The sequence below is a fragment of the Elaeis guineensis genome, chromosome 12 (assembly GCF_000442705.2).
Source record: "Elaeis guineensis isolate ETL-2024a chromosome 12, EG11, whole genome shotgun sequence".
In the NCBI taxonomy this organism is placed as follows: domain Eukaryota; kingdom Viridiplantae; phylum Streptophyta; class Magnoliopsida; order Arecales; family Arecaceae; genus Elaeis; species Elaeis guineensis.
This window is the reverse complement of record NC_026004.2, coordinates 16,697,403-16,809,166: the sequence shown is the minus strand read 5'-3', so window position 1 is coordinate 16,809,166 and position 111,764 is coordinate 16,697,403. Positions and strand designations below refer to the sequence as shown.

At 36.9% G+C, this 111,764-nt stretch overlaps 2 protein-coding genes and 1 pseudogene across 2 annotated transcripts; 2 read left to right on the top strand and 1 right to left on the bottom strand.

Moving 5' to 3' along the window:
- Nucleotides 1-39,286: 39,286 nt before the first annotated feature.
- LOC105054946 (B3 domain-containing protein Os03g0120900) lies at nucleotides 39,287-41,030 on the top strand. The gene has a single exon (XM_010936606.3). It carries the CDS (start codon nucleotides 39,687-39,689, stop codon nucleotides 40,650-40,652), a length of 966 nt encoding a protein of 321 aa, XP_010934908.1. The 5' UTR covers nucleotides 39,287-39,686; the 3' UTR covers nucleotides 40,653-41,030.
- A 26,969-nt stretch (nucleotides 41,031-67,999) lies between these two features.
- Nucleotides 68,000-68,719, top strand: LOC140852819 (uncharacterized; annotated as a pseudogene).
- Nucleotides 68,720-79,492: 10,773 nt separating this feature from the next.
- On the bottom strand, nucleotides 79,493-106,758 carry LOC105054945 (uncharacterized). The gene is made up of 6 exons (XM_010936605.4): nucleotides 106,162-106,758; nucleotides 97,861-99,132; nucleotides 97,562-97,737; nucleotides 80,743-80,940; nucleotides 80,493-80,664; nucleotides 79,493-80,396 (listed from the first exon to the last, which is right to left on the bottom strand). Exons 1-6 carry the CDS (start codon nucleotides 106,706-106,708, stop codon nucleotides 79,717-79,719), a joined length of 3,045 nt encoding a protein of 1,014 aa, XP_010934907.1. The 5' UTR covers nucleotides 106,709-106,758; the 3' UTR covers nucleotides 79,493-79,716.
- Between the last annotated feature and the right edge of the window lie 5,006 nt (nucleotides 106,759-111,764).

Genomic DNA, 111,764 nt, shown 5'->3' with positions numbered 1-111,764 from the left:
AATAATAAATAGAATTTTCTCCTCTCTCTTCCGTGAAGAAAAAGAAAAAAAAAAGAGAGAGAGAAAAGAAAAGAAAAGAAAAATTATTAAATTAATTAATAAATAATGACATAAATAATAAAATATGAGAAAGAGAGTTTCTCTCTCTTTCCTCTCTCTCTTCAGCCTGAACTAGTATTTTCTCTCTCTAGAATTGGACTTTCTCTCTCTAAAATCCTCTCTCTAGATTATTTCTCTCTCCTAAGATTTTTAATTTTGAGAAGAATGATGATGAATTTAAATGATTCTCGTAATGAATTTTTGATCTGTGATCGTCGGACGATACACCGACATCCACTTTGATCAGATCAGGTATTTTTAGATTTTATTTCTCATGATCTTATTGAATTATCCACATGATAATTTTAGCATGATTTGATCTGATCGATCAGAATTTGTTGAATCATATTGTCTGAAGAATTCAAGATGAGTTTTCTCTCTCTAGAATTTTCTCTCTCTAAAATATTCTCTCTCTTGATTGATTCTCTCTAAAAAAAAGTTAGTGAATGAAGAAATTTCTTTTAATAAGTCTGATCTGATTTTAATGAAGAACCCTGATCTATGATTGTCAGACAGCGTACTGGCACCCACCTTAATCAGACCATGAATCTTTAGATTTGATCATCCATGATCCCGATCTAGTCATGACTTGATTTGATCATGTTGATTTCACCAATTGAGATATTGGACCAATCGTAATGTTGGATTGTGTCACCTGATCAGTTCGAATTATACCTCATGAATTCTCTCTCCTCTGATTTTCTCTCTCTACTTGATTTTATAAAATCGATGAAGAAACCTCAGTCCTATCACTTCGAATCCGATTTGATCTGATAGTCAAATTTTGGATCGTTTAGGTCCTAATTAGATTTTGATTAGATGAAATTAGATGATCGGACCCAATCTAAACCGTTGAAATATGGTATTCATATTCTTTCTAATTATTGAAATTGATTCTGTATAGGATTGTGGATGTTTGATCATGGGATATCGCGATATGATCTATGAATAGAATTTTTGGAAGAAAATTTATAGAATTATGTGGATTTATTGGAATGCGTTCGAGGTAAGTAATGTTTCACTTTTTCTAGATTTATCGGCAAATTATAATGTATTCTTTTGACATGATTTGTGAAACGATGCATGAATTAGATGAATGGTATTTTGTTATGAAAATATCTTATTTGAAATATTATGATGAAGCATGATTGAATATATTGATTTCATGATGCATTATATTGATTGATTTCGATACTACATGATTATATATTTTATTATCGAAATTAGAATATGAAACATGATTTATGAAGAATTATGATATAAGAAACAATAAGAATTGACAATCTGACTATGTAAAGGACCCTGCCAATGGGGGCATGTACGTTGGCAACTGATTGTCCTGAGGGTTTATGTCGCCAGCGAGACCAGCGACATGTCGCCAGAGAGACCAGTGACAAACCGCCAGCGAGACCAGCGGTTCCAAAGGACATGGCTGCCAGATGATTCGCAGCCTACCGCAAGCAGATACGCGGTATTATGATCCTGCCACAGGAAAAATATGGTCATAGCTCATGGTTGACGAAAAGAAATTGAAGAACAAAAGAAATTAAAATTTTGAAAGAAACTTGAATTTTCGAAAAAGAAATGAATTTGGCATGAATTATGTTGCATAATTGAAATTGATTTCGAATTGATGAACTCTATATGCTTATTTTTTATAAATGATGATTTACTTAAATGCCTGATGAAATCTGTTGAAAAGTGATCATTGCTTACTGGGCTGTCTAGCTCATTACCTCCTATTTTACTGTTTTTACAGATGTTGAAGAATTAAGATGATACAAGATATAAATGGAAGAGTGATCAGAAGCAGAATCTTCATACTTTTATTTTAGGTTGAAAGGCTTATTGAATTTGATGCAAAGCCTTTGAATCATTGTTGAATTTATTGAGATATTAAAGAAAAAGTTTAGGTCGTTATATTTTAGATTTAAATTGTTGATTAATTATTTCGCTATTGTTTTAGGATAGTATGATAAGATGCCTTGCATGCTTATGGAAAGAGTTTTCTATGAGTATGCGACGGTTGCCATGACCCTCGATTCAAAATCTCGGGTCGGGGGCGTGACAATTAAAGTGGTATCAGAGCATAAGTGGATGAATTATGAAACATAGAATCAGATATAGAATGGGTGTAAGTGGATAGACACCAGGGACATTATAGTGTAGATCTTTGATGATTGTAGTGGGAGAAATATTTATAAATTTTGATTAAACATTGAGATTATGTATGAAAAGATCACAATAGATTATAACATATAGAATTTGAAATATGATGGATGATTTATTGATCATGATATGATTAGTTAGATCTTGATCGAAAGTAATCACAAAAGGATTGATATAAAATTTTATTGTGCATTATGGTTATTAATTTGATCATTGGTTATTCAAGTGAATTGTAAGTTCAAATTCGATGTGAGAATAATATTATGATATTACTTTTAGTTGAGAGATTGACTATTATTGGCAAAATAAATATTTGATAATAAAATATTATTCCAGAATGGGCTAAGAAAAATCTTTTATGATACTTGATTGGAATATTTATCGAAATTGAATTTGGTATGTGGATTATATATAAAGTGGCATATTATGATGAATACATATTTGAGGATATTGCAAAGAAACCTATGTCTTATTGATGAAATTGATTTTGAGATTATAGGATATTCATCATACTGGAAGCTTTAATCATCATCCTTAGATCTAAATAATGGATCTTATTATGTCTTTTGGAGACTACATGATGTGTATGAAATTTTAATTTAAAGACTTCATATCTAAGTTGATCAAGAGATTTTTTGATATTATTGTTGAGGTTGTTAATAAAAAATTGATATCTTCAGATTAAGATAAAAGATCTGATTTATATTTATTTCAGACTAAGGGATCCATGTGAATTTTATAATTTAGAAATTTTGGATTTAGGAATTGATATGGAGTTCCTTTGCTTTTGTTAACGAGGTCCTTAATTGAATCTACTATTAAATGGAGATTTGATTTTTGAAGCTTGTATGATTGTTATGAAAGGATATTTGATAGATATTGAAGATTCTGATGATAGAAATTTTAGAAAAAAAAATAACAATAATAATGATTTAAAATTCATATATATTCAGATTATGTCCAAATTTGATGAAGCATCGAAGAATTTTCTCGTTGATTTGACTTATAAAGATTTTTGGTTTGAAAATTATCGAATTGAATTGATATGAGAATTGAGATTTGATTCATATTGATTATAGTAAATCTATATGATGGTTTAAATATGATATTGGACTCAAGGGTTAATCAAGATTATTGTACACCAGTAAAGGTATGAATGAGAATCGAAAGTTAATCTTTAATTTCAATTGAAATTTAAAATTTTTAGATAAAAAAATAATTTGATCAAACTTTTTTTGGTGAACCTAAGAAATTTTGATTGTTAGATCAGAGTGCGCAGCGGAAGCATGGTAATCTGGATTACTTTGAATAAGTCAAGAATGTTGATTCTTTGAGTCAAAGAATTATGATAAATGATATGGTTTGATACAAGAAATTTATTGATATTAGAAAGAATAATATTTTAAAATTTTGAATTATTTTAGATATCCTAATGTGATTTTTAAAAGTAGAGCTTCCATCTACTATGCTACAAAAATAATTAGCATCCTAATTTTAGGATGAGTGGACCTTTGATTTTTGATTTTAGATTTAGAATATTTAGAGATAAATTTTTTCTATCTTAGAATTAAATTTTATAATTCTCTATTTATTAGAAAAAAATTTGAGATTATTTATCGAATGATGATTTTGATCTTAGATTAGTATACTCAAATAATTATCTCCAGGGTATAATGAAATTTGAAGTTAGAACTCTTTTGATTATTATTATTTCTCAGACTGAATGAAAAAGATTGAGGTTATCTATTGATATTGATGATTGTTCTACAAAAGATAGATTGGAGTTATTCATAATTTGATAATGAATCGATTAATTAAGAGTTGTTAATGTTTAAATAAAGAAAATTGATATACTTACTTAGAATAGAGACATTGATTTTGATTATAAGAAAAATATAGTTTTGATTTAAATCAATTTTTGAGTTACTGATTTTTATTATAGAATGACTTAATGATAAAATTTACTTCAAGAATTAGAATATTTAAGAGTTTGAGTAAGAAAATTTCGATGACTAGAAATAGTGATATTGATTCAATCAACAATGGTGATATTGATCTTTATGAAATGACTTAATGATGAAGTTGCATCAAGAAATAAAATATCAAAAGTTCGAGAAAGAGATTGAAATCTTCAACTTTTGAAAGTACGAATAAGAAAAAATATTTTAAAATTTTGATTGATTGAGATGTCATCATATGATTCATAGAAGTATATTTTTCTATCTTATGATGGGTTAAAATTAAGGGTGGTTAATATTTTGAAATAAATAAATAAATGAATGAATGATGATGAATGAAGCTCTTATGCAAGAATAGAGACATTGACCTTTTTCTATTCACAAGAGATAGATTTGATTTTAATTTGAGTCATGAGATATTGAATATTAATTTTTATAGAAAATAAGATCATAATTTCGAAATCTTGAAACATTGAAAATCTTTGAGACGTGGATCTTGATAAAAAAGAAAATGAAGGTTCCGTTTCAGATAGATATTTGATGTACCAACTTTTTCTTATGAAATGATTTAAGAATGAATTTATATCAAGAATTAGAATATTTGTGGATGAGATTCAAGTAAGAAACTATGAAGACTCAAGTAAGAAAAATTTCGAGGATGAAATTTCTTTTAGAGGAGAAGAATGTGATAGCCCAGCCAGCCCAAACAAACCAAAAAAAAAAAATGATGAAGACTCCCGCAGGGAGTCTTCTTCTCCCGATCGGCTCCTAATCGGAGTCGGAAACCTCATCGGAGAGGAGTCAAACTCCTCTCCTTTGGTTCTATTTAAAGGGGAGACCCTTCTCCCTTCTTCCTACCAAAGAATCTCGGGGCAAAACGGCGGCAATCGTCGAAAATTTTCTCACGGAGATCCGTCTTTGTGCCATCCAATTTCTCATCGGAAAAGCCTCGCCGGCGTCGGAGGTAAGCTTCCTCACCTTCCCCTCTCCTCCCCCTTCCTTCCTGTGCCGATGTGCACGCTCGCCGGCGATCGAAGTCGTCGGATTTTGTTGCGGAAGAATCTTTTTTTTTATCGTTTTTCCGTCGTCGATGGTCACCGTTGACCACCGGTTTGGCCTCCTCTTGCTGCGGATCGTCTCTCCTCTTGCCGACGGTCGCCCCACGCCGGCTACGCCGCCAGCCGGCCACCCAACGAGGGGACCTCAAGGTCCCCTGTTTCAGCCCAAAACAAGTCCACGGGAAGAAGAAAAGAAAAAGAAGAAGAAGAAGAAGGAAAAGAAAAAGAAAAAGAAAAGAAGAAGAAGGAAAAGAAAAGAAAAAGAAGAAAAAGAAAAGAAAAAGGAAAAGAAAAAAAAAGAAAGAAGAAAAATAATATGATAATAATATAATAATAATAAATAGGATTTTCTCCTCTCTCTTTCGTGAAGAAAAAGAAAAAAAAAGAGAGAGAGAAAAGAAAAGAAAAGAAAAATTATTAAATTAATTAATAAATAATGATATAAATAATAAAATATAAGAAAGAGAGTTTCTCTCTCTTCCCTCTCTCTCTTCAGCCTGAACTAGTATTTTCTCTCTCTAGAATTAGACTTTCTCTTTCTAGAGTCCTCTCTCTAGATTATTTCTCTCTCCTAAGATTTTTAATTTTGAGAAGAATGATGATGAATTTAAATGATTCTCGTAATGGATTTTTGATCTGTGATCGTCGGACGATACACCGACATCCACTTTGATCAGATCATGTATTTTTAGATTTTATTTCTCATGATCTTATTGAATTATCCACATGATAATTTTAGCATGATTTGATCTGATCGATCAGAATTTGTTGAATCATATTGTCTGAAGAATTCAAGATGAGTTTTCTCTCTCTAGAATTTTCTCTCTCTAAAATATTCTCTCTCTTGATTGATTCTCTCTCTAAAAAAAAGGTTAGTGAATGAAGAAATTTTTTTTAATAAGTCTGATCTGATTTTAATGAAGAACCCTGATCTATGATTGTCAGACAGCGTACTGGCACCCACCTTAATCAGACCATGAATCTTTAGATTTGATCATCCATGATCCCGATCTAGCCATGACTTGATTTGATCATGTTGATTTCACCAATTGAGATATTGGACCAATCGTAATGTTGGATTGTGTCACTTGATCAGTTCGAATTGTACCTCATGAATTCTCTCTCCTCTGATTTTCTCTTTCTACTTGATTTTATAAAATCGATGAAGAAATCTCAGTCCTATCACTTCGAATCCGATTTGATCTGATAGTCAAACTTTGGATCGTTTAGGTCGTAATTAGATTTTGATTAGATGAAATTAGATGATCGGACCCAATCTAAACCGTTGAAATATGGTATTCGTATTCTTTCTAATTATTGAAATTGATTCTGTATAGGATTGTGGATGTTTGATCATGGGATATCGCGATATGATCTACGAATAGAATTTTTGGAAGAAAATTTATAGAAATATGTGGATTTATTGGAATGCGTTCGAGGTAAGTAATGTTTCACTTTTTCTAGATTTATCGGCAAATTATAATGTATTCTTCTGACATGATTTGTGAAACGATGCATGAATTAGATGAATGGTATTTTGTTATGAAAATATCTTATTTGAAATGTTATGATGAAGCATGATTGAATATATTGATTTCATGATGCATTATATTGATTGATTTCGATACTACATGATTATATGTTTTATTATCGAAATTAGAATATGAAACATGATTTATGAAGAATTATGATATAAGAAACAATAAGAATTGATAACCTGACTATGTAAAGGACCCTGCCAATGGGGGTATGTACGTTGGCAATTGATTGTCCTGAGGGTTTATGTCACCAGCGAGACCAGCGACATGTCGCCAGAGAGACCAGCGACAAACCGCCAGCGAGACCAGCGGTTCCAAAGGACATGGCTGCCAGATGATTCGCAACCTACCGCAAGCAGATACGCGGTATTATGACCCTGCCACAGGAAAAATGTAGTCATAGCTCATGGTTGACGAAAAGAAATTGAAGAACAAAAGAAATTGAAATTTTGAAAGAAACTTGAATTTTCGAAAAAGAAATGAATTTGGCATGAATTATGTTGCATAATTGAAATTGATTTCGAATTGATGAACTCTATATGCTTATTTTTTATAAATGATGATTTACTTAAATGCCTGATGAAATCTGTTGAAAAGTGATCATTGCTTACTGGGCTGTCTAGCTCATTACCTCCTATTTTACTGTTTTTACAGATGTTGAAGAATTAAGATGATACAAGATATAAATGGAAGAGTGATCAGAAGCAGAATCTTCATACTTTTATTTTAGATTGAAAGGCTTATTGAATTTGATGCAAAGCCTTTGAATCGTTGTTGAATTTATTGAGATATTAAAGAAAAAGTTTAGATCGTTATATTTTAGATTTAAATTGTTGACTAATTATTCCGCTGTTGTTTTAGGATAGTATGATAAGATGCCTTGCATGCTTATGGGAAGAGTTTTCTATGAGTATGCGGCGGTTGCCATGACCCTCGATTCAAAATTTCGGATCGGGGGCGTGACACTGGATATGGGAGGAAGAGAAGACTTTGCTTTTTCTCTTTCTTCTTATTTTATCATACCATTTTATATCACAAGAAATGAGCATGTCAATGGATTTTTCTTTTGTTAAAGAGAAATTAAAGCAACTGTTAAGTGATCAAATACTGAAATTATTAATTAACATTACCTAAAGTTTTGAGCAAAAGGAGAATTCGGTGGTCCAACCATATCCTTTCAGAGGGTCTCTCACTCTCTATGGTTTTGTGGCGAGTGAATAGCAACCAAATCGATATAGTGATCTAAAAGCAATATAAACTCTCTTTGAGGAGGAGTGACATCTGATTTGACAAATTTTCTAGTTGGAAGTCACTCTCCCACCTCTATCTTCTATGAGATGTTGACGTTGCAGATTTGTTTTCGTGATCAACTTGTTTCACATAATTCTTCAAGTCAAGAAAAGCACTCTTACCCTCGACATTCAAGGATTTTTTTTTTTTTTTTAATGAAGAAGAAAATATCTATAGCTCCTTGTTTACCATGTTATTTTTTTATAGAAAGTTTTTCTGGAGATACATGGAGCAAGCGTGACCATCCCAGGTGACACTTCGAACCTATCCACAGAGAGGGGTGCTGACCAGCTGAAACAAATCAAATTGGCAAAAAGCCAGTTGTGTAGGTTCTTGAGAAGCTAGTTTTACAAAATAGAGGTAGAATTTAAAAGTTGTGTTTTGTTTACCACTTAATTCCATCTTGTTTCTCAGAAAAAAAGCATCATTTTTTTTTTCTACTTCATAAGAAATGCTTTGGATACCTGAATCAATTAATATATACTTCTTGATCACCATATCTTGTTAATAATTTTGATGCATTAAAATCGATATGTTCTGGTCATTAACATGAACAAGCACTTGCTGCATCTTCATCTTCTCAACGAAGTGGCATGAGCTTCCCTGCTTCCCATCTTTGCATCAAATACAAAACGTCCAGTGCCAGTCCATGCCATTTTGACATTAAATGAAAGATCAATTCTTCACTAAATCAAACGAAAAAAATTACATTTTCAAATTTCAGATTAAAAACTATAATTTTTCATATGAATATCATACCTTTTTACTAAACTCTGTCCTAAGATTAAGATATTTGGAAGCATAATGGAATACCTTTGCTTTTCACCGATTATAAGCTTAGAGAACTGCTAAATATGAGATAGGTTACTAATATAACTTCCATCTACCTATCCATGTAGTTCAACATTTTCTATGCATAATGTATTACATTTGCAATTTGATTCGAGCTCAACTTTCTATCATCAATGCAAGTGTGTGTTGAGTCCTCTAACAGCTATTCATTGGATAGATTTTAGAAATTCACATTGGGTCAGAAAATTTAAATAATATCTCAACTTTCTATCATCCGTGTAATTATGTGTTGAGTCCTCGCTATAAGAAAAGAGTATTTTTACGATGAAAATATTTACCGTCGCCACTAATTGTATTTATGACAAAAAAAATGATCGTAAATAATAAAATATTTACAACAAAAATAATTTTTCATCGCAAATAGTTGCCTATCAGCGATGAAAAAATTATTCTATTGTAAATATATATTATTTGTGATGAATATTTTCATCATAAATAATACATCATTTATTTTAATTTTTAATTTTTAAATATTCATGATGAAAATATTTTTATCTTAAATAATTTAAGTATTTATGATAAAAAATATTTTTTCATCGAAAATAAGATTATTTCCAATGCAAATATCATCGTCGCTAATATTTAAAATAATAAAAAAACTAAAAAATTAAAAATTATAGATTATTTGTGATGAAAATATTTTATAATAAATAATTGAGTATTTGAGATGAAAAAATTTTTCATCGTAAATACTTGATTATTTATGATGAAAATATTTTCATCATAAATAGTTAAAAAAAATCAAAAATTTAAAAAAATTAAAAATTACTCATTATTTGTAATAAAAATTTTTCATCGTAAATAAAATTTTTTTATGATGAAAAAAATATTTATCATAAATATTTGATTATTTATGATAAAAATATTTTTCATCAATAGTTAAAAAATAAAAACTTTAAAAAATTAAAAATTACTCATTATTTGTAATGAAAATTTTTCTTTGTAAATAAATAATTTTTATGATGAAAAAAATATTCATCATAAATACTCGATTATTTACAATAAAAATATTTTTACCACCAATATTTAAAAAAAAATTAATTTAAAAAAATCAAAAGTTGCTTATTATTTGTGATAAAATTTTTTTATCATAAATAATTGAGTATTTACGATAAATATATTTTTTATCATAAATACTTTTATTTACGAGAAAAATATTTTCGTCGTCAATATGTAAAAAAATTAAAAATTTAAAAAAATTATAAATTATAAATTTTTGATTTTATGTAAGGTAACTGTATTTATTTTTTGTAGCAGCTGTATACATCTTTTGTCTTTTTACATGGTAAACAAACAAATGTGAGTTATGATTCAGATTGAACTTTTTGTATGAAAAAATTATATGAAAGTGGGTGATATTCATGGATTAGAATGAATAGATCTTTTTGAATAAAATGAGCTATACGTTTATTTATGACGTAAAATTCATCTGTTCATCGCTGTCATTGTTACTAGTGATATCAATGAATCTTTTTGATAGAGTGCCTGTCTTAAGCTGCATGAAATGAGCTTTCTTTCATGCAGAAACTATATAGTTAAGCAGCATATTCTAGCATGACTTCTACGATCTCGAAAGGTACCATACTTTTTACATCGATCGACGCTCAAATGTATCTCTGTAAGAATTTTAATTATTAGAAGACAAATAATACGAGCACTTATCTTCCTGACAATGTAAAGCATAAATATGAACTTGTGCTTTATAATACAATTTGTACTATCCACATGTCTGCTTTGATTCTGGTTAATTGCTAGATCTTTGATGCTCATATAATTTCTCTTGAATTTCTTAAGCTCGATCTTCACATGCATGTAATATACAAACTTTTGGACCTCTAACTTTCTGTCCGTATCCTATCTTCCAAATCTCACTCTTGATGGATTTCTCTCGCGATCTCAAAATTATCGCGATATTTTCGTACTCTGACTTCCGAAATGAGGATTTCAAGAAAAAGATGAGCTCCTTGGAGATCGAATACCTCAAAGCTATTGATCTCTTATAGTACCCATTCCATTGCGGAAGCCAAAGAGTTGTTCTTATAATAATTATTAACAATATAAATTAATATTTTCATCATAATTACTTGTTTATGTACGTAATTTTTTTTTGAAGAGAAAGTTTTTTTTGAAAAAAAAAAATCATAAATTAACTATTTATATAATTTTTTTTGATTAATAAAAAATTAATTTTTTATGAAATTATTTTAAAAAAATTTTTAAATCAAAAATTTTTTAGATTAAATAAAATTAATTTTATTTTTTATCATAAATATTTTTTAATGTCATTTTTTTGTTAAATTTTTTGGGTAAAAATTTTTCTTTGTAGAAAAATTCAAAATTAATTTTTTATAAAATTATTATTGAAAAGATATTTAATTATTAGCGATGTAAAATAAATTTTATCATAAATAGTCCTTAAATTTTTTTATAAATTTTTTTATGAAAATATATTTATGACATAAGTTTATTTTTCATCGATAATCATATTTTAAAAATATTATTTAAATCAATTTTTGTGAATAAAAAATTTGTTGATGAAAAAAAAAATTTATTAGTAACAAAAAGGTATTTTCATCAGAAAAAATATTTTAAAAATATTTTTTTAATTTTTTTGTAAAAAAATTATTAGAAAAAAAATTTTTTTTGGACGATATTTATTAGCAAGGAAAACTAGTTTTCCATTGCTAATAGACTTATTAATGAAGAAAATTTTTTTTCCATCGTCAATAATTTATTTTTGGATGAAATTTTTTTAGAGAAAAAAAATTTTTAATGAAATTTTTTTTTGACTAGAATTATTGACGATAAAAATAATTTTCGTCGCTAATAATGGTATTAGCGATGAAAATTTTTGTCTTTAATAGTTCTATATTAATTAGACGTTAACTTGACATCTCTTCGTGCGAAACCCTCCTCCTCCCCCTCCCCTCTCCCCTCTCCCCTCTTTGACCGAGCTCTCCCTCTCCGAGCTCTCCCCCCTCTCTTCCCGCTGACGAGCATGTCTCCACCATTGCCATCGCCGTTGCCATCTGTGCCGTTGCCATGGGCTTCTCCAATGTCGCTATTGCCGTCCGTCGGAGGTAAGGGTTCTTTCTACCATTTTTTTTTGGTTGATCGGGCCACCGGAGGGTGGAGGGGGTTGCTGGGGTGGGGTTGGGCGGTAGGGGGCGAAACGGGGGCAGGGAGGGGGTTGGCCAGCAGAGGAGGTTGTAGGGTGGGGGTGGGCGGTCAGGGGTGATGATGCGGGATAATCCTAAAAAGAAAATCAATCCTAATAATCAAGCTCTCTTCTGTTCATCAACAACAAATCACGTCCGGCCAGGGGCTCATTATTCCCAGGACAGACAGTATAGTTGCCTATACTCTGCTCAGGAGGCGTGATTGATTGATACGAGACTAAAGCGAGATCAATCTAAATGATACAGATGAATGCCATTCGAGAGATCAGTAAACAATTAGTAATAGAAAATTTCATAAACAGATAGCAGAAATTAAACATGCTCACGAGTAGATGCAAAAAAAAGAAATAAGAATGGAACGAGAGAAAATAAAACATTAAATCCGTGAGAAAATCCAAGAAGATGATAAGAATCCGGATCGTGGTAGTTAAGAAACTACTCTGATTAGGGCTCTTAATCTTTTAACCAAACAGATCCATCGATAAAGAACTAGGTCTTTACCAACATCGGATTAAAAAAAAAAAAAATCAAAGATCAACTGTTAAGGAACGAAGGTCCTTGACAGCATATGATCTGTAGAATAAGAAATCACTCCTTCTCTCAGCACGACAGATGAATATTCTGGAGGAGACAGATCTTCTCTTGACGGAATAGGCTTGCGTGGGTAGATGGTGGAGTCGATCAGAGTCGCAGGAACACTGAATCTTAAGTAGAAGGAATAGGATAGAAAGTGGACCTCACATCCTCCCCTTGTGGGGCGATTTTGGGTCTCACACCCTCTCCCTCTCGGAGCGATTGACACAAGTATTTGTGGAGTTTGTAAAATCATTCATTATTTTTTTTCATGAAAGATACAAGGATTTATATAGGACTCTAAGGGTCCTATTTGTTTAGAAATCTCTTATTTTTACAAGGAAGAAATCAACCCTCCACAAAAAAGTAAAGCATTATAATCTACCATAGGAAAGAAATCAGCCTTCAACAAAATAAGTAAGTAGCCAAGAACTCTTAAGGAATTCTAAGGAAGAAATGGAATTTCATGTGGGTGCTTGATGCTTGACACAACTTGGCATGAGCACGGCATATGCTGGCATGCATATTCTTCTCTTGGCATGTGGAGAGTGGTGGCTCCAAAGGTGACGTGGACAAATCCAAGTATGGCCCTATGGACCCAAAGCCAAATGCATTAAAATTTATTGACTGAAAATAAATAACTGAAGTAGAATCAATTTAATGAGGCTTCTTCGATCCAAATCGAACTTAAATTATGTTGCCGATTTTTGATGGCTCTGGTGTCCGCACCAATTCTCCCGAGGTGGGAAAAACTCGACCCTGTCGAGTGTGGGTCGATTTCGCTCTGGTGACGCTCAAGTAGATCGGGATCAATGCGTTGCAGCTCTTCTCGAGTGATCCAGGTATCTTCAGACTCCGGTCGACCTCGCCATCTGACCAGATACCACTGATAGCCTCGACTCCGGGTGGAAAGGATCTGCTCATCCAAAATTCTCTCAATCTGATCGTGTTTTGCTGATATTTTGGCTAGTGGACACTCAGGGATAGGTTCGCTCTCAAAGGTTGGTTCAGGCTCAAATGGCTCACTAGGTATCCGAGTTGGTTTTTTATAGGCGACAAGATCTGTAATGTTAAAAGTAGAGCTAATTCCAAAATCAGAAGGTAGGTCCACAACATACGCATTTGATCCGATTTTCTTTATGATCTTAAATGGACCTGCTCCTCGGGCATGTAACTTCTTCACGGTTCCGGGAGGAAACCGTTCAGGCCTCAATCGAACCATCACATAGTCTCCCTCTGCAAACTCTTGAACACGTCGATGAGAATCTGCATTCTGTTTATAAACTTTATTACTCATACTAATTTTTTTACTGATCTCTTTATGCAGACTCTTGACATGCTGTGCAAATGACTCTGCAGATTCGGAAATCCTAGCATGCATGGGTAGTGGGATGAGGTCTATTGGTTTTCTAGGTTGATATCCATGAACTACTTCAAAAGGACTCATGCCAATGGACCTATTAACAGAGCTATTATATGCAAATTCGGCTCGGGGCAGCAAAAGATCCCAGTTACCCATATGTTCCCCAATCAAGCAACGCAAAAGATTTTCAAGACTCCTATTAACCACTTCGGTCTGACCGTCTGTTTGCGGATGATAGGCAGAAGAAAACTTTAGTTTTGTGCCTAAAAGATGCCATAGGGTTTTCCAAAAGTAGCTCATAAATCTAACATCCCTATCAGAAACAATGGTTTTAGGCAATCCATGTAGTCTAACAATCTCATCAAAGTATATCCTTGCAACTTTCGACGCATCAGACATTTGGCAACAGGGCAAGAAATGGGCCATTTTTGAAAATCTATCTACAACCACTAGAATGGAATCATGCTTCCTGGCTGTCCTAGGTAATCCCAAAACAAAATCTATACTAACATCTTGCCAAGGACAGTCTGGTATAGGTAAGGGTGTATATAAGTCGGTGTTTTGTTTTCTCTGCTTGGTCACGGCACATGTTCTACATTGGGCAACAATTCGGGCGACATCTCTTTTCAAGCTTGGCCAAAAGAACTGGGCTTCTACCAACTCTATAGTTTTATTCCTACCAAAGTGTCCAGCTAATCCTCCAGCATGTAATTCCCAAACTAAAAAATCTCTCAAAGATGTACGGGGGATACACAGCCTAGTTTCTCTAAATAGGTAACCATCCTGAAGGGTATATTCACTACGTTCTCTAGATGGCCCCTTACGTAAAGTGGTAAGTATGTCACCAAAATCTGGACACTCCTCATAATTTTCTTTAATCTTATCAAAACCAACAACTTCTATACTAACGGTGGACAGCAAAGTATGACGACGACTCAGGGCATCAGCAGCACGATTCTCTACACCTGCACGGTGTTTCAAAACAAAAGTATAGGCTTGCAAAAACTCGACCCACCTACCGTGTCTATGATTCAATTTTTTTTGAGAATTCAGGAATCTAAGGGCCTCATGGTCAGAGTACAAAACAAATTCTTGCGGTAGCAGGTAATGCCTCCAATATCTTAAAGCTTGAATTATCGCATAAAACCCCTTATCATAGGTAGAATACTTGAGTTTAGAATCGTTAAGTTTCTCGCTAAAGTATGCTACCGGATGACCTTCTTGACTAAGGACACCACCAATCCCAACTCCTGACGCATCGCACGCTACTTCAAAAATCTTAGAAAAATCAGGGAGACGTAAGATTGGGGCATGAGTCATCTTGTCCTTAATGTCTAGAAAGGCTCTATTGGCTGTCTTAGTCCATTCAAAATTTTTCTTTCTAATGCAGTCAGTGATGGGAGCGACTATGGTGCTAAACCCTTTTATGAACCTACGATAAAAAGTTGCTAATCCATGAAAACTCCGCACGTCATGCACACTCTTGGGCACCGGCCACTCAACTATTGCTCTAATCTTTTCAGGATCAGCAGATACACCATTGGGGGTAACAACAAAACCTAAAAAGATGATATGGTCTGTCATAAAAGCGCACTTCTTAGGATTAGCATACAAGCTTTCTGTTTTAAGAACTTGACACACTCTTTGGAGGTGATCTAAATGGTCTTCCCTAGTTCGACTATAGATCAAAATGTCATCAAAATATACGACTACAAATACTCCTATAAATGGTCGTAGTACTTGGGTCATCAACCTCATGAAGGTACTAGGGGCATTAGATAATCCAAATGGCATCACCATCCACTCATATAAACCATTTTTTGTCTTGAAAGCAGTTTTCCACTCATCTTCCGGTCTAATCCTTACTTGATGGTAACCACTCTTAAGATCGATCTTAGAAAAGATAGTGGATCCGGCCATCATATCTAACATGTCATCTAACCTAGGGATGGGAAAGCGGTACTTAATGGTGATCTTATTAATGGCACGGCTATCTATGCACATCCTCCATGTACCATCCTTCTTTGGAGTCAGTAGTGCAGGAACCGCGCAAGGACTCAAACTCTCCCTCACAAATCCTTTTTTTATCAGCTCTCCAACTTGTCTTTGTAGCTCAGCATGCTCATTAGGGTTCAACCTATAGTGGGGCAAGTTGGGTAGGGTAGATCCAGAAACTAAATCAATGGCATGTTGAATGTTTCTCATAGGCGGTAAGTAATCTGGAAGATCCTCAGGAAAGACATCATGAAACTCAGCAAGAAGGCTAGCTACTTCCTTAGGATAATCCACCTTAGAATCCTCACGAACTTCTCTAGCAACAAGCATCCAAACTGGTGATCCTTCACTCATGATTGTCTCTAATTCTTTAGCACCTATCAGATTGAGGCTTTTCTTCTTAAGATTTTCTTTTGGTCCATCGCCTATCTTTCTATTAGTAGCCTTAGGTGGGGAAGGATTAATCGTGATCTTCTTACTCTGATGAGTAAAGCTGCAGAAGTTGGTATGGCCATAAATCGTAACATCATTGTCGAATAGCCAAGGCCGACCTAATATGATACTTCCGACTTCCATGGGTAAGACATCGCACCACACATGATCCTGATAGGAATGAAGCTGGATGGGCACACGACATCTAAATTTGATGGGAATAGAGGAGGAATCAATCCAAGACACACGATATGGACTAGGATGATCTACAGGAGTTAATCCTAATCGCTTAACCGTGTCGGTGGAGATGGCGTTGATACAGCTACCGCTATCAATGATCACCTTACAAATTTTATCGCCAAATTTTATGAAGGTATGAAAAATAGAGGTCCTACGCCAGTCTTCACTTTCCTTAGTTTGGGCTAGGACATACCTAACGACTCTAAGCCTAAGGTCTGACTCAGGTGTGGCATAACCTAGGATGTCCTCAGTACTCTCAAATTGCTCGGCTAAATCTGGATCAGCTTCATAAACTTCCTCCTCAATATTTTCTAGAGTTTCTCCTTCTAATTCTTCTACGAATAATGATCGGTTGGGGCATTGTGCAGCAAAGTGACCGTAACCATGGCACTTGAAGCAATGAGATCGAGAACTACTTCCTTTTGATAACTCTCCTATAGCTCCTTTTCCTTTATCTTCTTTTCTCCCAATAGGATTTGTAAGTGGAGGTCTGTTACTAGGAGTTTGATTAATATTAGGTCTCGATCCAGAAGGGGTTACTCGATTGGGTTCAGGACGACGGGGAGTCGAATATCTAGAAAATCTTTCAAAATCTAAGGCAAGTTGATAAGCTTGTTCCAACGTGGTTACCTCTCGCAGAAAGAGCTCACGCTGAATATCCTCTCGTAATCCAGCTCTAAATCGAGATAAGGTAACAACTCTATCTTCGGCTACTCCACATCTCATGAGGTATTCATCAAATCTCGTGATATACTCGATGACTGATCTATTCCCTTGAGTAAGCCTCTGCCATTGATCTAAAAGTCTTTGTTGGTAAGAGGTGGGGAGGTACTTCTCTCTGAGTTTTTCTTTCATTTCATCCCAGGTTTCTATCGGATCTTGTCTTCTCTGATTGAGAAGACGCTCTACACTTTCCCAATAAAGTCGGGCTTGCCTCATCAATTTCATCCTAGCAAATCTAACTCTCCTTGCTTCAGACATTTCATACCATCCAAAATAGTGGTCCATACCTGATTCCCAATCTAGGTACTCTCTCGGATCTAGACAACCATCAAAACTTGGGGCTTCGACTTTCACATTCCTAAGAATATGCTCATCTTGATCGAACTGGTTATGGTGCGGACGTGCCCCTATAGGTCGATCAAGTTCTAGATTCCTACCTCTTTGTCCTATAGGTAGTCGGAGAGACTCAGGTTCAGGTTGTTTCTGCCTAGCTTCTTCTAATACCACTATTCTCTCATCCATGGCTTTCATAAAATTTTTCATGTCATCAAACTTTTCAGTCAGAGCATTAATGATGGCTGCTATATTGGGATCCATATTGGTGTTGGGTGGGAAAGTAGGATGTTGGTACCAGGTACCTGATCTAGTGGTCATGCAACTCTAAGATGCAGAAATAAGGTGCAATAAAATTAAAATGCTTGAAAGTAAAGTACGAAATTTAGAGTGCGAAAATTTAACTTGCGAAAATTTAAATTGCTGAATTTAAACTAAAGCCCTAATCAACCTACTCTGATACCAAATTGATGCGGGACAATCCTAAAAAGAAAATCAATCCTAATAATCAAGCTCTCTTCTGTTCATCAACAACAAATCACGTCCGGCCAGGGGCTCATTATTCCCAGGACAGACAGTATAGTTGCCTATACTCTGCTCAGGAGGCGTGATTGATTGATACGAGACTAAAGCGAGATCAATCTAAATGATACAGATGAATGCCATTCGAGAGATCAGTAAACAATTAGTAATAGAAAATTTCATAAACAGATAGCAGAAATTAAACATGCTCACGAGTAGATGCAAAAAAAAGAAATAAGAATGGAACGAGAGAAAATAAAACATTAAACCCGTGAGAAAATCTAAGAAGATGATAAGAATCCGGATCGTGGTAGTTAAGAAACTACTCTGATTAGGGCTCTTAATCTTTTAACCAAACAGATCCATCGATAAAGAACTAGGTCTTTACCAACATCGGATTAAAAAAAAAAAAAAATCAAAGATCAACTGTTAAGGAACGAAGGTCCTTGACAGCATATGATCTGTAGAATAAGAAATCACTCCTTCTCTCAGCACGACAGATGAATATTCTAGAGGAGACAGATCTTCTCTTGACGGAATAGGCTTGCGTGGGTAGATGGTGGAGTCGATCAGAGTCGCAGGAACACTGAATCTTAAGTAGAAGGAATAGGATAGAAAGTGGGCCTCACACCCTCCCCTTGTGGGGCGATTTTGGGTCTCACATCCTCTCCCTCTCGGAGCGATTGACACAAGTATTTGTGGAGTTTGTAAAATCATTCATTGTTTTTTTTCATGAAAGATACAAGGATTTATATAGGACTCTAAGGGTCCTATTTGTTTAGGAATCTCTTATTTTTACAAGGAAGAAATCAACCCTCCACAAAAAAGTAAAGCATTATAATCTACCATAGGAAAGAAATCAGCCTTCAACAAAATAAGTAAGTAGCCAAGAACTCTTAAGGAATTCTAAGGAAGAAATAGAATTTCATGTGGGTGCTTGATGCTTGACACAACTTGGCATGAGCACGGCATATGCTGGCATGCATATTCTTCTCTTGGCATGTGGAGAGTGGTGGCTCCAAAGGTGACGTGGACAAATCCAAGTATGGCCCTATGGACCCAAAGCCAAATGCATTAAAATTTATTGACTGAAAATAAATAACTGAAGTAGAATCAATTTAATGAGGCTTCTTCGATCCAAATCGAACTTAAATTATGTTGCCGATTTTTGATGGCTCTGGTGTCCGCACCAGGTGACACGGGGGTGGGGATGGGGTTAGGGGGTGGCTGGAGGTGACACGAGGGTGGGGAGGGGGCCGAGGGCGGTCGAGGGCGACACGGGGCTGGGGAGGGGATTGGCCGGCGGAGGGAGTTGCGGGGGTAGGGGTGGGTGGCCGGGGGTGACACGGGGGTGGGGATGGGGTTGGGTGGCAGCCAGGGGCAACATGGGGGCGGAGAGGGGGCCGTGGGAGACATGGGGCTGGGGATGGGATCGACCGGGGAGGGAGGAAGGTCGACCGTGGAGGGAGGAGGGAAAGAGAGAACTAAGGAGGAAAAAAAGAAAAAAAAATAAAAAAATAAAAAAATAAAAAAATAAAATTTTAATTAAATATTTTATTATTTGATTAATAAAAATAAAATTTGGATCATGATCCGAACTGGATCAAGGTTGGGATTCGGATCAAGATTTCGATTCGGGTTGGGATCCAAATCGGGATCTGATCAGGATCCGGGGCGGGGGGGTTGAAGAGGGTGGCGGCACTGCGGGGGGTGGGTCGCGAGGGGTGGGTGATGGCACCGGCGTCGTGGGAGCGAGGGCCGTGGGTGGCCAAGTTCGGAGCTCGTTTAGGAAAAAAAATATTTTTAGGTAAAAAATATTTTAAAAAAATAAAAATTTATTTATTATTTTTAAGTAAAAAATATTTTAAAAAAAATTAAAAATTATTGAGCCCTCGGGATTGGATTTCATGTTATTATTTTATATTAATATTATTTTACATGCTCAACTACTTATAGTTTATTTTATATTTATTGCATAAATTTTTTAATGTTACTGCTGAAATTTATAAATTTTTTATTGTTCTACTGACACAATGCACATTATTTTTGCTTATTATAATTTAATTATTTTGTATGATATTTTATATACTTTTATTTATTATAATTAAATATAAAAAATATTTTTATTTAAAAAAAATTCTACTAAAATTTTTGATGAAAAAATTTTAATACAGAGTTACTCTTTTTTGATAAATTAGAAATCTATTTTTGAATGTATGTTCAGAGATGGTAGTTAAATTGCATTGAGCCATAGATTTTCATTCAAGAGTCGATCTTGATTGAGATCGACTCTTGGATATCCCATATTTAAATTTTTTAAAAAAGTAATAATTTTATTGTTGTTAATAGTTCATATTTTGTTTCATTATGTGGCACTCAGCAGTTATCTATCCACTGTTCTCTGGGTATATGGTGGATAGGATGTGTAGGCACTATATTCATGTTATATACTTAAAGAATCATGGAGAGATACTGTCAAAATTTTTATAATAATAAAATAAAATATCGACTAATAATAATAATAAAATTATTACTTTTCTGAAAGAGATAGGGCCATACTGGTTACTAATAACTTGAAATAGATAGGATCATACATTTTTGCTTCATTAAATTGGTGGAAGGAGATTTTTGTGTTACTGTTCAGTCTGTATTCTTTAATGCATGCTGTTTTGTATAAAATAATCTGTGTCTGGATCCGAATCGGGATTTAGTCCGAAATTCAGATCGAAATTCAATCCGAAATTCAGGTCGGGATCCGATTCGGATGAATACCACTGAAGATTTTTTTGTTGTTAATAATTTTTATGTTTGTTATTAGATGGATATCAATAAAAGTTAGATAAATGCTAGAGATATTTTTTTACTTGAATATCGAAAAGGTATTCGAGATTTTATTGAGTTTGTATAGCATAAGACTGACAGTGCTAGTCGGATAAAGTGTCAATGCAAGAGGTGTCAATATGGTATATCGTCACATAATACTTATTGAGGAGCATCTGCTACATTATGGTATGGATAAGAAGTATACTTGCTGGATATAACATGGGGAGGGTGATCTGAATGAAGTTGTGCATGACGATGACGATATTGAAGATGATAGTGATGCTGCTGAACCTATCGAACATGGTGGTATAGGAGAACTATTGGATGATTTACATCAAGATATTTGTTCAAATGTACGCATGAGTACTAGTACATCTGAAGGCAATTTTGATCATGAACACAATATCTAGCTTGAGGTAGAAGAAACTTCTGAACAGTTTGCAAAGCTTATAAGGGATGCACAAGAGCTACTCTATCCAAATTATGCAAAGTTTTTCAAGTTAAAGTTATCCAAATCATGAACTAATGGAGTTAGAAGCCATTTGATCAAAATTTGACATTAATTAAAGCAGTTTTTTTTGATGGAGAGAGACTTTCGAAATCATATTATGAAGCAAAAATATATATGTGAAAATTGGGACTTAGCTATATTCCTATACATGCCTACAAAAATGACTGTATATTATTTTATAAGGATAATGAACAGGCAACTGAATATCCAAAATACAGTGAACCTAGGTACAAAACTGATAACAGAAAAAGAAAAAAGATATCTCAAAAGATTTTGAGATATTTTTTATTGATTCCAAGATTTCAAAGATTGTATATGTCCACAAAAACAGCTGAAGAAATGAGATGGCATCATGAGCAGTGGGTTCTGGAGGAGAACATACTTAGCCACCCAGCTGACTCCGTAATGTGGAAAGACTTCGATGCAAAGTATCCGTACTTTGCGAGTGACCCGTGTAATATCTGGCTTGGTCTAGCGATAGATGGATTTAATCCCTTTGGCAATTTGAGTACTTCCTACAGTATGTGGCCTGTTATGCTAGTTGTATATAATGTGTTACCTTGAAAGTGCATGAAAGAACTATTTATTTTTATATCACTATTGATTCCAGGTCCAAAAGCATCAGGTAATGAAATTGATGTATATCTACGATTGTTAATCGATGATCGAAAGGAGCTATGAAAAAATAAAATACAGACATATGATTCTATGAGTCGAAAAAATTTTAAGTTGCATGCTTCGATTTTATGGATCATAAATGATTTTTTTGCATATAAAAATTTATCTGGATAGAGTACCAAAGGATATCTGGCATATCCAATATGCAACAAGGATGCATCCTCCTTACATTTAAAGCATAGATAGAAAATATATTTCATGGATCATCGATAATTTTTATCTGGTAATCATTCTTGGAGGATCCGTTACAACCAATATTTTGATGGTAAGTCCGACCGACATCCGCCACCTAAGGAGTTAAGTGGAGCAGAAGTTTTAAAACAACTTGAAGTCATTGAAAACGTCCAATTTGAGAAAACATCGGATACTCGCAAGTAGAAGAGTATTGAAGTTAAGCTAAATTGGATGAAGCGAAGTATTTTTGTCGAACTATCGTATTGAAAGCAGCTACTACTTCGTTATAATCTGGATGTAATACACATTAAGAAGAATATTTGTAATAATATCATCCGTACAGTATTGAACATCCCAGAAAAAAATAAAAGATTGTACAAAAGCTCGTCTTGATTTGCAGAAAATAGGAATCCGATCGGAGTTGTATTTAGTTCGTCGAGGTGATAGATTTTTTGTGCCACCTGTATGTTATTCGCTGTTTGGTGAGGAAAAAAGAGTTTCTGTAGATGGTTCAAAATCATAAAATTTTCTGACGCATATGCTTCAAATGTATCATGGTATGTTGGCAATAACGATGGCAATATCTCTGGTATGAAAAATCATGACTTTCATGTGATGATGCAACGCTTGCTTCTTGTGGTCATGCATGGTTATTTGGATGATGATGTTCAAACTGCATTGATTGAGTTGGGAGTATTCTTTCGAGAACTATATTGTCGAAAATTAAAGTTTAACTTACTTGAGAAGTTTGAGAAGGATATCGTGCTCATTCTTTGTAAGTTAGAAAAAAATTTTTCATCATCATTTTTTGATGTTATGATGCACCTGGCTCTTCATCTTGCAAAAAAAACTCTTTTGGCCAGACCGGTACATTATCGATGGATGTATCTTATTGAAAGGTAAAAAAATTATGTATTTTCTTATATCAGTTATAAGATGTAAATATATTTTTAAAATTTAAATTTATTTTTATTTTCAGATTCTTGTGTATCCTAAAAAAGTATATGCGTAATAAAGCACGGCCTGAAGGGTTTACAGCGGAAGCATACGTAGCTACATAGTGTGTCATATTCTGCTCGATGTATCTTGACAATATCGACTCAAGATTCAATCATCAGATTGTGAATAGGATGACAATAAACTGACTCTATCTATATTTAAACAAATGATTCAACCTATTGGTGAAAGGAGATATGAATTTATGGATGTGAATGAGCTATTCAAGGTATACTTCTACGTTCTGAATAATTATGAAGAAATTAAAGATTTCATTGAGTAAGTACCATCTTAGCATACTGTTTAATGTTCTAAGTAATTTTTTCATGTCGATGTAAAATTAAAAATTATGATTTGTTGCAGTGAGCACAAGAGTATACTATGCAGAGAGAATAATACGGATGCTGATGATCGACATAGGAGAGAATTTGTAAAATGATTTGATGACCTTGTAAGTTGTACTAGTAATACGTTATTTTTAATAATTATAAAAATAATTATTTGAACCAACATAATTTTTTATGTTATGGTGTAGATGAAATATAAGTATTTTAATAAAGAAGAGGGTGCGACCAATGAGTTGTACGATTTAATATATGGCCCCGATGGAAAGGTTAACTGCTATGCATTTTGTATCATTGGAGAAATAAGATTTCACACAAGAGAGCTTGAGATGCAACGATGAACTCAGAATAGTGAGATTGCTACGATAAGATATGAAAGAGAAGAAGAGATTGAATATTATGGTATACTGATAGATATCATAGAACTGAAGTATGGGTCCAGTAATTCTGTATTCTTGTTTCAGTGTGAATGGTGGGATATTAGTAATAAAAAGATCGATATTCATATCGATCCATATTTTTTAGTGTAAACTTTGCAATATGATACCAGAATAAGCCGTATATATTAGTAACTCAAGCGAAATAAATAATATATTTGAAGGATCTAAAGTATCGAGGTAATTGGTATGTCGTACAAAAAATAATACTTATAAGTGTATATGACATACCAATCTGACTAAAGATGGATGAAAATTCAGATTTATATGAAAAAAAAGTTTTTCAAGAGGAAGAACAAATATTAGCCAAGCTTCTTATTGATGAAGAACTTGTAACAGCTCTTTTGAATAGGACTGATCTGCCGTCCAACAAAATTGAAGCTGATTTTGTATTTAATCTTGATGAGTCAGAAAGCGACGATCAGTTCATAAATAATAATGAGATAGAAAATGATACATTAGTCGATTATTGTAATTCAGAAAAGGATCTACACATCGAGAAATATATGAATATTGATGGGTAGATCTATATTCTTTGTTCAATTTTTTCTTGTAATAATGATATGCGATATAATTTTATCAATTAGAATGTAATTTATTTTTCACTATTATTATTCAATATTATATTTATTTATATATCAAAAATTACAGGTATGGCACCAAGAGACAGACGACGACGTTTGCAATCGCAGTCTACCCCTGAGGCTGAGATGCCTTCACCCATTTTCATTGCCGCACCAGCTTTGTCGTCGGAGGGTCCTGCACTTGCAAGTCCCAATGAGGCAGGTCTGAGTGAGGTGGGTCCGAATGAGGCGGGTCCGAATGATATTATTATATTTTTTTATATAATAAAATTTATTTTTTTTTATTTGGATAGCTTCATACTAATGATTTATTTATTGTTGTTTCAAGCCGGTCTCCACCGATAGTAAGGTGAAGGCAAGGTCCATCGAAGAACTTCGCTTTAGAGCATTGGAGACGTGAGCATTCGAGATAGCATCTCCGTATTGAGATACCATCCGACTACACCAGGCTCATTAGGAGATGGTGCGAGCCGCAGCAGATCGAGCTGGGCATCATATACCGCAGCTATGCCCCCGTGATGCTTTTCGATTGGCGTCATGTTATACGGACTCAGAAAGAGATTTTCTACTCATAGTTATAGGTAAAATAAATTATACTGCGAATATTTAATAAGCATGGTATTCTTCTAATATTTATTATTGGTAGGGTGTATTTGATATTATTAATTTTGAGGAGGATCACATGCGGTGAGCTGTGGATGCTCATTTATGTTTGCAATTCAAGGAGTATCACCACCGCATCCATCAGTATTAGTACCATGTGATGCAGGATCATGGGTGGAGGCAGCATGGCAGTGGCCCTATGACAGCATCACTATGCATGATTGGGCTCTCATATGCTGACATTACGAGAATCCAGCATATCAGGTTACATATCCAAACTTCTTTTTTTTAGAGTTTAATGATTGAATCATTTATTCTTAAATTCAGTTTGTTACCTACTAATTTGACTGCTAACTGTATAGAGATGATGTGCCCAGAACACTGTAAATCAAACGAGACAGATCGTATCGCATTGTGAGGGTTCGAGATCGTTCGCTCGTCATATGGAGCAGATGATAAGTAATTTTTAATTAGTATATTTTAACTCTTTAATTATTTAAATTTTTTTAATTAATTATTCTCAAATTACAGAGAGATGCAGAAAGTGATGAGCTTCCTGATAGGATCGATATCTACCAGCGGACCCACCAGCGACGATCAAAGGAGTGGACGATGGGGAGCTATGAGCTTTTTATAAGTTTTTTCAATTATTTTTTTTCATTCATAGTTTGATTTTCAGTACGAAATTAAAATATCTATAACTTTAATTTTTAGGACCGTATGATAAGCATCAGATCCCAGTCTACCTCTGAGAGCTTGACCGCACCCATAGATGATGAGATCTATGATTTAATGCTTGGTATGAGATCCTATTATGTTAGGGGTCTAGGGTATAGGATCAATGTTTCCTCATCCCCACACTCATCCAGAGCTGACATCCATGCTGTTTGCGATGTTCGACTGGCGGAGGTACAGAGGCAGGCTACTTAGGATCGACAGCGGATTGAGAAGTGAGCTAATGAGTTGGCTGTACGTATCGACGAGTACTAGCTGCTCCAAATCCAGATGATGGAGCAGATAGTGTAAATGGAGTGGATGATGCAGTTGATGAGGCAGCAGCAAGCCCGTCCAAGCTCTTCCGAGTGCTCTCCTTTTTCAGCCTGTTCCCCTTCTGCAGATGCCGACACTTGACGGTCTTTTTATGTAGCTTTTTATTTTTATTTCAGACCTCTTGTAATTTTTATTTAATATAATAAGATGATGAAATTTATTTATGAGTTTATTATGAAAATTTTTTATTTTTATTTTTTATTTTTAATTTATAAAAAATATTATAAATATAAATTAAAAATATATATTCATAAATTATTTTTAAAAAAATATGTATAAATTTTTAGCGATGAAATTATTTTTGATGAAAGATTGGTTGCCAAAAAAATTAACGATAAAAAAATTGATCGTAAATAATTTTTTTAATAAGTTTAAAAATATTAAAAAATTTTATTAAATTAATAGCGATAAAAAATACTTTTGTCGTAAGTAATCGATAATTTATTAGTGACGAAAATTTATGTCAAAAATTGTCATATTTGCGATGAAGAATTTACGTCGCTAATATTTTTTTAAATTTAACTTTTATAAAAAATTTTAATTAAATTAATTACGATGAAAGATTTTATCGTAAATAATTATTTTTTATTAGCGACATAATATTTCATTGTAAATTACTCTTTTTTACGACTAAAATTTTTCATCATAAATAATTTTTGAAAAAATTTTTTTATCGGTAATATCCATTATTGGTGACGAAATTTTTTTTATCATAAAAAATTATCAGTGATGTCATTATTTGTGACTAAATATTAGTGACGATAATTTCATCGTTAATAATTATTACCGACTAAAATTTATTATTAGCGATAAATTTTTTATATCGCTAATATCATGTTCTGTTATAGTGCTCTGATAGCTATTCATTGGATAGATTTTAGATATTTATATAAAATTTAAAATTTAAATATAATATTTTTTAATTAATTTTTTGATAAAATATTAAGTTATTACAAAATAAGTTCGTTTCAATATTATTCAAACCAATCATGCAAATCGGGTGGTTTTCTTGGGCGTCCCGCGCGCCCCCACATAACACCCCCACCCCCCTCTCTTCTTTTCTTTGTGAAACGGTGGACACCAGATGGTGACAAATATGAACCCTTGCATGCACGTATATTATTAATTAATGTATCAGAAAATCTAGCACGTGAGTTGGCACCGCTGGCCTACTAGGGTAGTTAGATCCTGCTGTCGTGGATGCCACCCCGACCACATTTACTATCACAAGTAAAAATCTAGGTGTCTTGAGGTACAAGTTAGTCATATTTAAATTAGCACAAATTCCGAGGTTCCTTAGCAGCATCTTGGTGTGCGTTGGGCAACTCCAATTGCCACGGAAACTAGCATCAATTGGGTGGTAGCTGAGCCATCATGCTGCTCAAAAACTACCGAAGGACATTCTCCCAAAAAAAAAAAAAAAAAACTACTGAAGGACATGTACATTCAATTAATGACCACAGGAAACCGTAGGCACATCAAACTTCCCTAGTCAATGTTCAATAGTACCCCAAACTTACGGCCACATTACGATTTTAAAAAACACTATTCATGAAATAATGCATAAAAACATGCCACTAATTAATTCCATTTAATTATGTACACCAGGTACTTCTGCTTCAAATTAAAGAGATAATGCATCATTTGCTGTCTGATTAATTCCATCAGCAAATGGTGTTTAATTGTGCATTGAATTTTTAGGCATCACAAGTATTACTTCTTTCATATCTTTTGCACGTGAAATCTAGAGCTTCTGACAATACTTAAATAATTGTTAAAAAGCCACCACTGAATCATTCATTTAAAATACTATCAAGTGTGCCAGCTGGTTAGTTGGTAAATCTCCCTCCTCGTCACAATCAATGATCTCTATGAATTACTCAAAGGCCAGCATTGCTTATTAAAAGAAATTAGAATAGTCCTATGTAAGATATTGTCAACATAGATGGGTACTCTGGCACTTCTGGCTTCAAACTGAAACAAATAGTCTGATTTGTTTCCCTTCAAAATAGTACTCTACCATCATGCTTGCTCCTTCTCTAGTATCATAGTTACCCTTCCCATTATGCTTGAGGATCTTACATATTAGAACTTTATAGTCATAGGTGGTATGAGATAAATAATTCTAATTTTATAGCCGATTGCCTCTTCTCTCTCTTCTGGTTACTGATATTTTATAATTATCTCCTAAATTGATAAATACTGATGTTAATTGGTAATGAAAGTCTCTCTCTCTCTCTCTCTAAATTTAAGTGGGCTAAGGTCAAGCTTCTGGGCGCCTAAATGACGGCCCACAAAGGAAATACCAATCAGTGCAACTCATAGCGTCCAAAAGCACACCACCAATGGTGTCAGCTAACCGTACTACAATAGTTTTTCTTTTATGTGAAAAGAAACAACGCTAGTGAAACTAGTTGGCTTTCACGGCGTTCCTTCCCAGATCCTATGGCAGCTGACTGTAATAAATTTACGGCCAACCTTTATTCTTTAGTCTAATTATTGCTCCAACCCGTACGTACCCGTCGCAGAACAAGAAGAAAAGAAAAAAAAAAAAAAAAAACTCACTATGGAAGCTTTTTGGCCATATACCCAAGAGAGGCAGCAGGCGACATATGCGCTGCCTCTGTAAGCCCAACAGTAGCACAGAGAAGGATTGCTTCCATTGGAGGCAGAAAGGGACTCAACAACGGTTTTCTCAGGGATGGCTTCTGTTCTGCCTACATCTTCGTAGGCCAGAAAGGGGCTTTCTCATCCTGTTATACGATCCCTAAGCTTTATATATATATATATATATATATATATATATATATAGGTTGCTAGACTGGCTTTGATAGATTGTTATATGGTAGTAGAAGGTTTACAACTACGATATACCATATACCCCATGTCTGAATGAAGCGAATCTAAATGGACAGTTTTTAAGTATCATTATTACCTAATTAAGGTTTCCAACTTGCAACTTATAATTATTAAAATGCTGGGTGGTGGGAACTAATTAAACTTTTGTGCCAAGTGGGGTGGTGAGAGAAGGCGAGGAGAGTGTTAGAGGGCTGAGGGAAAGAGGGAGTAGTGGATCGATGTTGAAGGAGTGGTCCTAGGTCTATTCGCATATAGTTAATAGTATGTGATAACATACAATAGTGTTCACATATATATAGAACTACGTCAATGGAAAACGAGATCCTTAAGGTGATAGACATAAGTGTGGGGCTCCTAGAGGTCCCCCACCACTCACCAGCCACGCCAGCCAGCCTTTCTTCAAGGCAACCCCCACCTTTGTAGGGGTCTCCTCCACTTTAGAATCTATTTCTCTCTCTCTCTCACTCTCTCTCTGTGATATACTCCCATGGCTAGAGTCATATATATCTTCTATGACCACTTCCTAGAGATGCTGATCCGATGGACAAATGGTAGGGAGGTTTGGGCCAATAGAAAGGTGTTCACATGACCAGCACTAATATACTTACATTCTTATGGCTTGTGGCTTGGAATAGTCAGTCCATTTCACTTGCCAAAAACTCCCACACATGATATATCCTTATTTAATTTAGAAGTACTGCAACCAGTAGTATGTGGTGTGGGAGACTGATGATGATTAAGAGAGATGATATATATGTATAAGGGTACGCTTTCTTTGGTGTATGAGTGAGACTGGTCGCTGTGACACACCTGACTGGCTTGTACGTATGGTAGTGGCGGTCCCCCTACCCTACTTCTTCGATTTCCTTTGCGTCAAAGAAATCACAAGGAAAATTAAGCTGTCATTTGCTGGTAACAGTCGGTGTCATCCTTGATGGCATGTATCTTGTACCATGACACACTATAGATGCAAACTAGGCCAATTCACTTGTCTTTCCTTGAGTAGGTAATTCCCTGGCTCCTTGGGACCATCCGAAAAAGTTGCTGCCTTGATGCATGGCACACATCACTAAGACCATGAAAGGAATGAAGATATGTTTTGGGCTTATATGGTTACCATATGCTGCTTTAAACTCAGTCATAACCATTCTTACCAAAAAGAAAAAAAAAAAAAAAAAGGACTCAGTCATAACCATGCATTGATCAAACTTTCTTGTATATTTCTATAACATATTTCTTTTGTGATTAAGTGTAAGCATGTTGCATTTGATTAAGCATTGAGCAAGAGATATATATGGTTGTGGTAACTTGATTTTGTTAACCAAGCAAAGAATTGCTTAATACAAAGCAAATTTTTCCTTCTTTGGCGTTTTCATAAGGTTTCTTTAACGACTAACCTCAAAGTCAGTTGATTCATTGATCTCTCTATGCGCATAAACATTTTTGGAGGACGCTTGCAGGTAAAAGTAAAGTGTCATGAAGGCCTTTTTTTTTTTTCTTTTTCTTTTTTAATTATTATTATAATTTTCTGCTGATATAACTTCTCCAAGTACTAAACCGCTCGAAGACCGATTTTATATTGATCGAATGTGTCGGTCAAGATTCTCAAATAAGCATCTTACTAAAATCCATTTACTGGTGTTAATTTGAATTTAGGACTTTATGTTAGGGATGCATAAATTAAATGCTTGGAAACACAATGATTAAAGCTATGCACTTCCTAAGGACCTCTCCGCTTGCACTAAGTATGATACCTTCTTTGATAAATTAGAATGGGTGCACATCCTATTACTAGCACCGCATATTAAGCAATTAAAATTTCAATCTAAAGGGCACATGAAAGAAACCTGAGTCAGAAATCTAAGTCTCTAAGTTAGAGAAACTTTTACTGTATTTTTGCTTAAATTTAACTAAATTACCCTTTGATATACCTAAAAGAAGTCTAATGTGCACTTTTTATTCCCGTGGAAGAATAGCAAGAAAGCTTCAAAACTAGCTAAAACTTATAAAATTTACTAAAATTAATTAAACAACTGTCCAAGATGCATAAAAAGTAATGCTTTGCCATTTCATTGGCATGTTCAGAGCCTAGGTACCGACCATTATTTTTTATGCACTGGAGAATGTCCTTTAAAGAACTTTTCTTGACATGGGTCTTGATTTAAATTTCATTTCTTCTTGCACATCTACCCTAAACGTCTGAAATATTTCTGAGCTCTTCTCATTATTGATAGTACTAACAATGCTCCATTTGCTATGATTAATAAGCTCATAAGAACTCAAATTTCAAAATATTTCAGCTAAATCTTTATTTTCAGCAACAACAAGTAGGTTTGCATTGACTCAAGAAGATCAAATGGATGCATATAATAATAATTCCAAAACAACAAATCACTTGTTACTGCTAAAGTGAAAGTATAGAATGATAATGCCCAAAATGAAAAAGACTTGAGGAAATTCTTTATAATTAAGAAGCTCTTAGAGTTACACGTACACTAGGAAAACATGCTTGTGGTAGTCCTTGGAAAGGTGTATATGCATTGGGTAATAAGGAACCTTTTCTCTATATATATCACTTATATACTCGGTAGGTTTCTCTAGTTTAAAACTCTCCTACCTACACAAGGGCCAATTATCCATTTAAATTGAAATGTCTTATTTTATTGCAGAACCAATAATGGGACTAATTTCAAATAGTATTTTCATTGCATCCGGGGCTCCTTATGGTTGAATTTGAGTTCTAATAAGAAAAAAAATGTCCCAACATTAAATTTATATAAAGGATTTACAAGTTGTTATTTCAGAATCAAATGATATTAAGTATTTTATCTATTAATTAAGTATTTTTTTCTACTAGTTCTGAAATATAGTTCTCAATTAATTTTATTTCAATTTAGAATGCTTCAAGCATTATTTGTCCACATTTTTTTAAAAAAAGAATATACAAAAACTGCATGCCTACATGATCTCAACATGCACTAGTAAAAAAAAAAAAAATCCACACTTTAAAATCTTTTGGGGCTTCCTTATTTGTCCTTTTGAAGCAATAAAAAAATGGATCTCTGCACACTTTTTTCTTCACTAAATTTCTCTATTAAATAATATTTTCAAGGAAAAATTTCCTCCTTTTGAGTAAAGCATTTTCGAATTCTGAACCTTTAAAAATTATCCAAGAGATTTTACACACACACACACACACACACACACACACACATATGTATGTATGTTTTTCTTAAAGCTTAAGACACATGGCTAAAATATAAATGAAGATGATCCACATAAAATTTTGGCTGAAGGTAATATTGACGTGTTCTCATTTTTCACCAATTTGATATAGCATGCTTTGAAAATTGACCACCGGCCTACGATTTTGATCAAAAGCACTGATCTCTTAAATTGTGATGTGTTTTGAATCAGTATTATATTTGAGTTGTTGCACTTATTCATCTATCTTAGTTACCTGAATTGTTTGTTCATGCCCTGATCTAATCCGATATTATTTTTTCAGCCTTGAAATATTATTATAGGTAGGGATCTTACACATGTTGATTATTTTTTGAGAGAGGGCGGAAGTTCCATCTATATTATAATTATAGGGGCCTAAATATTTGAGGATGCATGCATATCTCAAGGCTGGGACCCAGAATTCCCAGATACTTGGCCAAAGGATTTGTCACCCAAGACTTGACATCCAAGGTTTCTAAGCAGAATGGTGTGATCACTTGGTCAAGACTCTATAAACATCAAATATATGTCGAGTTTTAAAAGATAATGAGGGAAAACAATTTTGAGAAGTCTAAAAGGAACTTCAGTTCACCACACACACCGGAGAGAAAGGAACCCTCTTTAACACTCTTGCTGAAGTTTTGTTTGAATAACCAAGATTTCAAGCACCAAAATTTTTAAAATCTTTATGCTTCAACATTACAAAATAAAATCCAAACCAAAGTACATAAATGTTTTCTTTTTTGAAAGAACCAAAGAGTTGTGATGGGAAATACAAGGAATAAAGGAGCCAAGAAACTGGGGAAAAGAAAAGGTACCCACATAACCAGAGAACTAGACAAAACATCAAGACGACCTTCATAAAACAAATAACATGAGGTAGCATCAGGAGAAAATGCTTAACTTGATCAGGAATAGCAGTTTAACCTTCAACACTGACCTGGAAGAGCATTGACTAGGCCAGTCATTCAGTAAGAAAATTACCTTATTCACCAACTTATTAGCTTGCAGTGAAGTACTATTTGGTTGTAGCCAAAGGGACCATGATATAACTGCTGCAAGTACATACCAACCAAGTTTCCAGCTTCTCTTAATCCCAGTGAGCAACCAATCCGACCAAATCTGCTCTAGAGAAACAGGTGGAGATCTGTTCTGCCTAATTTAATAAGAAATAAGGCCATTGTACATCCATAACATTTTGATATCCAGTGAAAATAAACTTAAAAAAGAAAGACTCATAAATTTAGTTTGACCTCAATAGCATTACCTTTGTCATACCTTTCCTACAATCATAATTGGGATATTCTTGTTGTTTATTTATCTTTTTCATCAATCAATGCTGTGTTAGGTGCATTAGTTAAAAAATCCTTTGCTTAGTGAAATGTCTATAGTTCCTTTGTGCAAACTCTATACTCAAACTGGCTAGACTGTGACTCCTATACACTGAGAGTGGATGTGGCATGTCAACCATGAGGACTGTTTCAACATCCAAATGCTCGTGTTGGATCTAGGCTAACTTCTGTTGACAAGTCGCAGTGTGATGCAAGGAGGCATGTGCTACAAGTGGGATTTGAAGGTCACAGTTGGTGCCTAATTGCAAAGATAAGAAAATATATCCCATCCGTTAAAAAAAAAAAAAAAAACCTCAAAAAGAACCCTTAAAATACTGAGTCCTCGCACTCTGATAAGACCCAAAAACCTAACGTCACCATCCCTTCAGGCAGATGACATCATTCTCATGTTATTGTGAAACAGGAAATTTATCAGGCACCCGGCCACTTGGCTGTAGCACAGCCATAGTTTCAGTGCATATAACATTGAAGTCTTTGGATTTTTTAATCAATTAATTCTTCCATTAGAGTTTCCTTTTAAGCTTTGTGTAGGTGCTTTTTTTTTTTTTAAATTTCTTTAGTCATTTAACTGAACTTGAAATTAAATATATATATATATGTAGGTGCTTTTTTTTTTAAATTTCTTTAGTCATTTAATTGAACTTGAAATTATATATATATATATATATATATATATATGTGTGTGTGTGTGTGTGTGTGTGTGTGTGTGTGTGTGTGTGTGTGGAATTGCTTGAACGATTCATTGGATATGTCATATGTTATGGTACAAAATATATGCATGTATACGCTCCCGGACAAATGGCTTCCTGCTCTAATTCTTCAAGCGAGACATGTCCTCGTCTAATGACATACATCCACTGATGGAATTGACAACAAGAAAATCTAGCAATCAATGGACCGCATGTGATTGCTGCAGCTCTACATGAAGGAGAGCTAGAGGAGGAGGAGGTGGGGCCCATGGTATGAGGGCCCCCAGCAGGCGTTCCCACGTGAAGGGCTCGCACCCACAAGCCACGTAGAGAGAAATTGAGAAAGAGTGTGTGTACAGAGAGAAGAGACGGACTAACCCCCACTCAAGTAGATCTCCATTTAGATTTACTACGATCTAAATTGAATGACGAAGATTCTATATTAATGATGTAAATCGTTAGATATAATTTATTATTTTTAATTTATTTATTTATATATAAAAAATTAACTAATTTAGAAATTTTTATTTCATGCATCAATTGATCAAAAAATTAGAATATTCTAAGATAATATGAAATTATATAAATTTTTCTGATTACTTGATGTATAAGATAGGAGCTTTCAATTATCATGTAATTTTTGATATATAAGCAGTTTTGAAGTAGCATATTATATTTAATGATTTAGATCACCGATATTTAATGTAAAACTGATTTGATCCGAGTGAAGATATATTTGAGTATAGTCAAATCCAACTCTTTCTATCATACGAGTGTGTGCATGTATGTGTAATTTGAGCTAATCTTTTATCATAATATTTTTATATTTGATATAATAAATATTTTTTTTATATTAAATATAATCATCTAATATATAATATGTTATTTATTCTTAGATCAAACTTAATCAAGCCAAAGTTACGTAAACCAAGTCTATCTAAGTCTAGCTTAGCTTATTTAGTAATTGAGGAGTCACGGTCATGCTACATTTTTGGCAAAGCAAGAGCCATACACAAACAACTAATTCATTTAACGATGCTACACCTAACTCTCTAGACTTAATAGCTTTTTAACGATATGCCACACTTAATTACTCTCTACCTATATATCTATAAGACAATCGTGTATCGAAAATGTGCTATTCTTGCAAAATTTTGCATGTGACAAGCAAGATAGGATTTTTTGTTTTTAATAAAAAAATTGAGAATGCCATTAATAATTTCAACTAGGAGGCCTAATCTAATGCAATGGGATGAAACAAGTAAAATAATGCCAAAACTTAAAATTGGAGGTACGTACTGAGCGACTCTTGTGAGAACTATGAGCTAATTCTCAAAAAAGTAATATTAAGAAATTCCAAATGAAATTGGGACCACTACTGGTACGTGTCTTTTGGTGGTTCAGAATTTTAGTATTGACAGTGTTAATCCAATTCATATTTCAGTACGGACTGTGCATTATGGATTTACTAAAAATTTGGACGGTGTGAGGTCTCTATCGACGCCATCAAAAATATGGGACGGCTGGCATGGTTGGCCCACCCTACGAAGCTTGGAACACAGCTTTATTACTTGGGAGACAAACCAAGATTATACTTAAAAAATTAAAAAATATTAAAATATATTTGATTGGAGGAGTCAGACTCTACGGAAAGGAATAAAAATGAATGATTTCCGTTCCAACCATTTGATTGAGAGAGGAAGAGAATTTTATTCTCATCTAATTTTAAAAAAATTTGAGAATTGCATCGATTCTCAAAATCTAATTCCTATTTTTTTTTTAAGATTTGAATCTTATTCTAATTCTGATTCAGATCATAAATGAAGTATACGGAAGATATGGCTAGTTCGATTTCTATTTCAATCTATTTTAATTATATTTTAATTTTAATTTTTATCATGAATCAAATAAATTCTTAATATATCTATTTTGAGAAATCCATTGAGCTCGGTTCATGATGGTGGATGCAAGATTGTGTGGTTTAAATTAAAAATTTAGTTGCTATTCTTTTCATCTAACATTGCAATTAGTTTTCCATTTCCATTTGTTTCTCTAAGTCATTAAATTGACATAAAGGATAGGCTCATATAATCTTAATTTGGCTTGAGAATGGTATTTCTTTCAACACGTTTATTTGGATCATAAGATCAAGTTTATTTCTCAAAACTAAAGATTAACTCAGAAAAATGTTATTATTTATCTTTTTCAAAGAGGAAAAATATTACAGAAATACCAGCATAAAAGTACAGAGCTTAAGAAGGACAGAAAAAGTTACGTTAGCTAGTGGTAGGTACCTTGCTAGCTTCGTAATATTTACGTACACTTTCGCCTATCTAGTTGTCCAACTTTGTTTTCCGAAAATAGCAACTACAATTAGTTTAGGAAAATGTTGATGATAAATCCACAGCGATAGATTTATCACCACTGTCCTTTCTTATTTATGATTGGACTTTTTTTAATTAAAGTAACTTGTGCAGCATCTCTATTAAGCCTTCTCGCTGGAATCACGCTCTACCGAAGAGCGTCATTGTTTAAAACCCATGCCTTCCTAAAGTCAAAGAACCACCTCCAAAAGCAAATATAACAAATAATACCCATCTGCCTCTACGTGGTTTAAACTCCACCATAATCTCTCTCTCTCTCTCTCTCTCTCTCTCTCTCTCTATGTAGCTGGGGGATGCATGCACGAAAGCTTTTAATTTGCGTACCATGCATATATATATATATGCCCATCAGTCACATCCTATCATCCATCTATAGCATCAGAACAAACACTACTTAAGCATGACACCAAATAGCAAGCAAACAAGATTAGTCCAATAATAAAAAAAATAAATAAAATTATATATATATATATTCTCTTAAATATTTCAATTTATATGAATATCATTTCAAAATTGATATTTACATGTATATTCTCATAAAATATTTTTTTACATATATATTTATATCATCTCATATCATTAAAAGTTAATAGTTTAAAATTAAAATGACTAAAATATCCTTATGGATAGATGTACAATATATATATATATATATATATATATATATATATATATAGTAATTTTATGAGAGTATGTATGCAAATTTAAATATTTAGAAGGATATACATACAAAAAATCTAACTTGAAATTTTTTGCGTGTAATATACTTCTCTTGATTTATTAATTTTTTTCTTATTCTAATAGAGAAAAATTAATATGTACATCTAAAATAATAAATATACTTAATTTATTGACCTATATAGATAAAATATTTTTTTTATCAAATGATAGATCAAAATTATTTTATCTAAAAAATAGAAAGATTGTAACTGTCCATGTTTTCTCTAATATATAATAATATACTTTTAAAATATATAAGATATATCATGTTGTTATAAGATAGACATAATCATCCCATCTTGTCTAAAAGTAAAATATAATATAATATTCTAATATATAAAATATTATATAATATCATCTTCATATTGTTATATTATGTAATATGTTACTATATTATAAAGTAAGAGGGTCCGAATCTATCTAGATAAAATAAATAAAAATTAAATTAAAATTATATATATATATATATCTTTTTAAATATTCAAATTTGTATGAATATTCTAGTAAAATTACTATTTACATATATATATTTTTATAATTTTTTTTTTGCATATCTATCCATAAGAGTATTTTAGTTATTTAAATTTTAAACCATTAATTTTTTAACGACATTAGATGATATAGATATATATGCAAAAAAATAATAAAAAAGAAGAGTATACATGCAAAATAAGTATTTTTTGAGGGTATATCTATAAATATCAATTTTAAAAAAATATTTATACAGATTTGAATATTTAGGAGGATATACAAATAAAAAATCTAAGCAAATAACAGATCTTACGTGCACTTGCATAGAAATTTTCATATATATTTTAAGCTTTTGGTTTTCTCTCTATCCATGAGTTTTCACTTTTGTATGAATTTTCAGCCATGCACTCTATACACCTTATGAATTATAGGATTTTTTTATGTATATCTTTATAAATATCTGAAATTAAACATATACTTCACAAATTTATTATTTATGTATATATTTTTGTAACTTATTCTTTTGCATGTATACTCTTATAATATTAATTTGAAATTGCATGTATATTCTTATAAATTTACTATTTATATGTATACTATCATAATTTTTTTCTTTATATATATATATATATCTTTATTAATTTACTATTTACGTGTATTCCTTATAAATTATTTTTTTTTTTGCATGTATATCTTTATAAAAAAACTATACCCTTAACTCAATAAAAAATAGACATGAAAAAAAATAATTTATAAGGAATATGTAAATAGTAAATTTGCAAAAAAGGATTCATATAATTTTAAATATTTATAAGGATGTATCCCATCCTATCTCGCATCTTGTATTTTTTTTTTTTATTTTTAATTTTTTCTGAGAAATATCTCGTAGTTTGTTCCCAAAAAATAAAAAATCCTTTATGCAATGGAGAGTGATTTTGTCCCACGCTGGCATATCAATGGCAAGCTCACGTTATCCATCACAACAACTGGCCTTTGTAGACTTTATCACAAATGCATATATAAAGACCCATATGATGTAAAGGACAGGCTCACATGAGCCCTACTCCTGGACCACCCTTTCGTGGAAGGCTTCCTTCCTAGCTCTCTCTCTCTCTCTCTCTCTCTCTCTCTTTCCGCGGTGTCTCCATCCTTCCCTCCTGCATCTTCCCGTTCGCTTAGCCAGAAGCTAAATACTCCCATCCTTATTGAAGGAACCTTCTAGGGCAGTCAGATTGGCAGAACAAAAATATACATCATAGTACCTATATATCTTTTTCCTCTATCTCAACGTTCCAACACTGTTAAGCCCAAACTCTGAGCCTTCACCTTGCTCCCCCTTCCTTCGATCGATCTCTCTCTTGGGACCTAGAGATCACCTCCAGTGGAAACAGATAACAAAGAGGAGCCACAGACGATCTTTCCTAAGAGTTTCCTCCGAGAATTCGAATAGTTCTTAAGTGACATGGAGTTAGCCCATGGAATTAGAAGAGGCGGGCACCACCGTGGGGAAGAAGACCAAGAGGAGGCATTATCCAAGAACCCTTCCTTCTCTCCCTCGTCCTCCACTCCCCCCTCCTTCTCCTTTACTTGGATCCCTCATGCCGAGCCCGCTCCCGCACTTCCGATCGAGAGGGAGCACATGTTCGACAAAGTAGTGACGCCGAGCGACGTCGGGAAGCTGAACCGGCTCGTGATTCCAAAGCAGTACGCCGAGAAGTTCTTCCCTCTAGACCCGTCGGTGGCCGACAAGGGCCTCTCCCTTTGCTTCGAGGACCGCACCGGGAAGCCATGGCACTTCCGCTATTCCTATTGGAACAGCAGCCAGAGCTACGTCATGACCAAGGGATGGAGCCGCTTCGTCAAGGACAAGCGCCTTGACGCAGGTGACACCGTCTCCTTCTGCCGTGGTGTCGGTGACTCCGGCCGTGGCCGCTTCTTCATCGACTGGCGCCGCCGCCCTGGCTCCTCCCACCACCGCCAGCCGCCGCTCCCTGGTCAACCGATGCAGTTGCCTTTCGCTGCCACCACCACCCCATTCGCCGGGCTCTTCCCCCCTTCGGTACCAGCTGCCATGCGCAATGCCGCAAGCCCCGGCGCTGGAGGCGACGGCGGCTCGTATGTCCGTTTTCGATCGGTGTGTCCCCCGCCGCATGTCCGGGTGCAAGTCGGAGGTGGCAGTGAAGTGGTGGGGCTGCCGATGGTTTTAGGGTCGCTGCCGGTGATCCATGGCTCGGCGAAGCCCAAGCGAGTCCGGCTCTTCGGAGTGAACCTAGAGTGCTCGGAGCCGGAGGTCGACCTCGGTGAGGCTCAAAGGCTGCCTCTGGCGCAGCCTAGGCCTTCTCTTCTCCAGTGGAGAATTGGGGCTCTTGAGTCCACTGTGGTGTCCACAGGAAGTAAGCTGCACTCATCCATGGATCTCCACTTATAATTCAGAGATAAGGAAGGAAGGAGGAGAAGAAGAATGTTTCATATTCTCTTACTCTCATTATATACTGCCATCTTATGCTAGGTTGAATGAAAGGGTTCAGGATTTTGTCATTCCCTTTTCTTTTTCATCATAATAAAATAATTTGAGCATTTGGAATGCGTTTGGGTGAGAGAGAAAGGAGATGAAGAATAGGGAAAAGGGATGTATGTGAACTATAATATTTCCACTTTTTTTTTCCTTTCATCTTGAACCAGTGTCAAAATTGTATCTATAGTTCCCCCAGATGCTCTATTTGGTGTAGTAGCCTTGTTCTAATTCCGACCTTTCTTCCATATGCTTCAAGCTATCGAGATTTTTAGTTCACAAATTTTAAGCTAATTGCTTCCTTATTTGTTCTTGGGTTCCGTTTTGCCTATTATCTTTGCTAGGTTCCTGTAGCTTCATCCATCCATTCATAACAAGACAACATGCATTGGATCGGAGAGAAATGATTGATGGAGTATTACAGGTTGGATTTAGTCTTACTTTATTCATTTTTTGTCTCTTATATATGTTTGATCTTTGCCTCCTTTTTTGATTCTTCCGTTACTACATTTATAGTTGAGTTAAGAATCGCTTTATTGAAGAAATTAACCTCACATTGCCTAGAGAGGCCAATTTGCACAACTGGAAAGTTAAATATTTGTAGAAAGAACAAGGATCCATGCTTACCGTGTTATAAAAAAAATTAATGGGGCTTTATGAGATACGATACCATTAAAAAGTTTGCTAGGATTTGGTTAAAAAGAGTTGATAGCTTTTTTATGTTATTTGAAAGAAAAATGCTAGGCCTACACCTTTATCTGCTTTTATTAAATGCTAGTTAAGTATATCTTTTGTGAGCTATATATATGACATGAGTTAAGCTGGGGGATGGACTTGCTAACTGACTTTGAATGTTGTCTGTAACGGGCCAAAAGGGCAGCCGATTCAGATTGTCTCTTACCTAGGAAAAAAAGGACAAATAGATGGGAAACTATGCAAAGAATATGGGCAGTGACAGAAAATATTTAAGTCAAATCCTAACTAAATATTTTTGTTAAAAAAACTCGCTCCATAATGATACATTCTACTTTTATTGGCCTCGTCTTTCAGATGGCGTGGGTTTTGTGCCATGTTCTTATGGACTACACAATATCGTGTGAATGAGATGAAGCAAACTCCTATCGTTTCCTTTCAAGAAGAAAAGGTTGGCTGCGGAGAGGTCGTACTTGATTACCACATAAGTTGTTACACTAGGTCTGCGATGGCAAACACAATAACCTAGGTTTGCATCTTTGAAGGATGAAGTACGAATAAGAGCCTTATCTGAACAACAAAAGGCAGCATGGAGCTCCCAAAAGTGATCGACATTCTAAAATCAAGAATTATTACAGACACTTGGAGCATGGAAAAAAAATGTTATCTTTCCTAAACTTTGGACTTATATACGGAGTAAAAAAAGAAAGAAAGAAAGATGTAAAGGCCACATTGTTTTAATTGTTGGCTTTGTTTGATGCATCGATCGTTACATTTAAGCATTCTTTTATCAAATTGTGAAGTTTTCGAAGCTCGTTTGAGATGAGAGTTTTTTCTGTTGTCAGTTTGAGTAATATTATCCACATTGAGTGAGAGTTTTTCCTAGCTAGTCTTCTTTCACGATATTGTATATATGTTATTCCATCATAATATCGAGTACGTAGTTTATTCACTTATTCCTTATTCTCGTAACGGGTAAATCTTGAAAGTGTAACAATGACATCTTCCTTTTTTCTTAAATTGTAATCCTAAAACTACTTTGTGATACATCAATTTTCAAAATAAAATTCATGGTGAGAAGGTGAAATTGTTTTCTAGTAAGTACAAAATATTTTGGATTATTCATGACATCATAACAGAACGGTTACACATAATCTTTGATTTCAATCTGCCATTAATAGTTGAATTTGAGCATGTTACTTTTGTTCTACTGTTTTTGTTGGTAATTGGTTGGTCCCTCTATAGGCATAAATTACATAAGATACATAGGCCTAAATAATGTAGGCCTTAAAAGTTACGAGGAGATGACAAATTGATGCAAGCCTAAATAATGTAGAAATGAATGAACAGCTTGCATTGAGCATTTTGATATTATCTTTTATTGTGAGATAGAGGTTCAGCAAATTAAGTCCATGCATACCAAATTATTTTAGCTTATAAAGAAACCAGTAGCCATAAATTTCAGCTAGAGTTGACTTATTTATGTCACGAATTGCTCAAGATAGGAGGATAATACATTAAATTATAAATTATAGATGTTGATGTATGAACTTTTGCTCTCCAGTCAAGCAGAGAAAGAGTTACTGGGCTTCAGTGGCAGCCAAAGTTCAGAGGATCATGTGGCAAAAAGTTGTTTATAGATATGACATAAGGTGATAGTGTGAAGAAAATGTTGGTTTCCGTATTATTTTATATCCAATTTCATCTATCAGGTTCACCATTATTTAGATCATTCTATTAGGCAATCAGCCTTGAAGACATGAGAGAGGCAAAGATTTATGGTAGAGAATTGTCATGAAAGATGTGACATTGGTGAGGAGCACAGATGTTGTGCTTATAATTCAGTGACAGAAGCTTTATTGATGGAAATGGTGAGACAGATTTTCTTTAAGGCTTTATGATTCATAATTGAGAAGTTTACTTATCCAATTATTTATGAGTCATAATCACCTCTAGAACCATAGATTTGCCGCAACATTATCCAATTAAGTATGCTCTTCTGTCAAAACAGTTTGTATGATTGGTTGGCAAATTTAATTATTTTGAGTTGTCAATCAATTTGTGAATGGCCAAACATTTTGATTGTAGAAGTGATGACAGTATTTTTTGATGTTCAAATCTCACCTGAGTTGAAAAGCAGAAAATCCTTGGGCATAGTTGCATGTGATGCATGTTTGCTTGTTTTAACTCTTTCAATATCTGCCATTTGACAGGATATGCATACATGCATACATAAATACATGCATGCATGCATGTATGCATATCTAAATTATTATTTCTATTTAGGCACTTATTAAGTTAAGAGTGATAATTATATAAAACTGAGTAATCATTGGTTATAAAAAACTAAATTGTGCAACCTCTATCATCATGCCTTATTCCAACAGGTGATTAAATGGTATATGAATTTAGATATCCGCTCACAGAGCATCCACTTACCATCAAGCATACAATATATGAGTATTAGACAGTAATAGCTACAACAGATAGATGTTTATTAGTTTTATAAGCATAATAATTTTTACTTACAAATGTAACGTGATATATATGCATGTTCGTACATATAATTTTAGTGAAAAGATATTATAAATAATGAATTGCACACTAAATTTGATTAGTTCACTGTTTAAACTATTAACTTGTACTAATCAGATCATATACCATTATTGTACCTTGACCAGAATTTCATTATAAGATCATTCATAGTTATCAAGGTTGCTCTTGCGCACAGCACCCGTCTACAAATTTTGAATAGAAAAAGAAATCAAAACTTTTGATTTCATAATGTCAATCGTAAGGTGATTAAAATGGCTAATATGGATGTATGAAAAATTTAAAAAAAGGCTAATACGGTCTTATCTATATGCGGCCAGAATGCGTTAGTAGAACTTCCTGAGTAAGTGATTCTTTTAGATAATAATAAAATCATGCATATTGTGGTGTGAAGTGTTGTGGAAAACTGAAACAACGGGTAGTTTTACCACCATTTGTGCTGTGGAAAAAATGGAAAGCGGGACCTTATAAATTAGCTTCATTAATATTTACTGATGGAAAATTATTCTGCAATTATTTCCTTTGTAAAATTAAATACGCCACATAAAACAGGTGTAGAAACTTCAAACTCCAATTCTATGAAAGTATCTTGTTTTCTTTACCTCTCCGACTTCTAGAGGAAAAGAATATGGTTTTATTTAAAGAACAGAGTTTCAAGGTCTTTTCTGAAATTAGGTCATTGGCTTTTAAGATGTTGCTCCATATTTTTTCTAATAGCTTTCTTTGTAAACAATATTGTTTTAATTATTTATAACAAGGAACTTATCTTTTCGAAGCTCAAGTTCTCGAGGCAAAAATGCAGATGTCATCTAAAATCCTAGGCTCCTGTGGATTTAATTAACTATTGTTATAGATACCATGAACTAGCAAGTTCTTATTCATGTAGCTAGGAATCATGTGGGGTATGTCATAAGCAGTTTAGAAATACCAGAAGAACATTTCCTCTTTTTTTGAGCAAAGGAAATACCAGAATAAAACATCATAGAAACCCTCTTCCGTTCTTAAAATAAAACATCATAGAAACCCTCTTCCATTCTTAAAGGCCAAACCTAATCTATGTTTTACTACCATAAGGATTGATCATGACTTTTCATGAAGTATTGAAATGAATTATTGTTATTATACTATAGAATTGAAAAAAGATGATTGTATTAGTATCTCTGAATTTGATTTTGCTACAGAATTCACTTGTGAGGGATGACTTTTATAAGCTTTTCAAGCTAATGATAATTGATCACCGCACTCTGATGTCAAGATGAGGGCTATACAGCCATACCGTATTAGTGATGTATATAAGAGATCAGGATTGAAATAACAAGTGGGCATCACTATGTGAGAATGTTGATCTTTAGACTGGTAGCAAAAATATTTCTTCCATCAACACATTTATATTTAGTTAAGAAGAAAAATTTGAGAGGTTGACTTTCTAGTCATGAATGCCAAGTCCAACCAAAGTCCATTTTCCAAAGAATAACTTTACTAATGCTTAACGTCTCAGCTTTGATTGTGTCCTCTGTGAAATTTTTATGTTTGGAAGGTGACACTCCTCCTGTTGTTAGAACATGTGGTGTTGGTTTAAAAAACTAATGCAAGGGTGGATTATAAATTTAGTTCTCAAGCTGAAGCTTAAAGGAAATGCTTTTGTTTTTGGTATAATGTTTTTCTTTTTTTTTTTCTCTTTTTTTTTTTATTTTTTTGTTAATCCATATATGCAGGCTTCCTAACAAGCTAGAAGTATTTGAGGTACATCCTCCAAAACTATACAAGCATCCGCAAAACTCTCCACACACCGAGATAAACCAAGTAGCTCAGTTTGTTTACTTCTCACAGGATATGCTGGTGCTTTACCGCTCCATGAGTCAATCACCTGTGTTTCAGACTACTGCCATGTCTTTATATGCAATGCCTCATGTTCATTGAGTCACATCTATATCACCAATACATGATTTATTATTCCTTGATGGTTCGTTTTCACCAAGAAAGACTTTTAACCACTTGATATTTCCTTCAGTTTGTCCCTTCTTTCAACATTATGCCCCTTTTCTTCGTCACTTTAATCATATATAGATCGCATGGAAACAAAGTATTTTAATAATATTAATTTGCTAGAAAGAATCACAGTTTGTAGGCCAAGGCAAACAACAAAATAGCATAATTACGGATTCATGCATGACGCAACCACTTGCTCGCATGATGGGCAGCAAAGAAGTCAATATATTTCAATATTTACTGTAGCAAATAATACTCCATCCTGATGTCTAAAACCCAGCAGAAACCTGGGCTATATATGATTCATCCGACTGTAGCATGGGTGATTTGAGTTAAGAAAAATGTTCATAATCCAGCATTTACTAAAGCTGAATTAGGGTTTCATATCTGGATTCATGCTTTCTATCTTCTTCCAAATAAAGTGACTTGTGGTCTTGAAGCTAAACATGGTCTAATTTTTTATTTTTTGAGTATTTTTTGTCTATGTGCTTGAGGGTCATATCTGCACCTTCTCTATTGACACATCGACAGCTTTCTCTTATTTTTTCCAGGGACTGAAGCTAGGGAGCATTGTGTCCTTAATTATGTGGCTTACACTAGATTCTAAAGAAATCAATCTAGATTGATGTATTACCAAACTTTGCTTTAGAACTAGAACTTCTTTATGAGAATGATGAAATGGAGACATCTGTCGTTAAAGAGTCATTAGAACAAGAAAGCTAACCACTTCATTTGAATATATATGTTTTAATGCTGCTAGTAAAACCATATAGATTGCAAGAAAAAGTAATTGAAGCATATATTGTTGACATGTTGTCAATCACTTTCACATATCTTAGTCGTCGGTTTCTGAAGAGACCAGGAATTGGAAAATTTTATATGTTCATTACATGACAGTAGGTAGGGACTGGTGTTATGTAGTACAAGAATGTCAAATGCTAACAGATTAGATGACGAGCGTACCATACAAATAAACTCCGATCTTTCAACCACAAGCAACCAATCCAGATCCTACAGTGCATTAACTCGGTTAGGCAACGAGTCAATTCAAAAGAGTGGACAATTAAGTTGAGCTGATCTCATTTGAGTACATGGAAAAATTTGTATCTTTGGGACAGTGGACCATCCTTGGTGGTAGGCTAGCAGCTAGGGACCGCTAATCCCAAGTCAAACAAAACAAACAAGTAATACCATACTGTAGACCCATGAAACCAACACCATGCCTTACATTGCGTGTATGTCTTGGCTTCTGTGCATGATGATAGGGAAAGGAAGAAGGTGGGAGTAAGTCTTTATCGCTAAATGGTGTGGTCCAAGGGCTAGCAACTGAAGAGAATGGTGGGGAGGACAATGGACTTAGGCTCTACTAGCATCGATTAATCTCTCCTTATATCCGAGCCTCTGCCGTCCATGCATCTCAAGCAAGGGTCGTTGTAATCCATGTGAACTCGGCATCTGGATGCAAAGAACCCGTCGATGTCTATAGGCATCTCTTTGGACCGAGACCACCACAGTACGACGTTTTGGTGTGTGGTATATATAGCATCATGCTTTGCTTTCAAGACAAATTAATGACCAATTTTTACCCGAAAACCACTAAGCGAACTAATTGTCACTCATAATTGGAGTTCTATCAGAATCACTGATGATCATATTTAACTAGGTCAGACAACCATCCTGATTATGAATTAAATATTGACATTTCTTTATATGACTTTTTTTCTTGAGACATAATGTGGGAATGTGACCTTCTTAGGGTGCGCAAGAAAATCGAACAAGCGGCAAAACCGATCCGAACCAGTTATTTGGGTTCGGTTTGGGTTGGATTTTTTTTATGACTCAATTTTGGTTTGCAAAATTTTGAAGCCATAAGAATCAGTTCGATTTCGATTTAATTTTTTTTTAAAAAAATGACTTAAATCGGACCAACCCCGGGGTACTTATGAGACGAACCACCAGTCTGCCCGCCGCTTGAGTTGGACCTCTCCATGAAACAGCTACATAAAGAAGAAAGGGTGAAGCATCCTTCAGTGTTATGTTATTTTCTTTGTCTTCTTTTTCACCAATGAAGACAAGGATTGGATTACTTCGGATAGAGAAATGGGCAAAAGATCTGGTCCACAGGTCCTTAGATCTCCTTGTTTTCTTAATATATTTTTGCGTTATAGTGTCGCAACAGGAGATGATATCTGGATGCAGATCTATGTCAATGGAGTTGATCAACTTTTACATTTTACTCCATTTACATGGGAGCCTTTGGGTCAGTAAACTGAGGGATGTAATTGTAGGGTTAAGTGGTGGATATCTAAATCCTTAAGGACCACATCAACCTTAGGAAATACAAAAGTAGTTTGCTGTTTGTGGCTAACATATAGTATTTTTGCTCCCTTGAATGAAGACTACTTTATTTGACAAGAAATGCTTCATCCATGTCGGCAAAATAGATCATTTGCTATGCCAGTGAGGTGGTTTAATATAGCATTGAAGCCTGTGCATTTATATCAGATGAATGCGTTGCTAGCACATCTTGAATTATTTTGGGCAGACTCTCCGACCACGACCGATGGAAATTCTACCCATAAAAATATTTAAATCTTGGTTTGTGCCAATATGATCTTAGTCTAAGTAGGGTTTATATGGACATGAAGCCAAAAAAAACTCTGGCTGCCCATGATGGTCTGTCTGGAATTTTTTTCACAGGAAAAATTTTTTGTACACCATCCGTGGTGTAGAAAATCTGACGTAGAATGTACCACTTCATTCTATTGGACTACATAGCCATCACTTGTTAACGCACATTTAAAGCCTGTAGTTCTACTTTTTCATTTAAAATTTTGAATGACGAAAATACTCATTTTTTTCGAAAAAATTATAGCATCTTGTGCTGATATTATGGTATCCTGCGAAAATACCTCTTCCCTTTCAAAAAAATTATGGCAGTTGAAAAAAATTATAATTTCAATGCAGAATATCATAATGTCAACACAGGATGTCATAATTTTTTCGAAAGAAAAGGAACATTTTCGTCATTCAAAATTTTGAACAAAAAAGTAGAACCATGGACATTAAATAGACATTAAATGCGCATTGAAAAATGATAACCATGCAGCCTAATAGGATAAAGTGATATGCTCCACATCAGATTCTCTACACCGCAGGCAGTGCACAAACAATTTCGTTTTTTCATAAATTAGGATGATGGCCAAAAGCAGTTGAGCCAGAGGCCTAGTTCTCCGTATGTCATGCCTGCGGTGCAAGTTGGCTCATAGGCCCAAAGCAGTTTGGCCTCTCTATCTTCCTAAACCTTACAAGTTACATATTTGTACCTACCAAATCAATATATACCAACCATACGGAGACTAAAATTTTAGCCAAACCGATTTTTTTGGATTGGTTTAAACCGATTCTCACATGTAGTCGATTTAATTTCACTTTTGATTTTATGAAATTGATTAAAATCAGATCCAATTGAAGATTTATCCTAAACCGAACTATACATACACCTAGCATTAAACCTAATCCAACTAGCACCAACACATGAGGAACATAGGGCAAACTTGTGGATCAATATTCCACTAGCCTTGCTTTTGCACTATAGAAAATAATGTTGATACCAAGACTTGTCTTCAAAGATTATAGTCATAGCAACCATAGTAGCTAGGATTTTATTCAAAAAAAGCTAGTGAGAAGAATTATTTGAATTTCTTGATCCTATATAAATATTTAAGATCTACTCCATATATAACAAATGCAGGACTAAATCATCAATTGTGTAGTCATCATACTTCATTTTTTTAAAGCCTCGATATCATCACCAGGCTAAGAGTCCAAATGCCATCATAAATCTAATCAAATTTAATTACAAACATCATGATTGACCTATGATCGGTCATAAATGGGTCTATGCTACAATATCTCCTATTAGGATGAATCCTCGGATGACCAACTAAGATGACAACACTAACGTTGATACCAGTCGATGATTTAATTTGAGTATTAGCCAAATAAGGATGATGCAACTGACCAGCAATTTGATATACAACCGACATTTCTACCTAGTTTTTGACAGAAGATTTTCTCAGTATTTAGTTGAACATTTTCGAAGACGACCTTCAACCTTGAGAGAATAGGGGCCGAATGATGGTTATTTAATATGGATATTAACAGCTCACAATTATGAGATTGTGGGACGTAGTAACTACCCACTAATGGCCCATTACTCTATTTTTATATTACTAATGATTGTTATTAGAATAACTACTCATCTAAATGCAGTTACGCCCATATTCCTGTATTCTAAGAGATGGAAGTTACGGAATAACGACAACTCTACCCTATATAAAGGGAGGTAAGAGGGAGACCAAAGAAGGCACTTTTTTTCGCATTCCATAGCTCTTGTTCTCCCGATTCTTTCAAATATTTTCTTACTCCGACTAACTTAAGCATCGGAGGATCCCTTGCTGGACAATTTTTGATAATATACTACAACAAAATAAAATATTAGCGACAAAAAAAATTCATCGCTAATAGCCTATTTTCGTTGCTAATAGTTATTAAAGACAAAAATTTCATTGCTAATATTTAGTCGTCAATAATCCCATCGTTGATAATTTTTTACGATGAAAAAAATTTTCATCGTAAATAATAAATACTATCGATGAAAAATTTTCATCGTTAAAAAAATTATTTTTTTTAAAACTATATATGAAGAAAAATTTTAGTGATAAAAAAGATAATTTATGATGAAATTAATTATTTATGATGAATTATATTTATCACTATTAATTTAATTAAAAAATTTTATGAAAATTAAATTTAAAAAAATATTAGCAATGTAACTTTTCATCGCAAATATCATAATTTTTGATAAAAATTTTTATCACTAATAAATATTAAATTAATAGTGATGAAAGTATTTTTGTTGGTATTAATTTAAATAAAAATTTTTATGAAAATTAAATTTAAAAAAAATTAGTGATGTAAATTTTTCATTGTAAATATGGTTATTTATGATGAAAATTTTTTGTCACTATTAATTTAATTAAAAATTTTTATGAAAATTAAATTTTAAAAAATATTAGCAACTTAAATTTTTCATTGGAAATATGATTATTTGTGATGAAAATATTTTCATCTCTATTAATTTAATTAAAAATTTTTATAAAAATTAAATTTAAAAAAATATTAACAACATAAATTTTACGTTACAAATATTTCAAATTTTGATGTATATTTTTATCGCTATTAATTTAATTTAAAATTTTAATATTTTTAAATTTATTAAAAAAAATTTATTTACGATAAATTTTTCATCGCTAATATATTTTTTGGTGATCAATATTTTATCAAAAATAATTCTATTGCTAATATATAAATATTTTTTTTAAAAATAATTTATGAACATATATATTTAATTTATATTTATAATATTTTTTATAAATTAAAAATAAAAAATAAAAATAAAAAATTTACATAATAAACTCATAAATAAATTTTATCATTTTATTATATTAAATTAAAATTATAAGATATCTAAAATAGAAATAAAAAGCTACACAAATAGGCCGTCAAATATCGGCATCTGTATAAGGGGAATGGGCTGGGGAAGGGAGAGCACTCGGATGAGCTCGGATCGACCTGCTGCTATCTCATCAGCTGCATCATATGCTCTATCTATGCCATCCACTCCATCATCTGGATCTGGAGCCGCTGGTAGTTATCGATGCATGCAATCAATTTATCAGCTTATTGCTTAGCCTGCCTCTGCACCTCTGTCAGCTGAGCATCGCAGGCAGGGGATGTCAATCCTGGATGAGTGTGAGGATGAGGGAGCACTGATCCAATGCCCTAGACCTCTAACATAACAAGATCTTGTACCAAGCATCTGATCACAGATCTCGTCGTATGTGGGTGCAGTCGAGCCTTCAAAGGTAGACTGGGATCTAATGTCTATCATACGGTCCTGAAAATTAAAGTTATAGCTATTTTAATTTCATACTAAAAATTAAATTATGAATAAAAAAAATAATTAAAAAAACTTATAAAGAGCTCCTGGCTCCCCGTCGTCCACTCCTCTGATCATCATTGGTGGGTCCGTTGGTAGATATTGATCCTATCAGGAAGCTCGTCACTCTCAGCATCTCTCTGTAATTTAAGAATAATTAATTAAAAAAATTTTAAATAGCTAAATAATTATAGACTAATTAGAAATTACTTACCATCTGTTCCATATGATGAGCAAATGATCTCGAACCCCCATAATGCAGTATAATCTATCTAGCCCGATTTGCAGTGTTTTGGATACATCTTTTCTGTACAGTTAGTAGTCAAATTAGTAGGTAACAAACTGAATTTAAGAATAAATGATTCAATTATTAAACTCTGAAAAAAAGAAGTTTGGATGTATAAACTGATATGCCGGATCTTCATAATATCGGTATATGACAGTCCAATCATCCATAATGATGCTGTCATAGGGTCGTTGTCGCACTGCCTCCACCCCATGATCCTACATCACATGGTACCAATACTAATGGATGTGGTGGCAATAGTCCTTGAAATGCAAAGATAAATGAGCATCCACAGCTTGCCACACATGATCCTCCTCAAAATCAATAATATCAAAAATATCCTGCCAATAACAAATATTAGAAGAATACCATGCTAATTAAATATTCACAATATAATTTATTTTACCTATAACTGATTGTAAAAAATCTCTCTCTGAGCCGGTACAATTGATGCCAATCGAAAAGCGTCACGGGGGCATAGCTGCGGCATATAATATCCAGCTCGATCTGCCACGGCTCGCACCATTCCCTAACAGACCTGGTGTAATTGAGTGGTATCTTTAAATGGAGACACTGTCCTGGGTGCTCGCGTCTCCAATGCTCTAGAGCAAGGTTCTTCGATGAACCTCGCCCTCCCCTTACTACCGGTGGAGACTGGCCTGAAACAAAAATAAATAAATCATTGTATGATAGCTATCCAAATAAAAAAAAATCAAATTTTATTATATAAAAAGTATAATAATACTACTTGGACTCGCCTCATTCGAACCCATCTCACTGGGACCTGCCAATGCAGGATCCTCTGGCAACGGAGCTGGTGCGGCAGTGGAAATTGGTGAAGGTGTCTCAGCCTTCAGGGTAGACAGCGAATGCGAACGTCGTCGTCTGTCTCCTGGTGCCATACCTGCAATTCTTAACATATAAATAAATATAATATTGAATAACAATAATGAAAAATAAATTACATTCTAATTTATCAAAAAAGAGTAACTCTGCATTGAAATTTTTTCATCAAAAATTTCAGTAGAGTTTTCTCTAAAATAAAAATATTTTTTATATTTAATTATAATAAGCAAAAGCATACAAAATAGCACATAAAATAATTAAATTATAATAAGCAACAGCAATGTCCATTATGCTAGTGGAACAAAAAAAAATTATAAATTTCAGCAGTAATACTAAAAAATTTATGTAATAAATATAAAATAAACTATAAGCAGTTGAGCATGCAAAATAATATTAATACAAAATAATAACATGAAATCTAATCCCGAAGACTCGATGATCTTTTATTTTTTTAAATATATTTTATTTAAAAATAATAAATATTTTTTATTTTTTTAAATATTTTTATCTAAAAATATTTTTTAAAAATATTTTTTCTCCTAAACGAGCTCCGGACTCGGCCTTCCATGACCCCCACTCCCATAGTGCCGGCGCCGTCACACATCCCAAGCCACTCGGACTCGGCCCCCGCGACCCTCGCTCCCACAGCGTTAGTGCTGTCACACACCCTATGCCGTCCGGACTCGACCCCCATGATCCCCGCTCCTACGGTGTTGGTGCCATCACATATCCTGTGCCATCCGAACTAGACCCCCGTGACCCCTGCTCCCTCAGCACCAGTGCCATCACACATCCCGCACCGCTCGGACTCAGCCCCCACAACCCCCGCTCCCATGGTGCCGGCACCGCCACACACCTTGCATCGCCCGGACTCAACTCCCGTTACCCTTGCTCCCACAGTGCCGGCACCGTCACATACCCCGTGCCGTCCGAACTCGACCCCCGCTATCTTTTTCTTTTTTTCTTTCTTCTTTTTTTTTTTCTTTTTTTTCTTTTTTTTCCCTCTTTTCTCTCTTCCATTCCTCCCTCCCCACCATCACCCACCCCTCCCCAGCATCACCCACCCCTCCCCGGCCGACCACCTCCCCGGCCAATCCCCTTCCCACTGTCACCTCCCCAGCCGACCCCCGTCGGCACCGTCACCTCCCCAACCGACCCACTCCATGGCCTGTTTCACCGCCGGCCGCCCCCTCCCTAGCCTCGTCTCTATCGCCATCGGTCGCCCCCTCCCCGGCCCCATCCCTCCCCCATTTCACCCTCGACCCTCTCCCCACCGGCCGACCCCCTCCCTGGCCCCGTGGTGCCACCGACTGCCCACGGCCCCCCCAACCCCCTCCCCCCATGGATGGCTTCACCCCACGGTGGCCTGATTAACAAAAAAAAAAAAGGTTGGAACCTTACCTCTGATGGCGACGGCGACGATGGAGAGGGGCTCACCGATGGGAAGAGAGGGAGGGGAGAGCAGGGAGAGAGGAGAGCTCAAGGAGAGGGAGAGAGAGGGAAGAGGGAAAGAGTAGAGGAGAGAGGGGAGAGAAGAGGGGAAAGAGTTTCGCGTGAAGGGATGTGAACTATTAGCGACGAAAATTTTCATCGTTAATAAAATTATCGATGAATAAAATTTAATTTTCGTCGCTAATAATTTTTGCTAAAAAAAATTTCTCACTAAAAATTTTTTTTCTATTAAAAAATTATTTACGATAAAAAAATAAATTTCATTGTTAATTACTTTATTAGCAATGAAAATAAAATTTTTGTTGCTAATAATTTTTATCAAAATTTTTTCCATGAAAAAATTTTAACTCTTAAAAAAATTATTTGCGATGAAAAAAAATTTATCGTTAATTATGTTATTAGCAATAGAAAATTAATTTTCATCATGAATAATTCCCACCAAAAAAAATTTCTCTCCTAAAAAAATTTTTTCTTTAAAAGATTATTTACGATGAAAAAAAATCATCGTCAATAAGCTTATTTGCAACAAAAAATTGATTTTTGTTGCCAATAATTCTCACAAAAAAAATTCCTACTAAAAATTTTTTTTCTCTTAAAAAATTTTGTAAAAAAATTATTGACGATGAAAACTAAATTTTCTTTGTTAATAATCTTATTAGCAACATAAATATAATTTTTGTTAGAAATAATTTTTACAAAAAAAAAATTCCAATAATAATTTCATAAAAAATTAATTTTAGATTTTTCTCACAAAGAAAATTTTTCATCCAAAAAATTTAACAACAAAAAATGATATTAAAAAATATTCATGATCAAAAATAAAATTAGTTTTCTTTAATCTAAAAAATTTTTGGTCTAAAGAGCCTGGCTGATCTTCATATGATTTTGTTAGGGTTGATTAATTAAGTAGCCTAAAAATTTAATGATATTTTTCATATGATTTGAAACTATAGTCGATGCAAGGATTTGTCATCTGACAGAATTTTATTTCTATCTTTGCAGCCATACTGGTATATAAAGGTAATATTTTTTATATTTTTTTTTCATTATTTTATTTTTTTAGGTTAGGAGGGGCTAATCCTCACTTTTTCTATCTTATAATGATGAGTGGCAACTGGTGAACTGGTTTTTACAGATAATCTTTTTGGTTTTAAGTATTTGCATAATCTAGTTTTATCTAGTTTTCAAAATAATTTTTATCAATTTATCTATATTTTATTTTCATTCAGGGGACCAGCAGACCAACACATTGTCATGTACTATTGGATGATAACCATTTTTTTGCTGATACATTGCAGATGTTAACTAACAATCTTTATTATATATGAGTTAAATTTTGATCGTATTCTTATGTTTTGACAGACACCTTATTTGGATCAATTTTTAGGTGATCTGTTGGCTTTAGTTTCTATATAGAGTCTGATCTTTTTCATAGAGGATCGACATCAATTGGTGATTTTAGAGATCAGACTGCTGTGGTGCATCATCTGCCGCAGATTAAGGATAGCATTCAAGAAGTTATATTCTTCTGTCAAAGATGTTATAGGATTTTATTGCCACAACGGATTATTAGTCTAACTTTTTTGGGATGGTTTAAAAGTAAATGATACAATTTAGTCCATCGAACAGTTGATAAAATTTTATTTTTTATACAGCTGGAAGTTGATATTTTTTCTGAATCAAATTTTTTAAATTTAATTTTTTGATTTTTTGAATCAAATTTTTTGTATTTAATTTTTTCAAGCAGTTTGTTCCTGGATCTTATAGACAGTTGATTCAATTGTAGATGAAAAATTTTATTGCATCATCCAACAAAGCCAGGGTACTGGGAGAATGATTTTTTTTAGTATCGAAAGTTATTTTTTTAAATTTTTGATTTTTTAATTGTTAGTGATGAAATTATTTCATCATAAATAATCAAGTATTTATAATAGAAACTCAATTTTCATTGTAAATAGTCAATTATTAATGATATTTTTGCCAATTCATCATAAATAATCTATAATTTTTATATTTTTTAAATTTTATTTTTTCATAATATTGATGATGAAAATATTTTTATCATAAATAATTAACTATTTATGATAGAAAATGAGTTTTTATTGCAAACATTAAATTATTTACGATGTAATATTTTTTCACCAATAATCTGTAATTTTTATATTTTTCAAATTTTTTTATTTTTATAAAAATATTGATGATGAAAATATTTTCATTATAAATAATAGACTATTTATGATAAAAAATAATTTTTTATTATAAATACTATATTATTTATAATGCAATATTTTTATCATAAATAATATACAATTTTTATATTTTTTAATTTTTTTTAAAAATATTGATGATGAAAATATTTTTATCATAAATAATTGACTATTTATGATGAAAATAATTTTTTATCATAAGCACTATATTATTTATGATGTAATATTTTCATCATAAATTATCTATAATTTTTAAATTTTTTTAAATTTTTTATTTTAGTATAAAATATTAGTGATAAAAATATTTTTATCATAAATAATGACTATTTATGATAGAAATATTTTTTTATCATAAATATTAAATTATTTATGATGTAATATTTTCATCATAAATAATCTATAATTTTTATATTTTTTAATTTTTTATTTCTTTAAAAATATTGATGATGAAAATATTTTCATCATAAATAGTGAACTATTTATGATGGAAAATATTTTTTTATCAAAAATACTATATTATTTATAATGTAATATTTTCATCATAAATAATTTATAATTTTTATATTTTTTAAATTTCTCATTTTTTTCAAAATATTGATGATAAAAATATTTTTATCATAAAAAATTGATTATATATGATGAAAAATAATTTTTTATGATAAATACTATATTATTTATGATGAAATATTTTTGTCATAAATTATCTATAATTTTTATATTTTTTAAATTTCTTATTTTTTTAAAAAATATTAGTGATAAAAATATTTTCATTGTAAATAATGGCTATTTGTGATGAAAATATTTTTTTATTATAAATACTGAATTATTTATGATGTAATATTTTTATTATAAGTAATTCAGAATTTTTATATTTTTATATTTTTTATTTTTTTAAAATATGAGTGATAAAAATATTTTCATCATAAATAATTGACTATTTACAATGAAATATAATTTTTCATCACAAACACTATTATTTATGATAAAATATTTTTATCATAAATTATCTATAATTTTTATATTTTTTTAATTTTTTATTTTTTAAAACATTAGTGATAAATTTTTTTTATCATAAATAATTTAATATTTACATCAAAAAATAATTTTTATCGTAAATAATTTATAATTTTTTAACTTTTAATATTTTATATTTTTTTTAAATATTAGCGATAAAAATCTTTCATTGTAAATAATTGGTATTTATGATAAAAAATATTATTCATTGTAAATACTTAATTATTTATGATGTAATATTTTTATCATAAATAATCTATAATTTTTAATTTTTTAATTTTTTTTATTTTTTCAAGTATTAGTGATAAAAAATTTTCATCATAAATATTTGAGTATTTTTTATGAACAACTTTTTTCATCATAAATATCAATTATTTATGATGAAAAGTTTTTATCATAAATAATATGTAATTTTTAAATATTAGTGATAAAATATTTTCATTGAAAATAATATTATTTTTGATGAAAAAATATTTTTCATCTTAAATACTTAAATTATTTACAATAAAAATATTTTTATCATGAATATTTAAAAATTTAAAATTAAAATAAATATTTTATTATTTATAATGAAAATAATCATCGTAAATAATAAGTATTTTCAATGAAATTTTTTTTGTTGCTAATATTAAATTGTTTGCAATAAAAAATTATTTTTATCATAAATATTTTATTATTTATGATGAATTTAATTTTTTATCATAAATACTCTTATTACTGATGAAAATAATTTCATCGTAAATAATTTTATCACAAAAATATTCTTTTCTTGTAGTGAAAGGACTTCTTTTTGCAAGTTCGTTCTTCTCCAATAGCTAAGTGCACTTCCTCGGCTCTAAGCTGACCATCTTATCGGAGATCTGTGGCAACAGTTTGGCACGTCAAGTAGGGATCGAGGTCCATCTCGATTCTCTGAGGTTGAGATTCACCTCGACTGATTATGGGATTTTTCGGACTGTACACATCACAGTCCCCCTTGACTGGGGGGCTCTGTTATGGTTCTCATAATATGGAGGGACCAATAATCCCACATCAGTTGTGAGTCAAGAGAGACTCATGCTTATAAGGAGGAGATCATCCTTCCCATGTGAAGCACCTTTTAAAAGACAAAATCATGAGGCCCATGGGCTAGAGTGGATAATATCTCATGTGTCGGGTCGAATCCTTGGCCATAACAATGACGCACTAGATAGAGGGTGATGATTCCTCAATAGAAATCATGACAAAGATGAGCCTGATGTTTTACGATCGGTGGTCACTACGGACCAGCAATAGTTTGCTGTCATGATACGGCAAGTCAAGATTTTAACAGAAGCTGTTCACAACTTACAATAGACTGTAAAACAGCGATAGCAACAGCAATGTCCAAAGGAGTCGGGGCCACAGCCCGTGCAATCAAGACATAACCGACAGCCTCCTTCTCCACACAAACAGACTTGGCACTCGCACCATGCCAATCCTCAATCTATTCGGCACTCACATCATACCGATTTTTGACATGTCCGACATACTAATTCTAAAGAACTTCTCCTTCCCCTTGATGAATTTTCAAAAAGAGGAAAATGCCTCATTCTCCTTCAGGTTCTTCTGGGGAAGATTCTACCTTGAGATTATTTCGATATTTTGATAAATCTCAAAGACAACTGGATGACTACGACTGCAAGTTGTGGGAGATTGATCACCGACTCAATCAACTCTAGCTAGACAATCGAGTTTCATCTAGCATTCTCAGCATTAATACTCATCCTCCATTTTTCCTATGAATCTTGGACGAACCAATCCTAGCCTAATTCAAGATGCCACAAATGGTGCTTTATGATTTCTGCACCAATCCACTCGATCATCTGGAGAGCTATAAAGCTCTCATATTTCTTCAGGGGGCTTCCGACGCCCTCCTTTATGTGGCTTTCCTGGTTACTCTTTGAAAATCTACTCGAGCTTGATATGTTGGGCTTCAATCGAAAAGTGTTCATTCTTTCGAGTAGTTTGAATAGCTATTCATGGCTCACTTTAGTACTAATAGAAGAATGCCATAAAATTCTGACAACCTCTTCTCCGTCAAACAACAAGAGGGGGAGCCACTGAGAGATTATGTGATGCACTTCAATGCCGCCATATTGGAGATCCGCGACCTCAATGAATCCATGGCCATTTTGGCCATGAAGAGAGGACTCCAAAATTTCAGATTTACTTATTCTCTGGATAAGAAGTTTCTTCGAACTTATACTGAACTTCTCGAGCATGTACAAAAGTATATTTGCACCGAGGAAGGTGCTTCTAACCAGCATCAATCCAAAAAAAAAGATCAGAAAAGAATGAAGAAGAATGGTGCCCCCATAGGGCCTAGCAAGGTTCGAACTGATAAAGCGGCCCCACCTCACCAACAAAATCCAAATCCAAAGAATTTTGATTATAGGTATGACTCTTACACCCCCCTCATTGCTCGTTCATAGATCTCATGAAGATCGAACGAAAGAGCTATCTCTGACAACCTCAACCAATGAAGACACCACTGACGTCCTGTAACAAAAAAAGATATTGTCGATTTTATCGCGACCATGGTCATGACACTGAGCAATGCATCCAGTTAAAAGATGAGATAGAGGCCCTGATTCATCAAGATTATCTTGAGAAATACTTGCAGGACCGTCTGGCTCAACTACCTGCGGACCAACAAACTCAACCGCATCCCGAGGAAGAAATTCATGCTTAACCGATGATAGTTTTGATCAATATAATCTCCGAAGAAATAGCGCCTGGGGGGCAGAATACTCAGAGAACTCGCTGAAGCACCAATGAGGAGAGAATACAATTGCCTTTTTTAATAAAGATCTATGAGTTCAAACTCCTCATGGTGATACTGTTGTCATCTCCATGATAATAGTCAATTATGATGTAAAATATTGTTTAGTCGATAATAAAAGATCGACAGATATATTATTCTATGATACTTTTTTCTAAATATAATTATCTATTAACAGACTAAAACTAGTTAATATGCCTTTAGTCAGATTTATGGATGTCTTGGTGAAAGTAGAAGGAGAAATAGTATTTTCAGTCACTACCGGACAACGACCACGACAGTCAACCGTATGACTTAATTTTCTGATAGTCCAAGTTCTCTCGGCTTACAATGTAATATTGAGACAATCTAGATTAAATGCAATTTGGTCAGTGGTATCGACATATCACCTTCTCGTCCGTTTTCTTACAACAAACGGAATTGAAGAAATGAGAGGAGACCAACAACTAGCCCAAAAATGTTATTTGATGATGATCAAAGGAAAAAAGCCTCTAGAAGCTCTTCCTATCAATGGGTTGGACCAGTGAGAGGAAGAAAGCTGAGGAGAATCTACCAAATAGCTTGTCTCAATACCCTTGAAGGAAGAAGACCCAACAAAAACTATTCAAGTTGGATCCATATTGAGTCAAGATCTTCGAGAGAAGCTCATATTTTTCCTATAGAAAAATATCGATGTTTTTACATGGTCAGCTTTGAATATACCAGGTATACCTTCTGACATGATTGTATATAAATTAAATGTTGACTCCAAGTGTAAGCCAGTACCTTAGAAGAAAAAAAATTTTATTCTTGAAAGACAAAAGGCCATCAATGAAGAAATCGACAACTTGCTAGCCGCAAACTTTATCCGAGAAGCAACCTACCCAGATTGGCTGATAAATGTAGTGATAGTCAAGAAGGCCAATAGTAAGTGGAGAATATGCATCGATTACACCAACTTAAATAAAGCTTGACCAAAAGATAATTTTTTATTGCTGAGAATTGACCAGCTAGTCGACGCTACATCGAGCCATCAACTCTTAAGTTTCATGGATATTTTTTTTGACTATAATCAAATCCAGATGGTATTCGAAGATAAGAAGAAGACTGCGTTCATCATCTAGAAGGGCCTATATTACTACAAAGTTATACCTTTTGATCTCAAAAATATCAGAGCGACATGCCAATGATTAGTCAATAAGATCTTTAAATATCAAAATGATCGCAACATAGAGGTATATGTCGACGACATACTTGTAAAAAATGATGAAGCCTCTCGACATATCAATGACTTAGCAGAAGGCTTCGATGCCCTAAGAAAATACTAAATAAAGTTAAATCCAACTAAGTGTACATTCGAAGTAACTTCAAAAAAAATTTTTGGGTTCATGATAATAAGAAGAGCTATAGAAGCTAATTCTAAGAAGATCAAGATGATCCTCAACATGAAACCTCCAACTTCGAAGCAAGATATTCAAAAGCTAACTGGATGCATTGCATCTCTCAATCAATTTATTTCCAAATCGATAGAATGATGTCTTCCGTTCTTCAGAACACTTAGAAAAATAAAGAATTTTAACTAGACGGATGAATGTCAGAAGGCCTTTGAAGACTTGAAATCGTACTTGAGTTCTCCTCCTCTATTGATGAAGCCGAACATGGATGACGAGCTATTCATGTACTTGGCTACATCTTCTGAAGCCATAAGGTCGGTCTTAGTCCAAGAAGATGGAGTGCAAAAATTCATTTACTATATAAGTTGGGTCTTACACGGTGCATAGATATTCCCATATCGAGAAGGTCGTCTATACAATCATCATCAGCATATGACGGCCATGCGCATATTTTCAAGCCCATTCGATAAAAGTTTTAATCAATCTTTCCTTGAAAGCCTTGCTACAACGGCTAGATTCTTCGAGAAGAATGACAAAATGGGCAATTAAACTCAACGAGTTTGATCTTTCTTATCCTCCTCGATCTTCAATGAAAGCTCAGATATTGGCCAACTTTGTCATCGAATGCATAGTATCAAAAGATAAAAGAATTCAAGGGCAATATGAAGAACAAACTTTGGAACCGACATAGATCCTGCATATAGATGGAGCATCTAATGCACAAGACTGTGGAGCAGGTCTCATTTTGACTAATGTTGATAGAGTGGTCAATGAATATGTTCTTCAGTTTGCTTTCAAGACTTCAAATAATCAAGCTGAATATGAAGCTTTGATAGCTGGCTTAAAAGTAGCCAAAGATCTCGACGTGAAGCAATTGAAAGTCTTCACTAACTTATAGTTAGTGGCTAGATAAGCCCAAGGAGAATATGAGGTGCGAGACTCAATTCTAGCAAAGTATCTTTGTAAGCTCCAATCTCTATAATCAAGCTTCGATTATTTCAAGATTTTTTATATTTTTCACTCGAAAAATGTTCGAGCTGATTCTTTATCCCGGCTCGCAACATCTGGATGCCACGAGCTAGGAAAGTTCTTCATTAAACACCTTGACAATCCAAGTATCGATGTTGAGGAAGAAGTTCACCAGGTTTAAGTTGGTCATAAACCAAGTTGGATTGATCCATTCATCGGATACTTAACCAACAGGACACTATAGATAGATCATGTAGAAGCACGATAAATAAAGCGGTTGGCGACTCAATATGTGCTCGTTAATGGCAGCTCTATAGAAGATCCATTTCTCTGCCCCTACTCAAATGTCTTTACCCCATCGAAGTCGATTTTGCCCTCAGGAAAGTTCACGAAAAGATCTGCTGTAATCACTTGGGGGTAGATCACTATCCTATAAAATACTTCAGCAAGAATATTATTGGCCAACTATGTAAAAGGATGCTGCCGACTTAGTCCAAAAATACGATCAGTGCCAAAGTTTTGCCAACATTCAAAGACTTCCATCAAGCCATCTTACTTCAATATCGGTGCTTTGGCCATTCGACTAATGGGGAGTCGACATACTCAACCCATTTCCTCCTATAAGTGGATAATGAAGATTTATAATAGTCACCATCGATTATTTCACTAAGTGGATAGAAGCAGAGCCACTGGCACAAATAATAGAGAAAAGGACAATGGATTTTCTATGGAAGTTGGTCATTAACCATTTTGGGCTACTCCGAGTAATCATTATGGACAATGGCTAACAATTAAATATTGCCAAGTTTGAAGAATTCTGCATAAAGTATTAGATTATCCATAAATTCACTTCAATCGGACATCCATAATTTAACAAAGAAATTGAAATGACCAATAGAACGATACTACAAGGCCTGAAGACAAGATTAAACCAAGCTCAGGGATACTAGGCTAATGAGTTATACAGTATTTTATGGTCCGACTGAACAACTCTCTGAATCCTGAATGGAGAAATACCTTTCACTTAGCATTCAAAACTGAAGCTATAATTCTTTTAAAAATTGGCTTATCGTCGATAAGGGTGGATGATAAGTGATATATTTTTATATTTATTATAGATAGTTTTGATAATTTATGGTGTTAACATCTTTTTAAAAACATAATTTCATGAATTTATTAATTTTTTTTGAAAAATAAATAATTTAAAAAAAAAAATATGAAATTAGATATATTTATGAAAAATAAGATGTTAATTTAATTGAGAAATTTAAGCACCAAAATAAAAAAAATTAAAAAAATTTAATGTATATTTTTTTTTAATTTTTCAGGCAAAAATCAGAGCAAAAATAGAGCCAAAATATCCTAAAAAATTTTAAAAATAGCCTCCGGTGCATGGTGGACTAGTCGGTCGGTCCACAGAGCCAGGGCACGGTCCACAGCAAACTTCACGCGGTCCACAGATGCGGCTCACAGCGAGAGATGGATTCTGGATGCGATCCAATGGCTGATATTCATCTCGATCTAGATCCAATGGTCCAGACTCATTGTCGATTTTGAATAAGAGATCAGAAGCGCTGATCGACGGCCCAGATCGGACGGTCAGAATCAAATCTGACCCTGATAAGGAGTAAAAGGCTGATTTTTGGGTTGATCTGAGCGGTCCAATCCAGATCCAACGGCCAAAAATATTCTTAGAAGATCAATACATTTTCTAAGGATTTTAGTACTCCTTTTGTGATCAGAAAAATATAAAAAAATTATCTATAAATAGGAGGCCCAGGAATAAGCTTTAAGAGGAGAAAAAATCAGAGAAAAAGTAAAAAAAAAATTCAAAGAAGCTTTAGGGATCAATTATTGAGAGATTATAGAGTTAGAGAGCTTGATGCGAGGCTAAATTCCTTCAATCCAGGAATATGATGAAGTCTGTAAATGAGTTTTTTTTTATATTTAATTTTTATGCAATAAAATTATGCTTTTATTTCATATCTTTTTATTTTTTTTTGAGATATTGATCCATCCTACACAGCCTATACCCTCTATTGACGTGCCATGATCCTTTGATACGGTACGTACTTTGGAGAGATAGATCGTAGTATGTTAGATTGAATCTTAGATCTTGTAATTAAATTTAGATAGTTTATACTCCAACAGGATGAGCTGTGATCTACTAATACAGTCCGTATCCCTTAAAGATAAATTATACTAATACCATAATTATAAGAATTAAATATTATAATATTAAAAAAATAAATAAATAAATCTCTTTGCATGGTGGATTCAGAGTTTTTGGGTTATTTCTCTGAATTATTTTTTTTCATAATTTAATTTATACTTTTAATTAAATTCTTGCTATTTTATTTCTTTTAATCATTCTGCAATCAATTCTCTTTTATTTTTTCTTAAAAAAAAAAGAGGTAATCGCCCTAGATCTCCGTGAAAATAATCCCTACACACCCTTCTATATAGTTTGAGTTGATTTTTATTCTTGACCGCCTATGACAGCGATCAAATTTTGGCACCATTATCGGAGATCTAGGCATAATTATTTAAAAAAAATAATTCTTTTTTAATTGCTTTCTAACTTACCTAGTTCTTTAGTCAAACTTACTTTCTTTTCAAAAAAAAAAAATCTCTACATTGACATCTAATAATCTACTTAGAAAATTAGATATTTAATCACAAAACCTAAAAAATAAAATAAATCAATTTACTCTTGACTAACTACTAAATCTGATCATCTTTTCTTCTTACATTACATAATTCTATAAAACATCTTAAAGGCACAAATCCTAAACAAGATAAAGTAAAAATTTCATCACCCTTCTTTGGCCCACAAATCACCATCTTGCATATTGCATTGATCTAAATCTTAACTTAAAATCAATTAGACGTTGGTCCCTAAGAACTTTCGAGCTCAATAGGATAAGGGATCCTAAGAGTAAGATCGGGTTAGGGTTAGTCAGTTTGACTGATGTCTAAGAAAGTGGTTCAATGACTACATCCTGAAGGATGGTGGTTATTTAATTGGTTCTGTTCGCTTACCTAGCTAACTCAGTTGGTGTCTAAGAAAAGCAACGGGAGGACCCCCACCGACCTTACACTTATCTGGCCAGTTGAGTGGCTAGTCTTTTACCTAGAGTGCTCAAAGGCAACCTTGACAAGTTAGGAACTGTCTAGATCTAGGGTTACCCTTAGCTAGGATTGATTGTATGACGTGACTACTAACCTACAAACATTAACCCTAATTAAAATGCTCTTCTCTATCGTCTCTAGATTTAGAACTCCTTAGGCCCCCATCTTTAGAATTCTTTTCTCATCTATTTTTTCTTTTTTTTTAAAATATATAAAAATAATAATAAAAAAAAAATTATAAAAATAACTAAAAATTCTCAAATTTTTTCATGGACAAGGTTATCTGGTCGATTAATAAGAATAGATCCAAACTTTACATCGAGTCCAGTAGACCTTAAGCCCACCATGGGTGAACCTGAACATGAACCTAGGATCTTGAAAGACCTTTGCTATCCAGTTGGGATAGCCCAACCCTCATATATCCGACTTCCACAAACTGATGCTAATTTTGAAATTAAACCTTAGATCATAAACATGCTTTCTAAATTCACCAGAATCAAGGATGCATACATTTTTATGAGAAAATTTGAGGAAGTATGCGCCACAATGCGGCTTCAATAGCTCACTAAGGATGCTGTAAAACTTAGGTTGATCAACTTTGCCCTCAAAGATAGTGCCAAAAAATAGTTATACAGTCTTCCTAATCAATCCATCGCATCATGGGAGGGTTTTGTTAGAGTGTTCCTGAAAAAAAATTTTCACACCATAAGACTGTCAAATTTAGGAATGAAATTAATCAATTTTATCAATTACCAGGTGAGTCTTTTTGAAAGTACTTTGATCATTTTAAGAATCTTTTGAGTCAATGCCCACACCATAAAGTAGAAACTTAGAGGCTGTACCAAATCATTTATGAAGGATTAGACCCAAACTCAAAAACCATGTTAGAATCAATGTGTCAGCGTTAATTTATGAATAAAGAACCCATAAAAGCCTGACAATTTCTAGAGGACTTAGCAGAAAAGAGCCTACAATGAGAGATTACTAGAGAACCTGATAGACACACACCTTCAAGAGGGGATGTATATCAAGTTCAACCTTTCCTAGCTGAAGAGGTTAAATTCGCATCTTTGATTTGTAGGATAGAGGCTCTAGAACTCAAGGAACACACCCAAGTGAATCAAGTTGCAACAACAACTTGCAATGGGTATAATGCCATAGACCACACAATGGAAGGATGTCCTTTCTTGATGGGTCCAGTCGAGAACGAAGTAGCACAGGTGAACGCAGCCTATCAAAGACCCACAAATGACCCCTACGCACCAACATACAATCCAGGATGGAGGAACCACCCCAATTTTTTTTTATCACAAGAGTCAAACTCAATTAGACCTGCTTTCAATCAACCCAACCCCAAACCCACTCAATCATCAAATACCTCATCAGGTTTCAGCTATGATCAAAGGCTTAACTCGCTAGAAAAGAGTCTGAAAATCTTAGCAAAATCATCTGCTAGCACCAACACTACACTGAACAACTTTATGCAGACCACAGGTCAGCTTCTAACTTCCAACACCCAGGCTATTACCCGTTAGAGATGCAATTAGGTCAATTAGCCACAGCTGTAAGTGAAAGAGAAAAAGATAAACTATCGAGTCAATCCGAGGCTAATCCTAGGACCCAGAATAATCAAAGATCACAATAAGGAGCCCAGATCAACCAATTAAATGTAATTCACACTTTAAAGTTTGAAAAATAAGTAGACAACTATGTCGGTACATCTGAAGATCAAGATGAATCATTGTCTAAACCACCTCATGAGCAAGTGATCGATCAGACCGAGTTTGAGGATCCAAATAAGTTTAAGGAGTCAACAGAGATTAACAAACCATCCAAGCCACCGGAAGAATCCACATCAGGGATTAAGCAATTCGAGACATCACCCACCAATTCTGTAGCTCCTTTTTCAAATAGACTTAGGTCCAACAAATACTCAGCCCATATGGATCAAATCTTAGAGATGTTTAAACAAATGAAAGTGAATATCCCTCTAAAGATATGATCCAACAAGTTCCCACATATGCCAAATTTCTCAAAGACCTATGCATAAAGAAGAAGACCACCAACATTCCCAAGAAAGCCTTCTTGGAGGCTAGTGTAAGCTCATATCTATCAAGCCACATGCCGGTTAAGTACAAAGATCCAGGGTCTCCTACAATCTCTTGTGTTATTAGAGAAACCATCATTGATAGGGCCTTATTAGACTTAAGGGCTAGTGTGAATATCCTATCTTATTCGGTCTATGAAAAATTAAGGATAGGAGAATTAAAGCCTACAGAAATTATATTGTAATTGGCAGATCGATCAGTGAGGGTCCCCAAAGGAGTTGTGGAAGATGTGTTAATCAAGGTAAGTAATTTTATTTATCCTGTGGATTTTATGATCCTCGAGACTGAACCAGTGATTAATTGAAAAGGTCACATTCCAGTAATCTTAGGAAGACCATTCTTAGCGACCACCAATGCCCTAATCAATTGTCGCAATGGACTCATGAAATTCTCATTTGGAAATATGACCGTTGATCTTAATATTTTCAATCTTGAAAAAAAAAGGGACCAATTCGTTGATGTAAATCTGATTCAGGATGAGATCTATGAGACCATTGACCTAGGAGAAGAAGATTTTGACTGTAATATTTGGTCAGACCAAAAATTTAAAATAACTTATGAAATATCTCCATCTAGTGATCAGAGAGTTCATCCACAATGGCAACCACCTGTCGAACCACTTGTGAGGATGGATGAACCTATACACAAGCTATCGATTGAGAAAGTATCTAAGCTAGAACTCAAAATACTCCCTCAGCATCTCAAATATGCATATCTAGGTCCATCAGAAATTCTATCCATAATTATCACATCAGACCTAGATCAAATCCAAGAGGAGAAACTTTTAGCTGTCCTCCAAGAGAATAAGGAAGCCATAGGCTGGACCATGACTGACATCAAAGGGATCAGCCCTTCAATTGTCCAACATCGAATTTATTTAGAGGGAGAAGCCAAGCCAATCAGAGACCCCCAAAGAAGACTTAACCCAGCTATGAAGGAGGTAATGAATAAAGAGATTCTCAAGTTACTAGACTATAAAATTATCTACCCTATTTCAAATAGTTCATGGTTAGCCCAATTCAAGTAGTGCCTAAAAAGTCTGAGGTAACAGTAGTCCAAAATGAAGTAAATGAGTTAGTACCGACTAGAGTCCAAACTGGATGGAGAGTTTGTATTGATTACAGAAAATTAAATGCGGCCACAAGAAAGGACATTTTTTTCTACCATTTATTGATCAAATATTGGAAAGGCTAGCCGGACATGAGTTCTATTATTTTCTTGATGGATATTCTGGCTATAATCAGATTCCTATAGCACCAGAGGATCAAGAGAAGATCACATTTATCTATCTATTTAGAACTTTTGCCTATAGACGTATGCCCTTTGGTTTATATAATGCTCCATCTACTTTTCAAATGTGCATGGTCAGCATCTTTTCTGATATGATTGAGAGATTTCTAGAAATATTCATGGATGATTTTTTCATCTTTGGCTCTACCTTCTCTGAGTGCCTACATCACTTAAGATTGATCTTAAAAAGGTGTAAGGAGAAACACTTAGTGCTTAATTGAAAAAAATATCAATTTATGGTCAAAGAAAGCGTAGTACTTGGCCATGTTATCTCAAAGAAGAGAATTGAAGTAGATAAAGGCAAAGTAGATTTGATTGTAAATCTGTCACCACCCAAATTAGTCAAAGAAATTCGCTCATTCTTAGGACATGCTGGCTTCTATAGGAGGTTCATCAAAAATTTTAGTAAAATAGCTCGACCACTGACCAATCTTCTTGCTAAAGACATCAAATTTAATTTTACTTCTGAGTGTCTCAAGTCTTTTGAGCATCTTAAAAAGGCACTGATATCTGCACCCATTATTCATCCACCTGATTGGACTCAACCCTTTGAACTCATGTGTGATGCATCTGATCATGCCATCGAAGCTATTTTAGGACAAAAAATTGATAAACTGCCACGAGTTATTTATTATGCTAGTAGAACCCTTAATGATGCGTAGCTTAACTATTCAACCACTGAAAAAGAGTTTTTGACGATTGTCTTTGTCCTAAAAAAGTTTAGATCTTATTTGGTTGGATCACATGTCATTGTATATACTGATCACTCAGCCATTAGACATCTCTTGATAAAAAAAAGATGCAAAAGCATGTTTGATCCAATGGATTTTACTTTTTCAAGAATTTGATCTAGAAATCAGGGATAAGAAAGGAACCGAAAATGTAGTATTTTTTCCTGATGAACAACTCATGTCTGTGACCAAAGAATCATGGCACATTGATATTGTCAATTACTTGGCCACTAGTAGGATTCCTTCTTATTGGAACACTTAGGACAAACACAAGTTCTTTGCTCAAGTAAAGTATTTTATTTGGGATGATTCATATCTGTTTAAACAATTTCTGATTAAATCATTAGAAGATGTATCCCGAACCACGAGATCAACAGTATCTTATCTTTTTATCATGACCAAGCCTGTGGTGGCCACTTTGGAGCCAAAAAAATTACTGCAAAAGTTCTTCAATATGGATTTTACAGGCCCAATTTGTTTAAAGATGCACATGAGTACTGTAAAAGTTGCACTAGATATCAACAAGTAGGATAGATCACAAAAAGAGATATAATGCCATTAAATCCAATCTTAATTATTGAGATTTTTGATGTATGGAGAATCGATTTCATGGGATCACTTCCAAATTCTTTCGAAAATGAATATATCTTAGTGGCTGTCGATTATGTGTCCAAATGGGTAGAAGCTATGCCGTGTAGATCGAATGATAGCAAAATTATTATCAAATTTTTAAAAGAAAATATTCTCTCTCATTTTGGAATCTCTAAAGCCATTATAAGTGATCAGGGAACATATTTTTGTAATCGAACCTTTGCAATCCTGATGAAGAAATACAATATCACCCATAAATTGGCCACATCCTATCACCCCCAGACTAGTGGACAAGTTAAAGTTTCAAATCATCAAATCAAACAAATCCTAGAGAAGACTGTAAGCACCAATAGAAAAGATTAGTTATTGAAGCTAGTAGATGCTCTTTGGGCATATCGCACTGCCTTCAAAACCAACTTAGGAATGTCTCCTTACAGGCTTGTATTTGGTAAAGCATGTCACTTGCCAGTAGAGCTTGAACATAGGGCTATGTGGGCCATCAAAAATTAAACATGGATCTAGATAAGGCTGGATAACATAGGAAGTTACAAATTGATGAACTTGAGAAAATCAGGAATGAGGCATACGACAATGCTAAGATATACAAAAAAAGAACTAAGGTGTTTCATGATCGAGCAATCCTTAGAAAATCATTTTCATCTGGTCATAAATTTTTTTTGTATAACTTTAGGCTACATTTATTTCCTGAAAAACTTAGATCTAAATGGACAGGGCCCTATATTGTAAAAGAGATTTTTTCTCATGGAGCTATAAAAATCAAAAACCCAAGCAATGATACTACTTTTAAAGTAAATGAACAATGATTGAAACCATTCTTGGAATTGCCTACTAAAATTGAGGAGGCCATGGTTCTCCATGAGCCTATTTATTCTAATTGATTCTGTATCCCAGGTTCAGTCTGGCTGAAGACTTAAAACTTAGCACTTTCTGAAGGGCAACCCAGTTTTCAGTTTTTGCTTTTACTTTCTTTTGCATTATGTTCAGGTTAATCAAGACTTACTTTATACGGATTTGAAGGCAATATTGGCTAAGATGGGAGAAGCACCAATTTTGAAAAAAGCTTCTGGATCTAGTGATATCTCTCCTTTTTCTTTCTCTTTTTATGCACCCTTCATTTTTCTTACTCCATTGAGGACAATGTCGATTAAGTTGGAGAGAAAGAATAAAAATTTTTTCTAAAGTCCTTAAGTAAGTTAGTATTTAGCATTTAAGCACCTGATTATACTTAAGAATCGAGTTAAACCAAATATTTTTAAAAGAAAATTGATGTACAAACTAGAGCATTTGTGAGATATCGAGGGATCAAGTATTAAGAAAATTCAATAAAGAGTTAAGTTTAGAACTTAAATAGTTTTTTTAAGTATTTTTAAATTTTTCTACCAGCATCAAAGAAGAGTTTACTTCTTATGGACTTGTGTAGGATAACTATACATTTCTTCATATATTTAAAAAAAAAAAATTTAAGTACTTCATGCTGAGTAATCGGGCCTCTTTGCCTAAGCAAGCATTGAGTTTCGTATCAAAAGGTATGAACGGCAAAGAAGCTTTGTTGTAAAGTTAGTTTTAACTCATAGCCTGTTTGATTCGAGCAAGTAGGTCCGAGGGGTATTCTATACCTAGTGCCCTAAAGTCATCTGGTTTGAGAGTCATTGGCTGAAAACTTGCTACATGGGTCAAACAGAAAGCTTAAGGGGTTAAGACACTCAATAGCAGTACAATGTTAAAAAAAAAAAAAGAGTTCAATAAATGAAGGACGGAAGTAACAATGTACTTATCCATAAGAAGGTTAATGATTTAGAGATAAAGATAGAAATAATTTAGAAAAAATTTAGTGTTCTTAGTTTAACTCTTATATTGATTAGTATTAATACTCCAATGACATACCTCACTCACGCTCTACTGTAAATCAGTGGCCTTTTTAAAATTGTTTGGTAAAATTTGAGACTTTAAGTTAAATGATACTTAAATCTAAATTCTTTCTTTACTCAAGGACGAGCAAAATTCAAGTTGGAGGATATGATAAGTGGTATATTTTAATATTTATTATAGATATTTTTGATAATTTATGATATTAACATCTTCTTAAGAACCTAATTTCATGAATTTATTAATTTTTTTAAAAAATAAATAATTTTAAAAAATATATATAAATTAGATATATTTATAAAAAATAAGATGTTAATTTAATTGAGTAATTTAAGCACCAAAATAAAAAAAATTAAAAAATTTAATGCATATTTTTTTAATTTTTTAGGCAAAAATCGGAGCAAAAACGGAGCCAAAATATCCTAAAAAATTTTAAAAATAGCTTCTGATGCATGGTGGACCAATCAATCGGTCCACAGAGTCAGGGTGCAGTCCACAGCAAACTTCATGCGGTCCACAGACGTGGCTCACAGCGAGAGATGGATTCTGGGCATGATCCAACGGCTGATATTCATCCCGATCTAGATCCAACGGTCCAGACTCGTTGTCGACTTTGAATAGGAGATTAGAAGTACTGATCGACGGCTCAGATCTCATCTGAATCTAGATCGGACAGTCAGAATCGAATCCGACCCTGATAAAGAGTAAAAGGCTAATTTTTGGGCTGATCTGAGTGGTCCAATCCAGATTCGATGGCCAGGAATATTCCTAGAAGATCAATACATTTTTTAAGGATTTTAGGACTTCTTTTGTGATCAAAAAAATATGAAAAAATTATTTATAAATAGGAGATCCGAAAATAAGCTTTAGGAGGAGAAAAAATTAGAGAAAAAATAAGAAAAAAATAGAGAAAAAATTCAAAGAAGCTTTAGGAATCAATTATTGGGAGATTATGGAGCTAGAGAGCTTGATGCGAGGCTAAATCCCTTCAATCCAAGAATATGATGAAGCCTGTAAATGAGTTTTTATTTTTTTTTATATTTAATTTTTATGCAATAAAATTATGCTTTTATTTCATATCTTTTTATTTTTTTTTTAGGATTGATCTATCCTACACGGCCTATACCCTCTATTGACGTACCGTGATCCCTTGATACGATATGTATTTTGGAGAGATAGATCGTAGTATGTTAGATTGAATCTTAGATCTTGTAATTAAATTTAGATAGTTTATACTCCAACAGAACGAGCTGTGATCTACTGATACAGTCCATATCCCTTAGAGATAAACTATACTAATACCATAATTACAAGAATTAAATATTATAATATAAAAAAAAATAAATCTCTTTGCATGGTGGATTCAAAATTTTTGGATTATTTTTTTGAATTATTTTCTTTCATTATTTAATTTATACTTTTAATTAAATTTTTGCTATTTTATTTCTTTTAATCCTTCTACAATCAATTCTCTTTTATTTTTTTTAAAAAAAAGAGGTAATCACCCTAGATCTTCATGGAAATGATCTCTACTTATCCTATCTGTATAGTTTGAGTTGATTTTTATTCTTGACCGCCTACGACAGCGATCAGTGGAACATTATGACGAGTCAACTAATTTGAATAGATGACGTGCCGACTTAGACTTGATGAAATTCAAAGGCAAGCTCAGTTAAGGATAGCCTCATATCAACAACGGATAGCTCGATACTATAACTCTCAAGTTAAATCTAAAATTTTTCATTTAAGAGATCTTATTCTCAGAAGAGCCAAAATCTCCAAACCAATTGAGTAAGAAAAATTATCGTTGAATTGGGAAGGTCCCTACAAAATCTCCAAAGTATTTCAATCAGAAACATATAAAATTGTGAACTTAGATGGCAGAGAAATTTTTTGGACTTAGAATATCGAGAATTTATGTATGTACTATTAGTAAGTCATTGAATATATTATACAAATGACTTCTTTGCTACAACTATGTGCCAATAAGTTCAACTATTCAATAATCAACCGAATAATATGATTGACTAACACTCGATCATATAACTAAATCATTGACTTACATCCGACGAAAAGTTAGTCAGCTGACATCCGATTAGCTAACTTAGGATTTGCAATACCCAAAAATAATAGTTAGTCTGATAATACCTGATTAACTAATGGTTAAATAATCTAAAACAAAACTAAGTTAGTAAACTTTTTCAACTATGTTCTCGATGATCGACAATCTTACTTAGTCATTTTATCGAAAGTATCAAATGAAGACACAGAAGTAGTTCAAGGAAAAAAGTTCATTTCATTTCAAAAGAAAATTGTACATGGTTGGAAGAAAGCAAAATACAAAAGATTCAAGGATGTGCATTGGGGCTGGCTGCTTCGTCGGTGGCTTAGGGGCCTCATCCTCCTCACCATCATCGGGAACCTCACCAGGACGCAATCCGCTCAAGTGTAGTTTGGGATGGAGGCAATGAAGGGCCATTTTACAATCTTCAAAGCTAACTTGGTAAGCAATAGTCGATTTTTCAGCAACCTCATCCTCAAACTCCCGAGAAGCTCAAAACTAGATCAGTGCCCAAGAAGCTACTTTCTGGGTCTGAGTTTCTACTACCAACACTTTCTTCTCTGCTTTTCGGAGAGCCTTCTCGGCATCTCTCCTTTTATCCCTCTCTTTAGTGAGTGCAATTTCCACCAACTCCATTTCCTTCTTGAAGTTGGCTTTCAGCTTCTCTACCTTCTCCTTCCTCTTCAGCTGAGACTCTAGTTTTGCAATTTTGTCCTGGGAAGGAGCCAGCTTGGCCTCTAACTGAGCCAGATCTTCTTGGTATTTTTTCTCTGCTCTTCGATTGTGTGGAAAAATTTTTCAACTACTTCAACCCGAGCATTGGCAATCTAGGCCTGATCTTCTAGTTGATGAGTGAGTCAGCGAAGCCGGACGGTCCTTTATATAAAATGGTAGTGTCATGTACTAACTATAAGAAGACAAAATTTTTTAAGTCAGAAACTCAAGAAGAAATCAACATATAAATGAATACCGAGAAGATGAATGTTCAAACTTACTAACAATAGCAATGCGTAGCAGGCCGAAATGATCTCCTCAGTTGGACGAGCCTCCCTTTCTTCCCTATCGGTGGAGAGCATAATTATCTTCATCAGCTCCCTGGCAAGATGATGGTCTCAGAGTGCCGTGTCAATTATCTTGATGTGCATCTTGAGTGCAACGTACCCCTCCTTGCATGACTCTAGAGGGGCATGCTCCATGGTGGAGGCGGAGGCCATCAGCGCCTTTCCTCTCTTGGCACCTAGTCCTGCAACGGCTTAAGAAGGTCGATTTAATGCAACTCAAGTGGCATCCAAAATTCCTTGTGCCAGCAAGGCTTGCACTGTGGAGATGGTAGGCCTAGTCCGTGCCTCACCGATGACGATGACATCATCATCCTGCTTGGTAGATGGTGCTGGAGGTAGAGGCAAGGCCCACAGCAGCGAAGATATCTTGAGCGGTGATGGTGGCTGGGTACTCCTCGGCACACTCGAGGAAGATTCTCCTCGGGGCTTCTCCGATGGTCCCCCGAGAAGGCCCCCCTTGGGATGAACCCGGCATCTTTTTAATGGCCCGCTAAATAGATGCAATTGAAATCTTCATGGTTGCAAGCCGAAGAGGAAAGTTAGTCTCAAGACTAGAAGAAAACCAATAAAAGAAGTTCGAAAATTCAAAGAGAAAAGAAGGCTCTACCTGAAGAGTTAACTGGATTTAGTCCAGTATCGTATAAAGACTACTCTGCAAGCAATTCCCATTGTGCTGGAACTATAGCACCGAGCAGTAATCAATGGTGCTCTCTATCTTTCTTAAGGACTACTTCATTATTATTAAGAGAAAGATCAGGAGTAGTTCAAATCCAATTGAAACCCCACGAATGGTCGGCAGCAAAATAAAAAAACCTATTCTTCCACCCATGGACAGAAGAAGAAAGCCCAATGATAAATTGATGCTGTGCTAGAACCATAACACCAAGCAATAAAACATAGTGCTCCCACTATGCTGGAACCATAACATCGAGTCGTAATATATGTGCTCCCTGTCTTCCTCAAGGACTACTTCGTTCTTGTTAAGAGAAAGATCAGGAGTGATCCAAATCCAATTGAAATTCCATGGATGGTCGGCAGCAATATAAAAAACTTATTCTTCCATCCGTGGATAGAAGAAGGAAGTTCGGTGATAAATTGATGGTGGTACCGAGGACTAAAGAACCACCATCCTCTTTTTCAAAGATATTTCTTCAACATGAATAGAGCACGAAAAAGCGAGATTCTCGGCTCAAAATGGAGGTGGCAAAGAATGACAAAAGAACAAAGAATGCTAATGGAGTTTGGAGCTAGTTGGGCCAGGACTATAACATATAAGTTCAAAACATTGGCAATAAAAGGATGCAAAGTAAATCGAAGTCCAGATCGAAGAAATTCTTTGTAGATGGCGATATAGCCATCAAGAGGATGGATGACCCAACCATATAGGCTAGAAGTCGACAATCTGTAATGACTGGAGATCCGATAATGGTCCCTCAAGTGTTGAATGTCGGATTTACATAATTCGAACCTCTGATGAAGAGGTTCAAAAAGATTCTAGGTAGCCGACTGATCATTAGACTCATGAGAACCAAAATAGTCCTGTCGAGAAGAAGTAACATCTTTAGGGGCATTCCAAAGAACCTTCTCAGTTTTCCCTCGAGTAGTTAGAGCCCGAAAATTTTTGTCTCTTATAAAGTTCTCATCCAAACTCTCTCCTAGAAGAAGATATCCTACAGTTTAAATTTAAAAAGCAAAAGGAAGAAATAAAGAGATTGACCATAAAAATAGATTAGACGACGACAATGAAGAAGCCGATAGTGATGGAGACAAAAATACCAACAGTGGAGGAAAAGGAGATGGACTCTTCTGCAAACTCTTAGCAGGGACGAAACCAGCAGGAGGAACCCATAAATGAAAGAAGATTCAAAGGTAAAGAGAACCCCTATTTATAGGGATGCTCGACGGCTAAGATTGATGCTAAGAACCCTGCCACAATTAAGGATGTCGATACGTGGTAGAAATCTCAGCCGATGACTTCCCCGGCCATTCAACGCACTGCTGCTATGATTTTGCCATGTCAGTTGAATTAGCCGGAAGAATAGCCAAGCAAATAACTGATTGACACATGGCCAACATGGACAATTTGGAGGTCATTACTCTGATGGTGAAATCTTTCGTAATCATTATGGAAAGCCTTTTCAAGCGACCAGCAGCAATAATTACTGCATGTTCTATGAAAAAATAGAATGGTTGCATATTCATGATGCTACAAAATAGCCGCACAATCCACTAGATAACAAAATGACTAGACGTCTCCTTTCAAGACAACAATACATGAAATCAGTTAAGAAGAAAACTCAAAATTGAGCGCGAAGTTCAAAATCCCGATTAACTTTCTTCTCCCAATGTCACTACATCATATCGGACTCGGGACTTGGGAGCAAGTGTTGGGGTAAATCTTTGAATGATCGACTAAGATGACAACACCGATGTTGATACCAGCCGACAATCTAATTCGAGTTTTACCCAAACTAGGACGATGCGACCGACCAATAATTCGACATACAACCGACACTTCTAGCTGATTTTTGACTGAGGATTTCCTCGATATTTAGCTGTACATTTTGGAAGACGACCTTCAACCTTGGGGTAATAGAGGCCAAATGATGGTTATTTAACGTGGGTATTAATTACTCATAATTATGAGGTCGTGGAATGTAATAACCATCCACTAATGACCCATTACTCAGTTTCTACGTTATTGATGACAGTTATCAGAATAACTATCCACCTAAATGCAGTTACACCTACGTTCCCATATTCTGAGAGACGGGAGTTACAGAATAATAACAACTCCACCCTATATAAAGGGAGGTAAAAGGGGGACCAAGGGGGGGCTCTTTTTTTTACGTATTCTATTGCTCTCATTCTTCTGATTCTTTCAACTGTTCTCTTACTCCAACTGACTTAAGCATCGGAGGATCCTTCGTCGGACAACTTCCAACAAAAGAACTTCTTTTTGCAAATTCCTTCTTCTCCAACAACTAGGCGCACTTCCTCGACTCCAAGCTGACTATCTCATTAGAGATTAGCTATAACATCTCCTAATCCATATAGGCTGTGAGCTAGATCTACTCTAATATCAATTGTAACAGCTAAAGATCTTACCGCAAAAAGCTAGCCAAAATGTTTACTTAGATTTGTTGGTCTTATATAAATACCTAAAATCTAGAACTAAACACGGACCATATAGATTCTTGTATCATTACAAGAAAACATGACCTTATCAAAACATATGATAAGATTTTGGCACATACACCAAAATTCCATACAGGCGTCCACGTAATTATAGAGGGGGACGGGGGCGTGCCTTAGATAGTGGTCAGTCTTGGGGATGCATTCTTGAAAATCTAGACCTAGTTAATCATTTCGTGGGCAGTCTGTTCTAGATGGTTGAAGAGTTCAATTAGCCCTTTTGAAACAGAAGAATTCAATTAGCCTTTTTGAGATGCTTGAAGAACCACAAGGCACTTAGTAGCAGAACACAACTTTTCAAGTTTCCGACAGCCATCAAAAGCAGAATTTCTCCTTGAAGACATTCAAAAAAAGAACATTTAAGCACCTGCTCACAAAATAATGATGATGATAATAGCAGCAGCAGCAGCAGCAGCAGCAGTAATAACAACAAGATGTCAAGCTCCTTCAGTAGTTCCAGCTCTCCTGGCTCCAATAATTAGTTGCCGAAGAAAACGGAATGCAGTCATCTTTCAAAAAAAGCCATCCATTTAGCAAATGTTCATGTGTTCAACACTTCTCTAAATACATTGCCCAATACCGTTTTTGTTTGGAAAAAAATCAACTAATACTGCAATTTAACTATACATGTTCAAAACAATTCCATATAAAATCATCAAAATGCATTGTTCATATTTACAGGTTTTTCAAGTCCTCAGCTAAGTCCAAAAACTAGAGTGGAGACTGTTCTGGGGCTATGAAAATTCCTCCTTCAGCACATGCTCCCATCCAGATGGGGGGCTATCATATCCACCAGCGTGAAACCACTTCCCCTGCTTGTTTGTTATAGATGGCTGAATCACCTTTTCACCCAAAGAGTTCAAACAGAATTCTCTGGTTGCTGCATTTCCAGAAACACTTGAAGCCAGTCCAGTTTCTTCATTCTTGTTTGTATCAGAATGCTGTCTCTTCACAACTGAACCTGAATTTCTAGGTCCATCTTTCAGATATGAACTACTCTCCATGAAACCTAAATCAGCAAGCTTTGTGGATAGGTGCTTCAACACAGAATTATCTTCACTATCAGAACAAGGACTGTGCAAAGTCTCTTTGGTTCCTGAGCAAGCTCCAAAATCCAATGAGGCAAAAAGCTTCAGCTGTTCTTCAAATTTCCTAGAATTCCATATATCAATCTGTTGCCTAAGAGCTCTTGTTTGGGTCCTCACAGATGCTTCAAGATCCTCTGACTTGTCCTCACTTGATGAAAGAACAGGAAGTGCCTTTTCGGGTTTTCTGGAACTAAACTTACCTTCATCACCCAAGAGGGGGGAAGTAACACAAAACAAGCTCTCCTTGGCCTTCAGTGGCGTGCAATGTCCATCAACATCATGCATGGTGCTTGGGCATCGTGATCCAGTCACTTGGGAGGGCTTACCTGAAATTGTAATGAATCATTATTATTTGCTGCAAAGTACGTAATCTCTTTATAAGGACAGAAGTAAAAATGTCCAATCAACACCAAAAGCTTCACCTCTTGTCGGGCACTTATGGCTGTCCACCTCAATCTTCATGCGAGCAAGCTGAAGCTCATATTTAAGTCTACACACTGCAACTTCTGACTCAAGCCACAGATTCTTATATAACAGCACCTGTGGGTTGTCATCCTCCTCAGAAAAAGTTTTCTCTAGAACATTCCCTAGGTCCTGCAAATGGATAACAAAAGTAACAGCATGGTTGGGGAAATGTTTCTAGCTTCTATCTCAAAGGATTGGAAGTTATACCTGCATCATCCCATTGACTTTCCCGAAATTTATGTCACAACCTTTGGAAACAAAGTGCTGAAACTCACCATACATTTCACCTTTCATCTCACCCATCTTGTTTGCTTTGCTCTGGCACACAGCATCAGTCTTTAAACCTCCATTCTGAAAACAAGCACCCTCTAGCCTAGAAACATGGGAACTGCCCTCAACAGAACCCTGAGGAAAACCATTTTTCATTAAATATGGTAAAGTTCGATGCAGGAGATGGTGATACAGGCAAAAGCCAGGGCAAAGAGTGTCAATAAGATGTCAATCTACAACAGAGTCCATGCTGAACATATACAGATAAAGCCACCAAAATGAAAACATCAAGCGCAGAAGTGTAAAAGAACAGAGAGAACTGAGATGTCACAGCATGCTAATTTGATTCCTTTCAGAGTCATATCTGACAGGAGAGGAACATAATATCCTGCAGCTGAAAATAGACCTGCCAAGGGTTGGGTCTGTCCTGACCCGATTTGTAAGCCAAGCTGACCCATTACCCAACCTGACCAAAGATACCCAAATACAACCCAATGCAACTCGACCCTCGTCTCCTCTCCTCTTTTCCCAAAGACTGAAGCAAAGGGGATTTTTTGTTTTTCTTTTTTTTTTTTTTTCTATTTGTTGACTCTAGCCATGGCAATTCAATCTCAATTCCTCAAAGGATTTGTCATCTTGATCAGAGCCACAAGTGATCTCCTCCCAAACCATAAATTCTTCACCCCCCAAAGCAATCTCAGCAAGAAACCCTCCCCAAAACTGTACTTTTGATTTGATTTCCCATTCAATCTCATTCAGAACTCTCGCAAAATTGTTTTCTATGATTTTTTTTGTATCGCATAAAGGATTTGAGGGATTCTGATCACGAAGGGGCTAGGATCCAGCCACTGGAGGACCTAACAATCTCAGGCTTCAACATGAGGGATGCTGGGGGGGCAAGAGCAGAGATGAGGCACACTGTGTCATCTCCACGCCACAACATCCCCCACCCCCCGAAACCCCAACCAAATTACCTTATTGGAAATTTAGATATGGGTATCGGGTCAGGTTCTCCAGTTGTGCGGGTCGGTCTGGGTTTAGGGTCAGATGTGGTCCTAACCTGAGCCATTAACAGGTCTAACTGGGAATATACACTAAATAAATTGATTGAATGTGTCATTTACAAATTTATGGTTAACCTGTATTGAAATGACTAATGTTTTATCCATCACTTCACAATAGGAGCTCTCACCCCACCTCCATCCATCATCATCACACCATTGCAAGCCCACTAACTCTGTAAGTCCATTGTCCTATCAACAACCAACATTCCAGCTGCTCATCTATGACCTAGTATCACCATTAGAAAAAAAAGAAAAAGAAAAAAGACCTCCCCCCCATAATCATCATCACAACTTCCACTCCATAATCACCGCTAGACATTCTTCCTGGTGCCCCCCCCGCCCCCCCTTTTCTCTTTCTCCCCAACTGCAAAAAAGAAAAAAAAAATGAAACACCACTGTACCCTTAAAACAATAGTTATTACTCAATATGATGCTATGGCCAGAATGGCAAAGAAGAAAACTATGACAACGGTGGTAAGGAAGCATTTTTAAAGGGTGTAGAGGCCAAATTTTATAAACATCAGGGAGGATCATTCCTTGTAATTAGGTATTGTTTGGGGGTGATACGTTGGCCACTACAGGTTAACGGAAATTGTTAAAGATCTTTGACCCCGTTCGGTGAAATATATCTTGAATACCGCCGGGATTCCGTTAGTGGTTGGTCTAAAAAAAACCACCAAATAAATATCCCCAGAGACTGTCTATAAGAAAAGAAAACAGATGATGCTAAAAATTATTAAACGGAAGATGCCCTACTACAGTTAGAGTTCGCCTTCATCAACTACCGAACAAAACCGATCCCCCCATAGGGGTTCGGTAACGGAGCCCGCCTTCATCGACCGTCGGATAGAACCGATCCCCTTTTATAGGAGTCTAGCACTATCATGTCCTTCTCGATCCCTATTTGGAATCCAAGCAGAAAAACACCTAACGATCCTCCCTGTTAATCCAAAAGGCTGTCATCCGGCCATGTCACTCTGCTCATCTATCGCGCACCATATCCTATCACTGCCTCTTTCACGGCTGACTGCACACCAAGCCAATTTATGGCTGCTGTCAGAGGTATTTAAATACCTCACACAGCTCCATACGACAGAATACAATCATAATGATCCTTTGTCTTTTCACCTTCCGCCTCAACCCTTCCTTGAAGGGACTTGGGCTAGAGTGGCGGCACTAATCCCCTAATCCAACCACGTATTCCTATGCCTTATCGAACCATATGGTGGCCGATCTCCCCCCAAGGTAACTTCAGGGCATCGAGAATCGAGCCAGAAAAAGCATGACTATTCCCTAGAATTCTTGGCCAATCCTTACCCATAATCAGACCAAAGGTCTTTTGCTATTACAACCAACAATTCCTAGGAGGTTGGCCGCTATAATATTGACCCTCCGAACAGAGCCCTGCTAAAAAGCCTTCCGATGTCCATATCTCCGCTGCCGATCCTGAGGCCAACCGATCGGTGGATGGGTGAACTCTAGCTTATCAATTGATCCCCCTCTTTGGTTGATTTCCTCCATTTAATAGTAGACTCTTATCGAAATCCCGACTTCGGCATTCAAGAAGAGATTAGGCATTGAACCACAGACAGCAACCATGTGGACAAGCCGAAAGGTTAATAATGAACTTTGTCTAAACAAGTCAAGTTAGTGTGCATCACCCACATGCTCACTAAGCCTATGTCATGTCGTCTTTTTTGTCAGCTGCACGACAAGCAAAGAATAACTTATCAACTAACATGATCTGTACGGCTCATCATTATTGATTCTTCTATAAGTAGAGGTAAGAGGACAACCCCCAGGTACGCTCATGTGTGCGTCCAAAAAAATACTTTTTGTTCCTCCATTCTCTCCCTCTCCTCTGTTGTGCCAGATTCCTGACTTGACCATCGGAAGGTCCTTGCCGGAGCCAACTCCGATCAGGACTTGTTTTGCAGGAACGCCGCTCCAACAGTCTTCCGTTTGCTCCAACCATTTTCGTATGGGGTCGAAAATCTTCTGCAATAAATTGACGCTAAAGGAAGGGATCCAGCCCCCACAAGAGAGGAGAGAGCCTTGAAATTGCTATGACGCCACGCAAAGGAGCGTCGTCCTGCCGATCGAACATCGCAACTTCTCGACCGACAGACAACCAACCTGATCCCCAAGTACATGTACCCCGATGGAGGTCCCATCGTCGGTCATTCCACCGCATGGAATGGCTGTTGGTGTGGATCAGTTTAACCTGCTGGTTCAGCAGGTCCCAAATCTAACCACGACGATGCGGGTGATACAACAAAACAACCTTTCACCACCTACCGCATGTTTGCTTGAACATCCTCAGACTTACCGCAAAGGCGAAGTCGTCAAAATCACCCAAGAGGCTTGGAGCTTGATGTTCAACGATCTCCGAGTCCTTGTTCGGAGCATGGTTCCACTCTAGGACGGACCTACTCCCTTCATACCAGAGCCTATACTACTAGAGATGCAGAAGTTGATCGCCAACTTCGAGATATGAGACAAATGATCCAGACTCAAAAAAATCGAGCCCACGCTGGAGATGATAGTTACAACGCTGATCCTCCCTTCAGTACTGAAATTATGAGTCAATCACTCCACCACTTCAAAATGCCCCAGTTGGAGAGCTAAACAGATCAACGGACCCCGTGGATCATTTGAAGAGTTTCAAGGCGATAATGCTACTCTATGGAGCTGCTGATGCTACACTTTGTAGGGCATATCCCGCTACTCTTAAAGGTGTGGCCCGACATTGGTACGACAATCTAAAGCCACATTTGACCAGATGAATCGCTTCTTTGTAACCCATTTTGTCAATAGCCGCAGACAAAGAAAGAGATCTACTTTCTTAATTAATATCAAGCAAAGAGAGGGAATCTCTCCAATCATATCTTGGCCGTTTTAATGCAGCTGTCTTGAAAATATGCGACTTGAATCAGTCAATCGCAATGATAGCCTTAAAGAGCGGACTCTTGAAGAATAACCTTCGATATCCTCTGGAGAAGTCTTATCCTCGAGACTTAGCGGAGATGTTGGCTAGAGCGAAAAAATATGCCCACATCGATGAAGTCTTCGAAGGTGAACTTGCATCCAGAGGGGCCCCTAAAGAAAGAGAAAAAGTAGAGCTTGAGAAGTTCCAATCGCAGAGAACTCAGAAGGATTTCCGACAAGTCCGATCTCCCCCCAGGCGCAATCGATCCTGAACCACCCCAAGGGGATGCCAACAGATAAGTTCAACCAGAAATAGCATCCATCTCCACCCAAAAAATTCACTAACTATACTCCTCTTAATGTCCCTAGAACACAGGTTCTCATAAAGATACACGGCCAAATTCCTCGAGCACAAAGGATGAGGGAAAATCCCATGCACCAAAATCCGAACAAGTTCTGCCTCTACCACCGTAATTATGGCCATGACATCGAAGACTGTATTCAGCTTCAGAACGAGATTAAGAAATTTAATTGTCGTGGATGTCTGGACCGATTCATCAGGCATCGCCTGGGACATCATGAGGAGCACCGAAGGGATCCCTCGCAGCCAGAGTGTCAACCGAAGTCCCCGGAAGATCGACCTTCGGCTGGGATCATCAATGTAATAGCCGGAGGACATCGACCTTGGAATGAAGAAGCTGAATCCTCTAAGAAGCCTAAAATCGAGGAGCCTATCACCTTCACTGAAGAAGATGCTCTGGGAATCTTATATCTGCATAATGATACGGTTGTTGTAACTCTTAACATAAAAACTATCTTGTACGTCGTGTCTTGATAGACAATGGAAGTTCTACGGATGTATTATTTTATGATGCTTTCTCTAAGATGAAAATATCCCATGAACGTTTAAGGCGCTTGGATGCTCCTTTGGTTGGATTTACTGACGATGTGATATCTGTCGAAGGGATAGTCACAATACCCGTGATTGCTGGCCAGACTCCTCACCGGTCAACGGCTCAAGTGGACTTCTTAGTAGTACGGGTGCCCTCCACGTACAACGCTATCATCGAGTGTCCTGGGCTGATGCCCTCCGAGCAGTAGTATCTACTTATCACCTCAAGATGAAGTTCCCAACCCGTAAGGGGGTCGATTAGATTCGGGGGGATCAGGTGTTGGCGCGCCAATGCTACTCCATCGCACTCAGGGACACCAAGCAACTGGAGACCTATCCTATTAACAGACTAAGTACCCACGACGATCTTACTGAAGAACGAGAAGAGCCGGTGGAAGACCTCAAAGGGATCCCATTAAGCGATGGGAACCCAGAACACATGATGCAAATCAGGTCCAAGCTGAACCCGAAAGGGAGAAGAGAACTTGTTTCCTTTTTACAGAAGAACGTGGACGTTTTTGTCTGGACTTCGGCAGATATGCCCGGGATCGACCCCACCGTAGCAATACACCGATTGAATGTCAAGCCTACCTATCGTCCAGTCAAACAGAAGAGAAGAAATTTCGCCTCCTAACAACAGAGGGCTATGGCTGAAGTAGGAAAGCTGCTCAAGACTAATTTTATTCGAAAAGTAATTTATCTTGACTGGATTGTTAATATTGTTTTGGTAAAAAGGGCTAACGACAAATGACGGATCTGTATAGATTTCAGAGATTTAAATAAAGCATGCCCGAAAGACAGCTACCCTTTGCCCTCAATTGACCAATTGGTAGATGCTACTTCAGGACATGAGCTCCTCACCTTTATGGATGCCTTCTCAATATACAATCAAATTCGAATAGCATCTGAAGATGAGAAGACCACCTTTGTTACTGATCGGAGTTTTTTTTATTACAGGATTATGCCCTTTGGCTTAAAGAATGCTGGTGCCACTTATCAATGACTAGTGAACAAGATGTTCGAACATCAGATCGATCGAAATATGGAGATCTACGTGGATGACATGCTCGTCAAGAGCAAAACTTCATCCTGCCACATGGACGACCTTCGAGAGACCTTCGCCACACTTCGAAGATACCAAATGAAACTGAACCCAACAAAATGTGCTTTCAATGTAACCTCAGGGAGGTTCCTGGGGTTCTTGATTTCAAATCGAGGCATAGAGGCCAATCCAAAGAAGATTGAAGCTATTCAAAATATGAGTCCTCCGAAAACCATAAAGGAGGTTCAGAGCTTCACTGGACGGATAGTAGTGTTCAATCGATTTGTGTCCAGATCGACCGAAAGGTGCCTTCCATTCTTTAAGGTTTTAAGGTAGCCTAAGAACTTCTTATGGACCCTTGAATTCAGTTATGCTTTTAAAGAGCTCAAAAATTATTTGACTTCTCTACCACTTCTCAATAAACCAGTAACAGACGAAGAACTTTATTTATACTTGGCAGTATAACCAATTGCCGTGAGCTCTGTCCTAATCCAAGAATAAGAGAATCCAAAAGCCCATTTATTATGTTAGCCGAATCCTGCACGATGCCGAGACACGATACCTTAAATTGGAGAAGCTCATCTTCGCTCGCAGGCTCCGGCCATATTTTCAGACACACCCGATCGTGGTTATGACTAATCAACCTTTGAGGGCAACATTGAATCACGCTGATACTTCCGGACGATTAGCAAAATGGGCAATTGAACTCATGGAGTACGGGGTAGAATTCAGACCTTGACCTTCCATTAAAGCTCAAGCTCTGACTGACTTCGTTGTAGAGTGCACTGTCCTCGAAGACCCAATTGAACTGGAAGTGGCTACCGAGACTGAAGCATCCAATCAGGGCCTACCCAGCATACAAGATGAGACTTGGACCGTAAATGTGGATGGATCTTCTAATTCTGCTGGGCCCGGTGCAGGCTTGCTCGTTTTTGGACCGAACGGATTTGTTGCAGAATACGCCCTACGGTTCGACTTTCCTGCCACCACCAATGAAGTTGAATACGAAACCCTTCTGGCCAGGTTGAGGATCGCACGAGAGTTGGGAGCCAAGAAGTTGAAGGTCTACACTAATTTGCAACTGGTAACTGGTCAAGTCAAAAGAAAGTATGAAGCACGAGAGGAGAATGTGAAGAAATACCTCTCAAACGTAAAGAATCTTATCTTACTATTTTCTTATTTTGAAATTCAGCGAGTTCCCCGATCAGAGAATTTGAGGGCCGATCTCCTCTCCAAGTCAGCAACTTCGACACCAAGCGACCTCCCTAAGGGTTCATTTTTTGAAGTATTAGAGAAGTCTTGAAGATCCGGTCCCCATGTTACAAATTGATGAAGAACCCAGCTGGATTGATCCATTTATCCATTTTCTAAAAGATAGAATTTTACCAACTGACTCAAAAGAAGCCAAGATAGTTAAGTACTAGGCCCCCCATTATATCCTTCATGAAGGTCAACTTTACCGACGGTCCTTGTCTTTGCCACTTCTTAGATGCCTCCGCCCCTCTGAGGCAGAATATGCTCTTTGAGAGGTACATGAAGGGATGTGCTAGAGTCATATAGCCAATAAATCACTGGCTTACAGGCTACTCCGGTAAGGATATTATTGATCCAAAATGCAAGATGATGTCGTCAACTTCATCAAGCATTGTGATCGGTGTCAAAGGATAGCCAATGTCCAGCATCAGCCAGCGGCTTTATTAACTCCAATTGCAGCTTCCGGCCATTTATACAATGGGGGATGGATATTCTAGGTCCTTTTCCCTTGACTTTAGAACAAAGAAAATTTTTGCTTGTGGCTATAGATTATTTCATAAAATGGGTAAAAGCCAAACCTTTGACCAAGATTACTGAGGTGAAGGTAATCGACTTCGTCTGGAAAACCATCATTTGTAGATTCGACCTCCCACGAGTAATTATTACGGACAACGGGCGTCAATTTTCTGGATCCAAGTTTGCTGAGTTCTGTCGAAATCGTGGCATCTCACAATATTTTACATCAGTAGGACATCCACAAACCAATGGTGAAGCTAAAGTTACCAATAAAACCATTCTGCAAGGACTCAAAACCAAAGTTGATCGAGCCAAAGGAGCTTGGGTTGATGAACTGTATAATATACTATGGGCTTACAGAACCACCCAAAAGACCCCAACAGGTGAAACTCCTTTCAAACTCTCTTTTGGTACAGAAGCTGTCATATCGATGGAGATCGGACTTCCATCATTTCGTGTGAAAAATTATGATGACGAAGCTAATGTGGAGCGACTCCATGCGAATTTAGACTTGTTAAAAGAAGTTCGTGAAAAGATCAGAATTCGGATGGCAGTATATCAACAGAAGATGGCTCGGTATTATAATTCCCGCATTAGAAATAAGAAGTTCAAAATGGATGATCTGGTTCTACGAAGAGCTGAAGTCTCTCAACCTATCAAGCATGGGAAGCTAGCCCCCAGATGGAAAGGCCCTACCAAATGGAGATCGTCAGACTTGGGACTTATCGCCTCAAGCAGTTGGATGGAACACTTCTTTCTCACCCCTGAAACTCAGAAAATCTCCATATGTATTATAAATGATGTATTTGGTTAATAAAAGTATCTCTCCTTTTTGGATGATCTCATTTGTAAGTCGACTCTCAATCAAAGGCTGATGCCCATTCCACTACGGCAGTAAGCCCCCACCTATTCGACGAGAGTGCATTAAGCCCCCACCTATTCGACGGGAGTGCGTTGAGCCCCCACTTATTCGAAGTGCATTGAGCCCCCACCTATTCGGTAGGAGTACAGTAAGCCCCCACCTATTCGGTGAGAGTGCGTTGAGCCCCCATCTATTCGATGAGAATGCAATGAAATCCCCACCTATCCAATAAGAGATATCAAGATGTGTATACGTTTCGTTGAGCATTGCCTAAGCAGCAGTCTTTGCATGAAGACAACAGATCAACTAGTGAGGGATGATCATAAAAAATTCGCCCCGACTGATATTCGCTCCGTTTCTACTGAAGGAGTCCCAACAATAGTTGGAGAACGATAAGCAAAATTAAAATAACTTTCAATTATTCTTTCTAGTCATCAAAAATAGAGCACCACGAGAAGTACAAAAAGATGAGGGATGATAGAAAAAGAAATAAAGGCCGATATCGACCATTAACTAGAGCATAGCTTACGAAGATTTCCACCAAATTTCTCCAGTATTGTAGCCACGAGATCGAACAAGTTGTTAGTTGCAGATGCAGCATGATGGCATCTCCACTTACCGCCGATAGCTTCCTCACTGATCCAGACGAGAAGCAGCATGGCACCGCAGGCAGGAAGCAGCATGGCATCGGAGACAGAAAGCAGCATGCCCGCACCAGCAGGCCATTAAAGATCCATGGACGAGGTCTGCAGCCAGTTAGGACAGCCGCCCGCACCAAGGAGCGCCTGCATGGCCCTCCGACCATCCCTCTTGAAAGCACGCACCCCAGTTAAGCGCCACGAGGGGCTCTGCCTATAGACACGCCCGCTTTGAGTGCGTTGGCCGAAGGAACTCTTAAGACAAAGGATCCACCTCTGCCAAAAGAGAGATGACCGTTTCCAATACCTCCCAGACCAAGCCAGAGCTCACCAAACCAAGTTGGAGCCCATCACACACATGCAGGAAGACGCCTCCCCCTCGCTCCACAATGCTTAGGATACAATACCCCTCTTCAAAACACTCCTTTTATAAAAAGAGCTAAACCTAAATATTATATAATTACCCATATTAACTAGCGCAATACAACAATCGCAAGATAGTTGTGAGCGCCCTTTGGGTTGGCATGCACCTAAGTACAGGTGCAGATGAACCAACCGTATTGTCCCATCACACTCTGCCCGAGTTCTGAACCAATAAACATTCAATCCAAGTACGGAAACATACGTATCCCGAAGATTATACACGATCTTCGGTTAGAACAGTGCTTAGTACTGTTGACTGGCATACACGCAATTATCCCCTGTCTGATATGTGGGAGCAAGGGCAAATGTTAGACAAGAATATTGGGCTTTTGACCGAAGCAAATCCTCATTAACGCCTAAATAAAATTAATTCCTGTAGAGTTTATGTTGTCTAAATCACCGACTCCGCCTCCCAAAGCAAACTTTGCAAAAAGAACAGCCCCCACTCCCTTAGATTTCTCGAATTTTCACTACAAGGACATAACATATTGCAATACTTGGATACCTGTGTCCAATTTTTATATGGAACCTCTCACTTAATGCCCTAGCCTAATTGAAATATTCATCGTTCACAATTATTTCAAGAAAAAATGCCGGAGGAAAGAACTTTTGGTGTCTACTCAAGTCATTGAAAGAATGTCCCATTTTTTCGGGGGCTATGATAGATATTTGGATATCGATCTCCTCCAAAGGAGTTCACTCCAGACCCTCTAGCATCCAATCCCCGGGTAGGCCGAAGCCAAAGTTGAGCTATGCTACCTGATGATCTAGGTACAAAAACGGGGTCGAACTAAAGACGAATCTAAATCTAGAATGGGTTCGTCACCTCTAAGTTTAGCGATATTGATACTTCAGACATGAGACCTTCAAAGCCGAACATTAAGACTAATCACCGACCTAATGAATGTAACAATTAATGAGGCATCTCAGCAGGAAGGATCACAAAAGGCAAAATGAACATAGCCTTAAATAAAGTATTTTATATTGATTATAGAAGAGTTACAGCAAAATTACAACGAAGATAATAAAAAATAAAAAGAGAGTTTGCCTTCAGCTGACGGAAGTTAATAAGGCAGTTCTTCCCAATGACCTCTCAGGACCAGGAACAAGGGCGATGGCCGAACTCTCTCATTCTTCAGACCCAATCTTTGGGATCTCAAGGAGACTACTTCAAGGAAAAGCTCAAAGACCTGTACTTCACATTCCCCAAATCCGGCTTTGAAGGCCTGACGAGATGCACCAGCGACCCGGATAGCCGCTTCTCTCTCTCTCTGAGCAGCTTTAAATAAGATCTTACTTCTGAACCCGCCTTCAGCGCTTCTTTTTGCGGCCTCGCTTTTCGCCAGCTTAATTCAGAGTTCTGCCATCTCCGAACTTTCTTTTCCAATCATTTCGTGAAGATTGGCATTGGCCCGCTCAAACGAAGTCAAATCGCATCGAAGCCTAGCCGATAATTGCGGTTCCTTCTTAATCATTCAGTCAGCGACCCTTAACTGCTCCAAACGAAGCTTGCTTTCAAGCTATTTTATTTGACTAGCCGATCCCCATTACACAAACACTCACGCCAAATGCAGTTCGCCTTCCAACTGCCTTATTCGGGGCAGCCGATTTCCATTAGGCCAGACTTGCAGCTCTAACGATTGCGTCCCTCTCCTCGACCAATTTATGTGTTAGCAATGTAATCGCAAAAGTTTAGTCGAGAGCCCTCACGAACACGATCCACTTCGGTCGAAAGATCTTCGCATTTCTTCGTCATGATCAGTAAATCCAGTTCAGCCATGGCCGCTACCTTCCTTGCCCTGGCTAACATCTTCTGTAATGCCCCAACTTGCGGTCGAATTGGCAACGCTAGCCTTATGGCTGGAGAATTTATCCGTTGCCTGCGACGGCCCGACTAAAAGCAAATGCTACATATCAGGAAAAACTATTCTCACAAGAAAAAGAAAGAAAACAATGCTAATGGGAATGAAAGTAAAACTCTTTTCCACTAATTCAAAAACTCATTTACATTGTCTAAACATAAGTACAATGCTATACTAAACTTCTCTGACCTCGTCCTGAGCCGTGGAAGGCCTCGAGGTGCCTTCGATCGGTGATGCCTTTGCCAGATCTTAAGGTGCGATATTTGCAGCAGGGGTCCCCTCGACTACACCTTTGACAGACGGTGAGACATCTGCTGCGGTCGTTCCGAACTCGTGCACCCCTTCGGTACCAGTCTCCACCTCTTCGGCATCCCCCAGGAAGCCAAATCAAGGTCCGAAAAATGCTCCGCGATCCTCATTTGACAATCTTTCTTACCCAGGGCAAATTCCTCAAGGGCAAAATCCACCTTGATCTTAATAAATTCTATGGATTTACAAAAGGCCTCCATAGCCAACCGTCCTACCTCTGCGACCTACCTTTCCACCCTTTTCTCGACTTCAAGAACTTCGGCTTGCGTTGTCCGGTGTCTCTCTTTTTCGATAGCTAGGTCTGCTTCGGCTTTCTTCCTACCTTCTTCCTTATCCGCCTTTGTCCTCTCCAACTCAAGCCACAATTGTTCGGCTTCAGTTTCAGCAGCCCTCAACCTCTCATGAGCATCAGCGAGTTTTGACTCCGCTTCCCTTACTGAAATGATAAAGACCGTAACTTGATGCCCCAACTAAAACCAATTGAACTCGATTAGTAAAAATATAAAGGGGTTAAAAGAGGGATCAAAAAAACTCACCCGAACCAGGGAAGACATCGATTCCTTTTGGCGTCGACCAAGGCTCTGTTGTTCAATCCTTAAAACATCAGGCCCATGAAGCATCCCTTCCAAAGCCTTTCGAGCATTGTCGTAATCCTCAACGATGGCATTGTCAGGGACTTCGACCAAGCATCCTAACGGACCCCTACGGTCAGGGGAGTGGGTCAATATTTTCCCTTCTTGAGGGGTAGAAGGGACTTCTAGACCAAGGGCGGTGACTTCTAGAGGAGGCACTAAAGGAACGTCGACCGATGGTTGGGAAGCCGAAGACGCTCCCCCAATGCTCACCTTAGTGGGTCGCAGCCTCTTTGCAACCCCCGCTGCAGCAGGGACAACCCCTTTTCTCTTTTGCTATTGGACGCCTCCTTTTTCAAGTGCCCTAGCCTCTCGCTGGGCATTCGCCCTCCAGAGCGCTTCCATTTCTTCCGATCTCATCCCTGCATAGCCCGAGTTAACAAATTAAAAAAACTAAATAAAAAAGAAAACTAGGGTCGGTCGAACTGACCTCTTAGGGCAATCGAATTTAATCCGACGCAGAAGAGGGCCTACTCTGACAGTAGATCCTTCAAAGAAGGGATCTTGCACTCCCACAATGTCTCAGAACTACAAAGATCCTCCTCTTCCAACCTCGGGACGTCGAACACAGCCTCCCTCAACTGACCCCAGTTCGGTAACATCAGTAATTCGAGAAAAGGGCCTAAAACAAAGAGAAACCGCTCCTTCCATCCGTAGACAGAAGTAGGAGCTCCCTTTATCGATGCCGAAGCTCCCTTCGGAGAAGAAATATACCACCAATCTATGGTACACCTATTCAGGATAAAAAAAGGACCAAAAAAGAGAAAGTGAAGGGCGAATGCTAGCTAAACAGCAAGCAACTATGAACCCTATAATGAAACGAAAAGAATTGAGAACCAAAGAGCCAGAAGGTTGAAAAAATGGAAGACCTCTACGAAAGGGTGTACAGGTAACCGAAACCCGACCCAAAATGATTCCTCATAAAGGCCTATCCACTCTTCTGGAGGATTACCAACCCTTCACCGGTGCTCGGAGATTCCAGCTTGAAGGAAGCCGGAATCCCAAATCGAGTCCGAATTAAATCTAAATCCCTTGAACCCACGGTAGACTCGATAATGTCAGGCGTGCAAATTGATTTTCCTTCACGCCCGACGCCATCCCCTCCAACACTTTCAACTAGCATCGACGAATGGCTAGGAGACCAACTCCCAGCAGAACCTTCGGTGCCAACCATTGAAAATCAAAGAAAACAGTAGAAAAATTTTTAAAAAAAAAGAAGAGAGAAGAATGAATGGAATGGTGGGAAGAAATAGAAGCCCACCTAGCGATTGAAGAAATGAAAGAATAAGGGGAGAAAAAAAATGCCGATGAAGGTGACTGGTGATCTCGGAGGATGAAGGTGAAAAGAACTTCCAGGAACAAGAAATCGTCGGAGAAATATCTGAAATAGTAAGAGAAAAATCACATACCTTAAACCCCTTTTTGAAGGAGACAACCAGCGATTTAAATCTGTAAAAATCTTAAACGGCTAATAATCGCATGATGACCAACACCTTTCTATGGACCAGCACAAATCAAGGAACAGCTCATAATGAAAAGCCCCTAAAACAAAACGAGCGCCAGCTTTCGAATCCCATGCTAATTAATTTTCCCCCTCGACCATAAATGGCTAGCCAATACAGTGGCCTCCTCAAGAAAATACCCTTCTAACTCCGGATGGTCTCAAAATGATCAATCAGGTCTTCTACGGACATCTCATCATCAAATTGGTTCAACATTTATATATGTTAACTCTTTTTAGAATTGCAAAAAAAATCAGACAACCCCTAAACCGCCAACGAATGATCGCAAATAATAGTACATATTCATACCAAACCATTTGATCAAATGAGAAGTAAATCAAGAGATGCTCCCATAAATCAGTCCTAGGGATATAAGTAACCCAACATTGCTATCTTCAGCTTATAGCACACTTAATGCATCATTTGTTACCTATGGTACTCCCATCCCCCGAAATCCTTTAAGCTTCAGACTCAGGAGTAGGGGGCATATGTTTGAGAGTGATACGTTGGCCACCACAGGTTAACAGAAATTGTTAAATATCTTTGATCCCATTCGGTGAAATATATCTTGAATACCATCGGAATTCTGTTAGCGGCTGATCTAAAAAAAATCACCAAATAAATATCCTCAGGACCGTCTATAAGAGAAGAAAACAGATGATGCTAAAAATTGTTAAGTAGAAGATGCCCTACTACAGTTAGAGCTCACCTTCGTCGACTGTCAAATAGAACCGATCACCCCACAGGGGTTCGATAACGGAGCCCACCTTCGTCGACCATCGGACAGAACCGATCCTCCTTTATAGGAGTCTGGCACTATCATGTCCTCTTCGATCCCTACTTGGAATCCAAGCAGAAAAACACCTAATGATCTTCCCTGTTAATCCAAAAGGCTCTGTCACCCGATCATGTCACTCTGCTCACCTGTCGCGCACCATATCTTATCACTGCCTCTTTCACAGCTGCCTGCACACCAAGCCAATTTATGGCTGCTGTCAGAGGTATTTAAATACCTCACACAACTCCATACGACAGAATATAGTCATAATGATCCTTTATCTTTTCATCTTCCGCCTCAACCCTTCCTTGAAGGGACTTGGGCTAGAGTGGCGGCACTGATCTCCTAACTCAACCACATATTCCTATACCTTATCGAACCATATGGTGGCCGATCTCCCCCCCAAGGTAATTTCAGGGCACTGAGAATCGAGCCAGAAAAGACACGACTATTCTCTAGAATTCTTGACCAATCCTTATCCATAATCAGATCAGAGATCTTTTGCTATTACAACCAATCATTCCTAGGAAGTTGCCCACTATAATATTGACCCTCCGAACAGAACCCTACTAAAAGCCTTTCGATGCCCATATCTCCGCTACCGATCCTGAGGCCCACCGATCGGTGGATGGGTGAACTCTAACTTATCAACCGATCCTCCTCTTTGATCGATGGCCTCCATTTAATAGTACACTCCTATCGAAATCCTAACTTTAACGTCCAAGAAGAGATTAGGCATCGAACCACAGACAGCCACTACGTGGACAAGCCAAAAAGTTAATAATGATCTTTGTCTAAACAAGTCAGGGTGCGTCACCCACATGCTCACTAAGCCTATGTCATGTCGCCCTTTTTGTCAGCTGCACGACAAGCAAAGAACAACTTATCAACTGACATGATCTGTACGGCTCATCATCATTGATTCTTCTATAAGTAGAGGTAAGAGAGTAACCCCTAGATATGCTCACGTGTGCGTCCTAAAAAATACTTTCTGTTCCTCCATTCTCTCCCTCTTCTCTGTTGTGTCAGATTTCTGACTTGACCGTCAGAGGGTCCTCACCGGAGCCAACTCTGATTGGGACTTGTTTTGCAGAAACGCTGCTCCGGTGGTCTTCCATTTGCTCTAGCATTTCCGTGCGAGGTCGGAAATCTTCCGCAACATGTACCATGATATTTAATTCATTTAACAAGATAACATACTCTACATTAGAATCTAGTATCTAGTATAAATTCTTGAAACAAGGGTGATCAAATGCACAAATTAAAAAAAAAAAAAAAAACTGCCTTGCACAAATTGATATGTAAACACACTGCAAAAATATTAGTAACCACATGTAATAAGCTTTCAAAATATTCATAAATTTAAAGAATGCAAAGCAAACGCACATATTTTTTTAGGAAAGGCAATTACCCAGTTCCACATGGTCAAATTAATGTTCTCTATGTTCGAAAGTAAGATTACTTATAGATATTTCTAAGTGAATATTGGAACTTTGAGCTATCTATTCTTCTTACTATATGTACATTTCCACACTCAATATGAATAAACTAACAAAATGCATCTTCACATGCAGTTATATATCCCTCACCCCTTACCCACCATCCATCACCCAAAAAAAAAAAAAAAGCCCACTCATGAAATAATTATTATTCAGATAATAAAGAAAAGGGAGCCAAAAGATTCAGAATTCCAGCAATTGAATGAATAGTTCAAGCATAGAATATCGAATACACACAAATTTTAATATTTCATAGACTGGTCACATATAACTTTTGATGCTTCTCTCAGACTTGAGTGCATTCTATGAACAGATGCACATATGCAACTAAATCTTAATTTCTGAATATCCTGACAACTACCACTGATAACTCAGAGTTGGTTAAAGCTGAAAAGACTGATTCAAATGTAATATTCAGCTGTTCCATAAACCATACACATGTAAATCAAGAAGTATATTTTACAATGATTTTCTTACAAACAGTAAGTAGTATCATATCTGGACAAAAGTATGACACAATATCAACTTAAAGATGGGGTAGTCAGAATCACAAACCTTTTTGTTCCTCAGCACAACTGCTTCGAGATTTTGAATTGCCAGCTGGAGGAACCTGCAGTCATCTTCTTCCAATTCACTGTCATCACTCCAGTCAGTAGATAAGAGAAGTTTTGAGGAAGAATGCAAGGCCCTAATAAGAAGCTGTATGTTTTTCAATTGCAATGAAGATGAACCTGAGAGAGAATAAGCGAAGTAATTCAACTACAGCACCTGGAAAACTTGACTGAAAGAAAAGAAAAGGGTATCCAAGTATGTAGATTAGAATTAAGTGAAATGTTGAAATTGGAAATCAAGACCTTTATCAACATTGACATGTCCATCCGCTGATGTGACCCGGTGAACAGCAGTACTTTCCTTTTGGTTGCATTGTGTTGCACCATCATGTTTTGCTTCAGAATCAATTTCCTGGTCTTTCCTAACTTCACTTGTCTGTTCTCTATGATTGTCTGCACATTGAAGACCCCTTCTATTGGCATCTTTTTCATAATCTGACCCTATCTTATAGTCATCTTCAGATCTCTGCTGCATGTTTGAAGAAATAACCGAAGAAGATCCCTCTACCTCAGAAATGGAAGCTTTTTTTCTGTTCTCACCACAGATCAAATTTCCACCTTGTTCAGGAGTTTCTGAACATGTGCCACTGTCAAAAAGATGCTTTTGACCTTTATCAAAATCAGTGTGGTCTTTTAATTCCTTATTTACAGGCTGAAGACATACTGTTTTGCCATCTCTGAATGGTGATTGTTGAGAAGCTGGAGTTCCTTTCCAACATGGTGAATCCACAGCAAGATAGACCTCATCAAGTGTTTCTGAAGAACTTTGCATGGAATCTTCAGGTTCTGCAGAATGATATGCAGACTTAGAGGCATCAGAAATTTTCAAATGTTTGACTTTCAACCCAGAATCTCCCTCTGTAGAAAAATCCAAGTAAATTTCAGTAGATAAATTGGCGTCAGAAGGCAATTTTTTTTCACAGTTTGCAGTCGCAACAGTACTTTTATTTGCACTGTAATCTACTCTGATCTTCTCATTCTGACCCAATTTACCTCTAATAAATTGATCAATGTTAGGCCCCTTCTGCTTGGATGCTACAATGCCCGTGTCAATCATCTTATGTGGAACTCCATGATGAACCGTTGAATATCTATTTTTATGATCCAAGGTCGAACTAATTGTTAAGGCTGAAGGTGCATATACTTGGCCTGAGGTAGGGCATGTCGTAGCTTGATAATAAGACATGGGAGTAGTCGAACATGAATCAAGTTGTGCCATATACCTATCATAAGAAGAACTTGGAATAAAGGTATTGCATGACTCCACAGAAGTTGAATCTTGTATCTGAGAATAAGACGTTCCTTGAAGCAATGCACTTGGAGCAAAAACAGATTCCCGAGAAAAGTCAAAAGGGTAAGGTGTACTTTCATCATAAATTGATGTGTGCTTCCCAGGAAGCCATTCAGAGCTTTCTGAACCAAAGCATACTTTTCTTGCTGCAGAATTAACATATTTTCCATGCCAAATACCATTAGAATCATCTTCATATGTACTCAGGCCTTCGATTGCACCTCCTTCAAGTTGACAGAAACACCGAAAGAACATGATATATTTGTTATGTTTATGAATGTTCCCTTTTAGTAAAATCTAAATACCATGACACACATTTACCACATGACTATCAGAACAATGATACAAGTTTCACAAGGTACTAAAAAAGCACTAGAAAATGTCCACAGAAAGTCAAGTCAGAATATTATTTTCTGGATCCTGAACTGTAACATATGAAGCCAACTGAAAAGAGACTAATTTTAATAAAGATGAGATGCATTGTGATGGCGAATTAAAAAATTGTAGTTCAACATTTTGTATTTTTCAGAACTTTTATTTAATGATGGTAAATAAAAAGGGTATAGTTCATTGTTTGTCTTTTTCAGAAATTTATTTTGAAAGATTTTAGAATTGGGTTAGAGTCCTATTTTAAGTGAAATTGATGTAAAAGTCTTGTATTAGATATATGTTGGGTTGGGCAGGTCATGAAACCATGAGGATTTAATTTTTAAATGTTTCACGTGTCTTCTTATATAACAGTACTTATTATTCTAAACATAGTCTCAAGTCCTAGTGGGATGTTCCATAGGACATCAGGATAGGATACTATCCCAAGTGTTGGGACAAGATCGTCCTACTATTTTCCCAGCATCTTGATTGGCATGTCTTAGGACATCCCCCATTTCAAGTATCGGGATGGGGCGGGACAGCAGTGCGTCTCATTCCGTAGGAAAATAGGGACAGCTATGTCCCTCAGGATTTAAAACCTGGATTCTAAATTTTATTTTTTAAGAAATACTTCGAAGATTAGTTACTTTCCTATCATGAGTCCTAGTTTGCTTGGAAAACAAGTCATATAAAGTCTATAAAAAAGTCTATTAGTGTTGAATGAAAAAGCATGTACATGATTTGTTTTGACTGGATGCAAGGATTTTTCACGGTCAGGTTAAACCTTTCTTATCTCTCTTTTTCTATCCCTATTCTCTTCTCTATTCCTTTCCTCTTCTCTTATTACTTTATTTCTTCTCTACCTTTACTATTCTCTCTCTATATTTCTGCTGCCATTCTTCTTCTTCACTAAGATTGTTGACACTGTAGATTGAGTTTCTGCAGGATATTAAATCAGATTTGTGCTGGAACTAGCTCTAAACTGTTTTAGCCCATTGCTATCCCACATCACATTGGTATTGAATGCACAAGGTGTAAAGACAAAGCAAAGTTGAAAAGACAGTATAGATCTGTTCCCTGTGACTCATGCAGATGCAGATTGAGATCAAGAAACAAGAAATATGAGATATATCATACTTAGACAATGTTGAACTTCATGTTTTGGTTAGGCAAGAGGGCTTTACGAAATATTTTGATCATGAAGAATCATGTTCTGAACCAGATATCAGGGCTAAGCTATTTACTTTTACTGCAATCAGTGGTTGCTACATTCTAAGAGTTTGGTCATTTAATTACACCCCACAAACAAATAATAATAAGTACCTTTACTCTGAAATTCCTTGTATTTATCTTAACCCTCAGATACATGACAATACACAAGTTATAGGTTGAATATCATATTCTTACAGTCATCCTGTAGGATTAAAAATTAGATGTTATATAACATGCAAGGCTTCTCTAAAATTACATTTAGATACAAAACCGAAGTTTGGAGTCCAGAGGCTTGCTTATGTACGAGAGCTAATGTTTTCTACCTATCGAGTCTTAGGTTGATTAAAAGTTCTTTCAAGTCGAATTGCATTAACGGAGTCCTGTGGTCATCATAGGCAAGCCGCACTGTCGCTCAAATTCTACCAAAATCTTGTCAAAAATTTCTGGAAAGAGCTGCTAACCCTTAATTTCTGAACTAAGATCCCATAGAACGTCTTTAGCTTTTTTTCTCTGTTGCGTCTAAAGCAATAATACTTACCCCAACAAACTCTAACCCTAGAAACCCTAGGAAATCACTATTTGTCCTTCTCTCCATTTAAATCTCAAACTCATGATTCTGTCCCGGATCGCAAGCAAAAAATTCTCATAGATCCTATGGATTCCCCATGTTCATCACCAACCAGCACTTGTGTAGACATCTTTACCCCTTAGGGTCTTATATCATCTTGGTATTCAAGACAAAACCATGTTCTGAACCTCCTTCCTTCTTTGCCACCAAATTCAGTTCCCAGCTGGATGGCTTCTCCCAATACTATAAGGGACAAAAGCATTTAATAGAACAAACAAATCAAAGAGTGACATCCATACACTCAACAATGGCGAACCTAGATACCAGACTGAACACAATTGCAGCTGTTGTTTTAGAAAGCAAAAGGTTTAAGGGTGAAAAAATGAAAGAATAGTTATTAACCACCACATGAAGAGCTTGTAGTGAAAGCTTTACCAAATGAAAAGCCCATAATCAAGGATCCATTGTGCAAACACGCCATGCTTAAAGAACTTTCAATTGATAACCCTATATTCAAGGATCCATCCAGCATGTTACATGGTAAAATATTACATCAAGAAAGGTCCTTATATGCACATCACAAGAACATGACATTGCTTTGAAATCAACAATCAACATCAAGCATATGATTCAAGATCAGTTTGATCTTGATTTGAAGACTATGATCAGCTTCATCCAACAATCAGTTAGCTGCTTGTCATGGCAGAATAAGGCACCGTACATTAACCACTTGACTGCCAAATCACAAGTTCTATTTTAATCTACATCTACAAATCTTGAAAATCCAACAAAAGAGCATAAGCACAGATGTCATCAAGAAGATCTCAAGAATGGCATCCATTACGTGGAAGCAAACAAGGGGGAGAAAAGGGGATTAGCTAGATCCCATGTAAAATCTGTACTAGATTCGAATACACCATTAGATTGCTACCACATAGACATTTCTGTGATCAAATGGCTCATGCACCGACTTAATAGGGTGTCTCATAGAGCTAATGGAATCCTCCATCCCTTGTTCCCCCACCTCAGATGCATCGACTCCATTACCACCCTGCCACCACTACATCCACAACACACATATGTGGGGGACGTTGGGCTTGAGAATGTAGTAGATCTTGATGCAGACATCCTCAATGCAATGATAGGAGGACATGGCTTTGATGGAACAGACAAGTTGAAGGGCATAACAAGGGAGGAAGTCCAAATAAAGTTCCCACTTACCATGCATAATGATCAAATAGGTGATGCACCAACATAATAGGTTGTCTAATAGGGCTAACGGAAGACTCCATCTGTTGCTCCCCCACCTCAGATGCGCAGATTACATTACTATTCCACCACCACTACATCCACACCATCCATATATTGAGGATGTTGGGCTTGAGAATATAGTGGATTTTGACATAGACATCCTCAATGCAATGGTGGGAGCACATGGCCTTGATGGATTGGTGAAGTTGAAGGGCGCAAACAGGGGAGGAAGTCTGAAGAAAATTACCACTTGCCACACATGACACTGGGTGCTGAATCCACTGCTCATTTCCCTTTCAGCACCCTCACCTCAATCACAAAACTAGGTTGCCAACTCCACCCCCACCACCACAACCACCATTCCCATCCACAACAGTGTCATTGTTTCCATTGCCCATTCCTTCTCATTTAGAGAGAGATCCACCACTCACTCATCCCCTTCCTACCCCCAATCTGCCAATGTCCAATTGCAGTTCCCAATGTCTACAAATTCATCAAACACTTCTCAATTAGATCATTTCCCTTGACCTCATCTTGCAACACAAACAACTCCTGCAAATATAATCCCTTCGCCACAAGCGGCTCTGCATGGTCAAAAGCATAATGGAAAACGGGCTGTTCTGGCCATAGTTTCTTCCTAACTCAATTATCAAGGACCACGTAAGTCCCAACCAGAAGAAGAAAGGTAACAACAAAGTAAAACAGTAAATGATAAGTGCAAAGAAAAGGAAGAACAATAGCCCCAACGAAAAGACCTGAAGTAAAGAAGTATTTAGATAACCTTATAGTCTAAACTCCGAACTCCAAAGTAAAAGCTTAATGGTTTATGAATACCTCTGTAACCACTTCAGGCTCCATAGACTCACACCTCCCATATCACAGTTGTCGGGATCCCAAAACTTTTTGCGCTCCAAGTCAATTCAAAGGTGTTTCTAAGACATGAAACACGTTTCGAAACTCTCAAGCATGGTAATTTAGAACTTTCATAACAGCTTTGTCTGTCCAAATGACCTCTAAATGATTTGAGTTCTAGTCCCCAGTTCAGGTTCTTTAGGTACCAAACAAGTTAGATTTATTTGCATCATACGTCAAACTTAGTATGAGTGATCAATCACTTTTGACAAGCTTAAAACCTTTTGCTATTATATGGTTGCATACACAATTTGTGAATTTATATTTTTCACTGCTTGTCCTGAGAAATTTCCCTGAATAGGACCAATAAATCATTATACTATTTTTTAAACTTTTGGATAACCCAAGAACCAACACAAAGAGACTGAAGCTTCATTGGATTGATTCAGCTTGATTTACATCACTTGTGTTTCCAGTTCGAAAAATTAAGAACCACTTGGGGTTGACAAGTAACCCAAACCAGTTTGAACCATGTGCACCCCCAATTATAAGTATAAACTTATGTAATTTTTCTCAAGAGCTCCCAGATGATACAAAGAATCATCAGATGACAACTCAATTTGGCAGACAATAAACATGACAAGTAGGGGCATAATTGATAGACATAGGTAACAAGTGGAAAGGGTCAAACAAACCTATATGTAGGATCAAAAAAGACAGGAAAACAAATAAATCAACCTTCATAGATATATGATTTTATACCAAAAATCCAATCTCACTATAAAGTTTAAACATCAAGTTACAAAAAAGCCATAACCCTCTACCCTCATTGTTTGCATCAATCCAAAATCTTGCCTCTACATGCCCATGTAGAAACTGTAAGCTGACTTCTAGCAACTTTCAGCATTCATAGATAGTCATAAAAAGACTAAGCTCCAATAATTTGTCAAAAAGTCCTATTTAGGGCATCAAACTTGCTCTACGATCTTGTACCCCATAAACACAATCATTTATTAATTCTTTAATCTAATCCTCATTTAGCACCTTTCAATGCACCATAACATATCAGTATCATTCCCCTATTTTTCTAAGCTACAGCAACCTTAATTTGATTATATACATATATATCTACTATTCATAGTTTTGTCAAATTTTGAAATCCTCACTTAAAAACAACCACCACATAAGCGAACTTTTATAACTAAATAATTTTCAATAATACAATCTGAAAAGTAAAATTCTTCAGAAATGTAAAGTGGTTGAATTTAAAAGAGCAAATGTAAAATCCTTCAGAAATGCTTGGATGTTAGTCGTACCTTAAAAAATTACAGAGCAAGGGGCCTGAACAAATAAAAGCCAGGTGGCATAAATTTAAAAGGAAAAAAAAATAGTCCTATAATACCTAGGTATGAACAGTAATCTTTTGCAGCCTTTCACTATTGCACATGCTTCTTTACATTGATTTGCATAACATATTCTCCAGCACACACTATTATAGATATTAGATACTGAGGAAACCACAATAGCACGAATAAATAGTAGTAATTTTTCTTTTGTACCTTCTTGTTATCAAATGCAAATTAATGTTCTACTTATTTCTCTTTTTTTGATACAATAAGGCAAAGGATACCTTTATCTTTCTAATGTATTACGTACGTTCACAAATTATAGCGGAATTAAGCTTACAAGACACATTATGATGTCTAGGAGAGGATAATGGGACTTTAAAAGCCAATAGCCAAAAACGGAGAATGAAATGAGGCATTGTCAAACTCACAAGCACAAATTGATTTTTTTTTCTCATTTCAAATTTACCTTGACCTCTCCTATGCCTAAATTGCACCATTATAAGAAAGCTAAATTCATGGCAGTGTCAAAATTTGCTCTTACTTTTGTTATAACAAAGATGAAAACTCCAATTCCTTTGAATTAGTTGTGGCAATAATATAAGACAAAGACATCCACATCCAACATAAATACATAAGACATAAGGAATATAACTCAGATGAATTTCTCTTTGTGAAGTGAATGACGCTGAATTCACACTACCTCAAAGATTAACAAATCATCAAAAACTTGTTTATGCAACGATAGAACACCCAATAAGTGGGAAGAAATTGCAAAAAAAAAAAGTAAAAAAAAAAAAAAACATGTGAATATAATCTTAAATAAGCACAATTAGTAGGAAAAATTCAACATGAAAAACCCTAAATATGTACATAGATCACTCTCAAGTTCATTGTTACCGAGTTCTGGAGATTAGCATGATAAGTCATGTGCATATCATGATTCTTTCTAATTTAAACACAAATTGCTAGATAAACAGAAGTATTAGTGATACTTCTATATCTGCAGAAACAATTCAACAATGACCATCAGCAACAGGTAAAAGACCCAACATGCAAATACAAAAAAAATTGAACCATGTCATATAGGCAAAAAACTAGATGCCCAATCATAACATCATAAAAGAACTTTTCTCCCAATTATTAAAGACTACCAAGATAACATTTCGACATACGGAAGAGGGATTGTAGTGAAACAATTCAGTACCCTCTCATCATCTACTCTCAATGCAATTCTTTATCAAATACCTTCTAATCTCATATACATGGTTTTGTGTCAATAGAAAACAAGTACTGCAAAGAAGAAGCATACATGAAAAAGAAAAAGAAGTTAAAGCTACATCAAACAACCATATCTACAATCCAATCTTTTCTTTCTCCCATCCTTCTTTACCGTGGCCTCTATCTTTTCTCAACCTAACATCTTAAAAATAGCAACTTCAAGAAATTCCATTTAAGAACGTGTGCATAGTAGATATCTACAATCCACCAATCACATCAGTCATGCAGTATTAACGTCAGCATGCAATTCACGAACTCAAGAAGCCATCACAAGTTCGTTATCGTTAAAATCCAATTATCTCTAACACGATTTTAAAGGAACAAACATCATCCGAGCCGCATTTAAAAAATAAACGATAACAAAGAATAGATACCTTTCTGAAGAGACGGGACCCTATAGCTCGAGGAAGGATCCATCCACGAAGAAACCTCATGAAGAACCTTCCCCGGACCAATCTCCCCTCCATCGAACGGCCCGTTCCACGGGCCCACCCCATCCCCCGCATAACCCTTGTGTTCGGGTAGGGGCTTGAGAAGATCAAGGCCGGAACTCGGCAAGCTGGGAGGATATCGGGTGTAATAGGAGTTCTTGATGACGCCCGTCCTCCGGGAGGAGCGGTTGGACCCGGCGGTGCGGGAAGATAGATGGGACGACGAAGAGGAGGCGGCGGCGGCGGGGGACCACTCGGAGGGGTTTCCAGGGAAGCCCAGAAAGGGCCGGGAGGAGGGGAATTGGTGGGCGGGTGGAAGGGGGTGCGGAGGGGAGAGGTTGGTCATGGAGGCGACAGTGAACGGGGGGGCGAGCGGCGAGAGGGTGGAGGAAGACGAGGAGGTGGGCGTCGCCGCTGCCGCCGCCGCAGCAGCAGCAGCAGCAGCCGGTAGGCCGTAGTTGGCAGGGGCCCCGCTGCCGACGCGGTTCATTGGAGAGAGAGAGAGAGAGAGGGGAAGAAGGCTGTTTAATAAAAAACAACAAAAGAGGTTCTCGTGGGAAGGTGGGCTGTGTGTTCTTCTTTTTGGGACTTCTGAACAGCGTATAGCTCTAAAATTGGTTTAAAAAAAAATCACAATAAAATTATTATAATGATTCTAAATTGAACAACACCAAGCTCGTAGTCATGCCATAGACTTTAATAAATGGTTTCTGTAATTGATTTCATAATTAAATTTTTAGGGATCGGAGATCTTACATGTTTGCAATGTGGTATGATCCATAAGGCCTCATATATTGGTTCAATATAGGAAAGGGAGTGTTGTGGCCAATCCCCTCGACGTCTGGTCGCTGGGAGCGAGCGCCTGTAAAAGAAGTCCGCACTGACCGGAGGTGGCTGCGGTGGAGACCCTCCGACGGTCAAGTCAGAGAGAAGACTAGGCAACAGTAGAAAAGAATCAAGGAGCTCAGCGAGAGAGAGTGAGAGAGCGAGAGCTAGAGAGGAAGAGTTCAGGGGTTTCAAAAGGAACCTCCTTCAGCACTGTTGCCTTCTCCGTTTTATAGTAGAGCGCGGCATGATGCCGTCATTAATGACGCAGACAATGGAAGAGTTGTCAAATCGTCGGAGACTGTCAGAGTCGCCGTGGGGCTGTCAAGTCACCATGGGGCTGTCAAATACTAGGGTTGACCCATGCCTTAGGTGGGACAATGTCTCAGGGCGGCTACTCCGCACACCTTTGTCAGGGTGATGGTCCACAGCAGTCGTACGGCATTCGGAGAAACCGACCGACTGTACGTCGGTGTCTGGCTGAGGAATGTCGGGTGAAAGCCCAGGGACCCTCCGACGGATAGTCGGGGGTGTTGCGGGAGTCGGATATCGGGCTCCACAGTTCGGCCAGTCGGGAACGGAGAGGGTCTGCCCGACCGACATATATTCGGTCGGGCAGCGTCGGCAATCGTCGGTCGGTGCGGTCGGTAGAGTCGGGTGCCGGTCAGGCGGGCCCGACGGTGAGTCGACTGAGAGGGACCGGTCGGCATATCCCAACAGTTGCCCCCCCACTCCTGAGTCGGATGGTGTGCTGGCCAGCATCCTTGCGCGGACGGCGGCGTCGGACGAAAGGAGTGGATATCCATCGCATTAAGTCCTCACTCTGACGACCGTACCGTTGGTTGGTCCGGTGTCAGGCGTCTTACGAGTGTTAGACGTCTCGTCCCGTCGGTGTCGGAAGTCCCATCCCATCGATGTCGGATGTCCCGTCCCATTGGTGTCAGGCGTCTCGTCGGGAATGGAAATCGCCGTTTCCGCCGTCTCTTCGGGAATGCAAAACGCCATGACCTTTCCAACGCGTGGCAGGTGGCCATTGGGCCGGGTCCGCTCAAGCGGATGGAGGTGACGTGGCCCAATCTGAGGGCAGGTGCGTCGAACCGTCGGGCCGAAGAAGAGCCCAGATGTCGCCACATGTCACGATCTGAGAGATCCTCGCTGGTCGTGCTTTCATCTCGGCCATCGGGGGGTGCTATATATACAGGGTCACCTGCATCCGGATTTTCACTTTTCAAATTTGTTGTCGAAACTCTGGTTGAGCGGTCCCTTGCCTCAGGTAACTGTCCCCGTTTTCCCCCCTCAGGAAATCTTTTTCCCTAGGAGCCTTCATTGTTGTCCTTCATCTTCTTCCTTGCTTCCTCGTGGTCCTTTTCCTTCTTCTTCTTATTCTCTGATTTTTGTTCCAGCGTAATGGCTAGAACATCTCCACGAGGAAGTCGATCGGGGAACCCGACGGATGATTCTCAATCGACCCCGGAGGTGGAGGTCTCTTCACTTTCGGGGCCGAACATTGATCGGCTCCGAGAGCAGTACTACATCCCGGAGCAGTTTTAGTTGTTCGCCCCTGGAGCCAATGGTCGGGTTAACAGCCCGCCTGAGGGCCAGGTGGCCTTCTACGTCGAGGACTTTCAGACCGGTCTTCGCTTCCCGATTTCGGAGTTCGTCTGGAACATGCTGGACTACTACGGGCTATGTCCGGTACAACTTGCGCCGAACTCAGTGCGGCTGGTAGTCAGCTTCGCCCTGTTGTGTCGGCTTTTGCCGACCAACCCTCGGATTTCACTCTTTCGAGCATTTTTTGTTCTCCGACCTCACCCTAAAGCCCGAGGATGGTGGTATTTCAATCCTCGAAAGGGTCTCTCCTTTATCACCGGTCTTCCATCGTCGATTCATGGATGGAAGAACCAGTTCTTCTTCGTCTCTTCTTCCATTCCTTGGAGGTTCCCTACCCGTTGGGGGGGACCCCCGAGCCCAACCAAACGAGAACAGTCGGGTGGAGGCCGGGGACCGAGAAGACTTCCACCGTCTGAAGGACATCTCGGTGTCGAAGCAAAAAGAGCTCGTCACCGAGCAGGCCTTGTACGACGCCGGCCTCAGCTCGGTTCCTCGCCTAGGTCTGTGTCTTTGCTGTTGTTGTATTTTTTTTTTCCGATGTTGATCGTCTGTTGTCGTTGCAGATATGCCACCAAGGATGAGGTTGACGGCAGCCGACATCCGACAGCATGCAGCACGCAAGAGGCCGGCGCAAGGGGCCGAACCATCACAGCCTCCCAAAAGGCCTCAGGTAGCTCTGCCGAGCGAGCCGGCTGGGGCGGAGGCGAGGCCCGGCTCCGAACGGGCATTGGATCGGGAGCCCGTCATTGCACTGACGGTGTCCGTTGAAGTCCCATCCGAGGAACCATCGGCTGAGGGAGCAGCCTCACCCGAGGGACGGGCGGCCGAGAAATCGGTCGAGGGTGTGCCGGCTGCTCAACCGGTAGAAGAGGTTTGGGAAGAGGCGTGCGAGCCCGAACAACCTGCGTCGGCGGCTGCCGCACTTTCGGGAGGGACCCAGTCGGGCTCGAGCATGCCCTCCTTTTCCGACGTCAGGGCTTGGGTGTCCGTGCGGGGGAAGGCCTCGATGGCATCCGACGATGACAGGAGGTCGGCCGGGGGCGAAGCGTCGATCGACTCCCTGTTTTCCGAAGGGACGTCGGCCCTGGACAACCATGACTTGGCCAGGAGGCTATGCCAGGCACTCATCATTCTACGTCGAGGCCATGAAGAATCAGCGGGTATCCGACATGCTATCCTCCTTCTACCCGACTATGATCCGGGTAAGTCTTCCTCCTTTCCATTTTCGTTATCGTTTTTCGTAAGTTCGGTCTTCTAACGGTCGGCTTCATTTTTTACAGCTGATTTATAACATATCCGAGCTGGAGGCCGGATATCGAAGATTCGGCGATCTGCGCGCGGCCTGGAAGGATAAGACCATGGCTGCCGAGGCCGATAAGGTCATACTGGTCGACCAGCTGCAGCAGTCGGTCGACCGGGAGGCCCGGCTTGAGGGAGAGATCTCCCGCCTCACCGAGGAGGTCTCCCGACTCACAGGCGCTCTGACCGCTTCGGGGACCGAGTTACAGTCGGCCCGAGATGACGCCAAGCGGAAGTCCCGCACCGTTCGCCGGCTATGCCACGAGCGGGACGACTTCGCCAAGGAACTCAAGGTCGAATGCGAGCAGCTCCGAATAAGCCTAGGGAACCTTGCTAAGGCTGAAGAGAACCTGTCCACCGCTCAGGCCGACGCAGACATAGCAAGGGTGGAGGCGGAGTCGGCAAAAGAAGCCATGGGTCGGGCCATGGAGGACTTCCGCGACTCCGAGGAGTACCGGGAGGAACTTCTGGAAAGCAGTTTCCTCTCATATCGAGTGGGGTACGAGGACACTTGGAAAGCCGTCCGGTTCTTGTATCTGGAGCTCGACCTCAGTAGCATCATCCCGCCAGAGTCGGAGGCCCAAGCTGCGGAGGAGATGGCTGACCCATCATCGGGAGATTGCACCGCCGTGGTGGAGGCCGACGCAGACCAGTCTACCGAAGGCCAGGCGGCTCCGACTCCCGAAGCGGCCCCAACCCCTGAAGCCCGAGTGGATGCGCCGACTGCCCCCAATCTTCGCCCGGTGGAGGAAGCCAACTCCGAGGATTAGTCGGTCTTTTGTTTTTACTTTTGTTCGGTATACTTGTAATCGAACTTCGACCTAATTTTGTAAGCTTAGCTCGAGCTCCAATGAAATCAAAATCTTTTTAACTTTGACTTTTTCCCTCTGTCTCTATGTATTCTGGGATATGTCTTGTGTGATTCGCCGAAATGCTTTTGAACGCATAAGTCGTAAGCTCGACGTATTAGTTAGGACGTCCGGTAGGACCTTAGGTAACGATCCAGAATAGTCGGTAGTGCGCACCATGGCAAAGGCAGAGCGAACTCTGACTTTAGATCAGCCTCCCGACTGTCGTATGACCCGACAGTCGAAGGCATTCTGTAGGGCCCGGTAGTCGAATGTCATCCGATGCGTTTAGCCGGATGGCATCGATGCGTTCAGTCGGAAAAATGATGACAAATCGAGTTTCCATTACCCAGACCTAGGTCGGGTACATACATCGTGCCGTGTGATAAATGGTGGTAAGCCGAATATCCTTCGACTGGTCGTGACCTGGTCGGTAAGTTGTGAACGCGACATTGGTCGCATTGGCGCTTTGCCTTTCTTGGCCGGGGCCAAGTCGGCAAGTTAGTTGGTCGTTCTGTCCGAGAGTGTGACTGTAGAAGGAGTGCGACTCCTGTCGTTATGGATACATCGGTCCTCGTAAGTATCCGATGCATCGTTAGCAATCGGGCCGTTGATTTCTGATGGAACGTCGGGCCCAAGTCGGGGCGTCGGGGCTCATACTTCTGGCAAGCGTCGACCCTCAGTCGAAGAGTCGAGATTTCGGACTCTAAAATTTTGAAACTAAATTTGTATTCCGAATGAGGGGATACAAAGTTCACTGATAGTACAACCTCAGATTGTCGGCATTCCAAGTCCGGGGGATGGCCGTTCCTTCTAGGGTCTCTAGTCGGTAGGCTCCCGACCGGTAAGTGTCGGCTATCTTGTAAGGTCCTTCCTAGTTCGGGGATAACTTCTCCTGGTCCAGAGACTTCGAGACTTTCGCCTTCCTTAAGACCAGGTCTCCGGGTCGGAAAAGCTTCAGCT

Bases quoted from the DNA above. Each gene is read 5' to 3' on its own strand.
- LOC105054946 (XM_010936606.3), top strand. From the start codon at position 39,687: ATGGAGTTAGCCCATGGAATTAGAAGAGGCGGGCACCACCGTGGGGAA.
- LOC105054945 (XM_010936605.4), bottom strand. From the start codon at position 106,708: ATGAACCGCGTCGGCAGCGGGGCCCCTGCCAACTACGGCCTACCGGCT. The intron at 80,941-97,561 runs GTTTGTGATTCT...GGTTTTCCTCAG, and splicing joins TTGTGCTGAGGAACAAAAAG to GGTTCTGTTGAGGGCAGTTC. The intron at 80,397-80,492 runs GTGAAGCTTTTG...TTACAATTTCAG, and splicing joins CCATAAGTGCCCGACAAGAG to GTAAGCCCTCCCAAGTGACT.